The 117,231-nt window shown below is 25.8% G+C and overlaps 4 protein-coding genes across 6 annotated transcripts; 3 read left to right on the plus strand and 1 right to left on the minus strand.

Moving 5' to 3' along the window:
* Positions 1-37,046: 37,046 nt before the first annotated feature.
* Positions 37,047-38,686, plus strand: LOC145841378 (protein fuzzy homolog). Its single transcript, XM_082948739.1, has 2 exons — positions 37,047-37,951; positions 38,670-38,686. Exons 1-2 carry the CDS (start codon positions 37,066-37,068, stop codon positions 38,684-38,686), a joined length of 903 nt encoding a protein of 300 aa, XP_082804865.1. The 5' UTR covers positions 37,047-37,065.
* Positions 38,687-39,804: 1,118 nt separating this feature from the next.
* LOC145840368 (protein phosphatase 1 regulatory subunit 36-like) lies at positions 39,805-42,298 on the plus strand. Its single transcript, XM_082947610.1, has 2 exons — positions 39,805-40,241; positions 41,090-42,298. The coding sequence occupies exons 1-2, from the start codon at positions 39,829-39,831 to the stop codon at positions 41,994-41,996; spliced, it is 1,320 nt and encodes a 439-aa protein (XP_082803736.1). The 5' UTR covers positions 39,805-39,828; the 3' UTR covers positions 41,997-42,298.
* LOC145840366 (uncharacterized) lies at positions 42,291-51,876 on the plus strand. The gene is made up of 5 exons (XM_082947609.1): positions 42,291-42,392; positions 47,940-48,139; positions 49,393-49,625; positions 50,233-50,933; positions 51,086-51,876. The coding sequence occupies exons 1-5, from the start codon at positions 42,311-42,313 to the stop codon at positions 51,505-51,507; spliced, it is 1,638 nt and encodes a 545-aa protein (XP_082803735.1). The 5' UTR covers positions 42,291-42,310; the 3' UTR covers positions 51,508-51,876.
* An 11,388-nt stretch (positions 51,877-63,264) lies between these two features.
* Positions 63,265-106,098, minus strand: LOC145840224 (solute carrier family 12 member 4-like). 3 transcript variants are annotated; one of them, XM_082947399.1, is made up of 26 exons: positions 105,853-106,098; positions 103,236-103,276; positions 87,849-87,898; positions 86,795-86,905; positions 86,063-86,212; positions 85,770-85,955; positions 85,411-85,652; positions 83,077-83,143; positions 81,696-81,849; positions 81,129-81,314; positions 80,330-80,428; positions 79,113-79,170; positions 78,799-78,973; positions 77,721-77,839; positions 77,329-77,427; positions 76,029-76,148; positions 75,004-75,108; positions 71,613-71,781; positions 70,552-70,747; positions 70,058-70,224; positions 69,633-69,764; positions 68,704-68,796; positions 66,504-66,527; positions 66,021-66,205; positions 65,131-65,270; positions 63,265-64,620 (listed from the first exon to the last, which is right to left on the minus strand). In XM_082947399.1, exons 1-26 carry the CDS (start codon positions 106,083-106,085, stop codon positions 64,529-64,531), a joined length of 3,393 nt encoding a protein of 1,130 aa, XP_082803525.1. In that variant the 5' UTR covers positions 106,086-106,098; the 3' UTR covers positions 63,265-64,528. The 3 variants fall into 3 exon arrangements, with proteins under 3 accessions (XP_082803525.1, XP_082803528.1, XP_082803527.1); XM_082947402.1 differs by lacking the exons at positions 103,236-103,276; positions 105,853-106,098 and adding exons at positions 92,126-92,188; positions 98,000-98,544 and having other exon boundaries at positions 63,266-64,620; XM_082947401.1 differs by lacking the exon at positions 66,504-66,527 and having other exon boundaries at positions 63,267-64,620.
* Between the last annotated feature and the right edge of the window lie 11,133 nt (positions 106,099-117,231).

Consider the following 117,231-nt stretch of genomic DNA (forward strand, 5'->3'; position numbering starts at 1 on the left):
GGTGCGGTCATTTGCAAGCAACTCCCACTCATCAGTTCTTATAACAAGGTTTTTTTGGTCGCGCTTGCATAAATATTTAAATTATCTTTTTTGGCAATCTCGATTATTTTGCTAACGACCAACTCGCTATACAACAGAGACTTTGGGATTCGCTTTACACCCATTATTAAATATGACCAAGTCAGCAAAGCCTGCGCTGACTAAGGTTAAAGTACATGGTAGTAAGCCTAGTAAGTCTCAACACTTTCTCATTAATGATCTGCTGTTGCCATGTAGTTCTAAAAAACGATCAAGGTATCGTTAGTGGAAAGTGTAGATTCTCTTCTTCTGCACGCTAAACCACGTCCATGAAAAAAATACGTCAATTTAAAATTTTGTTAATTAATGACATTATTTGTATCTTTTTTTAACAATGTAATAAAATAAGTTTGACAAAAGTTCTGAAAATTGTTTGAAAGGTATTTAGCATATTACATTTTAGCAAAATTGGTAACACATTCGTTACAATAGTTAAAAGTTAGTTTAATTCAAACCATAATGTTAATTTTGAATATGTTTTACAAAACTAAAATGCATGCATAAGAAGAAGCTTTGTTACCATTTTACTCTCAGTCTTAGTTACAACTTAAAAGTCTTATTTTAAAAGGTTAAAATCATTAAGGAGCTGATTAAAATTAGCTTTATTTTTAATAAACTATAAAACTTCTAGCTTTTTCGTTATACAAGGTATATGTGTTTATACTATTTATTACTCTGTTATTAATTAAAAAGTAGTAAAAGTTTTATTTTATTTCTTCTGATTAAACTAAAAATTAATTCGTGCAAAAAAAGGTCTTAAACTATTAGACATTTTTTTCAAAAAATTGATCCACTTAATTAAAAATTTGTTCGAAAAACCATCTAATAACGAATGTCTGCCTAATTTCGAGTAATTAGCCGCTTACCACAAAACTTAAGATTTTAAATACTTACGTCTATAAACTCTACAAATCTCTTGTTGTTGTTGTTATTAAAGATACTCCCGAAGTTTACAAATGTAGAGAGGTTTAAGCATCGTAACTTACGTCTCTTGTCAATTAACTTATCTAAAATATTGAAATTACTTATTATTATGTATCGAAGTTTCATCAAGAATGTGAAATTATTTTAAACAGTATTACCTACGTCTATAAAGTTTTCTGTAAAACTTAAAGAAAACATCGACGAAAGTCTACAGAGCTTAAGCCAGTACTTTCGTATTCCGTGAGACAAGCTCAAGAACGAAACCCGGGTCTCAGTCTATCAAAATACTTAAGAGGCCATATCTCAAAAGAGAAATTATGTCTTAAATGTATAAAAAAAAATAGGGCCTTTTTTTCGTTTTTACAAAGTTTTGAATATTTTCTGAAATATCTATAAATTGTTTAAAACGGGTAGGAGTCAAATATGCTCGAAGGTTCACTTTTGCACGGTTGTATATTTTTCATTAAATTTACTTAATTGTTTTAAATTTTACTTTCACTGTTACCCGTAACCATCGGTTGGTAACTTTATTCTTTTTTTATTTATTTTAACTAATTTTATTGTTTTTTTTTTCATTAAAATTATTAATTACTATTTGTTATTCATTTTTACTATCACAGTTACCCCTAACCCTCGGTCTAAAACTTTGTTTTAACTTTTTAAAGTAACTTATTTATATATATTGTTTTTGTTTAATAACAACTTTTAATAGTTTTTTGTTTCTTATCACAATTTTTACAATCACTGTCACCAATAACCCTCGGTCGATAACTGTTTTTTTCCTTTTATAATGTTTTTACCCTCGTTCAAAAATGACCCTTCGTGTAAAGTGTCTATTTGACCCTTCGTGCATATTTGACCCGTTCCCACTAAAAACAGCAACTATGTTTTATAATTTATTTTAACCTTATCTTAAAAATATTTGAAGTTTTGGAAAAAAGTAGCTTAAAGATATTAATAAGACCTACATAGTTATCTATTCTTTTAAATAACATTTAATTTTTTTATCGTTCAATAAACAGTAATGTGTTTGACATTAAAGGTATATGTGGTGTACGAATCGATTTTCTCAGGGTATATTTTTTAAATTAGTTGTATAGGATTGAAAATGCTTTGCAGATTTTTTTTGTCAAAGTAAAAGTATGAAAAACGATGTAAAAAAACAAAATATTAAAAGGTACTTACTGTAAAGCTACTTTAAATGAGTTTTGTACTAAATTAAATTCTAAATATCACTAAAAATATATTTTTGTATACAATCTTAAACTTGATTATTTTACATAAATTTTTTTTTGAAGTTATAGGTTTTTTAGTGATTTTCATTTGAAGATTTAGGTTTTTTAGTGATTTCTGTTCAAAGTTCTAGGTTTGTCTTTTAGCAACCCTAGTTGTAGTAATAAATAAAAAAATATTTTAAACAATAAAAATAATAAACACAGGTAAGCTAACAATAACAGAGTATAGTTGTGAGTTTGTAACTAAAAAAACTTTAAGTATTTGTTAAAAATATTACATTTTAAATGAATTTGTACATAGTGGGCCGCATTTTACCGACCTGTGGTATAAATATAGTCATTATATTATTTATGTGTACCCTTTTTCTTCTTGAATAAGATTCTACTATTCAACTGTGGATGGAAACACTATTTTGACGTTTAACTTTAAAACTTGAATTGAAAATAATATTTAAAATAATAAATGTTCTGTAATCTTTTAATAGACTTAACATGCCCTATGTAACTTAGTTAAAAATTACAAATACAGTAAGGAGATCAATAAGGTATATTGTACCCAAGCGAAAGTGCGTACCTTAAGTGAAATAAGTAACTTTTCGTTTAAGAAATTAAACCTTTCTCTCCCTTTTTTTATTTAAGACTAATAAATTGTTGTATTGTATAGTAACAACATAAAGTTTGATAATTTAATATTGACTATCAGAATTAGACTATAAGCTTTCAATATACTGAAACCCGTTTTTTTTTCGAACTCGTCAGTCAGTCGCAACCAAAAATAAATCTTACAGTCGCCGACCTACAAAACGGTTCATGTTTTATGAATCTACTGTTGCCTTGTCTAAATGCCGTGCTACGCGTAATACATTGTCCACTAAGCAAAGCAAACGGTATTATCATGGTAAAACATCATGAACCGTTTTAGGATTAACCACTGCAAGTTTTATCGGTTGCAAAATTTAATGTTAAGCTTAGCTTTCTCTTGGCTCTGATACATACTCGCGGATATTTTCTTTGGTCGTTAATATTATAATACATAAGGATCATACTTCGTTTTTTAAATTACTTTCACAAACTTTTTAAATACTTATCGTGATATAGCGAGTACTTTAAAAATGTTCCTTTTGTATTACTATCTTTATATATTTAAAAAACCCAGTACAGTAACCTCTCGCTTATTTACGCACATTGTGTCCACAGAAAAACTGCGTAAAGATACGAGAGGTACCAATTATACTTACTATAATGGCTGTTTTTTGATATTGCTTCTAGTTAAAAGCAAACTGAGGACTTTCCCACATTTAACAATTTGCTTACTTAATTTATAAATATGAAAACAAAAGATAAAACTATACATGAAAAAAAGGATCTAATTTTATATAAAATAATAATACTTGTAGAAAAATTTTACTAATTTTAATAATAAGTATATTTTATCTTTACTTATATCTGACTTATTTGATACTAAACATTTATATTCTATTCCACTTAGCAAATTGCTGTGCAAAGCAAGTGTTACTGAAGAAGAACTTCAACTAAAAATACGTCAAATGAAAATTAGTGATATGTTTACTAAGAAAACGATTGAGATTTGTTTTATGTGTGAGCTTTATATTTGTTTATTAAGTATCACTGCTAGTTATTGCTAGGAAGTTTAATAAAATTTATTTTTTAGATGTTTATTCATGTATAGGGCAAGAGTACTGTATTATATATTTGTTTTACAAACTCTCATTATTTCATTATACTTTTATTATTTAACACAGTCATATTTTTTTCAGAATTTTAATTTAATCTTTTATTGCTAACAAAATTTCTGATATACTGAGGTATAACTAAATGAGTTTTAATTAGTCAAGGAACATAAGTTTATAAAGTATAAAGGTATAGAGAGGAGAGTTAGTATTTAAAAACATATTTTACATTAAAAAACTACAATAAACCTAATTTATGCATTTAAAAAAAAAATTAAATTTTCATTGTTTGAAGTTTTTAGAATTCTAAAATGCGTAACTAAACGAGAGTGCGTAACGTTACGGGTGCGTAAAGATACGAGAGGTTACTGTAAACAATGCAGATAATTGTATCAAATCAAGTATATCTTTCAAGTAAATCAAAAACTACTTCAATCATAACAAAAAATTTATTAAACGAAAATTGCCTAAAAAAAACGAAAATTCGCTATACAGATTTTAGCTCTTAAAATATTGATTTTTAACTATCGAAGAAATTTGGATATCAATGTAAAAAAAAACTTAGTTAGTTGTTTAAAATTTATAAAACATAATGTTGAAATTATTTATCAATACTTACTCATCATATAAGGATCAATACTTACTCATCATATAAGGATCAATACTTTTAAAACCTTTAAAAGTTTTGAAAACATTTGTTTTTAGAAAACACTTTTAATCTTGAGTTACCAAAATAAAATACTTTGATATAAGTAAGAAAAACAAAAGCTTATTTGTAGACTTTTATAAACTTTTTTGAAATATTTTAATTATAAAATTAACAATTTTGATAAACTAAAGCATTGCTATAATATTTAAATAAAACAGTGAATTTCCTTCTTCAGGCAGTTGTTAAGCTCCAAAAAACGTTTCTACTAGCAATCATAAGCTCGAAAATTCGGGAAATTCATAAAGTCCTATATGTATGTATATATACAAATGTATAGTTTTTCATGAATAGTCATTTTATTCATTATAAATTTCCAGAACATTTATAAAAACTTTTTTTTATCTAGTTACAGAAATATTGTTTAAAGAAAAACAGTTTTACTATCAAGAACAAACGGTAACGTTGAAAATTTTATGAACCGTACAAATTATTAGTATGAAGCTTCGAGTTGATAATATGTTATCTAAATTAGCAATTAAACATACTAGATGGTCGCCAAAATCAATGTCTTCACCATCAATGTCAGATTCAGAAAAATACTCTTCATAATCAGGTAAAAATTGACAATAATAACTATATACGTGGTTTATAACATCTTCAGGTTCATCCTAGTAGTTTCAAAATAGATTTAGAATTGAAACATCTATGAAATGCAATTGAAACAGCAATATATTTTTACATTTTGGTTGTGTATTGCAAAAAACATTCTTTAACATAGACTAATGCGCTACTAAACTAGTTAAAATAAATTATAAATTTAAATAAATAAGTTTATATAACAAGAATTATTTAAGCACAATAAACGTGTAACTTAAATTTTAATACTTTAAGATATAGCGTTTGAAGCAAATGTTTATAAATTAGTTTAAATTAATAAAAAGCTAATATGATTTTAAAAACTATTTGATTTTTTTATTAATAAATTAATTTTTAAGTTCCAATTATGTACATAATTTGAGCAACACATACAATAAATATAATACCTCCTTGTTAGAGTGTTTAGACAAGAAAAATGGGACACTTTCTATACAAGACAAGTTTGTTAAATCTTTATTATTTGTAACATCACACAAATGATTCTTCTCATCAACATGCATTTTATACAGCTGATTAACTTCTTTATTTAAAGGAATTATACTCTCTTTAGTCATTTTGTATCCATCAACATATTGAAACGTGCTAAGGCTATTGCAATGATGAGAATACACTAATTCTGGCATTGATTTAGTGCTTTCACATATACTATCATCAGAGTAGGAACTGTTGAAGCCATTTGAACTTTTGCAGCAATTTTCAGCCAGTTTCTCAGGTATAGCTGATAATAGAGCAAGCAGTTTTTCTTCAGATATCGAATTTTGTTGGAATACAAAAGATACTATTTCATTTTGTTTTTCATCACCATATTCTGTCTCTATTTTAGTTTTATCAATATTGGATATCTGCATTTAAATACGATACAATTTAATATTGAAGAAACTATAGTTAAGTAGTTTTCAGATAAAATTTTTATGGATGAGTGGCAGCATTTTCACATGAGATTTTCATAAAATAGGATCGTATAGAGTTTAAACTAAAGACAAAAAACCAAGTACATAACCATCTAATTTAAATAATGTATGTAAAGGAAATTTTTTTTTAACAGTTGCAAAAAGTCTAACCAAAAGAAAAAAGACTGTTTATTAATCCTGTTATAGATACAGTATACTTCTAATAAACAAATGACCATTGTTAATGATTAATGTTTAAAAGTTAATAACATTAAGTGTTTTAATACATTAGAGATTACTTGATAAATTAACTAACACTTATTTTTAAACAAGTTATACTTAATAAAACTTAAAAATTAAACAGAATAATAGTCTTTAAAACTTTCTTAAATATAGTACATTCTTAAAATCATACTTAAGACTCAAAGTTATAATTAAATTAAAACTTAGTAATAAAACACTATTTTCTTATTTTTTAAGGTAACTCACTTGTTTTTAAAAACTTATTTTAATTTGTCGAGTTTTAACTAAACTACAACATGATTTTTACAGCTTTTAAACTTTCAAACTAATTTTTGAGATTCAGTCGGTTAAAGTCGGGAAGTACAACAGGATCCTTATGGGAGAAGAAAACTAAAATCAGTGAATAAATATAAACTTATCTCCTTCTACGTTTTAGATTTAAACACCTCACACTTTTATTAAATGTTCTTTGCAAAATTAAAAAAAATTGCAGTGAACTATTTTTTTTCCAATAACAAACAAAAATTTTTTTTTTTTGAAATTTGTTACTGCAAGTTTTTTTGTTATAAGAAATAAAAATTTTGTCAAAAATTTAACAAATTCTTACGAGATATGTTTCTAAATATTGTAAAAAACATTTCTTAAAAATCTGAGGTATTAATCTTAAAACATATAAGAGGTGATATGTTTTTAGTAAAATAGTCTATTTTCGCTTTCTTACTTTGCTCTTACAGTAAGGAACTATATCCAACTAAAACCAGCTATATCTCAAAAATTGTTCAAATATTAAAAAATAGTAAAAAGCAACTTGTAGCTTAGCTAAAACTCTACAAATAAAATAAAGTCATTAAAAAGTGTAGCAACGCTGTTAATATTCAGTTTAAAATTTTAGTATGATTAAAGTATGCTACACACTCAGGCTAGTTTGAACCTTTTTGAAATACTAGTTTTGATACTTTTCTTTAATCTCAGGATACTTTTATGACTTTTATTATTAGTATGTTTTTAATTTTTTGCTTAAAATTATAATTTCTATTGTTATTACGTGTTATTTTTAGGCATCATGAAGAAAACTAACTCTATGACTTTAGCTAAGACCTTTTGATTGAACTAAGTAATAATAGAAGTAATAAAGCAATTTCCATGATAATGCTCAGACTTATGGGTTATAAAATGCTTCAAGATTCTGATTAAAAATATCTTGCAACTTAACTACTTATCTATCATACTTAAAAAGAGCTTTTCAGTTTTAGTGATATCAAAATCAAAAACAGGCTGGGTATTGTTAATGAGTTGACCCGTTTAAAGCGCAAATTTTCCCAAAAATTTAAAAATAGCTCAACAAATGTAAGCACCATAAAGTAAAAGGGCTAACTAATAATAACTAAAGGTAATAATAACAAGGTGGCCACTAGTTTATTAGAAATTTCTTCCAGGTTTTTGGGTTTATTTTTAGTTTATAAGTAAGCTTAAAGTAAAAACTGTGTTTAAAACAGCATAACAACATTAAAATGATACAATAAAGTTACTTTAAATGATTTTTTTAATAAAATTCTTGATGATGACAAAAATTTTGGTCTATATGATATATTTTAGTGTCATATCGAAAATTCACTACTTAACATGTAAAAACTGTTTAAAATTCTAGGTTTTTCAGTGAATTTTGTTCAAAATTCCAGGTTTTTCCAGGATTCCAGGTTCAGTGGCCACCTTGAGGTAAGCAAAATCAAGAATAAGATACTTAGGACGGCCTTTAAATATAGATATGAAATATAAAAACTAGAAGCTAACACATCTATTGAAGTACTTCAATGGTGATGTTAAAAACTTTAATCTAACTCACGAAATTTGTATTAAGTTTTTATTAAAGTATCTAAGTTGTAAACTAAATTTAATTGAAAAAATAAAGGAGATTATTTGAACTAGTTAATTTCTTTGAAAAGCAATCAGCAACATAATATTAGCATCAAGTACACAAATATAGGCACTAAAAAAAATAGTACAAGGACCACGGGAATAAATGTTTTAGATGAATTTAAATGTTTTGTGGTTTTTCTTTTGTTTAAACATCTTTTTTAGAGACAGAAAATAAATTAGCACCAAATAAAAGTTTGTAATGTTAAATTAAATAAATAATTTTTATTTGATAAGGAATATTAAGTGTAACAATTTTCAATATAAATTGTGGATACGTTTTTGTCTAAGTAGTATATCTTACGTGAACTTTTGTTCATTGTTTTAAAAAGAGCATAGTGGGCAGGTCCACCTTATTTATCTTATTTCGTAGTTTTATCAAGGCTATTAGGTATTTTTTACCATATAACAAAACTTAACAAAAGTTATTAGATATAGGCGATCAAATTCGATGAACTCAATAGGTTCCTATTAGAAGGCACAAACCAAAACCCCAAAAAGACTTTTTTACTAAAAGTATATTTTCTCTTACATTTTTTTACCAATATCCAGCACACTTTTACAGTACTCTATTACTAATATTTTAATCTTTTTTATAGTTTTTTAATGAAAATTCTATTCTAAAAAACAACATAATTTCTTATTTATTTTGAAGTAAAATTTTTAGTTTTTAATATTAAAAAAACTTAAACATTGAAAGTCTTTTAAGCTATATAAGGAGCTTTTCTTGAAGATTTGAGGTCTCTAGAACATGAAAGAGAATATAGATGTTTTCAAGTTTTTTTTAATTTCCAAGTAACTGAAAATGAAAAAATTTCAGTACGTTCGTTTTTATTGGAAATTTCTTAACAAAAGTTCTACACCTCAAAAATTAAATACAGTTTTTATGTTATATAAAAACTCGCCTTAGGTTTCCTAAAGTGGGCCATAAATTTAAAAAGTTTCGGGGCCTTAATTTTAAACTTATACTAGTTGTTCTGAAGTTAATGGTGAAAAGCAAAAAATGCTTTATTCGTATTTAAGGGTAGTTTTAAAACATGTACTATATATTTTGGAATTAACTGAATGATGAAGAGAAAAAAGGCCTTCGACGTTTAAAGGGTGGTTTTAAAACTTATACTAGATCAGGGTTTTCCTAAATGGAATATTTCAGAAATATAGGGGGCCATAAGCTGCAAAAAGGGAAGGTTGCATAAGGCAATAATTTGAAACTAAAACTTGATATTATGAAGTTATGATGAAGAGCAAAAAAGGTCTTAGGTGTATGTAACATCAAAATTATTTTTCTTAGAGAGGGGGCGATAGCTTTTTTATTTTCTTCAAAGGGGCCTCATGAAAAAAGTTAGCTAAACCCTGCTTTAGACTTTAATATAAGAACTAGTATTAAATTTAGTGCAGAACAACAGTTAAATGTGTTAAAATATTCCTACCACTAGCAGCTCACTAAAAACAAAGCTTCCACTAAAATTAAAAAGATAAAAATTATCGGGAAATCCATAACAAATAGCAAATTTATAGGGAAGTTTTCAAAAAAAAAACAATTTTTAAACATTAGAACATAGTTTTAAGGTACATAAAGTAAAATATGTCATTGACCGTTAAGAAGCACAGTCTTAATAAAAATTTACGTAAGTTTGAGCTCTAATATTAGTTAAATAAGCAAACTTTAGATTAATTGTATTTAATAAAAAATGAGTGAACTATCCGCTAGGTGGCGCAATAGCGCAGGGTTGTCAAATGTTTTTGACAAATTTTCTCCAGGTTTTCAAAAATACACACTTTAAGGTCTATTTTTAGCTTAAAATTAAGTTTAAAGTAAAAAACTGTGTTAAATAGTATAAAAACATTGAAAAGATACTGTAAAGCTACTTTTAATATAAAAAAAAATTTGATATTAAATTTTATTTTATCTATATGATACATTATATGTGACAAATCGAAATTTTACTACTTAACATGTAAAAATTGTTTAAAATTTCAGGTTTTTTAGTAATTTTTGTTCCAAATTTCTCAAATTCTAGGTTTTTCCAGGTTTTAAGGTTTTTTGGCAACCCTGAATAGAGTCAGAGTTATGTAAAGATTTTGATTTTTAAAGAATTAAATTAACTGTTAATATTAAATATTCTATGTAGTTTTTCATTACACAGTGTTGCTGTTTTGGCTTCCAAATTTTAATCACCAAGCAAAAAAACGAAATTTCTAGGAATTGCAACATATTTTTAATTTTTTCTAGGGATTTTTCAAAATATTTTAAATTATACGGATTTATGGGGAATTATAGGGAAGTGGAAACCATGTAAATAATAACTTTGCATTGAATTTTTTTAAAATCAGTTCAGTGTGCAATTTTTGTAAGCTTGAAGAACATCAATTTAACTTAATTTGAAGCAATAAAGGTAAAGTATATGAAAATTAAGAAATGTAATAAAAACCTTTTAAAAACAATTTTACTTTTTAATAACTTTTCCTACACATAAACAGTTTCTATGCACTTTAAAGTGCATAGATGAACGTTTGAGAAACATTGCAGTGTATTAATAAAACATTAAGTCATAAACTTCATAGTTTTTTTTAGAAAAACTATAATTTACCATGTACAAGAGTTTTAAACTACTTGAACAGATTTTTTCGGACACTAGACTACAACAAAATATTTTTTTGACATAATAATGAAAAGATTGCAATAAAAAATTAAACTGCTCCATTATTACTTAGTGTTCAACATACCAAATCTTATAACATATAGTTTTAAAACAACTAATTGCAATCAGATATTTTGGATAATTTCAAGGCCATTGGAAGGTTAAATATTTATGTTACAAACAAATAACATATACTCTTACCTAAAAGCTTAAAGTACCTCCTCGTTATATGACATTTAAAACTCATACAACTCAAATTCTTTGAAAAATGCTTATAAGACCATATCTTAAAAAGTAATGTATATTAAAAAACATTAAAAAAGCGGTTGGAGATTAAGCTAATAAAATTAGGATAGAAAAAAGAAACTGAAAAAAATTGCAAATTTTAAAAGTACAACATTTTAAAACTAGTGTTAGTCGCATCTCAAAATTTGAATTGTCGTGCATCTCAAAATTTGAATTGAAACCTGTACATACTTTAGGAACCTTTTTATAAAACAAAAACTTATTCAGCTTTTGAGATATGGCAAGTTTTGTAAAAAGTTTGAAATGAAACAAAAGTTATGGCAACTTTTCTCGAAATTTTGAAAATTAGACTTATTTTCAAGTAATGTCTTTTAAATTTTACGAGAAAAATGTTAGAAGCATATGTATAAAAATAAAAAATTAAACCAAAACTCAGCTTAAAATTCAATATTTTAGATGTTTATTTATGACTTAAAATACTCTAGTATAAAATTGAAATCTCTTTACTATAGATTGTTTCTAATTTATAAAAGATTAGACTAGAAATTTTTAAAACAATTGCTTAAAAATTTTTAGTAGGAGACTAATTTTTAGTGAAATGCTTTCTTTTTGTCTTCTTTTAGAAATCTATTGAAGTCTACAACTTTGATCTCTTAAATCTTTTTCAGTAATTTAAGTTTCAAAAAACAATAAAATAAACAGGTAACTAAAGTTTTTATATTGATATAAGACTAACTTTTAAATAATTTTACTTCCTATGGTCTATGATACAAAAATTCAACTTAAAAAATAAAATAAAAACGTACTGTTTCAAGGATAAGTTGAGGCAATTTTGATTTTACATAGTTGTGAATTAAATTTGCCAAGTAGTTTAACGTTTCCCAGTAATTTACATCGAATTCGTCTTTAATAGTATAGTTTAAGTATCCTGTTAAAAAATGAACATGTATGTTGAGTTACAAAGACATTTTGGTTGAAATTAAATTTTTATATTTAAATGCAACTTAGTATTATTCACAAACTAATTACAAGTATATAATTTTAAAGTAAATTACTATTCAAAATAAAACTTGTATCTCAAAACAAAATGATATTTCAAAAAACACCTTTCAATAGTTTTTTATCACATATATAGGTTTTGGTCTTTATAACAAAGTCCTTTATAGATCTTCTGTACTGGTCTGCATAAGTTGTATGCTGTAAAAAGTTCGTTTAAGATTTTGTTTAAACTTTAATTTTAAATAATTATTTTAACTTCATCAAAAGAAATTTCTAGAATTATTTTTTTAACCACAAGTACTATTGAAATCTAACTATTCTAAACAGTATTCAAGGAAGTGAGTTGATCTATTTATCAAAACTATAAAATATGAAATCTTTTTCTTCGTTTAAAACAACAAAATGTTACCAAAATGTAACTTATTAAGATCAACATACTTAAGGTAATTCAAAAATAAAGTTTAAATCAGTAATACACTCACTATTTTTTTATAAATAATAAATAACAATCAATGTATAGATCCATAATGTTTCTAATTGTTTTTATTTTAAATAATAGGTATCTTTTCTTAAATACATTTATTATTCTGAGTCCTTCTAAACGTTAAAGAGTTGTTCATTGATGATAATATAGACTTTTATATTATGACTGCTGAACATACAAACTAGAAGTTATTATTTTATAAACAAAAAAGAAGTAAAATTGTTAGATATACTTAGTTTGGCAACGATTTTATTGTATAGATGCATGGGTCACAGGCTAAAAGCAAAAATGAGTGGCATGCATTATACTTATTAGCCTAGACATAATTTAAATTTCAATATTTTTTTTTTGATGAAACCTATAATTCGGCTCTTAATTTTATTATTTTTAATTTATCGTACTTTGCTATCACATATTTTGTTACATTTTCATCTGAAGTGTTAATTTAATTCTTTTTCAAAAATTAAGACCCACAGAAGACTTTTTTCTATATATTTCAGTCAATAAGCAATTATTCTAGGAAGTTGAACGGCCACCAACCCTTCACAATTGTATACAACACTTCACAATTGTATATATAAAATTTTAAACAAACTTTTGTTACATAACATGACAGTTTTATCCCTATAACAATTTATTTTTGATAACACATTACTACCAAGTGTTACAAAGTTTTAGATTATTAAATATCTACCAGCTATTTGTAATTGGAAGCTGTTTGTAAATGTTTTCTACCAAACTTATCTTATATACAGGGTGGTTTCTAAGCAATACTTTGCAATTTTAGACTTACATGATTCGATTTTGACTGAAATTTTCCCTCACTTTTGTTGGTTGAGGCCAGTTTAGCTTATAACCAAATAAAACAAGGTAGAAAACTAGTTTAGTTGTAATGGAGTAGACTATAGAAAATAGACACTCTGTTGTTTCAATTTACAATTTTTATTAGACTTAATCAATGGAAATATTTCAAGATAATGAGCTGTAGGAACTCGAATTGCATGTACTGCTACAGGCGTATTTTAAATTTTAGAAATTTTTAAGCATTTTTACTGAAAAATCGCTAATCTTGCTAATAAAATTCAAATACTTTTACACAAAGAAATTTACAATCTATAAATGTAATCAAAAAAATTCAAATTTATTTTTACATTCAGAAATTTGCTCTGTCTAAAACTGACATTTTGCCAATATATCAAAAAATTATTTAGCCTTACACCTAGTATATATAAAGTAGTATACACTTGAGCTACCACATAGTAACAAAAATCTTGAAATGTAGTTGTTATTGTTTAATGTTTCCTAAACAGGATAATAAATAATAAAATAAAAGGCCCACTATCAGCCAGGATCCGCTATGCGTAATTGTGCATACAGAAAAAAAAATGATATCAACAATTTAAAAACCACTATGCAATAAATAAAACAAACTGATAATAAATAAAAATACAAAAAAAAAACTCATTCTGCTTCTCATTTCTTTCAGTTTTGTATGTACAGTAGATCTCCATTTGGCGCGGTCATTTGCAAGCAACTCTAACTCATCAGTTCTTATATTTCAGCTTTTTCAATCGCGCTTGCATACGTCCTTGAAACGTAATTTTTGACAGGTTTGGTTGCTGCGTTTGCCAACGACCAAATCGCTATACAACAGAAACTTTGGGATTTGCTCAGCACCCATCCTTAGAACATGACCGAGCCAGCAAAGCCAGCGCTGACTGAGGGTAAAGCACATGGTGGTAAGACTAAAACATCTAAACACTTCCCTCATCCCAACCTTTTGTTGCCATGCAATTCTAAGGATGCAACGAAGGCATTGTAGGTAAAAGGTATTAATGATCTTCTTCTCTACGCTAGACAAAGTCCATGTTTCACTACCGTCACGCAGAGTAGTGTATATACAGTAACTTTAAACGTTAGCCTTTGTGTGAAATGCTAAACTTTTAGTTATCCCAAAGCTCTTGTAGTCAAACAAGCTAAAGTGTTTGAGGCCTTACCAATGCAACTATTTAATTTTGTGTTCAATGATGCGTTTGACGCTGCATTTGAGCCAAGGTATACTATGTTTTTTACATTTTCAATATCCTTGCCATTGATATTGATTGATGGTAAAATATATGTTCCTTGACTTAGAACTTTAGTCGTTTTGAGACTTATAGTAAGGCCAAAATCCGAGCATGCTGATGAAAACTGACTCATTAGTATCTGCATGTCTTAGGCAGAGTGAGCCACGAGTGAAGCATCATCAGCAAAGAGAAGATCATGTATTGTGAGAATCATCAGATTTTTCTTTGCTAATAGACTTGCAAGATTGAAAAGTTGTGCATCAACTCTTGTATTGAGCTTAATACAAATTGTTGAGGAACAAAAAGCAATTTTTAATAGCATTGAATAGAAGATTCCAAAGAGAGTTAGAGCAAGTACACAGCCTTGCTTTACCCCACTTTTGATTTCAAATGAATCATAATCACTACCATCAAATTGGATAATTGCCCTTGTGTTTGTGTGAAAAGACTTCACAACATTAAATAAATTTAAAGGACATCTAATCTTCAGCAGTATAGCAAATAGTCCTTCTCTACTCATTAAGTCAAAGGTTTTAGTAAGGTCAATAAATAGGGAACAGGTCAAAATTGCACGAGAATACAATTGCACAAGTGCACAAAATTGCATGAGGATACTTTTGCACTAAGAAAAATTTGAACAAGGAAACAAAATTGCTCAAAGAAAATTTTGCACCAAGGGTCAATTTTTTACAAGTTACATTTTTGCACGAGAGTAAAAAAACAGAAAAAAATACATATAGAAAGCAGAAGAAAAAAAACTAAAAGATTTAATTAAAAAACAAGAAAAAAATGTTATTGACCAAGGAAAAGGGTTAGGGGTAACAGTGATAGTAAGAAAAAATAAATAAAATTTTAAATATAAAAAATTAAAAAAAAAAAACAAGTTACTGACCAAGGGTAAGGGTTACAGTGAAAGTAAAAAAAAAATAAAATCAATAAAAATTCTACCTGTGCAAAAGTGACCCTTTGTGCAATTTTATAGTCATGTAATTTTATCCCCTCGTGCAAAAGTGTCTTTGTGCAATTTTGTCCCCTTGTGCAAATTTGACAGCTACCCCAATAAAAGCAAGATGTATAAAGGCATGTTTTGTCCATTACATTTCTCTTGTAACTTGCAAACAGAGAATATCATGTCAGTAGTAGATTGTTTAGACCTAAATCCACATTGAAACTCAGCGTATACTCTTTTGACAGCCTTCTGAGTCCAGGAAGAATTTCCCTGTAATTATTGCAGCCTTATTTTGAAATTTTATTATTATATAATGTTATAATCTTAGCATCACAACAGTCTTGTGACAACATAGCTTCCCTTGCACACTTGACTAAAATGTCATGTAGATGATGTAATGAGCATGACTTACAATTGCGGAGTAAGTCTGCTGGTATGCTATCACTGACTGATGCTTTCCAAGTAGACATCATACTTTACAGCTTTACTGAGTTCTTCATTAGTTAGTTCGAAATCCAGGTCATCCATCATTGGTAGACTATCCATGCTGTTAAGTGCATCATCAGTAATCAGTTTTGTGTAGATTACAGACGAGAAAAGTGTTAAACCTATCTACCCAACTGTTCTGCCTGCTGTGTAAGATTTCTCCAGTGTTTGATAACAAAGGTGATGTTTAATTTTTTATTTGTCCAACTACTTTTCTTATTTCTTCATAGACTGATTTGGTATTTCCTCTGTCAGCAGCATCTTGAATACAAGTACTAGCTGTTACCCAAAACTCAGTAGCGTATTTCCTAGCTGTTCTTTCAAAGTCTCTTTTGACTTGTGCAACTTGGGTCGCTTTATCTTTAATAGAGGAAGTTACTCAATGATGTTTTCTTCAAACCAGTGTTTGTTAGTATGTTTTTTCTTTCCAAAAGATTTGAAGAAATTCTGGTATATACTTTTTTAGATCCTAGACCAAGTTTTGAAAGCAGATGTGTCCAACAAAGCAACTGATGGCATCAAATCTGAAAACCTTTTAATATTTTCCTTATTATGCATTTCTCCAATATTTAGTCTAAATTTATGACTTAAAATATTTGATTTGTGAATAATCCTTTTTGTGATATGCATTTTACAGCAGACTAATGAATGATCCCTGTTGCAATCTTCGCTTTGATACAATCTAGTTACAGGAATATTGTTAATATGATGGTGTCTCACTAGGAAAAGTTCTACTTGGTACCAGTTTTAAGAACTAGGATGTCTTTAAGATACTTTATACTGCATATTAGTTTTAAAAAAATGAATTGGTCACAGAAAGATTTTGTTTATGACAAAACTTTAGAAGGCGTTGACCGTTGGAGTTCATATCTCCAAAATTAAAATGTCCTAGACAGGGAGCCCAAGAGTCGTGATCAGATTAAATCATTGCATTAAAATCACCCAAAATAATGAGCTGATCATTTTTGGGTAATTTTTTCACCATGAGATTTAAGTATTCATAAAAACTATCTTTTATTCCCTTGCCAGAGTATAGCTTATACGCATACACGCTAATGATGGTTGCTGTTCCTTTTTTGGTATGTTAACAAAGAGTGACAATACGTTCGTTACCATCAGATCCAACTTCCACATATTGTACAAGTGTGTTTTTGACAGCAAACCCTACGTTCATCAACAGACTTACTTTACCAAAAGAATTTATAATCCTATTATCTAATTGAACCATGAACAGCAAGGTGTGTTTCTTGAAGAGCTGCAACCTATCAACCTTAAGACAAAGAAGTTTGTTGTTTATGCTAGCAGTTTTTCTTGCATCACTTATGTTTTTTAGATAAAATATTATAAAATAAGTCTTTAATTATTGTCGGGGTTCTAACTTTCTTTGAACAATTATGCTAACAAAGCATCCAAATAGAACTTACAATAAAACAATATAAATTTAATTTATGAACAACTCATGCTAGTTAGAAATACTTTACTAAGTGCATAAATACAAAGTTGTCAGGCAAAATAAAGTATTTAAATTTGTGATTTCAGGTTTATCTACTTAATAGGTCCATAAATTACAAATACTGCGCAGTCACTCATATAAATATATTTTCTTAATTTGATACAACAGTATATTTATTAAAAACTCAAGTTAGTTTTTCTTGGTTATACTAATATCTTTTTATAATTATATCTTAAATACTATTAAACCATAAACTTATAACTGAATACAACTAAGAAAAATTGTTTATTTTATGTTTGCTGTCTATTTTAGGTAAATAATTTTGCTTATATTGATTCAAGTATAATATATAAAAATATTTTAATACTAATTAATTTAAATTCATTTAATATGTTGATATCAAAAAAAAATTAGACCAATTTTTTCCAAAAAAAAACAATCTTGCGTTTCTAAAAGCAACTAAACTATGGTTATATAATTCAATTTTATAAGTTATTAAAGAAAAAATTTAATCAAATTAATCAAGGAGTTTAATACTTCTGAAACGTTAACAAAAAAAACTACTTTATTAATTACAAACTTATTAATGGCTAAAGTTTGAAAAAATATTTTCTTTTTAAATAGAATTTCTATCTAATTACTTTCTAAAAATACTGGTCAAAGTTGATATAGTAAAATTCTTATTTAAGACTAACATGAAACCAGTCTCTACACTTTTCCTTTTGTACAAAAAAGAAATCATCATTTAAGTAGGTTTGAATTTTACTTTTATACTTCTTTAGGTTTTTTAAATAAACTGCAACAACCTGTTAAGAATGTTTTTAAAGACTTTACAAATCAAAACAATACAACAATAATTTTTAGCAACTAGTATAGATAAGCTTCTCCTAATTAAGTTTGTAATTTGTTTTATAATAGAGATAATCTATATTACTTTTTAAAAAAATTAAACTAACACAACTACACTTTTAAGATACTAATTAAAACTGTTTCTACTAAAATCATAAAATTACTTACTACTGTGTGCATGTACTTTTAGCTGCAGTTGAGATTCATTTTAGTATATGATGAATGTATATGTATAACTTTGTTTGAGCTTAAAAGGTTATTTAAACAGAACTCAAAAAGGGTATTTTCATTAGTATGTAAAACTTAAGCTAAAATGTATATTTTCAATAAAACAAAAAGCAATTACTTTGAAGCTAACATAAGTCTAATAAAATAAACAGGACAAAATATGTCAAAATGCATGACTTACAAGACGCTTTAACATAAATGCAGCAACAAAGATTTCTTCCTTTATTTCTAAAACATTTGTATTTTTCATAATATATTCAAGTCCTTCTGAGAACATTTCAATTTTTTTAACATTATCATCATTAAGGCTAAATGAAGTATAAAACTTATTTTTGACAATAAAATCTTCATACAAAATTTTTTGCAGTTTACAATTTTCAGATAGTTTTGATATATCTATTCTTTCATAGCATTCTGTATAAAAAAAAGTGTTAAGAACTTGGCTATTAAAATACCCAAGACTTTTTACTACTTTTTTAAATTTTATTTCAAAATGTTCCATTATGAAATAATGTTTTGTTGTATAAGAGACTTTGAAATATAAATATTCTTTTTAAACTACAAACAAATTGATCAAGGTTGTATTTATCTCCTTAAACTCAAGTTGAGAACTCAAGTTGCTACATATTACTTGTTTAATATATAATAAGTGTTGTATTTATAGTAAACTAGTTTACTATTTTAATTTACTTGAAGAGGTCGCAATTTTTTGTCACCAAAACCTGGTTGTAAATAAAATATTTAATTTGCACAACTTTATTTAATTATCTAGCTAAAAATAGTTGCATCATAAAGTGTTAAATGTAGAGATAAGTTGAAGCAGTAAGAAAGAAAACTTTTGTAAATATATAATGTTAGAACTGTCACAAAAAACAAAACACAAACTTTGAACAACAAAATTAAATGATTTTTCATAAGAATACATTAGAATATCTTCTACTGAAATTTCTACTTCTTGCTCCATTTTCTAAAAATAAATGTATAACTAGATAAGATATTACACTAAGAAAAACTTACAACTTATGTTTTCAAGCATTTCTTATTAAAACACAAAAATTTTGATAAAACTAAATCAGATTCACACATCCTTGTATTTTATTTTCGTTTCAAATGTATTTACAGTTAGTAATTAAAAAGTTCTGAGTTTTAACTTTAAACTAAAAACTGATTAAGTCATTCAAAACTTTGTAAAAATTTTATTAACGTAAAAGTCTTACAATATTTTTACTTTTTATATGCATTATTGTTGAAAGGTTTTTTGTCGTAAATAAATACCGTTTGCAACTAAAATATAATATAGTTTTATTCATTGTTGATTTTGAAGCTTTTTGTCTTACTTCAATAAAATTTTGCTCTAATGCAAATTTAGGGCTTCTGAATATGCAGAAACACAGTCTTGCTTCTTCTTTTTTTTGATATACAACAAATGCTCAAGGTATTAATAGCAAAGTGGACCAAAGCATTTGGTGAAGGATATGTTCTATCATAAACCAAAGTTAATAAACTTGTTACTTGTAGTAAATAGTTAATTTAAAAAAGTGCACTTTGAGCAATTCTAAAAGAAACTTAAAAAAGGGTGTCCCAAGAAACAATATAATATTATTTTAACAAAAAAATAAATTAAATCTACTATCAACTCAGATTTCTTATAATACTTTTCTATTATGAATACGACTTAGGTTAATATTTTTTTATTAATTTACAATAAATTAATTGATAGTTAATATCAACTCAATACCTAGTAGCAAAGAATTTTACTAAGTGTATAATATAGCTCTTAGCAAGGTATAAAGTTTTATATATTATACAGATAAAAGTTTTTACCTTGCTAAGTGCCAAGTCTTGTAAATAGCATTTATAAAAAGTAAATACAATATTAAAATGCTATGAGTTTGAAAATAAAAATGATTTTATACAAAGCTTTTTATTAGAGAATAAAAATAATTAAATAAACTGAAAAATTAAATTTAATTACTTTAAATGTAAAACAATTTTGCAATTCAAACTAATGGTATTGTGATAACAATGACATACTTAAAGCTAACTTTAAAAAAAAAATTAATAAATTTACATGCAGTTTTTATGATATTGTTGATCTAGTTCTATTACTCTTAGTCAGGTGCTCTCAATTATCATAATATCTAATAATTGAAAATGATTTTAAATGTATTTTATGGGTGGTTGTTACTTTTGCAAGGCAACATTATTGCAAAACGTCACTGTCAGTTTTGCACGTTATAATTTCACAGAAATATTTGTGCACTACAAAAATTTTAAAAAAGTGGTCAATTTTAAACAGTACTTCACTTATGCACGCTTCTAATTTTTATTTTTGAAATAAAATTTTATTAAATTATATATAAAACTTTATTTTTATCAACTTAAAAAAAAATTTGCTTTTAAACGCAAACTAGTTTGAATGAATAAAATATTATAGTTTTTGAATGAAATTTTTATATAAAGCTTTCATTTGAAGTTTTACCTAGAATAATAAATAATGTACAACAATTACTTTAATCATATTTATAATCTTACTTTAAATAAGTCAAGATAAGATAAGTACAGTTTTTTATTTTGTATTTATTATTAAACTGCAATAGTTTTTGTATGTCTTACCTAGATAGACTAACAAAATTTAAATTTAAATCATTAGAATACAGGGCACTTGAATTTGACCTCATTATATTTTTCAAACTAGCTAATAGTGAAACTACAATTAATATATAATTAACTTTTTAACATTATAGAACTAATTACTTACTGAGTAAAAATAGAAAAAAAATACATGCAAACATCATTTCAATAACGAGGCTTGGCATATTTATTTTTTTAGCCGTCAGTGAAATATGGAACAAACTTATGTGTGTCAATGAACATGTAACAAAAATGAAAATAAGGAGTTGAAGGAGGAGATGGATTTTTAGTCAATTTTTAAATTTCTGAGAAAATTTACCCCGAAAAGTTTGAGGTCCATAGGTTTGTATTAACTTTTAACAAAAAATAAAATATCTCAAAAGTTATATGATATTTTTGAATTCTATAAAAACAGGCTTGTAGTTTGTATTTAAAGCTTTCATATAAAGGCCAAAGTCAATTTTTGTAAAAAAATTGTTGGACCCCCCCTATGGCCTTAATGTCCTTTGGGCACTAAGTTTTTATTTTTGTTGTTAGTCAATGCATAAAAATATTTGATGTTGATCGTTCTACATCAAAGCGTAAAATAAGTACAAGTTTGTGGTTAAAAATGTTGCTTTATATGTCAATCTATTAGTTTTATATTAAATTATGTTTTTGTCTTTGTAAACAGACTTACATAAACAGACTTACATAAACAAACTTTTTGTGGTATTTCTATTTTTTCTTTATGTGTTTTTCAGTTCAAGTGGCTTAGGTTTTGATGCCTAGGTCCATCATATGGACAATAAACTTGTAATAGTGTAGAAAAAATTATAAAATGACATAGTTGTTAATTAATAAATTAGAATTCAAAATAAACTTAAACAACTTACTTACACTTTTAGTTTTTTTTATCTTATTTTCTCAATAAATTTAATTTTTTTTGTCCCTGGTATGAATCTTTTAAAAATTTTTTTATTTTATCTTTTAGTTATTTATTGTTTCCAACATTAACTTACACTGTTTAAGACTTTAAATCTTGGATTTTTTGCCTTTGATATGAGTGTGTAATAAAATTTAAAAAAAAATAGTCTGTAATGAGTTTATGATAAATAAGTTAAATTTTATTAATTTAAAATTAATAAACTTTTAGCCTAAAATTATGGTTATAAAAGACATCAAATATAATATAATTTTAGCTTGATATTAGTGCGACATCATCCTAGTTAATTACCAAACCTTCAATTCAGAGTTTTCAAAGCTATCATTAGGACCCTAACACCATCAGACCACATCAAATTCTAAACAAAACAATAAATATATATAATGTATATAATAGATTTGTTGTATGTAAAAGTTGTTCAAAATTCCATGTTTTTAAAAGTTTTTTATTTTGTCTAAAATGTCAAAATTGAGACATTTCAAGGTTTTATAAGGTTTCCGGGTTTTTTGGCAACCCAAAATTAGCCCAAGTTATTCTCTAAGTGTGCAAAGCTGGTAAAAATCTAAATTCTAGCATAAATTTTCAAACAAGCATAAGCTATCAAAAATGCTTTCTGCAGTAACCTGAGTGTGTGACAACCATGTGTTAATTTTATATTAACTTTCTTGCTAATGACTTTTTTAACAAATCTAACACTCAAAAAAAGTATGTTTAAACTATTTCACCAACTAGGAAATTTTTTAACTCTCAGTTTTGATATTTTTATTAGTTGATATAGTACTTTTAACAGTGTTGCCAAATTATTTTGAAAAATTTTTTCCAGGTTTCTGAATTTCTTCCAGGTTTTTTAAAGTACCTGTTTTAAGTAATTTTTTTCAAGGTTAAAGTTAAGTTTAAGGTTAAACACTGTGCTGAGTAGTATAACAACATTAAAAAGATACTGTAAAGTTACTTTAAATATGTTTTTTTTTATTAAAAAGAAATTTTATGATGATAAAAAATGTTTGTTTGGTAGATTTTTTATGTCAAATTAAAATTTTACTACTTAACATGTAAAAATTGTTCAAAATCCCTAGTTTTTTTTTTTCTCAAATTCCACATTTTTCCAGGATTACAATTTTCTTGGCAACCCTGTTTTAATATCTTAATTTAAATACTAAAACTTATAATTAAACTAAAATATTCCCAATTTTTTAAAAGAGATTGGATAATTAATTACATAAACTAAAAAGTTACCAATAAATGTGTTTTTCATAACTACTTTAATTGCTTGAAAAAAATTATAAAACAGCTGGAAGTGTATGTAGAAGCTTATTTAGCTAGTGGTATGCTGATGTATTGTTGTTTTATATAAAAAACTTACTAGACTTAAAAACATGTTAACAAAAAGGCTAAACCTAAACTTTTTTTTTTATTACAGGGTTGCCACTCGTTTTTTCAAAATATTTTCCAGATTTTCCAAATTTCTTCCAGGTTTTTTAAAAGTACACATTTTTGGGTCTATTTTTAGTTTTAAGTCTACATAAGAAACTCTGGTAAATAGTATAAAAACATTGAAAAGATACTGTAAAATTACTTTAGATATGTTTTTTAATAAAAAAGTTTTTGATGATGGCAAAAAAAATCTTATTTATATGATAGATTTTTTGTGTCAAATCGAAATTTTACTACTGAAAATGTTAAAATTATTTAAAATTCCAGGTTTTTTCAGGATTTTTGATCAAAATTCCATGTTTTTCCAGGTTTCTTTCAAAATTTCTCAAATTCCAGGTTTTTCCAAGTTATTTTTGCCTAAATTGTCCAATTCCAGGTTTTTCACGGTTTTTCCAGATTTCCAGGTAAAGTGGCAACCCTGTTTATAATAAAAAATTTTAAATAATTTAAGCTTAATACTTTTAACTAATCTTACCTAGTAATTTTTCACTTATATTGATCCAATATTTTATTTAACTGGGTATATAATTTATTTTATGCTGACTAAATATGGCGGGTAAACTTTATGGCTGAATTTAATAGTAATACATAACATTAGAATAAGTTAGTTTCTAAACTTGTCCAAGTTAATCATATCATCAGTTTTTTAGGTTAATTTGTCTTTATTTTGAACTTCATGAAATTACAAAACAAAAGTTTTATTTAATAGCCGACAATAGCTAAACATTTTTTTTTAATTAACTAAAAACTAATAAAATACCAGCAAAGTATAACTTAAAAGTATATTATATACAGTTTTTTTTTTAAGTAATGTATTTTTTATTAAGTTTTAGAGCGACTTTTAATTTTCGTTTTTAAAAAATATGACTCAAAATGGAAATAATTAAAACTATGTAATATATACTTCTGCTTAATTATTAAATAAGTTTTATAATTTCTCTAAAAAGACATTAGCTAATGATTAAAAAATAATAATAATTAAAAAATAAATTAATGGTTTGTTCCAAACTATTAAAAAAGTAAAATAGATCTAAAATTTTAAACTATAGTTGGTTTTATTTTCATAGATAAAATAAAAACTAAATCTACTTCCTTCCGCGATAAATGTTCTGCAAAAGTAGAGCAAGCAAATAACTTATTGTGTAGTTTAATCTACAAAAGTATATAAAATTCTTAAGCATTAAAAACAAAAAAGATTTAACGAAATCATAGTACGTTTATTAAAAAAACAGATTTAGTTAGTCGAATAACTGATTCCATATTGTTTTTCTTTTAAGTCTAGCACGCCAGGCTCTCTAGAAACCAGGTTTATGTCAAAATTTATAAAGGTAGGTGTCAAAAATATATTTAAACAAGTAGATATTATAACACAAACACATTGTGCGGAAATTATGACGATTAGAAAAAAAAGAATTTTGGAGACTTTCTTGTTTTTTTAGTAACTGTTTAAAACTTTTCGCTAATTTATAGTTTTTTACTAGTAGTCTGTGAAATTTTCACAAATTGTCTTGAATTCCGCTAAAAACTCTAAAGTCGGGTTTTCGGGTTCCATACAATCAACATTTAGAGTGTTTTAAGAAAAAAAAAACTTAAGGTTTTCTAAATCAGCTAAAAATTTTTACAACGTGTTTTTATAAAATAAATTGCAACATGTCAAACAGTTTTTAGCTCATAACTCAAAAACCTATTTTTTTATAAGCAGCCTACTAGAAAAAAATGTGGATCAAAAGAGGGTAAGCGTTTCATTTAGTCTGGGTTGCATTAATTGTCTCCCTTATGACTTTTTTTAAGGTACACTATAAAAATGTTTTTTTTTATTATGAACCAATTTTTTATCCAAGTAGTCTCTCTCTCTAGGCCGTCTCTAGTTGGTACGCATTGGATGATCTCCGGTTTTTTGGTTGGACAAAAAAGAATTCCAGGAGAAGTATTTAGGAGATGAATTTGGTAAATTTTTATTTCTGTAAACAAAAGTAGAAAAGGTTTTGTGTTATTTTAAAAAATTCTTATGTCTGAAATTTTTTTTTCAGAGTTTCTTTTTTAGTGGTAAAAACTATTTATTTTCGACAGAAAAAATACTTCTAAACATACTTAGTCTTTTTGTAGCTATAACAAAAATTCCCTACTATAATAAGTAAATTAAAATTATCATATCAGAGACAAAACAACTTAAACTTCAAATGTTTAATTAGTAAAATAAAACTACATTCTCAGAGACAAAACTTTAATTATAGATGTTATAAATATTTTTTATTGTAATATATAATTACATTATTCCGCAAACTTCTATCCGATCAAATCTGAAAACGGCTTATCGACCAAAGGTAAGGGTTAAAAAGAAGTAAAAGTATAAATAAATAAAGTACGAAAAAAGAAGTGATATGGGAATTGATCGCGTGTGTTATTATTTTTTGAGGACGGATTCTAACCCTCGGTTTGTATAAATCACTTATATCAAATTTACATCATGATATGACTAACGATCTACCAAATCCAAGATTCGGACTTGAATTCGGCCAAATCCGGCCTTTTTTGACTCGGATTCGGATCCGGCGGAATCATAATTTTAAAATAAGATTCGGATTCGGCCGTATCCGAAGTTTACGATCTAGTAGACCACTTTAAACTTTTTTTTTTAATTTCTCTCAGTTGTTGTTTGTCAAAAATTAAATGAAATGTAAAACTAGTCAATGATTATACGCTTCAGTGGATAAAACAGTGCTTTTTCACACTTCTAAAAGTCTTCTAAACTTTTATTTAGAGTTTTGCACAAATATTATAACAAATTGTTTTTGTTGGACTCTCAAATAAAATTAAGTACATAGTTAAAGCGTTTAATCTCAGCTTTTTTGATAACCGCTCATACTTATTCATACGTTTATATCATACCTTTAGTTTTTATGTTTGCTCGTGAACCTATATCGGTTCAAATAACATTTTTACTTTTCTCCAACGAGAATTTAAAAAAAATATACCTGTAGGTAATTTAATTTATTTCATTTTAGTAAGGTTTTCCTCAGGTCACCTCAGTTTAGTGAAATCTTATTTGCATAGCTCCGACCTAACCAGGTTTCTTTTCTAAACATCTCTAACAAGATTATCTTGAACTTTTTATGACATATATTTTATGGTTAAATTTATGGAGTTCTTAGTAGGGAGCTCTAGTTTACAAGGGTAGGACTCAAATATGCACGAAGTGGTGACGTTTGCACGAACAAATTTTTGCACGGGTTTAATTTTTTAATATTTTTATTATTTTAAATTTAACTTTTTTCATTTTTTCAATATTGCCATCACTTTTACCCCTAACCCTTATTCTCTGTCGTAAGCTTTTTTTTACTTTCTTTTTTTTGTCAGTTTTTTTTTTTATAATTTTTTGTTTTTTTTTACTCTCGTGAAAAATTGTCCTACGTGCAAAAGTGACCCTCGTGCAAAATTGTTCCTTCGTGCAAAAAAGTCTTCGTGCATATTTGACCCGTTCCCAGTTTACATAAACCATGTAAATATTCAAAGTATCTTTTGTCTTGATAATATGGTTTTCAGTCTCCATTTATATATTATTGATTATTTATTTAATTTTGTCATAAATAACTTGGTGTAATAAATCATTTTATTTTGTCTTTTTTTGAGAGCGTATAATTAAAATAAAAAATCTCAGTCGTAATAAGATTTTTTTTGACAAATGAATCATATATTTCTTTATCCACGCATTAGTTGAATGAAAATTTTAAGTTCAAAGATCGTGTATTGCATTGCCGGGAAGTGGAGGGTGAGCACACTGGCAAAAACATTTGTAATTACATTCAGGATATGCTTAGTAAATGGAATATTACCTTGGATCGTGTTTACGTTTATTTTCCAAGACAATGCAATAAACATTGAAAAGATAATACCATTGTTAAAAACCTCATCAGTACGTTGTTTTATCCATACGCTTCAGCTGGTAATTAAGAATTCAATGTTTTTGTACGATCGTATAAGATTGCTGTTATCAAAGGTACAAAAATAAGTTTGCTCTTACAGCCATCCTTCTAAAGCAAGCGAATTTCTAACAAAAACCCAGATAGAATTTAACACGCACAAAAAAAGCAAAAAGTCTTGCTTCTTGTTCAAGAGTAAAATACAAAGTCGAACTCAATATATCTTATGCTAGGGAGATCGAAAAAGCTAAAATCAAGTGTCCGGTATTATGTGGTTAACTATAAAAACGATCAAGACTCGTTTATTATAGCTGAAGAATGGCAACTGGTTAATCACATGATTCTACTGCCCGAACCTTTTTTTTCGTAACGAAAAGTGTAATAAAAGCTATGCATTGCTCTTAAGCGTAATCTCGCATGCAAGATTACTGACAAAGTTTGTTAACTTTCATGAAAGTTCAGAAGAAGTATCAAATATGTGTAAAACTTAAACTAAAAATATAGAAAAGGTTTGCGGAAGAAGGTTCTATACCAATAACAACATTTCAAACCTAAATGACAACAAATTAATGTTGATCCACGATATTGAATTTCCGCTTTCTTTTCTTACTTCAAAATTAATGTTAAAGAGCAGCTTAAATTAAATGTTAAAATGCATATCGGTATCGAGGCTGATCAAAATGGAGATTATCCTATATTGCCACCAGAAAAACCAAAACTATAACTCTGAGTAAATTTTGATCCGAAAAAGTTTTTAACTTACTATTCTTTGTTTAAAATAGAATCAAACACAGCTACACAGGAGGACGAGCAACATGATTATATTAATGAAGAAATGAATCAGAAATACTGAGCTTTTTTGCTACATAAAATTTGAATGCATAAAATGAAGAGAATAAAGTCTTAAACTGGTAGAACTTAAACACAACAAAATAATTACATCTTGCCAGTTTTGCAAGGAAATATCTTGCTGCACCATCATTTTCTTTGTATTCTGAAAGATTATTTTCTGAAGCTAAAAATTTGTACGAGCAAAAGCGTAATCGGTTGCTTCGAAAGACCGGCGAAAAACTTTTATTTAAACAACTTGAAAAAATAAGAATAGTCTTTTGAAGTATAACAGAGACATGTTTTGCAATTGTAGTTCGTTTTATGCTTTTAAACTGTTGCTTAAGTTAATTTATATTTATTTTTTGTTATGGTAAAAGTGTAATCATAAGTGGAATTTAAAAACTTTTTATTACAATTGTAATTCCTATTCTTTTTTAGGCCTTTACTATAGTTAGTAATATATTCAAACTTATTACGCCATTAAAGCATTTGATTATTACGTCATTTTAAATTTTAAAACTTTATTCTAGAGCAGTGGTCGGCACGGTGTACACTGGTGCACACTAGTGTACATGAAATTTCTTTTAGGGTGCACGAGACTTTAGGGGTGCATGATACTTATTTTGGGGTACATGAATTTTTTTTTCGCGCAAAAACTAAATTAAAGTTTTTTTTAATCTTTTTACATTTAAGACATATTCAACCTATATCTAATTGACCATTTTGTTGTCAATAAAACGACCATTTTTTACTCTCCTAGTTCTATTCTGTTACATTATGTAAAAAAATTCTAGTTAGTATTTTAGACCTGGGTGATGCAAGTAAAATATTGTTGTAAAAATTAGATCATCGAAATTGAAAGTTAATTGAAATGGATAGGGTAAACTGGTAAATTTAAAGTTAGCGTATAAAAATTAACTGGGTGTTACCATATTATAAGTAAAGAAAAAACGATTAAAAGTGTTTACATATTCTTAAACACTAGCAGCGCTAAAGAATTCAAATTGGGGTGCACATAATTTTAATTTTGTGATTTAGGGAAATTTTGTGAAATGTATTTTGTTATAGATAATCATTTTAAAATAAGGGTAAATTTGAGTCTTTTTTTTGACTTAAAAAGTTCAATACAAAAAAAATTCTTTTTAAGTCTTAAAAAGTTATATGAAATTTAAAACATTTGAAATTTTGAATAATAACAATAACACAATTCTAAAAGTTAAAAAAAAAGTTCAAAACACTAAAATAAATAAATGAAATGAGTTAATATATTTTAAACAAAACTATCTTTCCATTCGCGGATACTTGTATGTTTATTTTCAAGTTTTCTCTTTAAATGAGCATCGAATCTAAACACCTCGACTCAAACACACCTTTTAGAGACTTTGAATTGTTATCAATGTTGGAGTTTTGACACTGTAATTATTGGTGTAGTAAGTAATCAATATAGTACTACTGTTTTTATTTTTTCTTTTGTTATCAACATATTTTTCAAAAATTTATATCACCTAGCTTTTACAGTTTTATTAAAAAATAATTAAAGTGTACTGGTTAAAAAAGTTTTTTGTTTAGACAAAAAAAAAGCGCTTAAAAAGTTTGATCCAAGGACTTGGTGTACAAAAAATCCTTTTGGTAAATGAGTCGTACACCATTTAAATACATACCAACGTTTTGACCAGGACTAGAAATTTAGTCAACACTCAACACTTTAGATTTGCCAAAAATTTACGGTACGATTAATAATGGTTATAAATTTAACAATACAGTTGGCGTGATACCTAGTTTGGAGCTTAAGCTGCAATGCATATAAATTTATACTTTTATATCCTGGAAAAGACGTTAAAATGTATCTGTGGTGTGTGACTCCATAACCGAAAGGTTTTTTCTTGCACCAGGTTCTAGGAACACTTATTTTGAGCGTATTTTTTTGTCGTTCAACAAACTATATACACATATATATATACTGAATTTAGACAATATCCGATAAATCTTTTCAATCTTAAACTACATTTTTATTTCAGCTTTTTAAAATTTTTATAAACTAAGAAAGTTTTCATTTGTTGTGTTTAATAAGTTATAACTTTTATTATAAATAAGTTTTACATGCTGTGCTATTGGAACTGCAAAATACAGTAAATAACATAATAAACCGAATTTTGTGTTTTTGTTCACTATGGTTTCTTTTATGCTTAAATTAGTAGTTGAGTGTGATAACAAAATGAATTAAGAAATAAAACAATAGCACTACTTTTACAGTGCAATTATTTATTATAATCTTATTTAAAAGAAATTCTGTTGCTTATTTCTCTAGCAATATATATCTTTTAGTTTTTCAAATAAAGACACAAATTAAGCTAGCTAAGTACAATACAACTTTTCCAATTTACAACTTTTCTTTATTAAAAAAGAAAAAAGATAATTAGTTTATTTCATTTAATTTAAACAAAAATACCCTATGGTTAAGACCATATATAAAATTTAACCACATCTATTATCAACTTTAATTACTGCCATAGCCATTTATTTTTCTTAAGTTAACTGTAATGAATTTTTATACTAAATTTACATTCAAAAATATTATTCTATAAGATAAAATAAATTATTTATAAAAAAAAAATGTTGCAGTTATTGAAATTTTTCAGTTATGATGAATCCATTAGAAAGATGAAAGTAGTGATGTTTTTAAACCTTATATTTATAGTTATTTTGCACATTTTTGTTTTGTATAGATTTTTTTTAATCAGTTTAAATATTTCTACATGTACAGTTTTCATACACCCAGTTTTTTATTTAAGTACCATTCTAAATAAGTACTTTACTTTTAAAAAAAGTAGTTTTTTACTAACTTTTCTTTAAAACTTGAAACAAGTTGTTTTTTTTTAGTTAAAGGGGTTGTCAAAATGTGGCTTTTAAGTCAAATGCAGTCTCCAAATCTAAAATATGTTCTTGAAATGGACTTATCAGCTAAGTATTACTTAATTAATAAACCGATAAAATGAACAGTTTTTGTGGGAACGTTACAACTAAACCCTTGATTAAATGATTACTAAACACTACTGTTTTAGTATTGCTTATTTTATTAAGTTTTAATGTTTTTATATTGAATAATAATGGTTTTTTAGATATCTGCAGCCCTTGAACTGTTTTTTTTTATATACAGTGTGTTTGCAAACTGTTAAAGAGTTTTTTAAATCTAATCAAATGTATCATTTTTACTGATAGCTTATATTGGAATCATTAATTTAATGATTCGATGCATAGCCAAAAAAACCTAGTTAAAATAAAAATCTAATCAATTCAGATGGTTATATTATTTTCTATTCAAAATATAAAATTAAGGGTTTGTTAACAAAAGATCCTAGTGAGAAAAGTTCACTGGAATATATAATGATAACAAATTATACAGTATCCTTGTTTTATTACACTGACATATGTTTCTGTGTGTTAATGGATTAATTACTTTACTGCTTTTTCCAAACATAAAGAATAAATTGTCACGGTTCGTGCGCGTCAGGCTAAATCAGGCTAAGTCAGGCTAAATCAGTTTTTTTGAAAAAAGTTGAAAAACGTCAGGCTAAATCAGTTTTTTTTTTTTTAAATTTGAGAATTTTAGTTTTTCTCAGTTTAAATGCTTTAAAATTTTTGATTAAAAAAATTGAGAAATCTTTTTAATATCAAGTTGAGATGTGAGTTTACTTCTAAATAATGATTTAGTATTTAAAGACAAAATCAGTCAGTACTTGTAAAAATAAATGCTTAAAACCTTTTGTTGAATCTCTAAAAAATTCAAGAATCTTCATTATTTTGTTATAAGTAGATTATATATGTCATAACTATAAAAATTCCTAAAAAAATACAGTTTAAACATTACAGTTTAGTTCAACAACTTAGCTGTTTGTTTGAATTTTAATACTTGTGTAAGCGTTTGATTTTAAGTTTTAATAAAACACACAATTTATTACAAATCTTCTGGTTATAATGTTTTTACTTAGTGCTTAAGTAAATTAACAATTGTGTTTAGTAATATATATTAAATTTTTACACTAGTAATAGATTAGATATAACACTTATTTTAAAACTTATCACTGAATTTGTTATGTTAAGGGCATAGGGGGGGGGGTCAATCACCTTTTTCACAATTTAGTCTTATTTTATTGAGTTGTAACTAACAGGGTTCGTGCGCGTCAGGCTAAATCAGGCTAAATCAGGCTAAATCAGTTTTTTTGAAAAAAGTTGAAAAACGTCAGGCTAAATCAGTTTTTGTGTTTAAAAATTTGAGAATCTCAGTTTTTGTCAGTTCAAATGCATGAAATTTTTTTAATTAAGGTCAAATTGAGATGTGAATTTATTTCTAAATAAAGATTTAGTTATTAAAGACAAAATCAGTCAGTATTTGTAAAAATAAGTGCTTAAAACCTTTTGTTGAATCTCTAAAATAATTTTAAGAATCTTCATTATTTTGTTTTTAGTAGATTATATACGTCATAATTATAAAAATTCATAAAAAAGTACAGTTTAAACATTACAGTTTAGTTCAACAACTTGACTGTTTGTTTGAATTTGTTTACATGAGCCTTCTTTTTCAGAGCTTAGTTGGTTAAACTGTTTTAATTTCTAATATAAAGGCTTTATACCAAATACTTTATAGATTAATACTCTTAGCAGTTTGTTCATATATTTTATTTTCTGTTTATTCAAAGTTATTAGAGATATTCACAAGACTAAAAAATTACTTATGTAATATCATGATTATTTTAATTAGTTATTTTAAAAATTAAGATGCTTTAATGATAACATAAAGTTTTTGAGAGATGTGTTTAATTACATTTTGTTTTTCTTTTACAGACTTATTCACATTTCTGTTTTAATAAAAGCTTCTGGTCCAGTCATGTAACTTATAATTGACGAATTCAAGTACTAATTGACACGAACCTTGTATATGGGTGATAAGTGGTGGATGTAACTAAGCCCCAAAATTTAATAAAGGTATGAATTCATTGAAGCAGAAATTATAATGACCAGTTAAAAATATTCAAGTTGCTGGGTAAGGGATTGATAGATGTTGAAAAATAATTCATTTAAATTTTTATTTTCTTTAAAAGTAGTTTTGTGAATACTTTTATTGCGTTAATTTGCTAATTAAGACCCCCCGATACCCAAAATGCCTTCTGAAGGTGATTTTTTCTACTTTGAAAAAATGTCAGGCTAAATAGGTCTCTGTCAGGCTAAATTAAAAGGAATTTCGCGCACGAACCCTGAATTGTCTAACTTTGTAGTATAAATTAAATAGCTAATACTAATGTTCATATATATTGTGATGTAATTATTAGATACATTTTTTTCAATGATTAGCAACCAGTAAATAATTTAAATTAGTTCTTCATTCCAATTCATGTAAATTAGTTATATTATGATTTGTTACTTTATTGTTTATTTTAGTTTACTTTATTTAATTTAGACTTAATAATTACAAATATTATATAGTTTTAAAACAATTGCATTTAACATTAAGTATTTTATCTATTATTAACCATTAACCTCTAAAAATTTATAGCAATTATTTTTATTTTAATGAACACATGTATACACCTAATTAGCTTCTATTCTTTTCTTACAGTATTTATTTTTTTACAGAGCTCAGTTGAAGTGTGTCAATCCGTTAACACACTGAAACATATGTCAGTGTAATAAAAGAAGGATACTGTATAATTTGGTATTATTATATTATTTTCCTAATAAGTAGTTAATATCTTTTTTTAATTTATTTAAGTACTATTTGTAATTTTTTTAACTGTTTATTCACTATTTGTCTAGTGTTTGATATATAGTCATTTATTAATTTTTATTATATATATCTTTAATAAATTATATGTTGTTGTTATGTTTCAAAAAAACCATTCTAGAATATGTTAAGCTTATATGTTAACTGCTAAGCTAAACAACTACTGTTTAAATTTTAAGTTTATAAATTAGGATAGCAGTTTTTCAGGGATAGTTATAAGCTTTTATTCTAACAATTTTATTATAAATAACAAAAAATAATTTATTAGTTATATTAATTATCATATCCTTATTATATTGTTTTATATTAAAATTCCTAATTTAGTAGCATTAGTTTTTTATAAGGTCTGACGTTCCCTCACAGTGTTCAACTAAGCTAGTTGTATTATATTTTAGTAAAATCAAAATAAATCTTGTTGTTATATGCTTATTTATTGAGCAGTTGAAATGTTATTATATTTAATTGTTTCAATTTGTTACTGTTTATAATTACAAACTAAAGGCTAAAAATCAGTCAAGCTGATTCAAACTAGTTAAGTTAATAGTTTTTTTTAAATCTGTAACAATCATAACTTTAATTAACAAAAATATTGGCAAAAGTCTGCAGAGCAAAAGCCTTGACTTTAGTTTGCTGTGAGACAAGCTAAAGTTTAACAAAAGGGTTGAAAATACCAATTTGATCATCAGACCACAAGCCTTTGGTAGACTGAGACCGGTTTTGTCCTGATTAGGACTCATCAGTCATAACCAAAACACTTGCAGTCTTCAATCTACAAACAGTTTATTCATGCAAGCATAAAGCAACCGTTTGCTGGTATTGATCAGTGATGCCCTTTTGCCGTGCATCTGTTTAATACATTGTCCACTAAGCAAGATAACTGGTACATTCATATTTAATACACTTACCAAAATAATTGGAAAAAGTCTGCAGAGCAAGTTTTTTGGTTGTGATTGACTGTTAAGGGCATAGGGGGGGGGGGGGGTAAACACCCTTTTTTGGTTTTTGATCTTATTTTATATAGTTTTTACTAAGCTACAAGATGCTTTTTACAGATTTAAAAAAAAATAGTTTTTGAGATATAGCCGGTCAAAGTCGAAGCCGACAATAGGATCCTTATGGGAGGCGCAAACTAAAACGGCAAAAATAGACTATTTCACTAAAAATCTATCTTCTCCTACGTTTTTTGAGATAACTACCTCAAACTTTTAGGAAATGTTCCTTGATATATTTAGAAAATTCTGTCGGAAGGAATTTAAAAAAAAAAAATAAAGATTTTATATAAAAAATAAACAAAAAAAACAATAATTTTTTTGTTTTTTTGTTATAAAATTTTTCTTTTTTAATTTTTTAAAATTCTGTTCCGACAGAATTTTCTAAATACTGCAAGGAACATATCCTGAAAATTTGAGGTAGTTATCTCAAAAAACGTAGGAGATAGATTTTTAGTGATTTCTAGTTAATTGATGTTTTAGTTTGCGCCTCCCATAAGGATCCTATTGTTGCCTCTGACTTTGACCGGCTATATCTCAAAAATTATTTTGAATTTTTTAAATCTGTAAAAAGCATCTTGTAGCTTAGTAAAAACTATATAAAATAAGATCAAAAACCAAAAAAGGGTGTTTCCCCCCCTATGCCCTTAAGTCTTAATCAAGACAAAACTGGTCTCAGACTACCAAAGGCTGGTGGTCTGATGATTGAATTGGTATGATCAACCCTTTTGTTAAACTATAATTTGATTAATCAACTTTAGTGTAACACATTTACTCTTAACAATATTATAAATAATTAATTTTACAAAAAGTTTAAAGTTTCTTCTCTGCTAATTTAATCTCTAAATAAGCTTATGTATTAGCCTAATACTTATATTAGCCTGATTGTTATACTAGCCTAATTAAGATGATGTATTTTAATGTTAGTTTTGAGAATTAAAAACATTTTTTTGATTTTAGCAGAAATTCTTTAAAAATCTTCAGTTTGTAAATTTGAGCAAAAAATGTCTGTAAAAGCCTGGAAAATTGATACTTAAAAAAACTTAAAACAAATGAAATTTTCAACACTTTTTTTTATAGAATATTGAAACTTAGATATGATAAACAAATACAGTTATAGTTTTTTTTTATTCACTCTATCATTTATGATAAAACACATTTAAAGTAGCATCTTTTCAGTAATTTGTACAATTAAAAGCATTTTTCTACCTAAAGTTTAATTTTCTACTAAAAATGGGCAAGAATACTTGTACTTTAAAAAATCTGGAAGATAATCAGAAAATTTTAAATAAATATCTTAAACCCAACGGCTACCTGTAATGTATTTATATACCATTTGCAACTTATTATTTTAAAATTGCTCATTTTGTTTTATATTTTATTTCACGAAACTTTTCAAAACTCTACTAGTTCCATTTTCAAGTGATAAATGTTAATTGAATTTGATTTTTTTTTGTTAGTAAACAGTTAAAAAATTCCCATTTAATGGATTAGCAAAAATATTAACAATTTACTAATAAACATATATTTACTTTAGTTTTACTTGCTAAATCACTAAATCACTAATTTTTTTAATTGTTTAAATTTATTCATACATCATAATTTAAAGTTATTTTTAAACTGTTTACTAACAAAAAAATTTCAAATTCATTTAAATTTTATCACTTGAAAATTGAACTAGTATAGTTTTGAAAAGCTTTGTAAAATAAAACATTAAACAAAATGAGTAATCGGTTAATAACAAGTTGCAAATGGTATACAAATACGTTTAAAAACCTTCCTATAATAGTACTACCTGTAATGATTTTTTAAATTCTTAATACTGTAACATAATAAAAGCTTTTCAGATTATTGAACTTAAAAATCAAACATGTCAGCTGATCATTTACTCTGTATTACTGAAACAGGAGGTATTCCACTTCTTATAAGATCTAGACCTGGTGTAGATCCTATTTCATTTCCAGTTGTTGGCACACTTAATGGGTTGCATATGTTTGGCATCAACAAAGATGTAATGATGAAAAGTACAACTAGCACAAAATCAATACTTGTCTGGAAAAAGTTTGCTCATGCAAATATAGTCATTATTGCAATAGGTTCTAAGCAAGGTGAAAATAGTTTGACTGAAGGTTCAATGTTTGATCTAGTTGAAAATGTGTTTAATTCAATAGTACTTTTGTTAGGAATAGAAGGTTTTAAAAACCTAAACAAAAGTTCAGTTGAATTGAAAATTAAAAGAAATATAAAAGTGTGTTTTAATTTATTAGATTCTTTTCTAAAAGATAAATATGTTAATTACTTTGGTTTAGAAACAAAAACTATGGATTATGTCATATCATCCAATTTTAAAATTCTGTCTGAAAGTTTGACAGCTTTTGTTGAAGCATCTCAAAGTCAGTATGGTTGTTTGCTAAAAAATTGCAAAATAGTATGTGCGACAACTAATTGGTGGTCATTGGAAGGATCAGAACTTGCCTTAATTAACAGATTGATTTTGACTTTAAATCCAACTACAATTGCTCACGATATTCCAGTTTTTCTTCCAAAGAGTAATCCATCATCAGCTCTTAGATTTATACTGTTCACTTTAATTGAAGGTATACAAGTATGTATTTTGTGTGGACCTTCACCTTCAATGTCTGAATTACAACAACAAACTGTTGAAAGGTTTTGGGTTCCTGGATTTAAACTTTTACTTTTGACATCTCTTTCTCCTGATATTCCAAGTGATTTGATGACTTCTTTTGAAGCAAAAGGTTTATTAGGATTTTTCCTGGTAAACAAAAAACTAAAAAGATGCTTATCTTCAACTACTTCTATCCTTTTAGACACACAGTTGTCAAAGAAAAATAAAGTGTTAAAAATGAGTGAAAGAAAAAAGATCAAAACTATATATAGCATGCTGCATGACTATTTAAAAGTTGTTAATAGCTTAACTGCAGAATTAACCATAAATGACAAAGAAACTGGAGAATTAAGTTTAACTTCTCACTATGAAGTTATTTCTCAATGCAGCTTTTTTTGGTTAGTAAAAGAAGATTTTGAAATATTTTGTTGTTATAAAACAGATAATTCCCCGATTTTTACTACAAAAGGTTTTACTGTAGATATTTTAAATCAGTTAATAGGCTTATTTTCTTAATGAGTTTAAATTTTTTAGTTGACCTGTTTTTAACACTTTTAAAGAGATTTTAAATACATACGTTATCGATCAGATATTTTTTCTACAACTTCTTTTTATTGGATCCTTTAAGGTAAGGTTTGATTTTTTTGTATAATTAGGTTTGATTGAAAATATTACACTAGTTAATATAAACATAAAATTCTTAAAATAATTTACATAAAAACTGTTTCTTATTATATTTAGTTATTTTTAAAGAATTTATGCATTTTATTTGTAATTTTCAAGTGTTTTAGATGTTAATTGATTAAAAAGCTCTAAGTAAGATCTTATAAAGTTATACATTTGTTTAGAAATACTGAGGTTGTAAGTAAAACATTTTTTTTGTCGTCTAATAAATTGTTTAAATACACTGAGATTCTTATAATATGTTGTTTTATTAAAAAATGCTTAATGTTGCTCATTACTTGACATGAAAAATTATGCAGTTTTTCTTCTTTTTAATTAGTCTTTGTTTTATGTAAAATGTAGTAGTTATTATATAAAGAATTTTCATTATTTTCTGTAAGTTTTAACTGCTTCCAAAACTTTTGTCTTAAATTCTTTTTTGCATTCTGAAAAAATACTAATATTTTTTTGTTAACTTGTGTTTACACTATTTAAATTTTTAACTCGAACTAATATCAAATACATTAAAAGTTTTTTTATTTAATTATTTATAATTTTCTTTTAAATAGTAGTGAAGAAAGTTTAAGAATATTTATTAAATAAAAAACCTATGGTTTTAAACCTTTCCTTTTTATGTAAGTTGTTGTACTTCAGCATATGAAATTTCTTTAGCATTGATATATTTTATAAACAAAGTTGTAAAATTAGTTATTGTTATCTTTATTTAAAAGTTGTAAATTTTTTTTTATTACACATCAAAAATTCGTTAATTTTTCTAATCTCCTATATATAGGAATTACTGAAGTATCACAAAATATCCTCAAATTTTTAAATACAGTATGAGGTAGGTTTTTATATAAAGTTTTTTTTTCACTAACATTTAAGTAAACTTATACCTATTGGTGCTTAAAGCTTTTAACCCGCTTTTAATATACTACACAGATTACTATCGGAAAAAGTGTTTAAAATTAAAAATAAGTATGTTACTGAGGTGTTACATTTTTATATACTTCAGTTTTATTACTTTTTAAAGTACTCAAATATAGAAGGATTTTTGTTAAGTTTCAAATTTGAAGTTTGTGGGTAAACTATTTTTTATATCAAGTTTTTATAAAACTAGAATTCAATCGTTTAAATAATTCTTTTTAGATTGGACTAAACAAGCTAGATTTTTATTACTTGAGATAATGTATTACTTAGGTCACATTATCCAAAATATAAGTATTATTAACATTAGTACTTTTTTAAAACGAAATAAAACTTTTAAATTACAGTTTTAGGATTAATGTTTAAAAACTACTTATAGACCAAACCTAAAACAATTAAAAAATGTAAAGTTTTATTATGGCAACTAAAAGAAAAAAGAAAGACTTTATTGCTATTCCACCTAAAGTTGAGGGGTACTTTACATGGAATGACTCTTCGTTAGAGTTGGAATTCAATCAAACCTCAAGGGGAGGAAAAGTACCTCACCCTCTTTTGAATGCAGCTGATGAAGCACAAGATTTTCTTCACCATAATTCGTTTGACCCTAATCAAATGTTACCACCGAACTGCCAAAAATCTAAACTTATGCCATTCAACTGGCCAAGACACTATGAAACTTTAGGATTTATTAGTTTAGAGGATGTAAAAGCAGTTGCAATTGATCTTTTAGTTGCTAAAAAACTGAAAGAAGGCAATCATAAAGTTTCAAAAGAGTTCGAAGTATGTGCAATGAATGAAGTCTTTGTTAGTCTTTTAGTTTGTATGCTCAGGTAAGTATTTTTATAAGTTTAATATTTTATTTAAAGATTTTTGTTTTCTAAACAAAATGCTTTTACAGGGTTGTCACACACTCAAGCTAACTCATACTGAATTAGGATAGTTTGAAACTATTGAAAAAATCAAGACAACTCAGGTTTAATTTATTTTTTTCAGGTTTCTTGAAAAAAATAGGCAGACAAAGGCTTGTTTTTCATTAACTTAAGTGAATTTAATTCAATATTTTCTTTTTTTATAGTTAATTTGTCAGCTATCAAGTTTTGATTGGGTAAGTTAAGTAAAACTTTCAGACCTTGTGGCTATTGCTTCTTTAATGTAACATTTTTAGTTTTTATTGACTGCTTAAATTAAGATTTGTTATAAAAAACATAAAAAGTTTCTAAGTTTTTTCCTATTTTCTTAATCACGTGTTTAAATAGTTCTTCAACCATAGTGACTGTAGATATTATTGAATTTATTAAAAATAATCTCTTAGATAAGAAATAAACATGCTTAATCCTATTCCTTTATATACACATTTTAAAGTCTCTGCTGATTAAAAATTTTAAGGTTTTTACATTTTAGTTTTATAGCATTTTGTAATCATAAAGTGTTTAAGGATGTTACAGTCATGCTGTTAGTGATTTTGAGTAAAAATAAACTATATAGAAATCTAGGGTAAAAGTAAACTTTGTGCTCACTTCAAAGTTTTTTTAAAGGTTTTTACATAAATTCAAGCCCATTTAGGTCAGTTCATAGTGACTCATACTAGTTTTTTTTCTCAAAGGATGACAGCCCTGTACTAACAACAAAAATGTTTTTCTGTCATATGTAGCGTTTTAACATTTTATCAAAACTGTAGGTACTTTGAAAGATTTTTCGAAAAACATGATTGTGAGGAACAAGTCAAAAAATCTCATTTTATTTGTCCAAGTAAAGCTGAAGTCCAACGTTTGCAGAGAGCTAGAGTATTAATGTTGGAAGCGCGGAACATTGTTGCTGCCCAATACTGTAAGTTGCTGCTTGGTAATGGGCTTGAAAATGTTCATCACATGAGGTGTGGAGAAAGACGAATTTCAAACTCTCACCGAGATTTAAACTTGTTTGAAGAAATATACTCTTTTATTACTTTTTTTATATGGGTGGCTTTTGGACGCCAAAAGTACAAACTAGTCTGTAAAGAAGTTGGTCATTTGCTTCGAGGTGACCCTTTCAACCCAGTTAATCAACCTGCCATGCAAAAAGATGGTCAGTACGATAATCAAAAACTAAAAAACAGTAAGTCTGATAAAAAAACAGAAAAGAGACCTCCCATTGCTACTATAGTAAAACTAAGATCTACTTTTATTACTTCGATTTTACCAACATCTAAAGACATTGACTTGCATGAAAAAATTAGTGGTATTGAACTACATAAGCTAAGTACCAAGGAATGTGAAAACATTTTTAACAACAAGACTTTTTACTTGAAGCCTGGTGATAGAGTAGGAATTATTGGTGATTCTTATGATCGTTATAATATTGCTGATCTTACTATAATTGGAGATGACAACAGTGATTCATCAATTTTATCTAAGGACAGTTCTGACATCATAGTTGATCAACCTTCAAGAATTATGTCTCCAAACGGAACTAGGCAACTATTACATAGGGGCGCTTTTTCTCGACCAACTACAGCCGCTTCTAAAACTACTCATGATGAAGCAAATAAAGAAAGTTACACATATGAATACACTGCATGTGAGGATTCTTGCACTGTTGAAAAATAGAAACTCAATTTTACTTGTTTTCTAGCAAAAAAACTTTCTTACATAATTAATAGATTATGTTTTTCGTATTGTATTACTGTGTTATAAGTTATTGATTTCATTTAATAACTTGATTTCATTGTTGATTATTTTACTACATAAAAGTTTAAATATATGGCCTTATTTGTTTTAAACTAGTCAAGTTGTCCTAATTTTATTAGTGTTTGTTATTTTAAACTATTTAGAATTTTACATTGAAAATTAAATTGCACTCTACTTTAAAACTAGTATTAACATTAAGATTGTGTCACAGATGACTTATGTAATGTTTTAGAATGGCTCTTTCAATTTTCTCCTTTAAAGAAGACCAAGACGAAGATGATTTGTTAGCTGTTGATTTTTTCAATGAGGATCGAGGTTTTTATAATTTATTGAAAAACAATAAAACAATTTGCACTAATACTACTAAAAGTAATCTCAAAATAGAATAAATACTAGTTTTAAATAAAAATAAATCTCAACAAAATCGGCGAAAGTCTGCAGAACAAGTCCGGACTTTCGTTTGCCGTGAGACAAGCTCAAATAAGTTTTTCGGTTGTGACTGACTGATGAGTCCTAATAAGGACGAAACCGGTCTCAGTCTACCGAAACTTGTGGTCTGATGATCGAATTGGCATGATCAACCCTTTTGTTAAAAATAAATCTTTTACCAAATGAAAACTTAAGTTCTTTAAAATCTTAATATTTAATCTTTAGAGTCTAAAAAAGGGTTTCCCATATATTCTAACTTGTAAGGTGACAAGAACAAAATTACACTAGTTATTCTGAGATTTGTGTTGAAATTAAAAAAAAAAAACTTTTCAGGACATTAAAGTTAATGATAGATTTAAAACTTACATTAGATATTCTGAGGTTTACCTGCCGATCCCTGAACAGGGGAGCAATTACTTTCCTATTTTCTTCCAAGGGGAGATTGTGGAAATAAGTTTTGGAAACGGTGGTCTAGACTAAATGATTTAATTAATTAAATGTAAATGTTTGTGTATATAATACTACTTTTATACGAATGTTGATACTAAAATATTAAAGTTTACAAGGTCCCTGAAACATGTAGATCTTTAGCTCTAATGAATTGAAAACTGATATAGCTTATAGCAGCTCATTTTTAGTGTGAAGTAAATTTATCTGATGTCAGAGTTGCTAGAAAATACAACTATTTTGAATCTTCACCAAATTTTTAAGTATTTGGTTTACTGTGCCAGGCATCTTTAGGTATCACGTTCAAAATCCACCCGATTAAAATCCACCCAGTCAAATTCGTAAACCGCTTACCAATCGAAGATAAGGGTTAGGGGTAAAAGTGATAATGAAAAAAAAAAGATCTTCCTTCATTGTACCAACATATGTTTCTGTGTGTTAACGAATCAACACACTTCAACTGGGTTCTGTAGAAAATAAAAAATAACTACTGTAATGAAAGAAAAGAATCATAGAATAAAGTAGGTGTATACATGTTTTCATTAAAATAAAATATTTTCTACAGATAATGGTTAATAATAGGTAAAATACTTAATATTAAATCCGACTGTTATAAAGTTATATAATATTTGTTATTATTAAGTCTTAAATAAGTTAAGTAAACTAAAATACACAACAAAACAACAAATCATAATATAAACAAACAACTCACGTTAATGGAAAGAATAACTGATTCAAATTTTACTGTTGTTAATGAATGAACAAAATACACGCATTACATCTAATAATTACGTCACAATAGAACTGAGGTTATATTAGTACTTGTTCAGCCAAGGAGTCAAATATCTCATTAACTATTATATAAATCTATCCTGGAAATTTTTCTGTAACTAATTTTCAAGACCTTTAGAAGTTTTAGGGAAACTTCCCAAAAGACATTGTCAACAGAGCAATTTAAAAAGATTATTAGTCCTTGAAGTCTACCATTGTAAAATTTTGCATAAAACCTGTTTGCAACCAGTGTACTTCTGTACAAATCAGACTTGACTAAAGTGTAAATCAAAATTTAAGGGATTTGAAGATTGCTTGTGCTTAGTCACTAGACCAATGTAAGCGCCTTTCAAAAATTAATGTTTTGAAGTTGAGCTTGTATTTTTTTTTTCGTAAGAATGAAAATGTGATAATATTTAAATAATAAATGATTAATAATTGTTGAAATTTTTATTACTTATTCTACAGATTTTTCTAAATGTTGCAAGGAAAGTTTTTTGAAAACCTTAGGTATTTATCTCAAAAAAAAAAACAAAAAACGAGGAGTTGGATTTTAGTGAATTCTACTAATCACTCTTTAAGTTCTCTCCTGTTCTAAAGAACCTTTTGTACTGTCGTACTTTAACCAGCTATATTTAAAAAATAGTTTGAATGTTAAAAGTCTGTAAAAAGTTACTTGTAGTTTTGTTAAAACTCTACAAAATTATATTATGTTTTAAAAAAGTTCTTACTCCCCTATGCCCTTAATCTGTATACTTATATTTATAGTTTACATATAACTATTCAAAAATATAAATTTAAGCGTGTGTTAACAAAAGATCCTAGCGAAAAAAGTTCACTGGAATTTATAACAAATTATACCGTATCCTTTCTTTATTACTTTAGTTAGTGTAATAAAGTAAGGATACTATATAGATAGTTTACATATATTTATGTTTTTATGAAGGTAAACTACATCTAAAAAGGAAAGTTTATTCTTAGTTTCATCTTACATGATAAATTTAAATCTGACGTACGAACATTATTTAAATTATTAAAAAACATCAACAACTTTCTGCATTTGACCAAAACAAAGCAGTCATCATCATACTTGCAAATAAAAAAGTTTTAGAGACAAATTATAGTTTATCTAACAACAGAAAAAGTACGCTCTAAATATTTGGTCCTACAACCTGGTGCATGAAAAACCTTTTGGTTAACGAGTCGCACACTGCATATACCTTTTAACGTTTTGTCTAGGATGAGTAAAGTAAAACAGTTGATCAGAACCACTTATTATGAGCAAGTCCAAGAATTGTTTTCATGTCAAAACCACTAATAACACTAGATGGATAAGAACCTATATCCAAACTTAAAACGAGCATGGTATTTTACTGTTTAGCTGCTTTTATAAAGCAAGCTATATTAGGATGATGACAAGACAACTAAGGAATTGAATAAAAGAAAATTTCCCAAAGAGCTTAGAGAGTTTTTATAATCAGGCTTGCCAAAAAACCTAGAATCCTATAAAAACCTGAAAAATTTTAAACTTGACACTCTAGGTAAAAATAACATGGAAAAACTCGGAATACCTTGGAGTTTAATTAATTTTTACACCTTAAGTAATGATAATTTTATCAGACATATTTTTTTTTGCAACTATTTAAAATTTTATTTATTGTAAAACACTTATATAGTTACATTACAAAATCTTTTTAATATGTATTTACAGTTTTTATTAACTAAAAAATATAAACGTAAGTCACTCATTTTCAAAAAAAGTTTATTAATTAATTTCGTTTAGCGTATCCTCAGAATAATATTGCTCAAAACTGTTAATGTTATAGTGTAATCTTAGTTATATACAATGAATTTGAAAAGTCTAGCTTAAAAATAGTTACGTCATAAAGTATAAATGTCTGTTTAAAAAGTTTAAATTAGAATCGATTTGTACTTAGCTAATTTGAAGTTATTTATAAGACAAAGTTGCTAAAACAAAAACATTTAAAATAGTAGAAATTTTTTTACTTGAAACCAAATTAAATAAAAAGTTTTTATTAAAGTTTTTATTAAGGAAATTTATTTATGTAAGAAAAAAGGTTCTGGTCATACTGTTTCTTTGTTTTATTAATACTTTATGTTTTATAAGTTTTGTTATTTTAATTTTATTAGTGTGTTTTTTTTCTACGTTAGTTAATAAATTTTTACTAAAATTTATTAGTTTTAAATAATTTGATAGTAACTAACTACTTTTGTCCCTTATAACACTCTTTTAATTACTTAATGATTACTTTGTCACTATAAAAGTTTTAAAATCTTATTTCATGTTAGTTCTGTATATAACTAATGGAAGTAGCTTGAAATATATTTTATTCTGTTATGCTTTATTTACTAAATAGTTATTGGTTAGAAATGTTTGATTATATTATAATTATCAAAAGTAAAACAAGTTATCCCTCTTTTTTTACTTATTTTTGTTCCTATTTTTTCATTTTAGAAGAGAAAGTGGAAGATTTTGTTTTTATTTGTTATGGATGCTTGCTTAATTAAAAAAAACATTCAAGATTCGTAAGTTTCGTAACCTCAGACATCAAAACTTTTAAAAAAATGTCTTAATTGTTAACGCTTACGAAATAATAAAGCGCTAATAAACTTATTTATACTTATAAATTATCTCTCAGCGCAGCTAAACTAAGTATAAATGCATACTAAAACTAATAACACAAAGTTTATGTAAGCTTGAGAATTAAACCAAAAGCTAGTTTTTTTTCAAAAAAAAAGTACGTTGCTGCAACGTAACAAGCTACGTGTCTGTACGATAGTAAGTAACTAAAAATTGTATTGGATAAAAATATAAGAACATTGCCAGATTTAACCTATAAAAACAATCAACTTAATAACGCGCATACATTTGAAAGTTATAAAGGTTTGAGATAAGTTGATCTATAAAACTTCGAAACAAATGTTTTGTATGCTAGATGCGTGTTTTTTTGTACTTTTTATTTTTTTAAGCTGGAATAGTTGATTACATCGTATTTTGTTTTATACCAGTTTTTTATGCTTATGAATTATTTCGGTCTGAATTTTTTGACCTAATTTTGTAATAATTTGCATGATGTAACATGTTTACTTATTATTGATAAAATTTTAAAAATCAAGTTAAAAAAACACGAGTTTAAAAGGACTAAATTTAGTATGATCAATATTAAAATGATCGCGAGTTAGAAATGGTAGTAAACTCGTCAATGTATAGGATAACAAGTAGTGGTATTATAACAAATCTCTTTAGAAGTGCTTAAGGCTTGTCAATTTAAAGTGTTAAAAGGCGTTGTGATCACAAGTCTACTTCTACAACATTATTTTTACGGTGATTAAATAACTTTAATATGTTATTTAATATATTAATTAATGAAATATCACGAAAATCTATATTATAAGTCCTGAATGCTTATATAGTTTTTGTTCTATTATGATAAGTTAGTCAACGTTTAAGTAAAAAAAGTATACATAAATATATTGAACAGTAACTACATACTAAAATATATTAGATAGTTGTAATGTAATTATCAAAACATAAAAGAAACTTAAACATCTAGTTCCAGAAGTGAAGGTATATCCCGTTACATAGATGTTACTAAGAGGTAATAGGGATTAGTAAAGTAGATTAGTACAACAATCAAAACTACACTTATATTTTATTTACATAAACTAAACAACACAAAGATACAATTACATCACTCTATACTATAACTACATTTAAACACAAATGATAATACAATTATGATAAGTATCTTATAACTTAATCAAGAAAGAATCTTAAATTTAATATGTTTGAAATGCATCTTAACTTAAAGCACACCAATAACTGCCGAATGCTCATAACTTTTAAAATGTTGTTTATTTTATATCAAGCAAAGAAAACTTCTTTTTTCTTACGTATTCATTGTAAAAAAATTAACTCCTAACAATAAAAACATGTTTATTTTTTCAACCAGCACGTCACGAAATCTGCGTAAAACAGTTTACAACATCCGCTTTTAAATAAATTTATCGCGTGAATATCGCGACAGGTAAATACTTTAACCTGTTTGTCCATAACTTTAAAGTTTAGATTTTAAAACTATAACTTTAACTTATATAATATCATTTGTGCTTAGTATTACAATTGAAGTTTATGTTTTACTAAAACTTAGTATTCATGTTTGTAATATAAAATGATAATATTGTCCTTAACAGGGGCTACATTTGTGCCATTTTTGGCTGAGCAGCTAAAAATAGGAGTTTCTAAATCTCACCAGTCCTCACAAACGCAAATAACTGAGCTGATAGATATTGAGCATTTGAAAAAAGTAATTGCTGACTTTAAACTCGATTTAAGTTCTGTTAGAAGGGAGTTAAAATTTGCAAAACAGGTTATGCAGGCCAATTTCGAACAAGTGAGTTTTTATTTGTTGAACTATAAACGCTTAGACTGTTAGTTTAAAGAAGATTTTATAAGTTTAAGTTAACTATATGTTGATCAACAAGTATTTTCGAAAATAAAGGTAAGAATTAAACTAAATATTGTATGAGATAATAGTTTAAGGCCATAGGGGAGCACAAAAGTTAAAAAAAAAATTTGACATTGGCTTTTATTTGAAAGATTAGCGTATTTACTATTAGATACTTAGCTTTGTAAAAAAAATCAATTACAACCGTGGGAAATAAAAAAATTTAAGACCATTCTTCATGGAATTTAGAAAAATTTATTAAATATCTAACTCCTCCTTTATTTTTAAAGTAAGTTACTTAAAACTTTCTAGAAATGTTTTTTTTAATATCACAGACAACTTGTAGAAAAATTATTTATGTAAAAGAAAATAAGTATGATTGAAATTAAAAAAATAATTTTTTAAAATTAATTTATATAAAAAAATTATAATATCTGTTTCCTACAAGTGTTCAAAATTTATTACAGATTAGACTGAGAAAGTTTTAAAACATTTGCTCAAAAATTGAAAGAAGAGAAATATTTTTAGTGATATAGTCTATTTTCGCCATTTTAGTTTACGTCCCCCATTATAAAACCTAATGGTCACTCTATCTTTGATGATTTACCCCTCATCCTTTATGGCCTACCTACTAGAATTGGTACTTTCTTACTTAGTATCTATATTAATATGTAAAAGTTTTCATATTTCCAAAAAAAAAAGAAAAAAAAAAAATGTTATATGTATTAAAAAATTGTCTCTATTATATAGAACTTTAGTATACAGGCTGGGCCAAAAGTTCTCGGACTAACTATAAATCAAATTATTTACAAAAAAAAAAAAACAGATTAGAAACGGTATTGAAAATTATGAACAATGAAACTAAAAATAACTTAAATGGTAAAAGGTTCTATCAAAGTATCTATGATGAGAGTTGAGACTGAAGGTCTTTTCTGTTGCTCATCCACGTGTTGATGCACGTTTGTTCTGAGCATCTAAGCCTAAATACTTTAAAAAGTACTGCCTGTCTTCGTTGGTAATTTCAGAGAAGGGTTTAAACTCCATATGTTTCTCAATATAATATTGTAAATTATGCTATTGGTACTTCGTCATTTATAAAATATCACGTTTTTTAACGATGAAGTTCTATGTTTGATTTTCATGTTTTCATTGACGGTTGTACGTAATTAACAAATTTTAGTTTATATAATTAAACACAGAAATTAGAAGATCGAGCGTCAAGTATACACTTGAAACAAATAGAAAGACTCAAGAATTTAGAAAAACAACATGAAGACAGGGTTGCTGTTTTAAGAAGAAGTTTTACGCAACAATTGCAAGACGCTATTATTCTTATAAGATCTCAATATAGAAATGATTTGAATATAAAATTAAAAGAAGCTTCTGCTGACGTAAAAGAAAATGAATTAAGTCATGTAAATAACTTTCAAAGGTTTATAAAAAAAATAGTGATAAAAGTGTATAAATTTATTTAATAAAAATAAGGATATTAAGTTTTTCAAATTGAGGTAAAAAATACATTAGTTTCATACATATGTTATGCATAAATTGATTTAAGAGAATGTAATACTTGTTACAGGGTTGCCACTTTACCTGGAATCCTAAAAAACCTGGAATTTGACAAAAAGCCTGGAAAAACCTGGAATTTAAGAAATTTTGAAAAAAACCTGGAAAAACCTAGAATTTTAACAATTTTCACATATTCAATAGTAAAATTTCGATTTGACTCAAAAAATCTATCATATAAATAAAAAAATTTTCATCATCAAAATTTATTATTATTAAAAAACATATTTAAAGTAGCTTTACATTATGTTTTCAATGTTTTATACTATTTAAAACAGTTTCTTACCTTAAACTTAACTTTAAACTAAAAATAGACCCAAAAATGTGTACTTTTTAAAACCTGGAAAAAGTTTGGAAAATCTCGAAAATTTTTTGAAAAACTCTGTTGTTACTTTTTTGCTAAATCTAGATCTATATAAAATTAAACAAGTTATTTTCTTGTTGAGACTACTTATATTTTGTACTTATTTTAGATTACTGGAAAGAACTGAAAAAGATCTACTAAGAGCAAACGAAACAATCGTACAACGAGATGCAGAAGTGGCACATTTAAAGCAACATTTAGTAAACAACATTAATGATAACAGGATACACGATCCCTCAGAGGTATTGAAAACAAAACAATTGCTTGAAGAGCAAACAAAAAAATTTTTAGCGCAAGCTGATAGGCTTGATCAAATCAAAAACGAGACACGAAGTCTTAAAAATGAACTAAAAGATCTGAAAACTCAAATTAGGTCAAAAGAAAGACAAATTGTAGAACTTCAAGGTCACAATGCAGAGATTAAAGATAAAATAATGAGTATAGAAATCCAAAAGGAGTTTGAAAAGCCGGTGAAAGAAAGTTCCCATCAAAAAGAGTTTGAAAAGCCGGTGAAAGCAAATTCTCATCTATCTAAGGTAGAATTGCACAAGTCTAATTCAAAAGTAACTAAAAAATTAAAAGTTGATGATCAAATGATTCCGATAGAAAAGTACAAAAAATTACAACATACCTTAAAAATATTGCAAGATCAAAATGAGTTTAACATAAAGCAAGCTGTGTTAGCTGAAAAAGATTTAAATGAAAGCTTGGTCAGCAATTTAAAAAATGAAATAAAAGAGCTGACGAAAAAAATAAACTTTAAAGATCAGGAGAAAAATACTATGGCTAAACTTCGTAAAAGTTCAGGAGGTTTATCAATAGCTAGTTGTATTTATAACTTTTTATTAAAAGTAAATTTAATATTAATTGCTCAAAATTTAATTGTAGAGTTAAGATATATATTGCAAACTATATTAAAGATTCAATGTAATATAATAAAAATGTTTAGCTTAAATTTTCAGACTTCAATGAAAAACTAATTCATCAGCGATGGGCTAAAAAATTTCAAATTCTTCATGCAAGCCTACACGCCATTAAAGAGGAGTCCTACGTTAGAAGTCAACTTCACAAAAAGTTAAAGAATACTTCTTTGACATCTCAAAATTTCAATCCTTCTCCACAACAGGAGTTTTGTACAAGTGTGGTGAGCTTGCCGCAACAAGGTTTCGATCAACCTTCACATGATGATTGCCAAAAATCCCGTGAGTGTTTTGATCAAATCATTGAGGAGGAAGAAACAATGATGAAAGGTTTTGAACAGTTAGAGTTCAATCAGGACCCTATTGATGAAAGAGATCTTAGTTTTGTTTCATCTAAGAACTCAAAAAAAGCTACTTTTGGGCATTATATGCCAAGAGCTCATTCCAAAAATACTGAAAACTGAACATAATTAGTTATATGAAAGTCGCATTTTTTTGTAATTCATATTGTATGTTAGTATATACCATATATATATATTTTTGAGTATTCAAAAAATTTGAGTTGTGTAGTTGTTTTAGCAAGTAAAGATAAATTTATTAGTTGCTTTTTACACTTGTAATAATAATTTAATGTTTTAAACTTAGGATTATATTTACATACACTTAAAAAGAAAAAATCTACAGCGAAAATGTATAAATTAAAGAGAAAACAACTGCGTTGGTTTATTGCCATTTAAATCTAATTTATCATTTTAACTTTTTGTCTAATTTCAGGATTTACTGTTAGTTTGTACATCTTTTTGAACTCACCGTCAAGTATAAATGCTTTTGTATCTGCCTATTTTAAAAGTTAAATTAACTTCTATAAAGTATATGATATTTATAGTATTATTAATTTAAGCTTATCATTTTGAGATTTGGTATCATAATTAAATTTTACAAGAAAAATATTATATAGTTTGTTTGAAGACGGTTACGAACAGAAATATCATAATAATATCTTCTTATCTGTTATTTGAATTTTTTTTTGTATTAGCAAGAAAATACAAACACTTTTACTTCTTTTGCATAACACAATCAATATTTTTTTAAATTTTGTTTTACTTCTAAGACTTTATTTATTTAAATAATATTCGGACTTAAAAGCTTTTTTCATATAAACTATGTAATAGATATACAAACTTTGATTAGAATAAAAGTATAGCATTGCTAAACTAAATAGTTATTAAAAAGTTATTTTAAAATTGCTTGGTGACATTGTGGCCCTAATGATAGTATTGAAAACTAAAAGTTGAGCTTGTAGTATCGAAACCCGCTAGTCGACGTATATCCAAAAAATATTTTATAAGCAAATAGTTTAACCACTAAATATTAAGTTAAAACTAAACGTTTTTTTACAAATAAGAAGCTCATATAGTATGCACTCTAGACCTGAAGTATCTTAAAAACAGTGTTGTAATTAAGTAGCCACTAACCTAGTCATTTCTGTTTGTATAATTTGTTAAAAGAAAAAGGATGTTCTACTGTTGAAAGGAAGTTTTGTTGTATTCAAATACAATATTTAACTTAAGACAACAATATTTTTCATTTTAGTATATTTATATACTTAAAGTTTGTCAAGTCGCATCTTCGATTCTTTGTTAAACGTTAAATGATTTCTTAAACAGTTATCAAGAATGTTATAGTTTCGAAATTAAATTAAGCTTGACGTTATTACACAAGATTATAAAAAAACAAGCTATTCAAACTTAAATAAATTACGAAAAAAAAGTAATACATTGTCAATAAAGCTATCTTTTCATTTTCAGATACTTAAAAGCTTAGTTTCGGTTTTTCTTATTCAATAAGCAGCGATTCTAAACCATAAAGGTCATCTCAAGCACACCTCTTAAGGACTTTAGAGTTGTTATTAATGTTGGAGTTTTGATACTGTCGTACATTGATGCAAGTAGTCAGAAATAGCATTGCGTTTTTCTTTGTGATTTATAACTTTTCGAAAAATTTGACGCGATGTCTTCTAAATGTAGGAAACAGTTTGGCCTATAGAGCAGGTGTACTTTACATGACTTTTGCGTCAAATATTTCTAAGCGCCTGCTTTTAATATTGAATTATTTAGACACTTTTTGGTGGTGTATGCTGGTAACATTTTTATATCGATATCTTTAAAACAATTTTTTTTCTATTGTCGGAATCATTATTTTGTATTTTAATGCCATTTGCAGCACATGATATAAATATATTTATAATTCCTAAACATTTATAAAACTTAAACCTTTTGAATCTACTTCATTTTTTTACAAACGTTAAAAGAAATATAAAACAGTTTTGAAGATTGGTTAAGAAGTTTTAAATTTATAATAATCATGACATAGTTATACAAAGTTATAAAAAAACATTTTAGTAAAACAAAAAAATGATAATTGACTTAATACATTTTTAGTAGGGCTATCTTTTCTTTTCAAAATACTTATGTATTTGGTTTTTCATTTTCGATAAGCACTGGTTACAAACTAAAAAGCTCACCTCAGTAACACCTTCTAAGTTGTTATCAATATTCGGGTTTTTACATAGTCTACAATGATGCAAATGATCAAAAATAGCACTGCGTCTGTCCTTTTCTTTGTGGTTAGCAACTCTTTTAAACATTTGACGCGATGTGTCCCCAATATAAAATATTTTCTGGTCTACAAAGCAGGTATACTTATGTATGGTATTCTCGTCAAATACTTTAGAAAAAAAAACTTTCTTGGTGGTAAATGCTAGTATTATTTTTACATAGTAGTTTTCAAAAGATGCTCTTAATCATTTTAAAAATATTAATGAGTAGTTTCATAAGTAAATAGTTGTAAAATACGAACTTTGATCGGTTTCAGAGTTTTAACAAGCATTTTTTTTGCTCTTATTTATTTTGTGGGTTTCTAGGAAGTTATTTATTCTTTTTCGTGCAAGTTGTTTCGGATATTGATTCTTTAACAGTATTTTTGTAACTTTTAAAACTTCTTCTCTGAAATCGACAAAGCTCGTACCTAAACTTAGTGCTTTATTTAAACAACAACCCAACAGACCTAACTTCTATACTTTTTGGCATACACTTGTCTATAGTGTTAGCAGGTTGCTTTTTATAAACATTGTGTGGAGCTTGTTTGAAACTAGTTTAACTTCTGTATCTAAAAATGGTAGTTTAATATTTGAGCATCTTTCTAGAGTAAATGTTAATTGTGAATGCAGTGAGTTCATTGCGTACTAGAAAGCAGTTGAAACATTATAATTTTTGATAAGTACAAAACATTGTCAACCTACTGCGCGTAAAAAATCAGTTATGTTCTGAATCTACTGTTTCCAATGAGTTTTCTTTTGAAGCCAAAAAGCAATTTGATTGGCGCCAATGGACTACCCATTGAAACGCCGTCTACTTGTTTATAGACTTTTTACTTATAGATAAAGACACTTTAGAGCAGAGTTTAAAACTTTTCCTTTAGTTTTTTTTGCTGCCTTTGAAAATCGACTTAGTGTTTTTATTGTAAGTAGTTGTTACATTATCTTCTGTAGTTTTATTTATTATATTTTGTGTGTAAAGACTTTTGATATCTAAACTAGCAAAAGTGTTGGTATGTTTTATGTCTAGTTTGGATATTTCGCTAACAGACTCAGTTGTTGATGAAATACTAAACTTGTAATTGAGAGAAGTTTTAGTTTATGTTTCAAGCCATTTAGCCAAGTTATATTCTGGAGTGTCTATAGCAGATAACACCAGTACTATTAAATAGTTGTTTTTGTGAGTTTCCACCGTTCCATACAACTTCCCTAGCTGGGCGCCTCGTGGATAAAATTTATGACAAGTATTTTTATTAAATAAATCTTTTATATAATTCATACAGCAACAAGCGACTTTTTTTTCTTGTATCATCCATGAATCTAAGTTACAAGACTAGGTATTTTAATAGTTGTAATCTATTTCTTGAAACCTTGTTTTATTCCTTAACTATAATATATAACTTCTTAGAATAAACACTTTTATTTATAACAACTACACCGTTACGTTTTTCTACTTTACAAATAAATATTGAAGAACTTTTGGTAAATTACTATAGTTTTATGTACTAATTGATTTGTACTAGACTTGCATTTACTTTGGGCTTTACTTATAAACCTTTCCGTTGTATCTCAAAGAGAAATTTTGTCATCAAAAGTTAGTAAAATTTTGTTTTTGAAAGATGTTCTTCTAACTTGAGTATTTGTATTAGGACGTAATTTAGTTTAATCAATGCTACTTAGTAAAATACAATGTTTAAGTCTGTACTTTAGTGCATTATTTTTAGTTAGTGTTAGTTTCATTGAGCTCAAACTAACAATAGTACAAGAAACATTTTTATGACTTTTCATATACAAACTATAAAGTTTTTTATTATTAAGTATTGATTTATTATTAAAATTACTTATGAATGCTGAAAATTTAAATAAATTTAACTTTAATCGTTGTGTTTGAATAACATTGTTTAAATCACGTTTGTTTGCTTTTATTTTGTTGACAATCAATTTTCTTTAGTTTGAAACTATTTTGGGGTAAAAACCTGATTTTTATAAATTTTTAGATCAAGTGGTTTAATCTCTAAAAAATCTGGGACAAGCTTTATTTCTATACATTTATAAAAGTACTTTATATCAGTTTGTATTTTTTAGATAGAGTTTTTCAAACTTTTTAAGTTTGTTTTGCTCTATACCTTCACATGTTGCAATTCTATTCATTAATTATTTTGTCCAAAGGAACTTTATGGTCTTTATGAAATATAATTTACAATGAAAATATATTTATTTGAAAAGTTTATAAAACTCAATGCTTTTCGAATTTACTTGATTTTATTTGAAAATGGGTATAGTTTTATCTATTGTAGCTTGATAAGTTGCTGACATTTTGTTAGCTCATTGTGTTTACAGTTTATTTGTAAACTTAACTGCTGAAGAAGTATGACGAAAATAATTACTTTAATAAAATTAAAAATTACAAAGTAAACTCTTCTTCTGCTCTACTAATAATAATGATTTGTTTGTTATAATATCCTTAACTAGTTCTTTAATGATAGGTTCGCTCGTTTTCTAGCTCGAGACTAATAACTTTTTTTTTAAATTTAAGTTATTTAAATGTTGAAGTTAATGTTAAATTGATTATGCTGTTTAGGTTTTTCTTTTTAAATTATATAGCATCATATTTTATTAATTTTTTTGTACGATATTAAAAAATAAACTTTTAAAAACGAACAATGGTTAGGTTTCAGATTTGCACAGAGCCTTACTTACGCTAGAATGGTCACTTTTTCACGATTTTTAACTCTTTGTTTGTTTCAGTTTTTATCTTTACTATCACTTAAATATAAGATTAGATAGTTGTCTCAACAGTAATATGAATTATTGATAAAAGATTTAAATAAATATATCTTTCTTGGTTGAGTTTATTCACAAACTAATTACAAGAATGATAAAGTCTGTAATACAAAGAATAATTAAAACTAGGTAAATACTTATACATCTCCCCAGATTTTATCTACAAAGGAGTTAAAACGATAAATTTACCTAGCGAAACAAAATTATTTTAAAACACATTTTTCAGGTATAAAATTTAACGAAATTAAAACTCAAAAAGACAAAAACATTAAAAAAATTACGATTAACTTCGTTCATTATTAAATGATTTGTTAAAACAAACTACAACTCAAACAAACAAACTGTAACAAAAAATTGAGACTTAATCTTTACTTTTCTTCACTCAGTTGCTGAATACAAGCATTCAAAAACTTAATTGCTTCACCGATTTGAACTTGAAGAACGAAACCACACGTCATTCATCTAACTACCTTTAAACTTCACTTAATCTGCTGATAAACATCTTTATCATATTTTCGACTTCAAACAAAGTAGAAGGTGCATTACTGATTGCATTAAACACTGACAAAATACTGCTACACTTATTTTCCAAATACTAGAAACCAACAGTTCGAATTTTTGAAAGTCAATCTCTGCGTCCTCATCCAAGATCACTTTGAACAAATGGTTGTTAGACAAGTCTGCTGCAAAGTCAACTACAAACTTTATGACGTCACGATTGGACTGAAACTCATTCATTAGACCATAAAACATCAATTTACAGTGAACATTCCAACTTGACAATAAATGAATGTCAGCAACATCGTTGTCACGAAGCTTTTGAAAAGCATTGTAAAGTCTTACACGGAAACACTGCAAATAATCCGATAATTTCACACACTCATCTCGGACACATTGTTGTTCGCAAGTAAACTTTGGCGGTCTGTTTGCTTTTCTGTAGAAAATATAAACCAAAGAAAATCCGAGCCATTCCAGTTCAACATCAATTTTGAAGAAAGCCATTAGTACAGAGGGAAATTACACAATGCTTATTCAAAAAGAATCTTCCTTATATAAAAACACAGAACATTAAAATTTTTCGTGACATCTTTTTTCTCAACTTTACCAGAGAAGACAAACTTTTACAGTGGTATGTTTGCTTTTCTCACTTACTACTTAGATATTTGCAAACAGGAGGGGTAAATCTTCTTAGAAAGTTACGATTTTGAACAGTTAAGCGACCTGATTTATCAACCTTGACAACACATCAATGGCAGTCCTTCACTTCCACAACCACTCCACTTTTCCCCCACTTGCTAGGAAAGTTACTTGTTTGATTTAGTATCACGACATGATCACCACAATTCAGTGGTGGCAACGATTTTGTGTTCTCACTTATATTTTCCAGAGGCTTAACAAAACGAATACTGAGAGATTCTTCCTCTTTATTCCAAACGTCACGCCACATTTTTGAGATCTGCGGGTTATTGTAAGTCATAACACTCTTTCTGACGTAAGGTAATGACTTCTTATCATTTGGAGGTAGGTGAGGATTGCTTTGGGATTAGTGCGGTTTTTGTCGCCATCCAGTGTGTAGAAATACATTTTTCTGACCCTGTACCTCCTTTTTCTTCTTTACGTTTTTACGCTCGAAAAATATCAGAATGCAAAATGCTCGGATGCAAAAGCTATCAGAATTTTGTGTAGACAATCCACCAACCAGAAGTGCATTTGACTCATCAGCTTTATTTTGGTGACTAAGATAAACTTTTTTACGGGACTTAATCCAGCATTGTTTACAGGCAGAACACTCAATATACCTCATATTTTTACTGCTCCAAACAAATTTATCAGCTGATTTATTATATATGCTACAAGTTATTTTACCACTTGGTTTTTGTGTGGTTTTCTTTAAGGATTTGTATACATTTGGTGTATACAATCCACTAACTAGAAGTGCATTTGACTCATCAGCATAATTTTGGTGACTTTGATAATCTTTTTTACAGGACTTTATCCAGCATTGTTTATAGGCAGAACACTCAATATACCTCATATTTTTACTGCTCCAAACAAATTTATCAGTTGATTTTTTACATATGCCACAAGTTATTTTACCACTTGGTTTTTGTGTGCTTTTCTATGAGGATTTGTATGAGAAAACTGAGGCTGTAACAGCGGGTTTTGACATTGCATAACGTGCCATCTCTTTTCCTTCAATAAAACTGATTGTCTCATTGATATTTTTCTCATCTAGCTTTTCCCATCCTAGCACCTCTTTACGGATATCCTCATCGGCTAAACCTGTTACCATGACATCTTTTAGGATTGTGTCTGTAAAATCTATCATTTGATTACAGCCATCCTTTGGGAATTTACATGTGTACGAGCATGTACTGGCTTTTCCCTTTAAACGTGCAGCAAATGATCTAGTGTTTTCAGTAAAATCCTGTCTTGCACTAAGAAAGTCTGATCGTCGTACAACAACTGAAACAGGAATAACTGGAAGCTGCTTGATCATCCTTAAAAGCTCTTGCTCACTTAAATTTACTACATCTTCATGTCCCTTCAGAATAGCATCGCCTAGATCTTCCTCACAGCACTGGTACAGTTGACGGCCTTTTTCTACCTCTGTCATTTCCATGCTATCTTTAAAAATAGTCCACTTTTGTACAAATATATTCCAACCCTCTTCATTGCAGTCTGTCCCTATTCGAGGACGGTCCATTTTTGAAGGCTTTAGTTTTGAAGAATTTGCATTAATGTGAACATTGTTGTGAATGATAAGCAAAGAGGCAACTACAGAAGCATTGTTGATTCTATTTGAATAAGACTTTATCTTAAATGAATATATCAAACTTGGTTCAGTTTATTCACAAACTAATTACAAGAATGATAAAGTCTGTAATACAAAACATAATTAAAACAAGGTAAATACTTATACAATATTAAGACTTTAAAATCAACTTCAAAGAACAAAAGCTATGTGAAAATTAGAATAATAAATAATATTATAAGAATAGAAACTTTTGTAATGATATTAACATTTCATTTTCTTATTTTAAAAGCGGTTGTTGTAAACTGTTTTACGCAGATTTCGTGACGTTCTTCCAGTATTAAAAACAAACAATTTTTTTATTTAAAGGAGTTAATTTCATTTCTAAGCGTATTTATTTGCGTTTGTCTTTCAAATACGCGTTAGTCGCTTAGTTATTCCGCGTTACGATCAAGTTACAATTAAGTTTAACGTTTTAATCGCTTATTTCGAGAATCAAGAAAACGTCTACATCGCGGAGTTGATGTTAGTATTTATATTACTTTACGATTGTTGATACTTTTTATAGATTTTATTTGTGTCGTGATTTAATAGTTTCTTTCTTCAGAACTAAGAATTTTTATTGAAAACAAAGTAAATTGCATTTGTTCAAAGTGTGTTTTATTCATAACTTAGGAAATAGTTTTGTAACTTATACTGTTAGTATATTATTTAATTCTCGTAAGTATAGCAGTCAGTAAGTTACTGGAGACCACGTAGTTAAAACATAAACATCATTAAAATAACCCAATTGGTTAAACTTTTATAAAGTAAAAAGGTTTAAACTTAAAAAAGTTAACACGAAGAACATGATTTTAATAAAACTGGGTTTGATCTATTTTTGTTTTCTCTCACAGTATTAAAGTGCTGTATTAGTGATACAACTCACAAATTAAATTATGAGTGATAAAAATAAGTATTTTGTAGTTAGAATTTTTATGATAAAAAACTTTATTTTTTAGTAATTTAAACATCAGACTTTTTTTTAAAATTTTTAATGAACAGCTTTTTTCCGGTGCATAACTTACTAAAAATATATAACAGAATGCATTTCATTTTCTTTAAATTTATTTAAGTACTTTTAAGTAGGACTCGTCAGAAATTGTTTCCTACTGGATTGGAATGTATACAAATTGAAATAAAATTATACTACAGTTTAAAGTTTTAAGATATAAAATGACGTAATGTTGAAATGTTAAAAATTAAATAAGTGCTAATGCTAAACAAATTTGGTATACTAATAAAACTCGGTAGAATTAAAACAATCTAAATAAAGAAGCAATAAAAATTTTGAATTAAAACTATGCTTAAAAATAAAGTTTAACAAGAAACTAATTACTTTAAAAATACTAATATAAGGATTTAATGTACTAATTTTTAATGAATAATTGAACACTTAAATTTTTTCTTTCCAATATATTTCGTCAAATTCTCTTCAGGGAAATTACAATTAAAACAATAAAACACAACAAGTATATATACAAAAATTTTACAAATTAATTATTTAACTAATCGATTAAGTAAACGTAATCAACAAAACTGTAATCAACAAAAAACTTTTAAAGTCAACACAAAATGGTCTTAAGTAAATAAGGCTTAAGTGTAGTCAAATTCTTTCTTTTTACATAAATTTGGTTTATTTAAATGTATTAAAATAGCTTCAAGTCTAATTAATTCCAATGTATTTGAACATTGTCGCATTACACTGAAATTAGATAATGCAAACTTTTTTTTTCCACAACTTTGATTATTCACAACGTGTTTTGCTATTGCAGATTTTTTTATTGCATTTTCGACTGCAACACTCTTTTCGTCTTTTTTGTCTTTAATATACGAAGTGATACACTTGGTTCTTTTATTCTAGTTGTGAGGTGTCGAGAAGTTTGACCAATGTAGCTGCTATCACAGCAGCATTTAAACTTGTAAACTACAAGACTTTTTTTCTTCTGGTGTCACTAGGTCTTTTCCCGAACGTTGAAGTATTGGTTTGGACATGAAGAGAACCCTAGGATTCACCGCATGATATGTTTAACTTGTTATATCCACTATTTTTTTCTCAATTAATTTCGATTTAGTACCAGTATATGGAAGTTTCAATAATATTGGGCATTTATCCATAAGGTCTATTTAAGTTATTTATTGAAGACCATTTTGTGTTGTTTTTTAAAGTTTTTTGTTGATTACAATTTTGTTGATTACATTTACGTTTACTTAATCGATTAGTTAAATAATTAATATGTAAAATTTTTGTATATATACTTGTTGTGTTTTATTGTATTGTTTCAATTGTAATTTCCCTGAAGAGAATTTGACGAAATATATTGAAAAGAAAAAACTTTATTGTATTATTTGTTCAAATAGATATTTATTATTTAACTTTAAAACTGTTTTTATATGTAGGTTATACTACTTACTTAAAAATGATAAAAATTATATTTATATATAGTTTGAATAAATTTAAACAGCTTAAAAGTAATAAATAATTAGTTGTACTTAATTTTATCTAAACGTCAATCTTTTTAAACCTACGATATATTTGATTTTATTCCATATAAAAACAGCTTAATCAATGATAAATAGCATATTTCATTGCTGTTGATATAAAATTTGAATGTTTAACAGAATTAAATTTGATATTTCAAATTGAAAGTTGTCTAATCTAAATTTTTTATATAAATGATTTTCCATTTATTGCTTTAACTAAAAATACTCTTTTTACTGAGTAATTCTGATTTTTAAAAAATTTTTTTAATTATAACAAATAATTTTAGACTTAATAAGTAGAATTGATCGATAAAAGAACTAAATCAAACCTCTAACATATTGATATTTTTAAGTTAACAAAAAACGTCACAATTTTGGCCATATGAGGGCGAAACCAGATCTTAGAATGTCATATGGACTGATGTTGATGGTCGTGCACAGTGCATTTTAGTGCTTATTGACTCGTTTCTAAGAAATATAGCAATAGATTTTATACAAGTTAAAATGCTGGTAAGTGCTAATTTTGACATTATAAGATTTCAATTTAGCTTTAAAAAGTTTCAAAATAAATTGCAATTTTATATTATGATTTTGTCTACAAGTAAGCTAAACTGTTATGTTTTTTGACAACAAATCGTTTGTGCAAAATGCAAATAACAGTTTACAAAATTTTTTGGGTTGTTCTTTCAAATTTTTAATGTACATACTCCTTTTATCAGTGTTGCAATTCTGTGAGACAAAAAATACTAGCCTGAGTGACGAAAAACTAACTTGAGTTTAAGAGAAAACTTAAAAAATGAAAATAAAAAGTAGCCTGAGTTTTACAAAAAAAAAAAACAAACTTGAGTTTTTCAAAAAACCAAAAAAAAAAAAATGCCTGGGTTATTAAAAAGTTTCAAACTAGGTTGAGTGTGCAGTAATCCTATTTTATACTTTGCCAAAGATAAAAAAAAAAAAAAATTTATTCTATGTGTAAAAACTTTCATTCTAAACTTACTCCATTGAGATAAAATTGTAAGTTTATTGTAATAATACGAAAAAGCTAAACATTTATTTAAATTTTTGTAAAAAGTTTTAAAACATAAACTTTTTGTGCTAATCAAATCCCTATTCAAAATTAATGAACTTTTTTTGTAAGTACACATTTATTAACTTTTATATAAAACAAATAAGTTTAAACTTTTTAATTAGGTATTTATAAACCTACGTTTGTTTCATTTTTTGTTTATGTATATTTTTTTATCTTAAAATGTTGAATATAAGTTTATTTTATTTTTATTCTTGTGTGTCCTGTTTAAGTGGCTAATATTTTGATACCTGAGTCCAACACTGTACAACGAAAATATATATAATAATAATAACATAATAATAACCTGCGTTTTGAAATTTTTAATTAATAAAAACGATCGAATGTAGGTTTAAGACCTGTATGACTTACAGTCTTATATATATAAAAATATTCCAGAATTTAATTTTTTTATTATATTTTTTAACAACAACATGTTTAATATTGAGTTAGACTATTACTTTTTTTATACTTTTGTTATTAACAAAAGAGAACTTTAGTAGAGGATTGGTATCTTTCTTGCTCCTTTAGAACTCAATAAATAAAGACTTTTTGTTATAAAATTTTATAGAACAGAAAAACTTGTAAATACATCAGCACAAGACGAAAAAGTAAACTTTCAATAAACATTTAAGATAATAAAAATACACTTTTTTGCTACAATATTATGTTTGATTGATACATAATTTAACAAGAATTACTAACTGGCTAAGTTAAGAAAAAATAAATAGACGTATAAAAAAAAACTTTAGCAAGGTGATAAAAGTGAATGATTTTTAAGAGTTGCGAAACTTGTGCACATATTAAATACTGATGCAAATTCGACTTTAACAGCTACGTAGACACAAAAAGCTTCAGACACTTATGCAACTAAAATTCACAAAAAAAAGTAGCAAAGTTAAAAGCACCAAATTCTAAAAGCATAAAAAGTAAAACTTAAACAAGAAAACTCGTGCACTCTCAAATATTATAACATATATCACACAATCTTTTAAGGGTATAGCAAGTAAAGTTTTTAATACTCATAAAAAACTTTTACTTTTATAATATTAATAGTTTAAAAGAAAGTGAAAACTATTTTACTAATATAAACATTAAACTAGTCAAAAAAGATTAATAAAAACTTAAAGACTTGCTTTTACTTCAAACAAATATTGTTATGCAGAACGTGGTTATACATTATAAAGTATTTACAAACTAATAATACATCAATGTAAAATAAATTTAGTTTTTCCACAAAAATTGTTGAGCATCGGATTTAAAAAAGTTTTAAAACTTACTAAACAAAATTAAGGAACAAAAATCTTAGTTACTAACGATGAGTATATTTAGTTTGAAAATAAAAAATAGCTAAACAAATTTAATTGCCAATTAAAATTATAATAAAACATATACTGTTTTTAAACAAAACAAGTCTAAATTTAATTTTGTCAAAAAATGCAGTATTGAGTTATAAGAAAAAAATAGTTTAGTCCTTTCAAATACATACGAAAGAGTCGTACTTAAATTTTCTCAAAATAGTTTAGTTTAAAATAGTTATACAGAAAAATTAAATGTTGATAACTTATTTATTTTTAATTTTTTAAATTATTTTAGATTCTTAATTTATTCTTACAGTAAAAAAAATATTTGAAAATTAAAACTTTTAGATCCAGTGTGAGAATTTTTACTTAAAAAACAAAGTTTTAATAAAAAATCATTATAATTTTACGCATACGTTCAAGGATAAAGTATAACCCCAAGAAATCTACTTTGTAAAATTTAAGAGTACATAGTGATCACCTCTCTACCGCCTCCTCTAACCATCATTACACGGGAAAGACCCTCAGTTAATACTTCCAAAAACTCCATATCTGCAGTATATTGAGTTTATTATCTGAAACAGGCAACATTGGTTTAAAAAATATCAACAATAATCTTTTAAAATTGGAGAACGAATAGAAGTAAACCAATGCACACGTTATTTAAAATATTTAAAAAATACTTACTGATAAAAACATTTAAGTAGACTGTGCTTTTGAAAATATTTGTGATAATGACTTTTTTATAAATTTTTTTAAGCATTAAAAAAACATTACATAAAAAACCTTAAAACTTGAAAAATTTAGCTAAAAAAATCACGAAGAAATAAAATTAAAATATTGACTAAGATAATTGATAGTCAAAAAATGCTCATCGTATGTTTTTTTATAAAGTTTATATCAAAACTCAAAGCTAAAAACAAAGTTGTAGCTTATAACCAGTACTCCCATCAAAAAGCAAATGCTAGTTTTTTGTAAAATCATAAAGGATTCTATTTTCATAACACCCCAAAAGCAAAATTAATTGTTATAAAAATAAAAATAAGACATGACTGAACTAACAATTTGCTTCACGATTTCGTTCTGATTTCTTAGGTGGTCCAGGCAAGTTGAGTATAACGAGTTGAGCGGTGTGGCTTCGGTTGACAATTGTTTCATTTAACTTCACTGCTGTGTGCATTCTTCTGACATTTGTTGATTTCCTATTTTCATGAGATTAATTAGTTTTACTACAGCTCTCGTACAAGATACTTATTTTTTAAACTATTGTTTTTGTTTGAACATTTTAATAGTAGTTCAACGAGTATATCACTACTAATTACAGACTAAAACTACATTTCTGAATACGCACTTACAAATATTGGCTATTTAAAACTATAAAACATGTTAAAATATACGTTAAACAAACAAAGTGTTTTTACCTTACTTTCTTAAAGTAAAAAATTGTTTATAAAAAGATATAAAAGATTTACATAGTTTCATTAAAAACAAAGCACTAAAAACAATTGAATAAAGAATTATCAGTTTTCGAGCTTTATAAATTGAACTAAAAAAACTAGTATTATAGTTCATATGAAATCACGTATTATATAAAGAAATAATTCTGAATTAAAATAAAATAGGCTTTAAGCAAAGACCAAATTAGCTATAAGGTAACAGTTGGAAAAACTTACAGAAGACAAAAATGTTTTTTGCTTTGTTTTCTTGGCCCTACAGGGCAAAACATAGTTTTGTAATTAAATTATTTTAAATATTTAATTTTAACAATTTCTAAAAAACTTTATAAATTTATTTATTCATAAGTAATAATTTTTATTTTTAGTTTTTAAAACTTTTTTACTCTTTTATTGCAGGTTTTATTTTGTAAATGACAAATTTATGCCTAAAGCGACAAATAAAGTTTAGTGAATACTAGTTGGTTTACATCTGTCAAAATTAGTAACAAAACAAACGGTTTAATGTTGTTTAGATCAATTCCACTTTCGTTTTTGCTCGATTGCAACTCTTCTGTTTTTTCAAGATTGAGTTTAAGTTTCTCATTGATAGAAAAACTGGCACTAACATTGTTAGAATTTGGCATCCAAGTCATTTCGTTATTGGTGTTTCCCCCTTCACTCACCGATGTAAACAAACTAGTCTGAAGTTTTATTTATCTTTTAAAAAATTTAAAGTATATATTTTTTATTTAAAACGCAAAAAAACATGGTTAAATCAAATTTTTAGCTGAAAACGGTAGTTGTCAACTTTAATATTCACTAAAAATGCTCTTTATAAACTCTTTAGCGATAATCCATTATAAATTTTAAATTCAGTATTGTGATAAGATACTAGTTATTGAAAAAAAAACTATAAAGAGTCAAAAAAATAATCTAAAAGTTTAAGTTTTAGGAAATATATTTCAAAATATCACTAGTTATACTAAGAAATAAACTCACATTTGAACTAAAAGCAAGTCTTTCCTGCAAAAAAAAAGTTGCTTAGCAAACTTCATTAAAAAAAACGTGTAATTAACGAAGTTAAATTCCAATAAAAAAACTCTAAACTTTTTCATGAAAATGTCTACAACTAAAAACTAATAAAAGAAAACAAAAAATACCGCTTTAAAGATAAATATTCTCTATTTTTTATTTGTTAAAATTAATATACTTTTTTTGGTTAAACTGTTTTGTTTAAAAAGTAGTTGTTTTATTATACACAAATAGTACATTGCTATGTCTACCAATAAACTAGATTATAATTTTAAATGCAAAACTAATTAAGTGAAGAATTAAAGTAATTGCTTGAAAACTTTAAAACTTTTGCTTATTTTAAAATGATAAAGTAAATAAAGTTTAAAAAAAGTTGCCAAAATTTGCTCATTAGCAAACATAAAGTTATATTTGGGAAGTTTAAAAAAAATAGTATGATAGTTTTCTATTGTTTTAACTAATCGCATAAAAACAATTATCTGCCTATTTTTAAAGTTAAAAATACAAATAACTTATAAAATTTATTTAAAAAAATCTAGTTAAATTATGTATCAATGCAATAATCGGACTTTTCATTAACTATTTATTGAAACAAAACTGCTATAAGTGTTTGATGAAAGAACACTACTATTTTTATATCAACTCTCTTAAAACCAAAAACAAATTATTTATCTTGAATTTCAAAAAAAGTAAACCTATTTCGGTTTTTTTTTGATTATCAATTTGCTGAAAAAATATTTATATTGCAAAGAACTTTGTAGTAAAAGTTCATAAGTCAATAGCTTAATAAAATGGCATTAGATAATATTTTGGTTCTTAAAAAAAGAAATAATAATGATTAAACATTTTTTTGGAGTACTTTACTTTTAAAAAATAATAGCTCTTATAAAACGTTTTTTAATTTTGATATTTTTTCATATCATTTCGAAGTACAACATCATAGCAAAACACCACGAAAAAAATGTAGGTCGATTTAAGGAACAAACATAATAACATTACTCTAACTTTGAATAATTAAAATTAAAAACTTTTGAGTAAGTTCTTTGCTATTCCTATAAATTGCATTGTTGAAATTTTAGTTAAAATAAATAAATATTTTTAGTTAAAGAAATTGGAAAGATAATTAGTGAATTTACTAGATTCTTAAACTTAGGACTTGTTCTTAGTACAAAACCAATTGAGACAACTACTTACCTTTGTCTACATAAACAAAAATAACTTAGCTTCTAATTACTTATTTATATTTAAATTTTGTTAACGTAACTTAACAAAAAAGAAGCTTCCAATTATTCATTTATAACTAGTCGTCTACTTATATATCAAATCTAATAAAATATAAATTTTTTAAGTGATTTAAACTATGAAGTTTTTAAACTACTATATGATAACAACTTACTATACAATGAGCATTTAACAGTTTTCTATATCTGAGCTTTACAAAAATCAGCATTTTGCTGACTTTAAATGCATAAACTACAATCATTGTTCTTCACTTGTAACTACATTTAAAAATTATTTTAAGTACAAGTGTAATTAACAGGTGACAACAAATATACTTTTTTCTATGAAAAGTCTACAGTATAATTTTTTTAAATTCATATATAAGAGTAAGTTATTTACGGACTACCATAGTTTTGAACACAATACTAATAAACTGCTTACAAAGAAAACTTTTTTCAATTATTAATTACGTTAAAACAATTTCTTATTCAAAACAATATTAAGAGCGTATTTGTAAATTTTTAGTAGAAAAAAAACTAAGTTTTGTTTGTTTTCCACAAATAAATATGTTGCATCCCGGAGATTTTTGCTTGACAGGATGTAGTTTTTTGAACCCTACTACAAGACTAAATTTTTTTTAGAATAACAAAAACTAAACTACATAAAAGGGTCAAATGCAACAAGTTGAAGGCTTATTCATTTACCAATTTAAGCTGTTGAAACTAATAATTTTACAAACAAATAACTTGTTGCATGCATATACATGAAGTTAACAAGCTACTTGAAAGAAAAAATAAATAAACTGATAATTAATTTTAAGTGCTCTAAAAGATATTTAAAGTAGACGAAATATATTTTGAACTTTTGTTTAGGAAAAAAATATTGTATATGACTGCACCGGACTATTAAATCAGTAATTTATACCTAAAACTATTGAAAAACTTACAGTGTTTGCTTGCTTTAGCTGGCTTAGTATCTCAGTTCTTTGTTCCATTAATAATGTCCTTTCATAAGTATACGCACTGATGTCAGACGTTTGCTGAAAAACATGTTTTGTGTACAACGACATGTCACATATTCTTGATAAAATATTGGTAATATTTATGGTTTAAATTAGAAAAGGTTGGTTAATCTATGTCTAAAAAAACTTTATTTTGCGTTTTTATATTTTATACTGATCATTTTATATCAACAAAACTAAGCAATAGTAATCAGTTGTACTAAAAAGAATAGTAAGTTGACTAAAGTTTTATAACCAAGCTTCACTTGAATATGAAAACCAAACATACTAAATTAATAACAATAAGTAAAATATATAGAATAAAAACAAATTATAAATGCTGTAGATAAATATGAAAACAGACTACTTTTATCATGACAATTAAATTATAACTTTAAAAATGATTATTATAGTGTAAGTCAGCGGTTGTGCACACTAGTGCGCACTGAGCATAAACATTATTTTACTGTGCATAAAGAATTTAGTAAGCCAAAAAATATATTTTAAAGACGTTTTTTTTTAAATTAATTAGAAGAAGCTAATTATAACATAAATTAACAATTATTTACTAAGATACTCAAAGCCATAAAAGTTATCGTTTTATATAAGAATTTGTACTTTTTATAGCCTAGTGAGTGCGCACAGACTTTACTTCAAATTAATTTAGTGAGCACAGCTTTTGATAAATTTAAAACTACTGGTATAATTCACTTCGAAATTTCTAAATAATCATACAAGAATAAACCAAGGAGGTTTAAACATTCTTCAAACATAAAAAGTTTTAATTTTTTTTACAATACTGTCAAAATATGTTTAAATAAAAATAATAACTAGAGGTTATAAGCTAATATATAGAAGAATTTTTAAAAACTAACCATTTCAACAACTTCTATTTCAGCTTCAATACGCAGTTTATAAAGAAAGTTTCCAAGGTCTTTTTTCAACTGAATGCTATTATCTTCAAGCTGAGCAACAGTGAATATTCTTATTTTGCATTGTTTCCAAACCTAATTATTAAAGTTTCAAAATTATTCAGATACTGTATACTATGTGATAATTTTAATTAGAAATAAATTTAAATAAAAAATAATAAATAAATCGTTTGCCTTCCATTAATTTAAGCTAAAGTACAAAAAGTGTTTAACTAAAAATTATAATATACTTAGGGCTATTTAAGGTTGAGTTTATATTTTACGTTTTTATGTCTTTAAACTTGGTAATATTTACTGATAGTAAACATATTAAAATTAAGTACAAATTAAGTAAAACTTTAAGGGGTTACGAACTGTACAACTTGTACCTTATGTTGTCGTAGCAACCAGGGTAGCAACATCAACAAACCACCATCGTGAACAATCCACCAAACATCTATTGTTCCTTGGAGCCGTTCACCTCTTACTGGAAAGTGCATGATGTTTTTTGGAACAATAACTGCCTGATTCAAAGCTGAGGCAATCTTCAAAGTTTCTGAAAATCAGATGAAAGTGAACACAAAACTCTAAATAATAACAAAGCATACTTTAAATGCAAAGAAAAAACCTTTTTTTAACCAAAGTTACATATCTAACAATAGTTAATTAAATTTCATTTATAAAGTACAAAATATATAGACAAGAGCAAAAAATTTGTTAAAATTAAAGTCAATCTTCAGAAAAATATCAAAAAATTTCTACTACTCTCTAAAAAATATAATAATAACTAACCAGTATAAAAAATTGAGTTATTGAAGTTCTGTTCTAACCTTTGTAAAGTATTTAGAATTAAACTTTATGTTTGTAAATAAAGTAAAATTACCAAGAAAAGTAGTATATCCAGCACCGTCAGGATTTGAACGCCACTTGTATGGCCAACCAACCATAATTGAGTTATGTCTTAACCCACCAAGTCCACTACCTTGAATGACAGAGCTTATTCCAGCATTAACGTTTTCACAAACAATACACCTTGCAAAACCTTTTAACTTGCTTTCGTTTAATGATTCTTTAGTTTCCTTTTAAATATTAACTAGTAGATAAAGTCTAACGAAATTAACAAATTGATTTCGAAAAATCTGATAAAAACGTTGCTTTTGTAACCTAAATAATAATATAATAAAGAGAAAGTAAACTAGTAAACTTAATTTAACCTACTCTATTCTATAACTTTACAAGTTAGATTTTAGGAAAGAACATAAACTTTTATTTGAATAAAATGATTTAATTTATAACAAAAAAATTATAGTAGAAGAACTAGGACTAAAAGTTTAAAAGTATATTATTACTATAAGTTAGCTTAAAAGACCTCAAAAATAAAGGCGTCAAATTTGAACGAGCGGACCAAATTGCATTTTTTTCTTTTTTTAGTTTAGTTTTTTTTTTAATTAATATTTTTATTTAACTATTTTTTTGACTATCACTGTTACCCCTAACCCTTACCCTAAGGCGGTAGCTTTTTTCTTTTTTTTAATTAATTTATTTTATTCATTTTTCTTTTCTTACATATAATAATTTTTATTAGTTATTTTTTTATTATTATTTGTACTATCACTGTTACCCCTAGCCCTCGGTCAGTATTTGTTTTTGTTTTTTTATTGATTTATCTTTTAGTTTTCTTTTTGTTTTTTTTTGTCTTTTTTTTACTTTCGTGTAAAAATGACCATTGGTGCAAAGTTGTCCCCTCGTGCAAATTTGACCCGTTCCCCAAAAATAAAGGTGTTTGAAAACAGTTAAAATAAAAAAATACTTTATTATTAAAGTCTATATATACAATAAAATGTATCGGTTTTAAGGTAAGTAAGCTAGGTAATAAACGTAAAAATTAAAAACAATCAATCATTTATAAGCCAAAAGTTTATTAAGTTTAATAAAAACAATTACTTGTTGACATTTATTAGCCTCTGGGTAAATTTGTATAGGATTTCCAGAAAGCACTGTTGTAACTATTGTCAGACCTTTTCCAGCTTTTAGTTGTTCTACTAGGTCTAGCATTCTAGGATGTTTAGGCTTCAAATCTTCGTTTGCTTTCATCAAAACTAGAAACTGTGGTCTTTAAAAAATAGTTACACATTGGTTTTGAAATAAGAAGTTTATAAAATAAACTATTGTCATAAAAGTAGAACGCAGGGTTGCCACATATCGAGCTGCGTAAAAATTTCCTGACCTTTTACTAAAGTTTTCCTGACTTTTTTGAATCAAACTCTTAATTTAAACTTATTCTAAAATACACAATCAAACACTCGAAACTATATAAACTTTTCAATCTTATTTTTACAGTATAAAACAAAAGTTTTTTTTTTGCAGAATTCAATCATCTAAATTCTATTACTCTAGAACAGGGTTTGCCAAAGTGAGCAATATCGCCCCTGGGGGCCATTTCAGTAAGTCGGGGGGCAATAACTAGTAGAGGGGCAAAAGAGGAAGGGGGCGATTTTAAAATTTTGGGCAGTCATAAAAGCTTACTATTTTACTAATTTTAGCTTGCTATTGAATATTTGACCCTGAGGTAAAACTTAACAAAAAAAGTCCATTTTGTTTACGTAAAAATAGAAAAAACAATTAAGTGCTTAGGACTACTATTTTCAAGTAAATTACATATTTTTTATTCATATCTTTTCTCATTTAACACCTACATAGGTTACATATGAATGGAATCCCATTATATAGGCTGATAGCTAAAATTAAAAATCATTTATGAACAGAACTAAATAAGCCACCGAAAAGACTGCTACAGTTACAAAACAAAAGTTTAACATAACTAAAAGTTTTTTTTTAATTGATCACTTTCTGTTCAGAATCTTACTGTAAAATCAATGTTTTTTTTTTTGAATTTAAATGAAAAAAAAAATTGTTAGATTTAAGGTTTAGTTTTTAAAGGTTATTTCACGTCAAATACTATTTCATGGTATTCTTCTACGAAACATATAGTTTAAAAATTTTAATTTATTTTTTTAACTTTACAACTAACTTGCTTATAATATATCTTAGCATTAAAATTAATATTTTTACTGTATTAAGAGAAGCTATTAATGCAACCGGTTTTCATATGACAGGATGCCACTCTTTGAGTCAAAAAATCTTCCCTGAGTGACCAGAAACTTCCCTGAGTAACTTGAACTTCTCTGAATTTCCCGGAGTTTTTTTCAAATCCTTTAAAACTTTATTATTTTTTTGAAAATTACAATGTTAATTGTAAGAATATTGAAGAACTAGCCGCAAGGCTAAAAAAATTCCAATTAAGCACTTAAAAATAAATATAATTAACTTTTTGGAACAAAATACTAAAACTGGGTTAACTAAATCTCATTCTAGATCTAGAAAAAAAATTCCCTGAGATTTTTTTAAAAATCTTAAAATTTCTCTGAAGTTTTTAGAAATAACCAAAACTGCTTTGAGTTAAAAAAAAGAATCAAAATTCCCTGAGATTTTCTATAACTTGAAAATTCCCTGAGTGTGCGGCAACCCTGGTATGAGATAATCAACCAGTCGCTCAAGCTGCCTCAAACTAGATCAGCGATGATTTTTTTAAATTTATTCCATAATGTGTTAAATAAACTGTTTATTATTTTGTAGTTTTTCTAATCTCTGGTATACTAATTTAAGAGTATGCCTAATTATAAAATAATTTAAGTATATATTGCGGCAAATAAGTTATTTAGCATTAATTACTAAATGTCCGAAAATCGTTGTATCAGAGATTATTATAACATCAGGTTTCAGTTAAGATTTCAGATGGGTAACGTACGGTCCAGATCCAGTCAAATTTCGGCCCGCTAAGTAACTTGAAAACTACTTGTGCAAAACAAATAAATTTAGTTTTTTGATAATTATACGCTTTCAATTTGGTTTTCAGTTCACAATAGTACTTCCTAGATCACAATAATACTAGATCATTGTATTAAAATTTTGTTCGAGTGTTTTAAATTTCTTATACGTGAGTTTTCTAAATTACGCAGCCCGCAAGTACATTTTTTTAACAAGTTGACACAAAAAAGGATTTTTTAGTAAAAATGAATTGCTAACTAAAAATTTATCCACCACTAACCTAAATGGTTCATTAGTTTCAAAACAGTTCATATTTGAACAGAGTTGATTACATAAGGCTTTTTAATAATTAAGTATTTTATTACACTTTGCTGGGCTTATAATAAAATAACTGTAAATTACTTTAAACACAGCCCAAGAGTGCGTGCCTAAGAAGTACCCAGTCTAGATTACACTTCAAACACAATTTTTTTTGCTCAAAAAAGCGTACTTAAGAGGTAAATTACTGCATAAAATCATGGAGGGCGTTTTTTTTAAGTTTCTGAAAAGGGGGCGATTTAGTAAATGAATTCGGGAAACCTTGCTCTAAAAGGTAATAATATCTAATAATAAAAAACATTTGTCTAAAAAATGTAACACTTATATAAATTGTTCACTTAATTTAGTAAACTACTACCTAATCTATTTAATATAAAATCCTTAACTTACAAATCAATTATAAAATAATATAAGTAACTGTAAAAAAATACATATAAAAGTAAACTATATATTTGTTATATAAAATATTTCCTCTTATCATTTAGTATAAAACTTGTAACAAATAAATCTACTCTTATTTATTTTTAAAACTTAAGTTATTCTACAAAAAACTAAAAATAAGTAAACTTAACCATGGCATACACCTCTCTTACAACTTGTTTTTTTAATTAAACAATTTTGACAAAATTATAAAGAGGTAAAGTATACACATAAACTTGTTACATAAAATACTTAACTAACTGCTTAACTATGAAAAACTTAATTATTTACCTAAACAAAAAACACTTTGATTCTAAAATTCTTTTAAACTTTTGTGTTTATATCACAGTTTCATTATGGAAGTGTCCTTGCCACAGATCATCAATATTAGAAAGCATACAAAAACTGTAGTTGGGGTAGTTGTCCATTATGTTGTTAGAAACTTTTTCATTTTTTCAAAGGATACTTTACTATTTTTTACCAGATGAAGGCATTGAAAATTAAAGATTTTGTAAACTTCTAGAAAAATTTTGCAATTTTACTCTGACTTCAAAGGGTTTTTAATTAATTCATTTTAAGGCTTTGGAAAATAAGGAATTTTGTAAATTTTAACTAAAAAAAAATTTAAAGTTTCTTAAAATGTTGTCAAATTTCCTGACTTGATTTAAAAAACAAAGATTTTTTCCTGACCTTGTGGCAGCCCTGAGAATGAGCATTAATACTATAACAAAAAAAAAAACTGTTTAATATTTATTATTTAAATACTGACCTCCAGTTTTTAGTGTGTTGTTCTCCTTCTTCTAACCGAAGTAATGCATATCTTGCAGTGGTCAATTGTAGACCTCTTAATCCATCACCCCATTCTTGTTTTGCTCTGAAATTGTAGATGAAATTAAGTAAACAATTTAATAGAATAAATTCAGTGTAAAGGGTCGTTATTTGATTACGAAAAAAAAATCATAATAAAAAATTTCAAATAAAACTTTTTAAAACTTATTCTAAAGAGCAGCTTAAACAAAATATATAAGTACAGTCACCTCTCGCGAATCTATGCAAATTGTGTCCACAGCAAAAGTGCGTAACTAAACGAGATATAGTAGATATACCTACAGTATTGGCTGTTTTTTATAATGATTTTTATTAAACTAAGTTTCCTACTTTTTTGTTTACAAAAATAGTTTGTATCCAAGTCACATATGTGAGATTTTTCAACAGAAAATGTTTATGTGTATACAAAGTATTTTTTTCTACCTTGTTCCTTTCCCACCAAAGATTAAACTTGTCTTGCATGTTAATAGAGAAGGATATTTTTTTTAATACCATTGCCACTTTTTGCTAAGAAACTTCTTTTGAGCTGTTACTTAAGATAATTGTTCATTGTGTTGTGAGCTTGCATTGTTGTTAGTTAGATTGTTAGTCAATAGTGTTTCTTTCATAACTTTAATTAAAACTGTTGTTAACTATTAAAACTATAGTACACTGAGACTTTTAAATGCTTATCCTGAACAACCGTCGAGGAACACAATTTTACAAAGTCTAAACAAATAAGAAGTGAGTTAGCATTCAAAAAAATATGTAGAAAGTTAAATACATTGTTAACTCAATTCATACAACCAATTTAAATACTGAAGATTTTTTTTTGAAAAATCCAAAACACGTAACTAAACGAGAGTGCGTAGCCAAACAAGTGCGTAGATTCGCGAGAGGTGACTGTACTCAAGTTAAAGAAACTACAATTGCTTGAATGAAATTTGAATTTACTTTCATAAATTATTGCGATTTAAATAAACTAACCCTGAGTACTCTATGTATTTATGAATTGATGCAGCTAAAAGAAAAGCCACTATAGTATAAATCCAACTGGATATAAACATAAGGGCTACACATAAGCTCATTCCAACCAACGACAATACCCTAAAATAGAAATGAATATTGTTCATGCAATCAAGTATTCTTGTTAAAAAACTCTAAAAAAATGAAATTTTTTTTAAAACTACGGAAAATCTTTTAAATATATATTCGTTTAGCTTAGTCGTTTCAAGTAATAGAAAAGACAATTTTACGTTTTTAAACATTTAAATCGTTTTAGATATTATAAGTAATTGTTTTAAACTTTATTGTATAACTGCTTTATAACCTTCTATATTACTATAGTTGAAGCTTATTAAATAATGTTTTTAAACAAACACAATATATTCAGTACATTTCTAAACTACTACAAATTATTAATTAGTTTAACTTTGATTATAGTATGTATTTGTAGATTACATGTTTTGAAAATATAAATTTAAAACATGTTAAATTTATTGTATTGTACTTAGTATTGCATATAAATATGCCCTATAGTGTTCATGTTTTTTATGACTTACTTATAACATTTTATTTGTTTTCAAATGAATATTTTTTCGTTACTATTTTGTGTTTTTAAGTTTAAACGGCTCGTTTTTGATGCTTAGGTCCAAAACTTGATAATAAAAATAACGAAGTTTAGTGTTACGTTTGTTTTTCCGTTAACTTCAAAGTGTCTAATTTTATTAACTTTTAACTTAAAGTCAACTTTAACAGCTATAACCTTTATTCTAGTTTAAAATATTACTTGTATATAGCATTTAGATATTCTAGATTTGTGTTTTTATAACGAAACTATCTTTACAAACTTTTAAATACAACTATTCTATATAGTTTACATACGGTAGTTTATTACTTAGCAAGTTTTTACTACGGTGCTCAAGACAAATACTGTCCATAAAATTTTCAAATTTAATAAAAATAATGATTTGTGCTTAAACTTCTTTCAAATCAAATTTTTCAAATCATGAAAAAAAATTTAATAAACAGTATATTTCTTAGAACACATATTTTCTTGCTAATAATCTTTAATTATCTTTCAAAAAAATTCTATGCAATACTTTGCTTTTAATTCAGAAGTAAAACTCAACAAGTTTAAATATTTTTTTGGGAATAGGTACAAGAAATAGAAAACCCTACAATTCTGTAACAATTAAATAATTTTTTTTTAATTAACTTTTTAATTAACTTGTTATGTTATACTTTAAAAAATATACAAAAAATCATAAGTAGAAGAAAACCTAACCAATGATAGTACTTGAATGTAGGTCGCCATCCAGGAGTGTTTAGTAAAGTTTGCAATGCACAAGCTACGTTTACGAAGGCGTAACACATGAGAAAAAACCTAACAAATATTACTGTATTATACGTAAAAATATTTTTAATATCATATAGTAACAAAAAATTTGTCAAAATAATTAACAAAAAAAAAACAGACAATTTTAGGTTAAGTAAATGCGTAGAGTTATAAATGAAATAAAAATTTATGTTCGGATGTTAAAAAATATTTTTATATTTATTATTTAAATGATATTTTATATTATACTTATAATATTAAAAACTTTCAGTTTAAAATAACTTAAGAATAAGATAATCCATAATAAGCTTGTATTATATATTTTACATGGAGATAACTACATTGTTATAATTGGTGCAACTGAGTCGAGATCGGCAATCATGATACCAGAGAATGATATAAAAGCAGTGAGAAGTAATGCCCATGTTGGATCTCCATTCTTTTTTCCCTTTGCAAAGAACTGTTTAAAAATCATGGATTAAAGATTGAACTAAAACTTAAAAAATTGTTTACATTGGTTTTATTTTTAGAACTTAAAAAGTTAACTTAAAAAGGTATTCAAACCAGAGTGTATTTCATAAAGAACATCTGAGAAAAAATAAACTGTATAAATAGTTAGTTGTAGTTACATGCATGTAAAAGAATATAACTATGTCTTAAACTGGTTGGCTTTATAAGTTTGGTCTACTTTAATTTTTTTAGGTTAGAGTTTATAATTAAAAAGCTAAATACTGTAAACTTGGTAATATTATAGGAGTCATTTTAATTTAAAATATAACAAATAATGTTATCATAACAAAATTGTAGCAGAGTGTAAACCTATCGGGGTTATAGGCCTGGAATACCGTTCTACTGTTACTTATTAGAGGGGTTCGCTCGTCAGAGTTAGTGGGTAGTGAGTTAGACCTACCCACTTCTCTCTTATCGGTTAGTTCGGATAGTTTTAAACTTGGCTTTGATTTTACTTAATTTGGAAGTAGCTTACTTGAATTTCCCTGAATTATTAGTTTAAAATAGTAAAGTATCAAAAAGTAATAAACTTAATTATATAGTAACTTTAATGAAATTGTTTATTGGAAAAGTGCCAAAGCAGCTTACTAGCATGAGAACGAAAAATAGTGATAAAAAAATACAACAAAATAAACAAGAATAAATTCGACAACTTATGAGCATTCTTATTGCAGAAAACATTAAAATTGATGTGCTTTGTTCATAAGCTGACGGCTGACTGAGCGTAAAATATTAACATTAGTTAGGTTTTAAATGAGTGTTTTCAATAAATAGCCCTTTAGCACTACTGGCGGTAATTTAACACCAAATATATATATTTTGTTAAAACATTAATTAAAGTTTTTTGTAATAACTGTTTAAAATGTATTAACACGTAAATATACTGTTTTAGTTTCTTTAATAAATTACCTTAAGATTTGGAATAATTCCATCTTTAGCAATAGCTTGAAGCAGTCTTGGAGCACCAACCAATGATTGCAAGCCAGCGCCAACAGTTGACAAAAATGCACCAATCAAAACAACCCATTTATTTGGCCAAGCTAAAAGGGAGACAATCAATTCTCCTCCTATACTATCTCCAAATCTAAATAAAGTTTGAATAAAGACCAAAATATATATAATTCTATTACGTTAAACAGAATAACATTATAAGTTCTTACAACTTGGATGCAAGAGCATTTGAAATTTATTTCTTTTTTATAAATAAAAACTTTTCAACTAACTTGTCACGAAGTAAAATTCCGTCTACACAAGATCCAAAAAATACAACAGACAATATATCTGTAAAACATGTAAAAGATATATTTTATAACATAAAAAACTAATTAATACTAATAATTTGTTTGCAAGGAAAAATTTTTATAAAAAAATATAGAACATTATTAAACAACAATTTTCCTAAAAATTATATATGTAAGTATGTAACATGAATTTCTGATTTGTTAAACATTTCTTGTATAAACTTAAGTTAGAAGTTTATTTTTATGTTAGCTAAGCTAATAGTATACTTTGACTAAAAGAAAACTATACAGATTCACATATAAATTTTTAGCAAAAATTTAAGTATTAAATCAGCGTTACATGGCTACAAAGTAAATCAGGGTTGCCACTGGTTTTTGAGAAATTTATTCCAGGTTTTTAAAAGAACATGTTATTGGATCTGTTTTTAGTTTAAGGTTAAGTGTTTAAGTTTAAAAATTTGTGTTTATTAGCATAAAAACATTGAAAAGATACTGTAAAGCTGCTTTAAATTAGTGATGTACCGGACTCACTATCCGGGTCCGGCCAGATATTGCCATTTTTGTCTGATATCCGGATCCGGCCGGATTCTAATTTGAAAAAAAAGTCCGGATTCGGTTCCGGCCGGACTCTAATTTGAAAAAAAAGTCCGGATCCGGTTCCGGCCGGATTCTAATTTGAAAAAAAAGTTCGGATCCGGTTCCGGCCAGATTCTAATTTGAAAAAAAAAGTCCGGATCCGGCCGGACCGAAATTGTGGGTCCGGTACATCACTACTTTAAATATAGTTTTTAATTAAAAAAAAATTGATAATGACAAAATTTTACTATTTTTATTATAGATTTTTTGTATAAAATCAAAATCTTATTACTTAACATGTAAAAATTGTTTAAAATTTCAGGTTTTTAAGTGATTTTTGTTCAAAGTTCCAGGTTTTTTTTAATGTTGATTTCTCAAATTCCAGATATTTTGCCGAAATTGTAAAATTCCAGGTTTTTCCAGGATTCCAGGTTTTGTGGCAACCCTGGTAGATGAGTTAAGACAACTTAAAAGTAAAAGCTAAGTTACAAGAAAAATTGTTGATTTAATAATAATCATTTGTGAATAAATACATTTTATTTGGTCCTGATGAAAAGATAAAATTAAAATTTAGTTTAATAAGCAGAATACTTTTCTTGAGTATTAGCAATAATAAAACATACATATAGTTGCAGTAGTCAAAACTGCCCCAATAGTTCCTTTTGGGATTGACCTTTGAGCATCTTTAAGATCGCCAGATCTGTTTGATCCAGCCATAATACCTAAGCAAAAAATGTTTTATTATGGCAATGGTTAGCACAGAAAATTGAACAAAACTGAAATTTAAACTAGATATTTCAGAGATATTTTTTTCAAAAAATACTTTGCTAGTTTTAAAAGCAAAATAATATCTGTTACAGAATAAAGTACCAAAAATTTATTAACACAAAAAATTTATGCAAAAAAAAGCTTAAGTCACCAATAACTATTCTGAGTCACTAAAAATTAATCTGGGTCAGTCTATGACACAAGCTTACAAAAAGTTAACTATTTAAGAGTTTTATTATAGGCCGACATGGTAAAAAAAAAACTATTTATGAATGAATGATACTTCAAAACTATTAAGTAAAAACTAGAAACAACTAAATAATAGAACATAAAATGACAAAAACATGTTACAATTTTTAACATAAAAGATTAAATAAAACTTAGCCAGAGTTTTAGCAAAATAAAAATCTGAGTTTTAAAACTAGCCTACAAGTGTTAAAACACTGTAAAAGAAAATTAACATAATACTTTTTCAGTTTTGCAAAATATTTGTAGTTATGATCAACTTATAAAGTGACCTGCATTAACGACTTCTTAACACCTTATAAAGTTAAAAACTAACGCCCTACTTACTTTCATTAAAACGATAAACATAACATTACGTTTATTTGTTCTAAGAAAACTTTTAGCATGATTGTCTACATTTATATTTACCTGTGACAGATGGAAAAAATATAGCGAGTAGTATAGTAAAGCTTGATGTTACATCTGCTGTTAACCATGAAGGATAATCTTTTGATGGTTTAAATGTTTCAGGGTCTGATTCGACTACAGCTACAGACGAGACATTTGACTTTGTAAGTATTTCATTTACCTCCGCATATTTTGGGTACAAATTTACTGTTAAACTTATTTAATTAAATATATAAATATTAACACTGATTAGGTACTGAAAAACGTGTTATTAGACAACACTTTAAATACAAAACAAGGTATACTTTTAAACTATAAGTTAATTAAAACTTCAAAATTAAATGGATAAAAACGGCTAATGAATGAAAGTAAAATTATTTAGTTATACGGAAACTAAATAACATTTAGCAAATACTTTTCAATTTATCATTTAATTTTTTTGTTTCGAAAAACTAAAAGTAAAAAATCCTTTCTACGAACATACGAAGTTAAGTTAAGCTATATATAGGTAAAGGACAATAAAAACTTCTAATTATTTGCAACCGCGGCTGCAGTAAAAAATGTATACAAAATGAAAAAATAACAAACATTCTGACGCATTTGATGATAACCCAGGAATACCCGGAATTTGATACAAAGAATTTGCTTGGAAAAAATTATCACATTCATCATCAGGAAATGTTTCATTATTATCAGTTATATTCTTTTCACAAAACACCATTCGAATATCACTTGGGTTGGTCTGTTATCAAAAACTATAGATTAACAAAAAAATATAAAACCATTTGTTCAATAACTTCATGTCAGTAGTTTACTTTTAACTATGAATTAGTTTATTAACCACTAATGTACTAAACATCCAATTAATTAATAAAAAAACTATAAATGATAATCGTTTAACGTTTTAATAATTAACGTTTTTAAAATTAATTTAAATACGTTGATTTTATAATTAAGGTAGTAACGTTTTAATTCTTTTTTGTATACTTAAAATACAATGACTATTACGTGCCGCTTATGAAAATAAAATAACAATAAAAATATTCTAGGAACTTATTAGTTTGTGAATATAAGTTGTACAAAGAACTGCATTTCGTGAAAAATATTTAAAATAGAAAAATAAAATACTATTTAAACTTACAATAACTAAAAGTTTCCAACATAAAATACACTAAAAACACTAAATAAATATATACTTATCTTGAAATACTTTATTTGATAAAAAATTGCTTAAAAAAATCATGAGAACAATTTCGAGTTTTATAAAGGCTATAATGTATTAAATTTAATTTTTTGTGGCATGTTAAAGTACACAAAAAAAAAACAGAAAGGATTACATATAAGGTAGAGAAAGCAGAAGAAAATAACATTGTTTATAACTGTTTTTTTTTCAACGCACAACAAATTTTATTACAAAACAAAAATGCTATACCAAGTACTAAATAAATTTCAAACATTTTAGTCTAAAAAGATGTTTAAAAGAATTTTCTAAAAGTCGAAACTAAAGTCATTATTTTTAATATATAAAAAACTCTGAAGATTCATACGCTAGACTAAGAAATTAAATGTAATCGATATCGTTGTAAACTTAACTCATTCCAACTATTTTTATCGATCTCAGTAAGCTTCACAAACAAGATCGTAAAAGCTTTAGACAAATCAATAAGTTAGTTTTTGAAAAAAAAAAAATTAAACCACAGGAAAAGTTAAAGAAGATAAAATGCTCGTAATGTCATTGGGAAGTTAAAAAAAAAACCTTAAAATAAATTATAAACAAATAATGTAAGTTTTTAATACTTTATTCATTTTAGCATTTATTTTTAGAGGTATTTTATTGAGTATTCAACATCTACTAGACGTAATATTGTACATTCAAAAAAAAAAAACTAAGTTTTAATCATTTACATGATAAAAAAATTAATTGCTACACATTAAACATTTATTTAATATACGATTCAACATTTCTTACCGAGTTGCCTTTTACGCACGGTTGATTATAGACAGTTTTTATTAGTCGATCACCTAACATGCAAAGTCTGAGAAAAAATTTTATGTAAAAATAAAATTTAAGTTAATTGATATTTACTATAAATGATAAGATCAATTAAGAAAACAATCGATTGAGATTTAGTAATAAAAAGCCATATAAATTAATCAAAAAGTATGTATATCTGTAATCATATATCTGATCTTTGTTCTATTTTATATCTGATCTAATTAAAATTTTTATACTTTTAGTTTTAAATAAAATAACAATATTACAGTTCTGCACTCAAAATTTAAGAGGCATAGGTATAGTGGGTAGTCTCCCATTTTTCATTAAAGAATTGAACAGCTTATATTATATAAGAGAATTAACCATACATTATTATGTTTATTGATATTTAAGAAGATATTGTACAAAATTTTAACTTTCATTGCAATACCGGATTTAACCAAAAAGGATCATCAGTTAATCTTTTTTTTCAAAAATTAATTGATCAATTTATTGAATGATTGCTTTGTAATTGATAGTCGTACTGGGTGAGATACCTACACTGCAATAAATCTCCCACGTCTGATTATTAACTATAACGCGGATGAATGTGTTTTTTGTTAACATCTGACTGATTTTGTAATTCTACTTTTGCGCCAGAAATTACAATTTCAACGGTTAGCTTTACATAGTATACACACCATTTGCATTAAATACTCGTACTAACTTGTGGATAATCTTTGAAAATAGCATTTTCTAAAACTTTTTTAACAGTTAAGCATCTTATTTGTTTTTTAGTAACTGTTATTCTAGTAATATATGTATAAATAATTTAATTACAACTGCTTTGGTTAAAATACACCATTTTATTAGATTAAGTAGTTAATATATTTTTCGCTCTCTATCAAAAAAGAAATTAAACATGTGCTTTTGTGTTAAAACTTATAGTATATTTTATAATTTTTTGATATATCAAACTAAATAAGTTCTGTTTTGTTTAAATTCCTCAAAAAAGCAAATTTATTGAATTCTTTTTGTTTTGTCGTTAAAACTTAACTTAAGTTCTTAAGTTTTTATTAGATTAAATTAATATTTTTTAATTTTTATAAAAACGAGCATTACCTTATTTTCAAATTCTCTGCTGCTTAATCTTATTTAATAGTTTAGCATTTTCAAGATAAAAGCTAAAAATAGTTTTTTCCAAAATTTTATAAAAAATAACCTTAAGTATAGTCGGTTTGTAATAAATATTTTAAACGTTTTGTCTACTTATTCCAAGTTTAATAAAGTGCTTGTATGTTATATAAAATAAACATAATACTTAGTTGTAAATTTATGTTACAAAGCTGTCGTTATACTCACACTGAACATTTACTAGTGAGTATTATGTATTAGGGAGGTTATGTATTAGGGAGGTTATGAATAAGGGTAGTGAAAGTTGTCAAAAAATGAGATTTAATGACTCTAATAATCCTTAAAGCACAAGGTCACAAACTCTAGACAGGGCTTGTGGAAGTAAGTATCTGAACGAAGGATTTCAACCACTACACATTCCATATCTCAATAAAAAAAAATTATGAACTGATGGTTTACTCATTTGTTAGTATAAACTTTTAAGTATCCTAATTTAAAAAAATGTCAAACTTTTGCTTTTATCTATCTAGTAAAAAATTACAAGTTAAAAGCATGTTTAAATAGAATAAAAATTAATTTTGGTAACTACTATTTTTTTGTACAAAGAATTTTAGATTAAAATAAACCAAAAAAAGTTAACTGTATAAATTTAAATGGTCTAATTTTTGAAAAACTGGACTACATTTGTTCAGATCTTAGAAGCAATAACTTTTTAATATACTACATGATATCAGACTAAATCTAAAAAATTGTTAAGAAAAATTCTGAGTTTTTCTTTGTTTGAGTCTATTATACCAACTAAAAAACAACTTAATGAGTTGTACACATACGTGTTTTTTTTAATGTACAAAAACTTAAAGTGACTCATTTTTTTTTTGCCATAATGAAAACTTTTAAATCTTGTACTGAGGAATTAATTGGTTATTAAATTATCCTAATAAAACAAACAAACATATAAAAGTTTAATTTCTATTATTACTTATACAACAAAAAAAATTGGAATAAAATGAATATTTAATAAGATATCAAAAGTAGACTAATTTAGTGAAAAATATTCAACAAACAAATGCTAAATTACTGACTTAAAAAAAAACATATGCTTTTTGTAATAAAGCACAAAAACTAAATATATACTTATAAAGTAATTACTCTAAGAAAACAAATTATAAATTTAAAATTCATACTAAAACTTACTGTTGATCAGGAGGACTAATTGCTGTACTAAAAACTCCTATAAAAATTGACAATATAGAAATGACAACACAAGCTAAAAATATGGAAGCTAGTCTGTTGACATATTTCACTCCAAAAAACACTAAACTTGACATCAAAGCTAGGCATACCGTGCCATAAACTCGAAAATTGTTCAGTAAATTTGCTTTGTTTTCTGGTCCGTCTATATCGCCAAACAAGCGCATTTCTGGTGCTATATATGTCTGTTCATTAAAAAATTACGGAATTTATTATCGATTTAGTTGCTCTTTTTTTTGTTTGTTTTACAAGATTGCTCGTAATATGTAAAATATTTTCAAAAGTTGTTTTAAACTACTGACTATAAGAATTTCAACTGCTCCTAAAATATATAATGTCGAAGCATAAGTTGTCCCAAGATAAAACAAAACGCCTACTGCACCACCAAGTTCCGGTCCAAGTGCCCTAGATATCATAAAATACGACCCTCCAGCAGGAACAACACCGTTTGTAGCAACTGCACTCATCGATATAGCGGTCAACAAGGTCTAAAATTACATGTAAGCAATATTAATCTTATTAAGTGTTAATTGTTATGATACTTCTTATTTTATTGTTAATTTATAGTAACTAAATATTAACTAAATAAACTCACTGTGCAGCAACAGAGTACCACAATGCCTAACGAACTTAATATTCCAGCCATTCCAACAATCCAAGTGAGACGAATAAAAAGAATTACTCCTAAAATATTTTGTACGCACGGCAAATAAACTCCCATCAACGTTCCCATTTTGTTTGACGACTGCAAATTTTATATATACGTTGTAAATACTTATTCTTTTTAAATTTTAAAATAGATACAATAAAATGTCAAACCTTCTACAACATAATATAACTTCTCTAAAAAAAACATCTAAAAAATAAACAATTATATTTAGCTTTTGCACAAAACAAATAATGCTGTTACTTTTATAAAATTTATTTGAGAAAAGTTTACAAAAAGCTTAAGACTCAGTCTTTTTATCCGTCATTTAAAAAGTATTTTTTTTTTAATTCTTAACTAATTAATATTGTTTAGTAATTTCGAATAAGACTCTTCAAAAAAACATCTTAGTAAATTAAACTGAAATGAAAATAAATTAAGTATATTTTATAATCAAAATGTTAAAATTTTATAAATTATAAAATGACGTAATAATTAAGTGTAAAGTTAGAACTTAAAAAATAACTAAATGTTGAATCAAAAAAAAAACATTACTTTTAATTTAGTCATTAATATTTTCTAAAGGTATGAAGTCTATGTCTTTATATTTAAGTGTAATTTAACTTAGATACTTAGGTCTCTTAACATAACTTAATAATAAAGTTATAGAGTATAACTGACTTTATTAGGCTGACCATCAATAATAGCATCATCAGCTCTTACAGAAACACTGCTGTATCTTTCAAGCGCTTGTACAAAGGTTGATATGTGTGGCCTTTCTTTAATTTCTTCCTACAAAATTAATTTATAAAAGTCTGAGATAAAAAATATATTTTCTAGTACCACGAATTAAAAATAATATTGCTACTCAAATATCTTAAATTAAATTGTTAGAAATGGCAAGAACAAATACAAATTAATGATAACAAACTTATGTGCCGATAGTATATGAAAGATATAAGAACAAACACAATACACATATAATAAACAAGGTGGCCACTGTTTTTAAGAAATTTCTTCCAGAATTTTGAAACTTTTTTAGTTCGTTTTTAGAATAAAATTTAATCAAAGGTAAAAAACTGTTTTAAATAGTATAAAATATTGAAAAGATAATTTATTCCCATTTTTATTGTATTTTATAATAAACAAAATCTAAATAAAAAAATGCATATTTTACATGTTTCTATGAAACTATCAATATTATAGCTTTCAAAGCATTTAAAACTATTAATCAAATGATGACCAATTTCTAAACTACTATTTATCTTCTATATTTTAATTTTATTGAATAGCAGTTGAACAATTGTTCAACATTTGATTAAGAATTTGAAATGGTTTGAAAACTATAAAATGGATTATTTCAATATAATATCAATAGCACGTAATTATTTCCATTTAAAGGTTTCAAAAGTAATGTATATTTCGTAATTAATTTAAACTTTATTATTTTACATTTACTAGTTCAAAGTTCTATGTTTTTTAAAGACTTTAGTTTAAAATTTTAAGATATTTTTTGCCAAAATCTTCAAAGTCCAAGTTAAATGCCCACCATTAATAAAAAATAATCAGAAAATATAACTTAAATTTTTACACATACTTTTTAGTTTAATAAACCAATATTTAACCTAATTATAACTTGTCTAATTATACTTACAAAAATCGCCTTATTAATATAGTTAATTGCGCTATAAATATTATTATAATAATTAAAAGAAGAAAATTATTTAAAACTTACTTCAAACAAGTCCAAATTATCATTTCCTTTGGCCACTGAGTCTTTACTTTCTGCAAAAAAAAAAATTAAGAACTTATAGCTTAAAAAGCATATTAAAATACACCTATTATTTTTTATAGTAGTTTTAAAAAGCAGTTTCAAATCGAGTTTTGTCTTAACCTAATTGTGTATGTCAAATACTTTAAAAAAGATGCTAATATTTTATAAACTAAATTTAAAACAAAAACTCATACTTAGTTTAACATTTATAGAATAGTTCTGACTATAAATAACCTTTAAAAGGCTTTAAATATATAAGAAAAATAAAATCTAATTGTAGGTAACTGTTATAAAGTTTAGTACTTGTTAAGAAGGTAACAAAGTTTAAGATACACTTATGGTAGATTGTTGAATATCTAAGTGAGCAATAAACCAATTTAATTATTTAAGCAGTCAATCATATTTTAAGCATCTTTTAGTTTGAATTTCTGAACTGCATACAAATTTAAAAAAATATTTGACATAAAATTATTTTTTATTAACTTATCCTAGATTCTATTTCATTTATGTTTTTGTTCATGTTTCTACTTGCACATATAATAAAAAATGAATATATAGCACCCATTCACCAATAAAGCTTAAAAAAACAGTAGTTAATTTTGAGAGAAATTTAGTTCATAGCTTTTATAAGCTATATTTTATCAGCAAACTAAATTATCTAAACAAATTTGAATAAAAACACATCACTTACTTATTTCTAAAAAGCAAAAAAAACTAAATATTTAATAGGTGTCTTAAAGTATAGCAAACCATTTTTCAAATAAACGGTTTAAAAAGTAAAAAAAAAACTACTTAAATAATTAATAGAAATATGCAGAAATATCATAATAATTAGAAATAGTTTGATTATTTTCTATTCTAAACATTTTCGTGGTGATAAATATTAATCATTTATAATATAAAACTTTTTCTTTTTTTTTATATTTAGAATACAGTATTTTTAAAAATAAAATACCTCTGAATAAACTAATATCGGTTTTCATCAAGGGGCATTATATAGTTAAGGAATAAAAAAGTTAATGCAGAACTAACTAGTAAAAGGGTAACATCTAAATAGAGGCGATCAACATTTTTTAGTTTCTGCCAAGGGGACAACTATGAAGTCGATTATAAGAAAACCTAGGTTTTCTTTTTACAATTTAAGTAACTTTTTTGAGCTAGGTAATATAACTTATTTATTAACAAATCATTTAAAGTACTATTAATATATATGGTATAATCATGAAATTTCTTCTATACACTACACATATATGGTATTTACTTTTGAAATTTCTCAATAGCCAAAATGTATTATTTACTAACAAAAGCTACAATAATATAAATGTTTTATTAATAATATTGATTAGAACGCGACTTTTTATAGCTTAATAAAAAAATAAGTGAGGGAGTGAAACTTTAGCTTACAGTATTGGAGGAATAGATTAAGTAGAAAATCAAAGTAATTTTTAACAGTACTGTTAATATTTGATAATACTATTCTTATACAAATTTTTTTAGCAACTTTATGGTCTTTACAGTTAGTAGACTAAATTTCAAGTTACTAAAAATTGTATAGTTATTACTATTAAATATAGTTGGTAATAATAATCATAGTAGGTTTTTTAAAATTGAAGCATATTTCAAGAAGCCGCTAAATTCAATTTATAGTCTTATTGTACGAAAAAGTTGTGACGATTTTAAACTAATAAAAATGAATAATATAACAAGACCATAAAATAAAAAGAGACAGATAATTAAAACCTATGTTCACGTTAAGCGAGTAGTATATTTGTTTTAGTTTAACTTAAACTTTTACAACAAAAGTTTTACTTGTTAAAATTTTAACTGAAGTTGTAGTACATACTTGAGAGTAGCACTTGATTTAAAACAATATTTAGAATAAAAGTTACGAGATATATATAACAAACAAAACTAAGTATCATATTTTTATAGTTATTTTGATGTTAATCAAACATAAATTCAACTTTTAAACACCTTAAAAACACATTGATTTATAACGTCAAAACTTTTGAATAAAAATCATTAAAATATTCAACTCTATTTATACATAGCATAGAATATGTCAAGTTTAAATTCTTAAATCAAGTCCAGCATAATGTGTTCATCACTATTTATAATTTAAGACACGCAACTAATTTAACCAACTATCAATTAAACATGTGTTAAACATAATTAAATATTATGCTTAAGATTTTTTAAAGAATATTAGACAATATCAACTCGTAAAACAGAGCACCACCCAAGAAAACAAGTTTATTAATTGATTAGAAAATATTTACTTAAATCAAATATTTGTAAAAAAGTTTTGTTTTGTAACAGTTTTATTTTTCTAATCGTATTGCTTACTAAAGAAAAAAATTTAAAATTAAAAGCATTTTACAACAGATTAGTTAAGATTCTTAAAACCTAAAACTACAATTCAAATTATCTGAAATTATTCTAAGATTTTTTATTAATAAATATTATATGGAAAAACAACAATTACAAGCATTTTTTGTTTATCCATGAACCTGCATAGTTTTGCTGTTACTAACAAAATAAACTCAACATGAGAATATTTCTGAATTTTATAAAATCATAAACATATGCGAATTCTATAATATATTTTAGTAAATATATATTTCAATATAGTTGTGAAATGAAATTCTTAGTGTATTAAAGTAATCTACTGAAAAACTATGTAAGCTTTTATGATAGCATTAAAGTAGGTGAAATTAATGAATTAAATATAAAGAAACTTATACACAAAACAAAGTCAAATACGTGGGAGGATAAACATAACAAATAAAACGAGGTCAAAAATGATGAGAAAAAAAAAAGAATTAAGCTCTTTAATAAATACAAAAGTATATACCTGTCTAATATTTATGACAAAGTCATCAACAATTTTTTAAATTTCTTATATTTACTTTAGTGATTTTTTGTCTAATATACTAAATAAAACGTTAACCAACTGCTTTTTTCATATTAGTAGTTTTAAAAACTAAGCTATTAAACATTTAATAATGCATTTAATAACTTGTATTGGTACATTACATATTTTTTTAGTAATTTATAAAACAAATAAAAATATTCAACAAATGATTGGAACAACATAAACTTAATAGGCCCATGTTCAACAAACTCCGTTAGCCTTCTTTTGTTTTAATGATTCAAATGATGGTTTTAAAATTTATTATGATCATTGTTGTATTAACTTTACAATAACATTTGTAACATATTTTTAAAAAGGTTTTGTAGTTATCAAATACATTACACAGTACTTTAATATAAAAAGTTTAAAACTTTATTGTGCATATATAACTAAAAATACTACGGCTAAAGTATATAAAAAATTTTAAATTTTTCTTATGAAATAACTACCAGTTTAAATTTTTTCAATCCAATTACTTAAAAAAACCTGCGAATTTATTTCAATTAAATTATATTAACAAGATTTATCACAACTTTAAGTCGACATATGTTTTACAAGCTCGTTGTTTTAAACAGTGAAGTTTAAATTCTTTAATTCGAAGTAAACTAAATTTAAACATTTTGAAAGCATGACAACTTACAAATAATTTTTATATACTATTTTTAGTTTACTAAACATACCCACAACTATTTTATAGATAAAACAGCTAAAGGATAGTATAAATTAAAAAGAAAAAATCAAAATTCAATTTTATTTTAATAAATTTCACTTAGTTTAAATTTAACACAATTTGTGTAATTTAAACTTTAATTTTTATTATTCAATACAACAAAAAATTAGTAGTCATATACTAAACAAGACTGATAAGCCAGCAAAACAACCTTTTAACGAGCAGTTATTTAAAACTTGTAATGTAATTCTAATATAAAATACTACTTCCAAAGTTGAAAAAAAAATTTAAGCTGTACTTTAATTGTACTTTTTTAAACATGCAGTTTGCTTTTAGAGCCAATAAAATCATATTAGTACACCATGCATTAAAATTAAATAGCAAATTTAAATACTAAACCATACAGAGCAAAATAAAAACTTTTGTTTGTATTTTTATAATCTTATTGCAACCAAATAAAAAACCAGTAAGACTAGAAATTAAAAAAAAACATAAGCACATTTTCCAAATAATACTAGGGACAAATGTTTATGATAACAAGCTTATTATCACCAATGAAACATATGCATTAAAATAAAAGCAAATTAGAAACTAAAACCAAACAAAACCCGCAGTAAAAGTGTCATACAACAATAGAAGATATAGTTAAGTTACCCCCAACTAAATAACTCTTTTCTATGTCATCTCCACTTCTTTTAACGAACGAAACTTTGAATCCTGCAAAAAAAAACATTGAGAGCAAAAGTTGTTATTAATCTTTCTAATTTAAGATTTAATTTACTAATCAGAATCAAATCTTATAAAAAGTAAAAATAATTATGCATTTAAACAAAAGATTTGAAATGTTAACCAAAATGCAATAAAAAGGTGAGATACAAGCTTTTGAATTTTTTTTACTTGTAATTATTTGAAGAAAGAAAAAAAAGGTTTAAAAAAGTTTAGTTTAATATAGCTTTTAAATGTGTGATTCAAAAGTACCATTTGCAATTTAAATGAATAAACATTACTCATTATTTTTTTATTTTAGACAAAATTTCTAGATATAGACTTTACGTCCTGATGAAGATATTAAACTTATTTAAAATTGTATAGGAAGTAACAGGGTTGCCACTGGATTTTGGAAAAAATTATTCAGGTTTTCAAAATTTCTTCAAGGTTTTTCAAAGTACACGTTTTTGGGTCTACACCTTTAGTTTAAAATTAAGTTTAAGGTAAAAAAAAACTGTATTAAATAGTATAGCAACATTGAAAAGATACTGTGAAGCTACTTTAAATTTGATTTTTAATAAAAAAAAAACTTTGATGATAATATTTTTTTTAGTATTTATGATAGATTTTTGTGTCAAATCGAAGTTTTATTATTTAACATTTGAAAAAATATTAAATTCAAGGTTTTTTAGTGATTTTTGTTCAAAATTCTAGGGTTTTTCCAGGATTCCAGGTTTTGTGGCAACCCTAAAAGTAAGGAATTTATAATTTTTAAGTTTAAAATTTTATGACGTAAACAAACGAGATTTTAATATTTGAATAAAAATACTAAATTTTAGCGTGATTAACGTAAACAAAAACCAAATTAGAAATTGCTAGTTAGTAAGTAGTGTTGCTTTACCACTTGAGTAATTTGAATTTTTACTCTATGCTTATGTTCCTCGATTATTATAGAATCCAGGCTGTACTGTACAGTACACTCTTCTTGCACCTTTTTAGAACGCTGAACATATACAAGAAACTCGTTCTAAATCTAAAACGATGCAAGATGAGTCAACTATACAGTCTGGAATTGACAATAATCAAAGAACAGAAGCCTAAGTTAAATACGGTTAATATACATCGCTAAATATTTTAAGTCGTCTATTTCAACTATTTGTTAAACAATTAAAGTATAGTTATCATTAAATTTAATTGTTAAGGCCACATCTTTTAAATACCTTAAATAGTTTTATAATGTTTATGTATAAATATTGAATAAGTTGTATAAATTACAGAGTTATGTTTATTGATATTTATTTGTTGTCTTAAAAGCATTAGCAATATTTAGGCTATCACAATTAAAGCTGAAATGTTTTTGCTATCATTCAATGAGCACAATACTGCACCGCACGACCATCAACAACATCTCTAAAAATAATCTACAACCTGTTTTGTCAAGTTAGAAATCATAAGGTAGACATAGTTGCAATAAACCGCTGTTTTAGTCTAAACAGGTGGGCTTAAGTATCTTAGCACTAAAATATCCATTTGTGAGTACAGTCAAATAAATTTTACAACTACATAGTTCAGATCTCCATGTAAAGTTATTATGGACAGTTTAAATGTGAAACTATAGTTTAGTTTAATCTGTAAACTTGTAGCAGTATTTTATCTTATTTATTTTATTGACGAATAGATAATCACTTTTAACGTTTAAAATTATAATTGCAACAAATTTATGGTAATAGATTATAATTAAATACCTATTTTAATAATTTGTAGTGTTTTGCTAGTAAACAGTGTTTGAAGAGGTTATACCAACAGATATCCTTAAAACACAGCAGCATGCATACATCGTAATTGAGTTAGAAAAAGAGAGTGTACCAGAGTAGTTACATAATTGAATTTAGAAGTATTGAAAAAATATCATCTGCAACAGATTCTAGTATGGAGTTGTCACTAATCCATTTACTACAGTTCAAATATGAGACACCTACTTTGCTTTAGCTGCAATACTTGAGACTATGACCACATTGTTTGTTCCTTCATATGGATTGGTAAGACCTCAATAATCTTATTTATAAAACTATATCAGTTATTTTATAAAAATGTATATTTTAAATAGAAAGTCATAGTCTAGGGTTTTACAAAATAGATCTTTCAAGACCTTTTCCTTAACTTTCAATTACTTGTGTAGCTCTTTTTACATACATTTACTAATATCTTATGAGTTAAATTGTGTTTTTAATTTGCTGGCCAAAAGTAGTTTTATTTCCTTTGCTGATAAAATCTAGGAAGAGATGTATAAAAATTTATCAAGTTATATAAACTATAGATATATTTAAAAAAACTTTAAAAACTCTATAAATTTATTTTTAACAAACTTTTAATTTTTATCAGCAAAGGAAATAAAACTACTTATAACCAGCAAATTAAAAACACAATTTAACTCATAAGATATTAGTAAATGTATGTAAAAAGAGCTATACAAGTAATTGAAAGTTACTCCTCTTAAAATACAATAAATTTTGAAGTATTTTATAGTCACTTAACTATTGTTTTTGTTAATTTTAGTTGTTTGAAAGTTAGATGGTAGATCGATTTTTGTACTGAATTTTGGTAATGCACAATATTACGTCATACTGTTTTTTTTGTATATTTTTTGCATCTATGTTTAGTAATGTATTTTTTATTCTAAATTAAACTGGCTGATGATTAAGGCTTCTAGTCTTATGAAATACGTGTACCAGTATTTTTAAAATCGTACTTTTCCAATAAATTATTTAAAAGCCCTTCAAGTGGGCTCAGTAGAAGGTGTTCAAGTTTGAATAATAACCTTATTTTATATATATATATATACATACATATATTAAAGGTTTTATACAAAGTTCTGATCGATAGTGCTACAAATCAAATTGGAGCTTAATATTTATAAATTATAGTTTTTATATAATTAAATAAATATATATACATATATATATATATAGAATTAAGTTATTTAACTTGATAAATCAATCGTTTACACGGAGCCCACCTTAAGGACTTTTTTAATAAAAAGGTTTATTTCAAGATGTAAAACTTGAAGGACTCGATTTTCGTGCTTATGCACTCATCAACTTCGAAACAAGTTCAAAATAAAGCACAAAACAAAACATACAAATGAAAGTTAAAAAATTTAGCATAAATAGATTATTAAGTACTTTTGAAACTATCAAAATCATGCAAAACGGCTTGTGAAAATATTAATTTACCAATCGACAATAAACTGGCAAAAATTCATAAAACTTCAGTGAATAACTATATATTTGGACAGATAATTAAAAGATATAAAAATAAAATTAAGATAAAAAGTTAAATAAAAATTAAAATTTAAATCATAATAAGACGAAATTAAAACTTGTTAAATTTTAAAAGCGATTTTTCTATATGTTTACAAGACGATATATATACATTTATATATATAAATTTATTAAAAAAATAGGATTTCAAAAATACTGGTACACGTGTTTCATAAGACTAGACGCCTAAATCTTCAGCCAGCTAAATTCAAAATAAAAAGCACTTTGCTAAACATAGAAGCAAAAGTTATACAAAAAAAATAAAAAACATTATGACGTAATATTGTGCATTACAAGAATTCAGTACAAAAATCGATCTACCATCTGACTTTCGAACAACTAAAATTAACAAAAACAACAGTTAAGTGACTATAAAATACTTCAAAATTTATTGTATCTAAAGAGGAGTTTTATCCTATTTCAACAAGAATATATGAATTCACTCCTCTTTTTCAACGCATACACAACGGCGGTTGATTTTTTTAAGCACAGCCTACAAACAGGGTTATTAACATCTGCTATTGGCTGTGCTCTTTTTATAACTTCCCAGGATATTTCAAAGTCACTGTTTTTGCGCTTAAGTTCGCAAACATACTTTGAAAGCTCAGTCTCCTTTTCATACACACACCACCTTTAAAAAAAATTTTATGAATCTAAACTGAGTCGAGCACAAGCCGACATAGAACCTCGTCTCAACGCCAGATTTAACTTTTGCCCTGTAAATGATGTTCTCCGAACGGCGGTTGACCTCTTTTAAACTATATGTGCAGCTACCAGCGCAATTCCATTGATTCTGGATTAGATTACTTTCATTTGATATCCTCTGATTGTGAATTATTGAACATTAATTATATAACAAAGAACAGTTTTATTTTATCAAGCCGTTTAGTATATGAGATATTTCTATCTCATATATTCCTCAGAAAAGCTAGTTTATAAATATGTTTTATATAAATTTAAAATTAAAAAATTTTACAAGTTTTATGACGTAGTAATAACAAAGGTTTTTGTGCAGTGAGCTAAGTTTTTAAATACGCTGAGTTTAGTTTTGACATATTTTTTTCTTTAATAAAACACTACGTTTTTAATTACAATTGTTTCACTGTTTTGTTAAACAGAACAGACCTTCAGTTTGTTTATATACATCTTAAGCATAAATCGAAATGTACATGAAATTTAGTAAAAACTTTAAGGATTGTTACGTCCCTAAATAAATCACTAAAAAATATAAGACACACTAAGTTAGTGTAAACGTTCGAGATTATTTAAAATAAAAGCTTGTAAAATGTTCACAACTACTAAAAAGTTCATTTCGTTTATTTAAAGCTAGCTTTGAGTTTAATTTTGAGATCTCGTGTATTTTAATATTGCAGGGAGTGCAGCCATGTGATGTTTCAAATTGAATTTGTTTGTTGTTAGTGCTAAAATTTCCCAGTTACTGCTAAAATATTTATTTATATCTTTCAATTCCCAAATATATTTTGAAACCGTAGTTTTTAGTCTGCATTACAGTTATTAAAAGGACATTTATGCCGTGTGTACCTAAACGATAAACTTAATGAGCCAACATACTGCTTATAGATAACATTTGTTAATAAACAATTGCCATCCACCATGCACAAGTACAAAATTTTCAACAGTTTTCTATTGAAAATTTTATGGTATGGATGCGTTTGGCCAAAATTTCGGCTAACAATTTCAAGGAACCGTTCACTGACTTTTGTCTCTACCGACAAATAAAATGGTGGCGTGAAATACAGGATAGTTTTCTTTTTCTTTATGGTTTTTCTCTCGTTACCAGCGTTATATTTCAAATCGTGCTTGTGACCTCCTTTAACTAACGCTTCCTGGTAGTGTTGTTTCGCTCTGTTAATGGAGCTCTTATTCTTAGATATAGTTGTCAACCTTTTGTTAATGGATTTAGGTACTTGGTTGACAACATATCGAGGGTGGTTTGATTGGACATTGACTTATGTCGCTTGGAAATTTGGTTTATGGTGCATAAGTGTCATTGCGAAGGTCTAGCTCTATATCCAAAAAAATCAGTTCTTACTAGATTGGGATCTTTAGTTACTTTTAAGCCTAATCTGTTAAACACCTTTCTGAGTCTTTGTTTTTACCCATAAATTTTTTTTTTCGTTCCTTGCTTTATTTGTTTGTTGTTTTTCTAGACATCTTTCATTTATTTTTATGTCAATTTTTGTAAGATTTAAACTATAACTGAAGTGCCCTACAGAGCTAAATATTGTTTAGTGTTTAGAAACTGTTTTAATAAAATATCTGTAAAATATATTAATACAAATTGTTCAATTGCATAGAAATTATTACATTTGTATAATTTTATAACACTTTACTTTTATATCTTGTACAAACTTTCAAGTTTTACACAAATGTTTTTTATTTTTTCCTTAAATAATTTTAACTAAAAAGTCATTATATTAGTCATAAAATTCAAGTTCGAAGAATAAAACAAATAGTAAATATTTATATTTCAACTCACGGCTTTTTTTAGTTTCTGAGTCATCAAGGTCTTCATAATCGTTTTTCTCGGTGATTTTTCTCAAGATTGCAGTTGCCATTTTATTCTGAACTGACTTTAAACTCCGTTTTATCAAAACTTAGTCAATGTGGTTTAAAAAAATAATCATGACAATTAAATATTATCACAACATAAATTGCTGATTAAAATTAATGATTAAAGCTGTAAAACAAAAAAACACAGGTTAGATTTAATTTACATGAACAAACAAAATCATAAAAAGCATAGTTTTATAAACATAAAAACTTTCAAAAAAATATTATACAATTTCATAGTAACAGCACAGAGACTATAATTCAAGGCTAACAACTTTTAACAATGAAGTATTTCAGCTCATATCAAGCTATACACGTTACACGCGATAACTATTTTTTCATCAAAACTTTTTAGTCATGGTTGACTGGTTTACTTTTTGACAATTGCTCTTAAAAAATTCTATTTGATAAAAACTGTACTGTGATTAAGAAGAAAGTTTTTTGACTATGTATTATTTTGTTTAGAAGAACAAGCTCAATGTATCCTAATACTTAGTTATTTTATTAAGAAACTTAATTGACTGATAATTTAAAATATACACAACGAAATAACTTTGATCATTATAAAAATATACGCAGCTACTATTATTTACAGCAATGTTTCACAATAAATAAGATTACTAAACTATTGAATAACATTTTGAATCTTTAAACCAAGAAAACTCAGTAAAAACAGCAAAATTTGTTAAAACTAAACTTAAAAACTAATTAAACAACAACAGCTGTAATTTTGTTATCATATATATAAAGAACAATTTAATAATTACTCAAAAAATTAAGTTATAATTTAGCTCATTTAGTTATACACCTAAGTGTTATTTTTTTATTAATTTTATAAAGAACTAGCTTGACAGCTAAAAACGTAAGTATCTTTATAATATACAACAAGTTAAAGTTTTGTTTATATTCTACAGTTTAAGTAGTTTTGGTAAGTTAGATTTCAACCACATCTTACGTTTCTTGAACTAATATTAACGTTTTTATTTAAATTTTACCTCAAATTAAGAATTTTATGTATCACATCATAATTTATCAATAATTGCCTTAGATATATTATATATATATATTAATTTTTCTTAATCATTCAATTATTTTCTGTAAAGTAACTAAAAAGCTAAGAACCAAAGTAAATTTTAAAACTTAATTGTATAGACTAGTATATGTACTGTTAAATAGAATTACAACTAAATATTAAACAAATTTAAATTAAACATATAGATTGTGATCTACAGGGTTGCCACAGATCAAGCTGAGAAAAATTTCCTGACTTTTTACAAAAATTTTCTTGACTTTTTCAAATTTAACTCTTAATTTTAACTTATTTTAAAATACATAATCTAACACATGAAACTATATAAAGCTTTCAATCTAGTTGTAATACAGCTTAAAACAACAGTTTTTGTTGTTGAATTCAATCATCAAACTTCCATTACATCACTTAAACCTCCTGTGTGTGATTGATGTATTTGCACTAAACAGCTCTATCAGCAAAATACTTGTATTATTACCTTATAAACACAGCTTGTCTGAATAAAGACACAATGTTTTAGCATTTCCTAACATAAGTGTATCTAAATAAAACGAAACAACATATAAGGAGCTTTTACAATTAAAATACATAAAAAAGTAAATTATATATCTGTTGTATAAAATATTTCCTCTTATCATTAAGTATAAAACTTGGGTATACTATCAAAATCCACCCGCGTTCAAAATCCATCTGATCAATATCCACATCCGCGTTCAAAATCAATCCAATTTATTTTCTTTATTTTTTAGTTTATTCTTTTTTTTTTTTTTTTGAATTTTTCTTATTTAATTTTAATTTATTTTTCACTATCACTGTTACCCCCAACCCTTACTCTCGATCGGCAAACGGTTCTCGAATTTGACTGAGTGAATTTTGAACGCAGATGGATTTTGAACCTTTCCCAAAATTTGTAACAAATAAATATACTCTTATTTATTTCAAAAACTTAAGTTATTCTACAAAAAATACAAATAAGTAAACTTAATCATGACATATATCTCTCTTATAACTTATTTTACAAACTTAAATTTTACAAATTTAAACAACTTTGAAAAAATTAAAAAGGTAAAGTATACACATCAACTTGTTACATAAAATACTAAACTGCTTAGTTATAAAGAACTCAATTATTTACTTAAACAAAAAATAATTTGATTCTAAAATTATGCTTTTGTGTATATATCACAGTTTTACTATGAAGGTGTCCTTGCTACAGATCATCAATACTAAAAAGCTTACAAAAACTGCTTGTTCAAGTAGGGTAGCTGTTCAATATCTTAAAAGAAAAACTTTGCAGTTTTATAAAGGATAATTTATTAATTTTTTTCCGCATGAAGGCATTAGAAATTAAATGATTTTATAAATTTATATGAAAATTTTGCAATTTTAGTCTGACTTTAAAGGATTTTTAATTAACTTTTTACCATTTGAAGGCTTTGAAAAATAAGGAATTTGGTAAATTTAAACTGACAGAACCTGACTTTTTTTATAATTTAGTCAAATTTCCTGACCTTTATTCAAAAACCCCCATTTTTTGCTGACTTTTGTCATTTTTTTAGTTTTTCCTGAATTATCCTGACCTTGTGGCAACCCTGGATCTAGTGTGGAGACGATTTGATGTTTGATTACACGCTATGTACAATTTTTAAACATTTCATTACATAATATATAACTTTAAAATTTTCATAATTAGTAATTTGAACTATATGAGAAGCATATTTTAAATTGAGACTATAATTGTCATTTTATTTTCTAAAGGTTTTAACTTAAAATTCACATAGGGTTTTTTCATTGAACTTTAAAATTTACAGAATATTTATTATTATAACCATTGTTAATTTTACTTAAGTTATAAGAATAAAAACCTAATTAAGAGAAAAACTTAAAAAAATGGAAAAGTACTCTGACTCAAAACTCATTTGCTATTTATACATTATATATATTTGAAAACTGTAATGTCCATTCTTTTATATATACATAGATATGTTTGTATTTGACATGAAAAAAACCAAGTACAAAAAATATAAAAGTTGGACTTTAAAATATAATTGTCTTTTTAAGTTTTAACTAAAACATAAAACAGAACAATGTAAATACACAATTTTATTGATTAAAAGCATCTTAAAATTATCTGATTTACAACTTATGTAAAAACATAAAGCTATCTTGATCTGAACAGAGAAAATTTAACTCATAGTACATAACATAAGTGGCTAATGCAATAATCTTCGTTTATCAATAAAATATCTATATGTATTTTATTTGCAATTATTTCAACTATGACTAAAATAGACTTTATTTTAGACACATGTTTTTGATATCAATCTAATTCAAAAAAGTTTTAACTATAAACACTCTAAATAGAACAATATGGATAAAAAAACTCCAGATTCTAATACCCTAGCGTGATTAAAAGTGGTTAATTTAAAATACTCTAACTTTATTGCATTGTACTCGTTGTTATTTTTAAATAAAAATATCAGTGATACTGTTCACTATTTTAATTTGTGAAATACTAACTTAATAAGCATATATGTAATACTAAAAAATTACAAATAAAAGTAAAAATATAAAAAATAACTGGTATAAAAGTATAAGACGTAAATAAAATTGTTTTATTTTCAATAAAAGACAATTGGTACTTTTTAGCTTATAAACAAATTAGGTATAAAACTAAATTAATGCTTTTTGATAATTTTTTTTTCAATGTGCTCTTAAACTTATTTTTGGTAATCGGTAAATCTTATTACAAAGTTACCACTCTTAAAAGCAAAAAAAAAACAGTTTGAGTTACATTAAGCTAGCCTGAGTAAATGTTAAAAATTAAAATGTAGTAACAGCCAAAAACTAATAAAAACTCTGTTAGGCAAATAAAAATTTTCAAAAAAGATATAATAAAAATAAAAATGCTTAATATGTAAAAAAAATATCGCATTTTTTAAGAGGAAATAAAAGCCTGAATCATTTTTTGTTTATTAAAAAACCTCAGAAAACTAATAATCCAGATTTAAAAAAATACCAAACTAGCTTGAGTGGCCTGAGTATGTGGCAACCCTGTTTTCAAATAATTATACCATTAGTTAATATCTTTTTTTAATTCAATACGAAAAAAAAGTGTTTACTGGTAATGTTGGTTATGTTGAAGTAAATAGAACGTTTTTTGAATACAACATTCATGGCTCAAAAGTGTATACTCAACTTAAAAAGCATATTAAAGAAGTGTGTACAAAACAAGAAAATAATTGAATTCATCTTATAGTAATTATTTTTCTAAATTAAGAAAGTTAATTAATTAAATGAAATACAGATATCATTATAAAGTTCAACCACTTTCGATGGAAAATAAAACTTTACCAAAGTAATGGTTAATCACTGTCACAAACTTTCTTAAGAGTTGTAACTTAAGCATAATTTTTTTTCAACAAGTTATTTTATATTTTATAAACATATATTTTTATATAAAAAAGAACTTAGCAGTGTGATAGTTTAAACATTAGTTTATGGTATTAATTCTAGTTAAAAATATTTATTACAAATTCAGACATTAAAAGTTTCGTCGCTGAATGGATTATCAAAATGTAATTCTTATTCAACTAGAAATTTAAATAGTAATCTTTTTCTGTTTGTGTAAGAATCTAAGTTTGATAATCTATAACTCTGTTTAGCGGTTAAACTTAGTAACTGTCTGAATTTAGATAAATATTTCTAACATAACAATCTTCAGCTTGAATTGATTGCTTTGTAAAATCTGTTTTTACCATATATTTGGTTAATTCTAGTTGAATAGGAAGTTTTATAACTATTGATGATAAGACATGGAGAAACAGTATATATAATCTTTTAGTTAATTAAATATCTATTCGGCTAAATCTTCTTTTTTGAATTTATACTATGTACAACAGACAAAGAAAACTTTTAACTATTTTGAACAAAGTACAAATGATAAAATAGTTATCAATATATATTTTATTATCATACTTACTAATTATTACAGTTTTACATTTAAAGTTAAAACCTGTCTTGTATATATCAGGTTATTCATATCTACATTTTAAATCTTTGACTTCAAACTTTTTATTACAGAAATAAAAAATTAGCATTTTTCAAACATTTTTTATAAACACTTTCTTACCACGTGTTTCAGCTATACCTTCGTCTTTCAAAAGCTGAATTCTGTGTATAAAATGATTATAATTATAAAAATGTATTTTTTACAGTTTTACCTCTCTTTAATTGAATTATAAAAAAAGAGTTTTATAAAATATACAAGCAACTTACACAATTAACTTTTTTATACTAAACTTTCTGAACTAAAAATTATATTTTTTTATCTTAAACTTAATTAAATTAATTATCTTAAACATAAAGAGAGCTCGTGTAATTGAAGAGTATTCAACTACTTTGCCACAAAGTTAACAATGTTAGATTTGAAAATTATCTTCAAAACATTCAGGTAAGTACTAAACAAAATTCAAGCACACAAATTTAAGACAATATCATATTGCTACACATTAACTATTGATATTGTCTCAAACTTTGTGCTTCAATATTTCTAAAGTTAATTGTTACTTGCAAGTTCTGATGATCCTTTACAGGGAAAACATTATAAACTTAGTATTAATTTAGATGAATAAACTTAAACTAATTAATTTATTTAATATTAAAATTATAAAAAAATAATCAAAATATGCACATACTTAATTTTGTTTTGTTATGATAATAACAAAGAAGCTCTTAACAAGAAAATTTAGGTTCAAAAATATTTTTTAAACCAATATGGGGGGAAGGGGTCAAACTTTTTTACAAGAACTAACATTAGCTCTTATTTGAAAGTTCAAGGTATATATCTACTTTGAGATACAACTTGTTTTATAAAAAAAGTTTCTTATACAACTTTATACAAACGTATTTAATAATAAAGTTGTGATAACTTATTTTATCAGAATAAAAATGTATTAACAATCTATATATTCCTTCATTTAAAAACAATTTATTTCAAATTTTTAGGAAATGTTCTTTTCACAATTAAAAATATCATAAAACTATATGAAAAATTTTAAAGCAAAGATTCTTAACCACTACAAAAAAATATTTGACAACCCAAACCTCAAAAAGCAAGAAAAAACCTGCAACTGCAGGAACAAAAATGCCCATTAGATTATAACTGCTTAGCAAGCAACCTAATTTACCAAGTTATAACTAAAACAGGCTATGCAACAAAATTTGAGTAGCTGTCAAATTTGAACAAGGGTAGAAAATTGAACTAGGAGATAAAATTGTACACTTTTGCACAGGTTAAATTTTTTTTTATTTTTAATTTTTTTTTATTTAGTTATCATTGTCACCCCCAACTCTTAACCTCGGATTGTAACTTTTTTTTTATAGTTTCTTTTTTACTATCACTGTTACCCCTAACCCTTACCCTTGGTCAGTAGCTTTTTTTTTAATAAACTAATTATTTTTTGTTTATAACAATTTTTATTTCAAACATTATTCGCTATTAAAAAAATAAGAATAAAACACTCTCCTAGTTTTTTTGTAAGAGTTTAATACATATTTCATCAGAACCTAACATTAGAACAAAACATAAAATTATGAATAGTTTTTTTACTAAAAACACAAAAAGTTAAAAGTTACTAAGTAATTAACGCAATAAATAATCAGTGTAAAGCAATAATTAATCAAACTCAAATACTACTAACGGAAACAAAGTGGATAATTTAATTAAATAAAGTTATTTAAATAAATAGAGTAATTAAATAGGGTAAAGTTAACTAAATAGAGTAAGTTAACTAAATAAAGTAATTTAACTAAATAACTTGGGAGAGTGTTTTGTACTTAATTCATTTAATTAAAAGCTAATAATTGGAGTTTTAAAGAAATTGTATGCTAAGTCAACACTAGAGCCTTTTAATAATTTTATTAGTAATTTTCTTTTACTATCACTGTTAACCTTAACCCTTACCTTTGGTCAGTAACTTTTTTTTTCTTTTTGTTTTTTATTTTTATTTATCCTTAGGTTTTTTTTTCTGTTTTTTTTTTACTCTTGTGCAAAAATGTAACTTATGCAAAATTGCCTTCCAACAATTTTGTTCCCTTGTGCAAATTGGTCTTTGTGCAATTTTGTTCTTGTGCAATTTGGTTCCGTTACCACAAAATTTAATAAAGCACAAATAGTGCAACATTGGAATTAAAAGACACAACAAAAACCATAATTTAAAATGGGAGATACTTTGCAGAAGTAAAACTTTCTTTTTTCAAAAACTAAAAAAAATTCCTGCATTCAATCTATTTTAACTCTAATAATGGACTTTCAGTAAACATTTGAAGAAGGTTAGTTAAGAAATGAAGGAGAAGATAGATATTTTGTAAAACAGTCTCTTTTCTCATTTTTAGTTTGTGCCTTCCATTAGGAACGTATTGAGCACACCAATTTTTATTGCTTACATCTCAAAAATTACTTTGCTTTTTTAGCGGTTAAAAGTGTCTGATAGCTCAAACAAAACTCTATTAAATAAGATCAACTTGTAAAAATCAAGGTACAACCCCCTATGCCCTTAAATGTCTTAGCTCAAAAAACAATAGCAATAACCAACTATTTTATTTTAATGTTAAAGTACATAAATAAAAAAATTCTTTAACTGGTTAAACACTTACTTAAACTTTAGAAATAATAATTGATTTATTTATAACCGATTAGTATTTTTTATATATAGTGTAACAGTACATATATATATATAGAGACATACCTTGGGTCAATTGAATATTCATCTTTAGCTTGAGTTATAACAAACTTAACAGAATGCCCGGCACTCTTCTTTTCAACTGCACTTATTTCTTTGTCTTCAACTTTAAAGTTTTGAAACTCTGGAGACTCGTTAACAGTTCCATTAGTATTTTCTTCTATAGTTGAAAGCTCAGTTTCTCTTCCATGTTCTAACTGTAGTGGACTGCTGATACTACCTTTATGATTATCTGCCATTAATACAAAAATAAAATCTGAAATAATTACATTATAAATATTTTCAGTTGGTTAGAATGTAAAGACCAGTTTGTTGTGTTTGTAAAAGCAAAATTAAATAAATTCAAACAGTTATGCTTGGAGAAAAGTAAAAATAAAGGATACTTGTTAAAATTTCATTTGTATAGTTCTATTTAAATATTTTGTAATTAAGGAATTTAAAATCAACAGCAGTTTTTATGGTAGAAAAAAAACTATTAAGTTAAAAAAAATCCCAAAGCTTTATATAAAACAAATTTTTGGCTAAAACCAAAGAGCAAGGTTACCATGTTATAAAGGAAAAACAGATTTAGCTAAGCCAAAAAAAAAAAGCTAAAATTATAAATGATTGTAATCAAATTATTAGTCAAAACTATTGAAATCTAAATTATTTTAGTTCGTTATTAAAATTATAATTATTTTCAAACAACATATATAAAATTGGCACTCAATGCAATAAATCAAATATATTTCATACTATTCTCTTCAGTGGATACATAGCAACTAATAAAAGATAAATTTGAACTTATATAGTATTAGTAGTAATCATAATAAACAAATCTTAACTATATAAAATGTTAATAACTACATAAAAAAAATTAAGGTACTAATTATGATTAGACCTAATTAAATGCAAACACATAAACAATAAAATAAAGATTAATAAACCAACACTGTAATTAAATTCATTTCGCCTACAAAGGGTGTTATTTTATTCAAAGTACATAAATCCTGCATTTTGACTAAGTCAAAAATGTTACAACAACTTTAATCAATTTTAAGTCTATCAAATTTGGAATTTTCTGCACAAGTTTGATTATTCACTAAATGTTCAGTAATGGTAGATATTTTTACAAACAGATGTCTTTTCTTTTTCAGGTGACTTCAGAAACTCATCAACATATATATGTTCAGGTATATGTTCTTTGACCCTTTTCTTAAGCTGTCTTATTATTAAACCAATGTAACTATAATCACGATAGCAATTAAATTGGTAAATTACAGTAACCTCTCGCTCATTTACACACATTGTGTCCACAGAAAAAAATGCGTAAAGATATACAAGAGATCTTAAAGATAGAGGGGTACCAAATATACTTACTAAAATGGCTGTTTTTTGATAATGCTTTTAGTTAAAAGCAGACTGGGGACTTTCCCATTTTTAACAATTTGTTTACTTTATTTATAAATATGAAAACAAAAGATAAGACTATATATATATAAAAAAAAAAATAAAATTATTTAAAATAAAAAGACTTGTAGAAAAATTTTACTAATTTTTATAATAAGTAGATTTTATCTTTATTTAAATGTGACTTATTTGATACTTTACATATACATTCTATTCTACTTAGCATATTCAATTTATAATTAAGCATTTGTTTACAATTAAGAAATTGTGTGGTGTCTATATTGAAATTTGTGTTGCTTTATTCATATATATGGCAAGAAAGCTGTGTTATTTATTTTTGTTTTAAACTCTCACTATTTATTATGCTCTTATTATTGAATACAGTCATAATTCTTTCAGAATTTTAATTTAATCTCTTATTATTAACATAGTTTCAAATATACTGAGGTATAACTAAATGTTTATCAATTAGTCAAGGAACATAAGTTTACAAAATCTAAAGATATAGAGAGGTGAGATAATATTTAAAAACATATTTTAAAATAAAAATATACAATAAACCTAACCTATGCAATATTTAAAAAACAAAAAAAATATTTTTTCATTTTTTAGAATTCTAAAATGCGTAACTAAACAAGAGTGCGTAACGTCACAAGTGCATAAATATGCAAGAGGTTACTGTAGCATGCTTTTATCAAACGGAGATAGCTGGTATTTACTTTCAGGTTTCAACAAAGAACTTGAGGTAACTATTACTGTGGGTTTCGCAGCAGAAAATCTAGTAATAATTAGTAGCTTAATATTTTTCTCCAGACAAACAGATTTTTTGATTATATATGGAATTTTTAAGGTGATTACACATTTTTATCTTTTTTTAAACTATTTAAGTGAGTTTTAATAGTTCTACTTACTTACTCAGAAGGATATCTGCTCTTATACAACAAGATTTTAATGAAATCAATTTCTCTTTAAAGAATTTAGGCAAACAGCTTAAGAAAAGGGTTAAAGAACATATACCTGCTTGAGTTAATAAGTTTCTGAGGTCATCTGAAAAATAAAAAGAAAAGAAATCTGTTAAAATTATGATGTAGTAAAAATATCTTCCATTGCTGAATTTTTTAGTGAAAAATCAAAGTTGTGCAGAATCGTTCAACTTGGATAGATTTAAAACAATTAAAAGTTGTCAACATTTTTGACTTAGTTAAAACAGAGGCTATATATTTTTACATTTATAAAATAGCTCAATAAAATTTTACAAGAAAATAGTGTTTAGCTCAATAACCAAAAGCTCATTCTCCACACCAGTCCATAGTTATGAGCTTTCACATTTTTTATTATTAAGTAAGTGTTTACCTACTATGATTATATACTACTATACTAAAAAAATAAGTTTTAAACTATTATTTCTTTTACTAAAAAAATTATTTGAGATCTTTTATATAAATTTTGTTTTAGATTTCTTGGTATTACTAGTACTTTTCTGAAGATAAAATCAACTTTCAAATTGTAAATTGTGTATGTATTTAAAACATTTTTTAGCCGATTTCGACTAAGTAAAGTCCCCAACTTGAAGTTAAATCTAAATAGTACATACATACTATAAGTTTTTAAATTTTATGTTATGACTAGTTATGTTATTTTATGTTTTATGCTCATTGACAATCATCTAGCTAGTCTTAATAAAAGAAGGTCAAATAGTTTTAAAGCAGCTGTAAATAACAAAAAAAAACTTAAACTAATTGCACAAAGATTTGAAATTTGTTGTAAAAGATAACACTAAATCATTGAAAAAATTATATGGTGTATAAAAAAATACTGCTTGTATATTGTATATATATTGCTACATAGGTGAAATTAAAAAACTTAATATATTAAACAACGAAGAATTTGAAACTTACAAAGACGATAGACTCGCGGTCATACAATCAAAACCGCCGAGAATCGCAAAAACTACAGCAAAAGCGCTACATAAAAATTGTAAAAAATGAGTTTTAAAATAACGATAGACTCAAGCCTAATTCAAATATACTTTCTAGACATAGAGTAAAACCTAAGCAATAAAACATACATCTCATTTAGAAAACCGAATTCGGATATCCTATATGTGAGTAACCAATCAAACCACCCTAAGCAAATATTAATACAATTACTTATAACTATTAACAAAAGACTAAAGAATTTATCAAGTAACCAAGAATCATTCAAATGTATAAAACATAATTACCAAACAGCCCTCGAATCCGCCTACCACAAATTCAATTTAAAATACCAAAAAGCAAATAAAACAACAAAAAAGTAATATAAAGAAAAAATATATATTTCAACCCGCCCATTTCCCTTACTATAGCCACTAAAACAGACAATGAGTTCTTAAATTTAGTAAACAAACACTTTGACGCAAACCACGAATATCAAAAAATTTTAACAGAATCACACTTAAAAGTTTAAAAGCTTCATAAAAACATTCAAAACAAAAATTTTAAAACATAATAACAAAAATTAAACAACCTAAACCTCTAACAGCATAATGTATTTTAAAATTTACTTAAGTCACGATACTTAAAACAATATGTCTGATTTTTATGAGAATTAAGTTCTAAGATCTTTTTAAAACTTAATATTAGTTTGAAATGACAATAATTTGTTTTAATATCTATATCAGTAAACTAGTTACACGTTGGAAAAAAACTAAAATATAGAATTATTTGGTTAAACTTTTTAGTTATATTTGCTAATTAAACTTTGCTATATATACTTTTAAACCGCTGTCAAAAATATTTAGTATACTTCATTTGAAAAATATTTAAACAATTCTAAACAAAAATGTAAAATAAGCTTGAATTTTCTACCAATCTAATGCGTGTTTACTTTTAATTTAGATTTTAAACACATTTTCTATGTTTTACAGAGTTTTAAATATTTATAAATAAGAAAAGTGTTATTGAAAATACTTAAAAAATAAATAAAAAGAGTTGTCTAGCATCTATTTTAAGCAGCTACAAACTCGGATAGCAATTTAAGGGAACGGGTCAAAATAGCACGACGTCACTTATGCACATAGTGTCACTTTAGCACAAAGCGTAACTTTAGCACGGAGTGAAAAAATTGCACAGAGAATGTCACTTTAGCATGGACTAAAACTTTAACTAAAAGAGTCACTTCAGTACGGAAATAATTTTGCACGATTATTATTTTTTGTTTATATAATATTTGTACTACTATGTTCAAAGTTATAATCAATGATATATAAGTATTAATCAAAATAAATCATACAAAATGATAAAACAAAAGTTTGATAACTTTAAGTCTGCTACAAGTTTAAGCCTAAAATATTTTAGTTTTCGAGTTCTACTACTATAAGTTATTTTTTGCCTAAACTTTTTACTAGTAAGTAAAAGTAAGTTTGCAATATTATTTATTAATTTTATTAAAAAGTTTATAAAGATACTTTTACTTAAATTTTTTCAACAACAAACTATTTTTATTAACCCAGCATTTTATACAAACTGTAGTTTTATTTTAAAATATTTTAGTAACCTTAGATTTAAGCATAAATTATAAATAAAAGGTGTGAAATATAAACATTAAAAAGTATCGAAAAGTAATAATTTTCTTATCAAAAGCTCTTATAACTTGATAGAGTATTTAAAATAACATAATTTACATTAAGAACACATACAGCTTTAAATATTGTAATATAAAAGGTGTAAGTATAAATCTTAGATCTACACGCACGCGTCTCGCAGCTTTTTTCAATACTTGTGGTTGTGCTACAAAATTTGTATATAAGCAATTGTAAATTAAGTAATCGTAATTCAAATGTTTTTAACTGTTTTATTTTTTACTTTTATTCTGAATTTTAAAGTGCCTAAAAAGCGTACTCAACAGGATGGTTGTTGTACTAAGTTCAATATTTAACATTTTATTTAATATAACCATAATAAATAAAAATATCAATCTGTGCTAAAGTGTCACTCAGTGCTAGATTGACCACCCGTGCTTAAGTGTCGCTGTGCGATTCTGACACCTAGCCAACTTTATTACCTCCCTAAAAATGTGTACATGTGGATCCATTGGAGAGTTGTCAAAAGAGTTACTCTATAGTTTATTGAAAGATGAAAAAACGCTCATAATATTTGATTTTAAGACCTGGTGTACGAAGAACCTTACGGTTATCGAGTTGCACACCACGGATACATTTTAATTTCGTGTCAGGGACATAAAATATATTTTACTAGTCTAATGTATTGGTCTGTAAATTGGTTGAAATCTATTCTATAAAAACTGCTAAAAAATCTGTGCACCCGAGTTGTAGTTTAGTGAACTACTAGTGGTTGTCCTTTTTAACTTTTTTATTGGTCTGCTGAAATTTTTGCGCTTAAAGTTGAGAAAAAATATTTTCTTTTAAATTTCAATCTACACTTAAAAAAGGTCTAAAAAAGTTTAAGTTGTTAAAAACTCTACATCTGTTGATCTTGTACAATTTTTTTTCGTACCCAGATATGTGTACTCATGCTGATATGATGTTGATGCTAGCATATCCTGAATGTTAGTTTCAGTTTTTTTTTCCGAAAAAAATAAATTTAAAACTGATTAAATTATATTACTACTTTAAAAGTAAAACTAACTATAACTAATCACAAGTCTAACAAAAATACTTCAATAAATGCGTTAGCTTCTACTTTTTTTAGAGCATTGCATTCCCAAGAAGTCTAAAATTTTGATTTTTTTTAACTTTAAACAGTTTCTAATTAGTACTGCTACTTAAAGGTTCTTAAATTTGTTAAGTTTATTTTTTAAAATTCGAGACAGTCTGCTCTTCCAATGGTCAACGCATTAACTCATCAGAAATTTTCAACCTTTTTCTCTTTTCGATATTAACTAAAGGCGGAAAACCATTTTCGGAAAAATAGATGGAATCATAACTAAATTGTTGACTGCTACAATTGCAAGAAATCCGTAATCAGAAACTTTAAAAATTTAAGACCTGAAGTCTGAGTATATGACACAAAAAGAACTTTCTTTATTTTTGTTACTACTTAACTCAAAAATAAGTCTTAGGTAGATTCATTCAGTTATTATTTTTCAAATTTCTCAAAGAAAACGAAGTCAAAACCCTTCTATAGTGTTGCATTATTCTGTTGAATACTAAATTAAAATTTATCCAAATGGAGGAGACCTCTATCAATTTAATTCAATTAACTTTAAATTTTGCATTTAAATTTTTCATAATTTCATCACTATTAAAAGTACTTGAATTTGTTAATGTTACTTAATTAATATAGTTTTACAAATTTGTTAAAATAAAGTTTTTTTAGTAATGGAGGAACCATTTATACTGATAAGTAAACGTCTGTGACTAGGTAAGATATATGTTTTGGTGTGCGACTCGAAAACCGAAAAGTTTTTTGTACACCAGGTCCTTGGACTTTAAAATTTTGTCCTTGGACCAAACTTTTTGAGCGTTTTTTTGTCGTTCAATAAATAATAATATTGATTCTATTTTCATTTTCTTATGATTAGAGGAGTTGTATATAAAACTCAAATAGTTATTTTTAGTGTTTAAATAAATTTTAAATAGAAATGAATTAATATTTTTAAGCGTAGAAGCTTAATAGTTTTGTCTATGAGTTTTAGGAGTTAACATTTTTAGCTTTTTAAAGTGAGGTAATTTGTTTTAAAGATAATATTTTTGTTAAATGTTTCAATATAAACATTGGATGTCAGTTTTTCTAAATTTTAAAAAACTTAAACGTTTTATTGTGCTAATCAGTAAAAATACAGTATTGAGAATGCTGTTCCACAAGTTTAAGTTACCAAAAATATTTTATCTATCCTTTAAAACGATATCGATAGTTTTAAACTATATATTTTGATGTTCATTATGAAAAATTAATTTAAAGCAGTGGTCCACAACATTTTTAAAAACTGTGTACACTAAATTGCCTGGAAATGAACTATGTGTACACTAGAGTCTAGACTCTAGACCAGGGTTTCCCAAACTCATTTACTAAATCGCCCCCTTTTCGCAAGTTTGGAAAAAAATTGCTCGCATGATTTTATACAGTAGTTTTCCTCTTGAGTACGCACTTTTGAGTTAAATTTTTGCACGAGAGTAATCAAAAAACAAAAAAAAAATAAAATAAAAATAAAACTAAAAGATAAGTATAAAAATAAAAATTATTTGAAAACTAATAATAATTAAAACTAATAATAAAAAAAAGAATTCAACCCGTGCACGAAAATCACCGTGCGAAATTGTCTGCTCGTACAAAAGTGTCTTCGTGCAAAAGTATCTTCGAGCAATTTCTTGCACTCGTGCAATTTTGTCCCCTCGTGCAAATTTGACATCTACCCACACTACCTATACTTAAAGTATTTGATTATCATGTATAAGTACATGATAATCAAAAGTTACTTTTTTAACTTAGTAGTGCAAGCTCAAAAACAAAATATTGATTTCAAAACATATCTTACGAAATATATCTTAATTAACAACAACTTTTTTCTTCTATTAAAAAATTGACTGTAATATAGTTTTATTTTTTAGTCTTTATAAGTGACTTTTCAAAAATAATTGGAAATATCATGAGTAATAGTTTATAGTATATAACATAGATTTTTACAAACAATTTATGATCCCAAATAGCATATATTTCAGGTTATGAAATGGTGAGAGGGATTCCATTCACATATGACCTATATAGATGTTAAAAGAGAAAAAATATGAATAAAATTATGTAATTTACTCGAAAATAGAATTCAAGTTTTATTTTCATATATTTTACGAGTCCTTTTGTTGATGTGATGGAAATCCCCCAATATTTGCTAAGTCAACATAAAAAAATTAGAATTAGTTTTAAATATGTTTGGGTAAGGTGGGTTAGGGTCAAGGATATAAATATTAAAAAAAAAGTTGATGATTCAGCATATTTTAGGGGAAACACCTTTGCTTTAAAATCGGACCCATGTTTTACGCAAACAAGATGGACTTTTTTTGTTAATGTTCTATCTCAAGGGTCAAGTATTCAATAGAAAGCTACAATTAGTAAAATATCAAGCTAAAAAGTAAACATTTTTTGACTGCCAAAAATTTTAGAATCGCCCCCCTATCGCCTACTTTGGGAAACCCTGCTCTAGACTATAATGAACAAAAATTATTTTTTTAAATACTATCATTTTAATTTTTTTAGTGTCTTAACACGTAAGTAACGGTTTACTATTCATGCCTAACCCGATCACTTTCAACCCGATACTTTCCAACTCGATCAAAAAAAAAAAAAAGATTTATTTAAATAACTAAATATTCTTAACAAAATATTTACAAAAATTTAATTTAAATTTACTTTATCTCAAATAAAACATAATGTCTATATGGTTAAGTTAAAGTATATGTTTAGTATTAATTTTATTTTAGCTTATAATAGTTTTGAGTTTTTATTATTTTTTATATCAATCTGCTTAAGAAGATTTTTTTAGTTGAATAAGGTTTACTAAATTCTTTGATTTACTAAAATTAAAATTTCAAAAAAGATTATCTAGTAGACATTTGATAACTCCCTCGGACTAGTTATACTAGCAACCAAGTCTGTTTAAAAGACAGTAACTATTGCTCTAGGTCGAATTAGGAATTTATCAATAAAAAGAAACTAGACGGTCAGCCGACATAACAAGCTTTTGCGGTTTGTTCCATGACACAACTGTTTTATAAGTTTTATTTTAATAGGTTATATCAAAAAATATCATTTTCCACTTAATATAACTAAAGTATTCAATGTCGCCCAATGTTTGTTTATATTTCAATATTCAAATAGGTTTGTGCGAGTTGTAGAACAACTTCGCCAAGTTTTTAAGCGGAAACTGGATACTAACCGATTATATTCTAGAAATAGTAATAGATTAGTCAACTGTACAAAGTTTGCGCTAAACTTAAAACGTAGCTTTTACACTGTAATATGAAGATTATGTATTTTAATATTTCATTTGTTGAGGCTTAACCTTTAAAATATTCTAGCTACGTAAATGACAAAAAGGTCTAATTTAATTATAGTTACAATAGCTTATTTTAAGATTCCTACAAAACAGAGTTTTAAAATGATGTCAAAAAGTTTAGTAAATCTTGTATAATAAAGAAAAAAACTACTTTAAAGAAAATTGATATAAAGAAAAAACTAAAAATAATGAAAATAAAATGAGTGTATAAAAAGTTATATATATATATATAAATAATAAGGTTATTATTTAAACTTAAACACCTTCTACTGAGCCCACTTGAGGGCTTTTAAATAATTTATTAGAAAAATAAGATTTTAAAAATACTGGTACACGTGTTTCATAAAACTAGACGCCTTAATCATCAGCCAGCTAAATTTAAGATAAAAATACTGTATATTGTTTTTTTGTATAACTTTTGCATCTATGTTTAGCAAAGTGCTTTTTATTTTAAGTTTAGCTGGCAGATGATTAAGGCGTCTAGTCTTATAAAACACGTGTACCAGTATTTTTAAAATCTTATTTTTCTTATAAATTATACATATATACATAATTTATTGAAATGTACGATTTTAAAAATACTGGAACATATGTTTCATAAAGTGGGCTCAGTAGAGCGTATTTAAGTTTGAATAATAACCTTATTATATATATATATATATATATACATATATTTATTTATTTAATTATATAAAAACTATAATTCAAACAGCTGTTTCACACATTGAAATGTAAAATTTCAAAATTTCAAAATTCTAAAATCGAAATTTCTGTTTACTATTATAATAAACTACAACTCACTGAAGATCAAATGAAATTTTACATTTCAATGTGTGAAACAGCTGTTTGAATTATAGTTTTTATATAATTAAATAAATAAATATTAAGCTCCAATTTGATTTGTCGAGCACTATCGATCAGAACTTTGTATAAAACCTTTAATATATATACATATATATATATATATATATAATTAAGTTATTCAACTTGCTAAATCAAATCTTTCACACTAAGCCCTTCAAGTTTTACATCTTGAAATAAAACTTTATATATATATAAATATATACAATTTATTGAAATGTACGATTTTAAAAATATTGGAACATACGTTTCATAAAGTGGGCTCAGTAGAAGGTATTCAAGTTTGAATAATAACCTTATTTTATATATATATAATTAAGTTATTTAACTTGATAAATCAAAACTTTCACACTAAGCCCTTCAAGTTTTACATCTTGAAAAAAAACTTTATATATATATATATAAATATATACAATTTATTAAAATGTACGATTTTAAAGATACTGGAACATATGTTTCATAAAGACAAAAAAGATTGTCTTTTATCTTCAGTCAGTTCAAATTTAAAATAAAATGCACTTTGGTAAACAATGATGCAAAAGTTTACAAAAAAACAATAATATGACGTAAGAATTGAACATTGTACATTACAAATATTCAGTACAAAATATTGTATACTAAGTAAAGTGTAATATTATGGTGAAAAATAATGATGCTATTTATATCCAGTCGAAGGGAGGCCTTGTAAAAGAAAGATACAGTAGTCACAAGTACAATCCTTCACCTTGTTAAATATAACATTGTAGGTGCGAAAAAAGTCTTAGAAATATGCAACCTAAGTAGTATAGCTCTAGCAGTTAAAGATAAAAAGCATTTGTTGAACAAAGGGTAAAATATTTTGAACAACTTTTTACACATTCGCAGGTTTTCATAAAACAATATTTATGTGTTTTTTAGGTTAACCTTTTACAGAAACTCATGTGCATAATTTACTTATTTAATTTTCCTAATTTAATGCAATTTTTTTAAAACATCTTTTATCACTTGACTTTTTACCTCTTATTTTATTGCATTGTACTTTTATGTGTTACCTTTTAGTTTTAATTTGAAGCCTTTGTTTAAGTTACAGTACAAACTACAAACCGTGCTTTTCTTTGCATACAAAACTAGCCAGAATTTGAATGATTTAAACTTATACGTTTA

This window comes from Thalia democratica, chromosome 7 (genome assembly GCF_965202585.1).
Source record: "Thalia democratica chromosome 7, ktThaDemo2.hap1.1, whole genome shotgun sequence".
NCBI classification, from domain to species: domain Eukaryota; kingdom Metazoa; phylum Chordata; class Thaliacea; order Salpida; family Salpidae; genus Thalia; species Thalia democratica.

What these genes read in the sequence shown, in the direction of transcription:
- LOC145841378 (XM_082948739.1), top strand. Translation starts at nt 37,066, where the DNA reads ATGTCAGCTGATCATTTACTCTGTATTACTGAAACAGGAGGTATTCCA.
- LOC145840368 (XM_082947610.1), top strand. Translation starts at nt 39,829, where the DNA reads ATGGCAACTAAAAGAAAAAAGAAAGACTTTATTGCTATTCCACCTAAA. An exon ending in CTTTTAGTTTGTATGCTCAG is followed by an intron (nt 40,242 to 41,089) that starts GTAAGTATTTTT and finishes TCAAAACTGTAG; the next exon opens with GTACTTTGAAAGATTTTTCG.
- LOC145840366 (XM_082947609.1), top strand. Translation starts at nt 42,311, where the DNA reads ATGGCTCTTTCAATTTTCTCCTTTAAAGAAGACCAAGACGAAGATGAT. An exon ending in CATGTAAATAACTTTCAAAG is followed by an intron (nt 49,626 to 50,232) that starts GTTTATAAAAAA and finishes TACTTATTTTAG; the next exon opens with ATTACTGGAAAGAACTGAAA. An exon ending in ACTTCGTAAAAGTTCAGGAG is followed by an intron (nt 50,934 to 51,085) that starts GTTTATCAATAG and finishes TTAAATTTTCAG; the next exon opens with ACTTCAATGAAAAACTAATT.
- LOC145840224 (XM_082947399.1), bottom strand. Translation starts at nt 106,085, where the DNA reads ATGGCAGATAATCATAAAGGTAGTATCAGCAGTCCACTACAGTTAGAA. An exon ending in AGGTATAGCTGAAACACGTG is followed by an intron (nt 87,899 to 103,235) that starts GTAAGAAAGTGT and finishes TTTTTTTTGCAG; the next exon opens with AAAGTAAAGACTCAGTGGCC. An exon ending in ATTAGTCCTCCTGATCAACA is followed by an intron (nt 83,144 to 85,410) that starts GTAAGTTTTAGT and finishes ATTTTTTCTCAG; the next exon opens with ACTTTGCATGTTAGGTGATC.